The 143576-nt window shown below is 45.1% G+C and overlaps 1 protein-coding gene across 6 annotated transcripts; it reads left to right on the forward strand.

Annotated features, from left to right (window-relative positions):
- The first annotated feature begins 4326 nt into the window (after nucleotides 1-4326).
- On the forward strand, nucleotides 4327-112231 carry CHD8 (chromodomain helicase DNA binding protein 8). Of its 6 annotated transcripts, none has more exons than XM_040352943.1 (39): nucleotides 4327-4458; nucleotides 24034-24838; nucleotides 37632-37985; nucleotides 40162-40191; nucleotides 41378-41483; nucleotides 42764-43037; nucleotides 47294-47408; nucleotides 47567-47749; nucleotides 51821-51889; nucleotides 51987-52042; nucleotides 52118-52319; nucleotides 52867-53004; nucleotides 53088-53209; nucleotides 55417-55660; nucleotides 56972-57148; nucleotides 57250-57393; nucleotides 57735-57990; nucleotides 58218-58428; nucleotides 61106-61301; nucleotides 63755-63922; nucleotides 64028-64210; nucleotides 64500-64610; nucleotides 68520-68713; nucleotides 68800-68999; nucleotides 69120-69276; nucleotides 70902-70991; nucleotides 71401-71504; nucleotides 74100-74226; nucleotides 74475-74547; nucleotides 74636-74687; nucleotides 80549-80750; nucleotides 80845-81053; nucleotides 81154-81666; nucleotides 82047-82177; nucleotides 82277-82477; nucleotides 85634-85741; nucleotides 102433-102579; nucleotides 110635-110748; nucleotides 111121-112231. In XM_040352943.1, exons 2-39 carry the CDS (start codon nucleotides 24167-24169, stop codon nucleotides 111523-111525), a joined length of 7038 nt encoding a protein of 2345 aa, XP_040208877.1. In that variant the 5' UTR covers nucleotides 4327-4458; nucleotides 24034-24166; the 3' UTR covers nucleotides 111526-112231. The 6 variants fall into 6 exon arrangements, with proteins under 6 accessions (XP_040208877.1, XP_040208853.1, XP_040208847.1 ...); XM_040352919.1 differs by having other exon boundaries at nucleotides 4328-4497; nucleotides 47564-47749; XM_040352913.1 differs by having other exon boundaries at nucleotides 4328-4458; nucleotides 47564-47749.
- The last annotated feature ends 31345 nt before the right edge of the window (nucleotides 112232-143576 follow it).

Consider the following 143576-nt stretch of genomic DNA (forward strand, 5'->3'; position numbering starts at 1 on the left):
GTGAACCGCACACAGAGACACAGAGTCCCAGCGCTGCACAACCACTCTGTACAGTTCACAGCTGCTCTGTGATTCATATAGAGGACCAGAGGAGGGGTGGAGCAGAGGGAAAACGTTTTGAAGGGTATAGACCTGCTTTAATCCCCCAAATTGATGTGCATCAAAAAATAATACTGATCTTCAACTTGTGGATCCATGAATGTCACATCCAACAACTTCTTGTGCACTATTTAAGAGTCTGCTCACCTTGGAAGTGACCTCTGATGTGACACTCCAGATGACGTCATTACGACGAAACCGGTCGAGCGGACACACGCTGTCCACACACACTTCCGCGGTTCATATACATCGCTTGTTTTGACATTGTTAAATGTGAGCACCCAGAGTTTTAATCAATAAAAACACGTTATTTGTTACGGTATCACACTATTTGGGCATATTTCTTCTCTTCGAGCCTAACACTGGAAAGAGCCATACAGGGGGACAGAGCTTTGCCAGAGTGCAGCACAGGGCATACACTGTGGATGCTTTCTACCCCAGGAGGGGGTCTTGATCTGGTGAGTGCGGGCTACTAGGCATGTGCAATTTTTTAAGTTACGAATACGTTTTCCGTCATTTTTCGTTATTTTAGTTGATTCGTTAACATACGAATGAACGAATGGTTTAGCGCAATTAATAACGAATAACGATATTTTCAAAATAACGAATATGGAAAACAACGAAGATACGAAAGAAGAAAGAAACGAAAACATAGAAACAACGAAAATACCGAACCCAAAAAAAAAAAATAATTACGAAAAACAAAATGAACGAAAATGCAAACTTACTAATATTCGAAGACCGAAAAGAAAACGAAATGCCGAACAAAGACTAAAAAACGAAAATCAAAACTAACGAAAAATAAATTACGGATCTTCGGAAAACTGAAATGAAAACAACGAAAATACAAAATAATGTAAATTAGCTTTCGTTAGTACTGAAATATTTCTGACCAATAGCCACTGAGCGCTGTCCCTTTCCTCTGAAGAGGTTTGTTCCTTCCCCCAATGAGCTTCTTTCTCATTACCTCCTGGCTCATTGTGTCTTTTTCTGTGTTAGACTGCAGTGCATCTACTTTCTAGATTTGTATTTGTAATATCTGACATATTTTAGTTTTCTTCTACGTCAGACTTCATTCTAGACAGGGTGTGTGTGCTAACTAAGACAGTCAAGTCAATCACAGTAAAATCCGAATTACAAAATTACGACGAGTAGTGTGTCGAATAAACGTAAAATGTATTCTAACAGAATTACGAATGCAATAAAATCTACAAAAGTACGTTTTTACAATCAAAGGAAATTAGACATGAAAATACGAATGATCATAAAGCAACGAAAATATATTTCTTTACGAAAATACGAATGCGGCATGATGGAAAATATAATATAAATACGAATAACAAAACAACGAAAATTAAACTAACGTAAAAACGAAGGAACGAATAAAATCATTTTAAAAATACGAACGCGGCAGAATACAAAATATAACGAAAATACGAATCTCGATTCAACGAAAAATAAACTAACAGAAAAAAACAGAAAACGGAAAAAAGAGTGTTACGAAAATACTAAAGAGTACGAATACGATAACTAACGTCTTACGAAATTACGACTCGTTACGAATCACGATAAACGAACAGAAACGAAACAGAAATAAACGAAAATTTTTGCTGTGCACATGTCTACGGGCTACATCAGAGCACAGAGGAAGGGGACACAGAGTGGATCACAATAATAAGATTATTTAGAGTGGCACGCAGCACTTTGCATGGAACATACAGCACCTTTTTGGATTGCAGCATGAAGCATTCAAAGCCATAATTCAGCACTTTAACTGGTTAACGCCCGCCACATGTACATGTACGTCCACAGAATGGCACGTACAGGCGAACATGTATGTCCCCGCCTTTCCGCGGGTCGGGGGTCCGATCGGGACCCCCCCCCCGATACATGCGGCGGTCGGTAACCCGCGGGGAGCGATCCGGGACGAGGGCGCGGCTATTCGTTTCTAGCCAGCCCTTGCGATCGCTCCCCGGGGCTGAAGAACGGGGAGAGCCGTATGTAAACACGGCTTCCCCGTGCTTCACTGTGGCGGCTGCATCGATCGAGTGATCCTTTTTATAGGGAGACTCGGTCGATGACGTCAGACCTACAGCCACACCCCCCTACAGTTGTAAACACACACTAGGTGAACCCTAACTTCTACAGCGCCCCCTGTGGTTAACTCCCAAACTGCAACTGTCATTTTCACAGTAAACAATGCAATTTAAATGCATTTTTTTGCTGTGAAAATGACAATGGTCCCAAAAATGTGTCAAAATTGTCCGAAGTGTCCGCCATAATGTCGCAGTCATGAAAAAAATCGCGGATCGCCGCCATTAGTAGTAAAAAAAAAACGATATAATAAAAATGCAATAAAACTATCCCCTATTTTGTAAACGCTATAAATTTTGCGCAAACCAACCGATAAACGCTTATTGCGATTTTTTTTACCAAAAATAGGTAGAAGAATACGTATCGGCCTAAACTGAGGGGAAAAATTGTCGCTATATTTTTGTTTATAGCGCAAAAAATAAAAACCGCAGAGGTGATCAAATACCACCAAAAGAAAGCTCTATTTGTGGGGAAAAAAGGACGCCAATTTTGTTTGGGAGCCATGTCGTACGACCGCGCAATTGTCTGTTAAAGCGACGCAGTGCCAAATCGCAAAACCTGGCCTGGGCATTTAGCTGCAAAATGGTCCGGGGCTTAAGTGGATGTATGAAAAGTTATATGGACTAATTAGTCATATTTCTATATATTTTTATTATCCTTTATTTATGCACTTGTGAATTTTACATGTACACCTGCAAGCACTACAACTATATAAGGGAGGACACATCACTTATTATTATTATTTTCAAGGCATCTATTTTAATATTCATGTTATAATATCGCATACATATGCGTCATATATAATTTTCTATTTTTATATATATTTGTGATATCATATAGGTAGGCGCCAACACCTACTAATTTTTTCCTTTAATTTCATATCCCACTTTGGTGGAATACACATGTAGGGGCAGCCACTTTAGTTATTCTTCCTCTCTACACCATTGTACTAGAGGTCTTTCTTGCAGCATATATACCTACTATCCTTTCTTGCAGCACATATATTTTTTAAACTATTTTCTGTAGCGCGGGTTCATTTTTTCTTTTCAAGGTACACCTATTAGGCTGCATTCACACCTGAGCATTTTGTTGCCTGAAGCGCGACGCTCCAAAACGCTAGAGGGGAAAAAATACATTATTCTCAATAGAGATGGTTCACATCTCCACTCCAAAACGCCTGACGCCGGATGCCTGACGCGAATCGGGCGTTTTGGGAGTTTTTGAGCGTTCGTATTTCCCATAGAAAGTAATTGAAACGTTTGATTCAAGCAACTAGAGCGACACCGAGCGTTTGGTACGGGCGTTTTGTCGCTTTAATCAATAGAACATTTCACCCAGGCAGAAGATAAATAAAATCTACCAACATAGCAACAAGTGATGAAAATATGATAATTTATCCTATTGGCTAAAATAAAAAACGTTGAAGTACAAAAACATCGGACGATGCAAATGCGCAAATACGCATGATTACGCGCAAAAAAACGACCAAACACGCTACGCTCAGGTGTGAATGCAGCCTTAGTCAATGTATGTAGGCATAGGACACACCCCTTGCCACGCCCCTTAAAGGAGAATTATAAAAAAAAAAAGGGATTGGTTAAACACACAAGTGTTTAATGAAAGGATGAAAGGTTTAATAACATTACGAAACACTTTTTGAAAGATAAAAAGTGCATTTTATATACAACTATGTAGATTAGACAAATGAGGAGGAAATAGGGACAGAGGGACATTGCTCCAAATCAGGGACATTTGGGATATATATATATATGCCAAATGTCCCTAAATGTCCCAAATCTCTGATATATATATATATATATATATACATATATATATACATAACTCGCAGAGATTTTGTTAAAACTGATGTTAAAACTGATACATGGTAATGACAGGGCTTCCAATTAAGAACGCCTGTCTTTTTTTTAACCACGACTTGATTTCCAATCAGGCACTAGTAGGGCAGCCCTGCCTGAAGGGCCCTCTGCCCTCTCTTCCGTAGCTACTTCCTGGAGCGCGCAATCTAGCTTGTGCGCTTTGACGTCGCATAGTTTCATTTGAGTGACGTGCGAACTGACCAATGGAATCCCACATCGGGCGGGACCTGACGCCGAACTTGTTCACCCATTGACGGAGGCTGGGATGACGTAATGCGTAATGGTGTGAGGCTGAGCTGCACCGCGCTGCACGTCCATGCTCGGCATAGCCGGGACCAGCTCATAAAGGGTCAACAGCGGCCGAGACCCGGACAGCGTGACGTCACAGGTGAGACGGGGGCGTTGACGTCACGGAGTGGGGTCACAGGTGAGACGTGGGGGAGGGGGTATGACCCAGACAGAAATCACTTATATGTACATCCCCGCCTAACACGTCCGTGTCGTAAGGCTGCGGGGAGATTAGATCGGCACGGATGGGCGAATGGATCGTAGCTGAGGGGGGAGGGATGGGACTGTAGCGTCACCGAACACCGGCGGAGCCCTTAGTCACCGTTCACTCCCAGCACTGTATGATGGGAACTGTACGGCTTTGTCTGTAATATGAGCTTCTTATCTGGGACTTCTGTCCTCTACATCTCCACGGATGTTCTCCAGCAGTGCCCCCTGGATTGTATAGTGCCCATACCCTGGTGGGGAAACCTAAGATTGCCACCTCGTCCCTTTAAACCCAAACGCATATTAATGACACAGGTTCTAATCAATAAACAGGTTCTGGGGCTGATTACGGTGGTAATTAAACTCACTTGGTGCCTTATCTGCATTAAAATAGCCCCAGAACCTGTGTAATTCATGTGTGTTCAGGTTTAAAGGGACGAGGTGCCAACCCTAAAGTCAACCACCCCTAGACCATGCCTATAGTAAAGCATTACTGAAGCTTTTTTATTAAAATAATAAACATCTTCTACTTACCTGCTCTGTGCTATACCCCAAACCTCCTTTTCTGGGATCCCCCATTGCCTATCGCTCCCATAGCAAGCTGCTTCCTATGGGTGTACTTGTGGGCTCGTGTCTCTATAGACATATGCAGTGCAGCCTTGCTTCTCACTGGCTGTGATTGACAGCAGCAGGAGCCAATGGCTCTGGCTGCTGCCTCCATGTCTAGTATGGAGGGAGAGAGCCTCTGCTCTTGGGCACAGCACTGGATCTAGATGGGGCTCAGGTACGTATTGGGAGGGGGAAGCAACATTCGTAAGTTTGTGTGTGTGTGTGTGTGTGTGTGTGTGTGTGTGTGTTTTTTTTTAAGTATTTGTGAACCCATATATAACAAAAACTGCCAGACCCTCTATTAGAGCCTGGCGTAGGACACTGCATTATTTGTTTATAAAAACGAGCATTGTAAATGCCTACTTAGGCCGGTCACACGATTTGCGGCTGCTGTATGAATCTGATATATATGGCTTTTGCAGGAGGGGTCGAGATCTCCCTCTCACGTCAGCCGGAGAGCTCACATGGAGAGCTCAGCCTCTCCTGCAGTAGCCCTGGAAACTGGCCGAGAGTCGCGTGACTGGAGATCGTGCTAAATCCGTATTTGCAGTGCTTGTTTTTATAAAAGACTAATGCAGTGTGCTATGCCAGGCTATAAAAGGGGCCGACAGGGACAATTTAGAAAGTTCTATTTTACTAATAGTTGCGGGGGGACGGAGACACAGATGAGGGGGAGAGAGAAGAACTGAGAGCAGGGCTGTGTATGATAGAGGGACGCACTCTGACCACGGTGGTTAGGCTCGGCAGCCCTGACTACCGTGGTCGGTACAGAGAGGGGGATACAGGAAGTGGCAGGTTCAGGCAGGTTTTTTTTGTTTAAGGGGGCAGATTACACAACACAAGCACTGTGCTGTTTAATCTGCTTTAAGTGACCAGGAAATCTCATAGTTTTTTATTTAATTTTTACATTTTTTCTTTAATGCAGAGAATGCATTCCTCTTCGTTTTCAGCCAGGGAAGCTCCCCTGTTTGTCTCTGTTTAATCTTCAAAGGCTATGATGCTGCTCATGTGATGAGTTATGACACTAGCCATTGGATGGTTTGACAGTTTGGTTGAGAGCACAACCAATGTGACAGTTGCATTCCCAGCATGTGCCGGATATGTAACTGTTACTTTTAAAATCTCGTACGCTCTCTCGGATTTTCCGACGGGAATTGTGCGATGGCAGGGTTTTATCGGAAAAAACGACCGTTTGTATGCTCCATCGGACAATTGTTGAAATTTCCGACAAATGTTTTATAGCATGCTTTCCGACAACAAATGTGTGTTTTTTGGATTTTCCGATCGCGTGTACACAAGTCTGTTGAAAAAAAATCCAAAGTACAAACACGCATGCTCCGAACCAATGCTCACCATAAGTCAACATTAGCAAAAGTTGCCCAAAGTGTGGCGCTGAAAAACCACATAGTTTTGTGTATGTTGGCTGAGAAAGTTCTGCCGTCTGTATGCATACAAAGTTCACGGCCAACGCCCTTCGCACAAAATTCCACGGATTTATCTGATGGCAATCCAATCATGTGTACAAGGCTTTAAATAGATGGGTTTCCGCATTAAGGTAAAAAAAAAAAGAGCCTTCAGAGCCACGTTAAGGGCTCATTCAGCCTGGGTTCACACTATTGCCAACACAGACATTGCATTGCAGATCACATGTGATGTCTGTGCGATGCGAATTCAGCCATACAGTTTGTATGGCTGAACTTGCATTGCATTGTCACAAAAAGGCTGCAGGAACCGTATTTTTCCCGCACTGGAATCGGATTGCATGGGTTTTCACACCCATGCAATCCGATTCCTGCCCGAATCCACAGTTCGCACTGCCATCTGTGAACCGATCTGGAGGTGTCATTAACTTTGTATTGACACTCGCAGCGGTTCGCAGAGGGAAGTGTGAACTGCCTGCGAGGGAGATGCGATGTGGGAACCCGCACTGGAATCGCGCTGGTTCCCGCATCACTACAGTGTGAACCGTGGCTCAGTTGTGACAAAAATAAGTGGCCAGGGGGCAGAAAGGACGGGGTTGAGCCGCAGTTTTATCATCTTCCTAAATTGGTTCTTAATATTAGGACACTTATCTGTCCAGGGATCCAGTGGTGTCTTCACCCAAGCCAATTTTTCAATTGGGTGCTGCTGCCACTATCTCAGCTAAGCCTTGCGGCTTCACAGCTGGTTCCCTGCTGCGAATGCGTGAAGCATGCTGCACTTTGTGAATGGCCAGGCGGTGGGGGAAGGAGGAGCATGGGCGAGCGGGTACCTATAAAAACCAGGTACTCACTCCCTCAAAGGGTACCAAATGTGGCAGCAGAGGGGGGGGGAGGGAGGAGGCAAACAATCGGAAATTCCCCTTTTGGGCAGAGCGCCACTTACTGTAATCCCTGCATTAAAGAGGAACTTTAGTCAGAAAATGAAGTCCTTCTAGATCACTTCAGGCTGGCCCCTTGTGCAGGTATTGCCATGTAAAACATTAAAAATAAGTGCATATACTGTTTCAAATCCAGTAATACACCGTCTCACCCTGCTCTGTACTCTGCACTGCCAAGTTTGTAGAGGCTGATCTGCTGACAGCCTTAAAGCAGATTGAAACCAATGAAGCTGCTTCTGTTTGATTTGCAACTGCCATGGTGCTGCAAATGTGATCAGATATGACACCAGCCATTTCATAGTTTGACAGTTTGAGGACAAAAGCAAATGTGACCGTTGGCAAACTCGGCATTCCATGAATGTATCTGTGTTTTTTTTTTTTGTTTTTTTTTTAATCACTAAATCGATGGGTTTAGTCCCACTTTAGGATTTACTGCTGTTCAGGGGATCTGGGCTTTAGCAAAATGGCACCCTCCGGCAAGAAGAAACAGCAATGCTGGAGGCAATTTACAGCACAGACTAATGTTGGTAGCATAATTATTAATGCGGAATGTATGTTCCTTTTTAAAGAACATTGTTTTTTTTATCAAGTTGTTATGTGTAAAAGGTAGCAGTATGCCCCAGTAAGAATTACACCTGCTGATGCATTTAGCGGGCAGTACTGCCACCAAATGCAACCCATCCTAGTGAATGGGGCAATGCAGGTGGTTGAGAGATTTACAGGGTAAAAGGTGACCCATTTAAGCTGTCAGTCAAGCACCTTCTGAAAGGCAATCTGCCACTGATCACTTTTGAGCGGGCAACGCAAATGTAAACCTGTTTTTAACCTTCCTGTACCACCAATCAAAGCAGTAGGTAATTAAATAAATGACAGAAGAATGGGGCACTATAGACCTGTGTGTACGCGTTGCTTCTCTAAACTCAGAGAAATACTCGCCTTCTCTTTCTATTGAAGCAGCGGTTAAATCCCTCGCCTGCTGCCGTCATCTCCACAGTTGCTTCTGGGTGCCCAGTTATCAGCATCTTGATTGGGGAATAACAGTATTCTACACATATGCAGCCCAGTATGCATTCAGTAGAAAACTGTGAGCAGGCAGTTAGGCGTTTGTTATTGCCTGCTAGCAGTCTTTTATTGATTAGATGTAGTTCCACTTTAAGGCACGTCAGTCTTTAGACTTTACTGGAACCTGCCGCCTCCAGAGTTTGACTGCAGCACAACAAAAATGAGCCAATGATGGTTTTTAAAGCTTTAAAATAATTTTTTCCCACTGTGGAAAAACCTCAAAACCAAAGGTGGCGTTGGTAGTGTTAATGCATTTTGCTGCATGATTCTTGAAGCAGGGCAACACTCAATATGAAGAATACCATATTTTCAATAGATCTGCTCATGTCTGAGTGTTGTCGCGTGCCACTTGAAGGGTCTGTGGGTCAGAATTGGCACGTAGATGGGAGTGCTGGAAAAACACTTAAAGTCTAAGGCCATAAATTCACGATTCTGCTTCTATATGTGTGAAAAACATACAAAAAAGCCTCTAAATTTCCTGGTTCACGATAAGTGTGAAATGGGGCATTAGAGTAATCTTGTCATTACAACAATTCACAGTACCCACAAGAAGAGGCTCTATCCTGTATCTGCAAACTCTTCTGTAATACTGCTCTTCAGCTGCCACAAGTATTCCCCACTTCCAGGTGTGTGAATTCCCACCAACTCCACAGCATGCATTAGGAGGAATTCAACTCGTCCTGTTAGTCGAATATTTGCAGCAGCTGGGGAGAAGCATTGCAGGGGCGTTTCAAGACAAGATGCTGGAAAGGTAAGTATAGAGCCTCTCTTCCTGCGTGAATTGGTGTTTGACCTAAAAAAAAAATCTATCACTTTGTCTATTCAGGGCAAGGTGACACTTTTACATTATTGTTTACTTCCCCACTTACTGATACTCTTCTTTGCTGTGGTCCCTTGTCTTTGCATTCATTTGCATGAGTGCTGAGGAATTATCAAACATGTGGGGCCATGTGACCTTCTTGGCGGAAGGGGAAGGAGGAGGGAGTCGAGCTGTGATGTAATTTGCCGTGGCTCAGACTCTCGGATATGGGGACATGATACCTGTCAAAGACTGGTATCCGCCCCCCCCGAAAGGTGCCAAACGTGGCATTGGAGGGGGGGGGGGACAAATTAGTGGAAGTTCCACTTTTGGGTGGGACTCTGCTTTAAGATTTTAAAAAACGGTTACATTCCCGGATTGCTAACTGTCACATTTACTTGTGTTTTCAAGCTGTCAAACAATCAAATGGCTGGTATCGTAATTGATTACATATGCAACACCATGGCAGTTGCAGATTAAACGGAGGCTAAGAAGGCAGCTTCCTTGGCTGAAAAGGATAGAAGGGCTTAGTACCACTTTAACTGCAGCAGAGAAAAATTGCCTCCTGCCCTGCTAGACAGAGCTCTGCTGTGTGTCATAACAGTGTAAATCTCAGGATTGGAAGGGCAGAAATGCAAATCCTTGAGCGGATAAAACGACTGTTATATATTAAGAGCTGCACAATTAATCATTAAAAAAAATAAAATAATGATCTCAATTCAACCCCCCTCACGATCCTAATCCAGCATTTCCAATGATTCATTCATGTAACAAATGCAGAGTCGTTTTCTGGTCAGTCAGCTGTCAAAAAAAAAGGCCAGCAAATGTTTATCAACATTGTCAGTGCTAGGAGATCACTATAAACAAAGTATCATTTGATTATTTTAGATCAAATGAATTAACGTCAGTCTGTAAATGAGGGCAGTTTAACCGGTTAACGCCCGCCGCATGTATATGTACGTCCACAGAATGGCATATACAGGCATATTGGCGTACAGGTACGTCCCTGCCTTTTCCCAGGGTCCCCCCCCCCGGTACATGCGGCGGTCGGAAACCCGCGGGGAGCGATCCGGGACGAGGGCGTGGCTATTTGTTTCTAGTCGCCCCCTAACTCCTTTAGCGCCCCCTGTGGTTAACTCCCAAACTGCAACTGTCATTTTCACAATAAATGCAATTGAATAGGGGTGCAACGGATCACAGTTGATCCGTGATCCGAACGGGTCACCCCCTTCGGATCGGAACACACTGTGATCCGCGGATTGCCACGGCTCCGGAGCTAGGCCGAAGCCGCGGCCTTTCCTAATGTTACGGCGGCGGCTCCGGAGCTAGGCCGAAGCCGCAGCCGCTCCTAATGTTTCGGCCTACCTCCGGAGCCGCGACCATAACGCTAGGAAAGGCCGCGGCTTCGGCCTAGCTCCGGAGCCGCCGCCGTAACATTAGGAAAGGCCGCGGCTTCGGCCTAGCTCCGGAGCCGCGGCCATCTTGGTACACCCGGCGGCGGCCCTCCTCTGTTTACACCCACAGAGGAGGAGCCCGCACTCGTGGGACACACCGCTCGGGGAGTGTCTGTCGAGAGAAGGGGGGTCACTTCACTGTCCTGAGAGAAGGGGGGGGTCACTTCACTGTCCTGAGAGAAGGGGGGGGTCACTTCACTGTCCTGAGAGGAGGGGGGGTCACTTCACTGTCCTGAGAGAAGGGGGGGTCACTTCACTGTCCTGAGAGAAGGGGGGGTCACTTCACTGTCCTGAGAGAAGGGGGGGTCACTTCACTGTCCTGAGAGAAGGGGGGGTCACTTCACTGTCCTGAGAGAAGGGGGGGTCACTTCACTGTCCTGAGAGAAGGGGGGGTCACTTCACTGTCCTGAGAGAAGGGGGGGTCACTTCACTGTCCTGAGAGAAGGGGGGGTCACTTCACTGTCCTGAGAGAAGGGGGGGTCACTTCACTGTCCTGAGAGAAGGGGGGTCACTTCACTGTCCTGAGAGAAGGGGGGGGGGGTCGCTGTCCTGAGAGAAGGGGGGGAAATCGCTGTCCTGAGAGAAGGGGGGGGGGGTCACTGTCCTGAGAGAAGGGGGGGTCACTGTCCTGAGAGGAGGGGGGGGTCACTGTCCTGAGAGAAGGGGGGGTCACTGTCCTGAGAGGAGGGGGGGGGGGGCACTGTCCTGAGAGGAGGGGGGGGGGGTCACTGTACTGAGAGGAGGGGGGGGTCACTGTACTGAGAGGAGGGGGGGTGTCTGCACCGAGGGGGTACTATAGTGGGGGGGGGGGGGGACATGTGGATATTACAGTGGGGGAGATTTTTTTTTGCCGATCCGAAAAATGATCCGATCCGTGACTCCTGATCCGAGGAACGATCCGAACCGTGAGTTTTTTGATCCGTTGCACCCCTACAATTGAAAGGCATTTTTTGCTGTGAAAATGACAATGGTCCCAAAAATGTGTCAAAATTGTCCGAAGTGTCCGCCATAATGTCGCAGTCACGAAAAAAATCGCTGCCATTGGTAGTAAAAAAAAATAAAAATAAAACTATCCCCTATTTTGTAAACGCTATGAATTTAGCGCAAACCAATCGATAAACGCTTATTGCGATTTTTTTTTTTTACCAAAAATAGGTAGAATACATATCGGCCTAAACTGAGGAAAATAAAAATGTTATATATGTTTTTGGGGGATATTTATTATGATGGTGATCAAATACCACCAAAAGAAAGCTCTATTTGTGGGAAAAAAAGCACGTCAATTTTGTTTGGGAGCCACGTCGCACGACCGCGCAATTGTCAAAGCGACGCAGTGCCGAATCGCAAAACCTGGCCTGGGCATTTAGCTGCCTAAAGGTCCGGGGCTTAAGTGGTTAACCACTTAAAGACTAAGCCTTTTTTTGACACTTGTTGCTTACAAGTTAAAATTAGTATTTACTAGAAAATTACTTTGAACCTCCAAACATTATATATAATTTTTTTTTTTAGCAGAGATCATGGAGAATAAAATGTCAGTTGTTGCAATATTTTACGTCGCCCTTTCTTTTTTCAGCAGTCTTTCATACACAATATTTTTTTTGGGGGGGGGGGGGAAATACCCTTCAATGAATAAAAAAAACTAAACGTGAGAATCGCGATCTTTATTCTAAGCAAGAAAAAAATGTGATTCTCATTTTACCCAGAATTGTGCAACTCTATATTTTATATATGTATTTTATCTGCATATCTTTAGCTGTGTATCTGGAATTCTGCTTCAAGTAGGATATTATTATTATTTCAGGTACTTCCATAGTGCCGTCAATTTCATCAGTGCTTCTCATTTATATTGTACATTCAGTCCCTACCCTCAAGGAGCTTACAATCTAAGGTCCCTAACTCGCATTCATACATACACACACTGGGGCCAGTTGAGACAGGAGCCAATATATCATACCAGCATGTGTTTGGAGTGTGGGAGGAAACCGGAGTACCCGGAGGAAACCCACACAGGCATAGGGAGAACATTCAGGCAGTAGGTGTAGTTTATAAACCCCATCAGCATTTTTCCCTGTCTGTCTCCCTGTTGGACATTTTTGTTTGTGTGACAAGATTCATTAGCACAGGAAGTGAGGGGAAAATCCTCCCAATGAAGCCTTGGCCAAAAAACAGATCTCCCAGATCTATACAGAAGTTTTGACTGGTGTCAAATTAACTTGTGCTCTTTAGACTTAAACATTTTGAAAGAGTTTTGTTATATTTGTTGCATTTAAAGCAGGAAAATGTCTTGCCATAAATCTATTGAGCTTCTTTTGCATTCTGTCTCGCTGAATTCTGAAAGTGTTACCGGCCCTAAGGGCCCATTCACACCTGAGCGTTTTGTAGCCTGAAGCCTGAAGCTATAAAACGCTAGAGGGGAACAAATCCATTATTCTCAATGGAGATAGTTCACATCTCCACTCACCTGCCTAAAGCCGAACGCCTGAAGCTCAAACAAGTTCTGGACCCTTTTTTGTTGCGCGATTTGGGCGTTTTTAAACGTTTGAATTCCCATGGAAACGCTCGATTCCAGCGTGACAACGAGCGTTTCTACGGACGTTTTGTCACTTTAATCTGTTCTGTGAAATAGAACATTCACCCAGGAGGAAAGATAAAAAAATCTACAAACATAGCAAGAAATTATGAAAGAGATGATCATTTTTTCTAACAACGATGTATGCAAATGTGCGCGACAAAACGCCAGAGAAAACGCTCAAAAACGCTATGCTCAGGTGTGAATGGGGCCTAAGTTCACCACTGGGGACTACAAAACACCCCCCCCCCCCCATGTCAGAGGAGGGGAAGCAGCCTGTAGCTCTTACACACTCCTATCCTGGATGACAATGCTGCCCTCCATAGATAGAGTAGGAAGCCCTGTCACCCTAGTACAGAAAGTTTGTTACTGGTAGGATCCTCAAGTGAGAGTAATGCAGTCACCACATTTAGGGGCTGGTAAACATTGGGTTTACTCATAACACGGGATCTCAGCCAGTGATAATTCTACCAAGGTTTTCACCAAGGAAGTTGGTATTTGCATAACAAGTTGCTGATAAAGAAACATATCACACTTTGTAGCAGCGATTTGTAATGTTTACAAATATATATTTATTTATTTTTTCCCATTTGTTGCTAGTTACAAAGTTGTTCCTATAACTGGATACAATGTTTATCTATGTAGCTACAAATTACCCCATGCCTTGATCATATATTGGTTGCACTGGATAACATGATTAGCTCCTGAAGCTGGCAGCTCTGTAACTAGCCTCATGTGTTAAGCCAGTTGGCCATATCGTGTGGAATGTCAGCAACATAGACCTTTCAATGACTGCAATTTATAAAAAAACAAAACTACTACTACTACTACTACTACTATAAAATAGCCAAAACTAGGTGCAGGAACCCCGATTTGTTGCTTTTGCATCCAATTGGTAGGTTACCAACCTGCTCATAACTTTAGTTCTGTTGGGGCTGTGGGTGCAGAACAGTGTAGTGTGTGTTGTAGTGTTTCTACCACGCAAAGCAGTCCAAGTATGAGCGAAACAGTGAAAGCGAACAGCCAGCTGCAACGTGAACAGTGCATCCAGTGTTTTCCTGAACCCCACACCCACCAAAATTCTGATGTTTGGGGGGTACTTGGCGGCAGTCAGAAGCCCTGCCAAGCACCCCTGTTTTAGTGCCCTTCAGAACAGGGCCTAGCTTTCCTTTTACATTAGAAAACCATAAATCCCACCTAAAACCTGTCAGAGGGAAAAATATATATTTATATTAAAATCCACCCAAAATAGATCCCCTAAAAAGGGGTTTTAAAAATTGTGGATGAAGCAGAACTAAAGTGAAAAAAACAAGACCCTGTAGGCAGGCGGGCCTTTAAAGGCCTCATGCACACTATGCCCTTTTTACAGCTGCTCCTGCTTCTAAAATCCGCTTCGTGTTAGCCTGTGTCTCCATGCACACTGTATGGCTGCATTCACACCTGAGCGTAGGGCGTTCGGTCGTTTTTTCGGGCGTTTTTTTCGCGCGTATTCATGCTTATTTGCGCGTTTGCATACAGCGTCGTGCGACGTTTTTGTACTTCGGCGTTTCTTATTTTAGCCAATAGGAAAAATTATCATCTTTTCATCACTTGTTGCTATGTTGGTAGATTTTTTTTAATCTTCTGCATGGGCGACAAGTTCTATTGATTAAAGCGACGAAACGCCCATAGCAAACGCCCGTTGTCGCGCGATACGCTCAATACGCGCGTTTCCCATTACTTTCTATGGGGAAAAAAAAACGCTCAAACGAATCGCGCGACAAAAAAAGGTCCGGGACTTGTTTGAGCTTCGCGCGACAGGCGTTTGGGCGTTCAGGTGTGAACAGTCACCATAGGGAATAATGTTAATTCTCCCCTCTGGCGTTTGTGAGCAGTGCGCTTCAGGCGTAAAAACGCCTAGGTGTGAATGGGGCCTAAGTTGTTTTAAAAAAGGAGCATTGTAAATACTGATCTTGAGCTGTCTTTAGGCGGGTCACATGACTCGCAGACGCTTTACAGCTCCGAGGGAGGGCCTTTGATCTCCCTCTGATGTCAGCCGGGGAGATCATATGGCCGCTCATCTCCTCCCGCAGAAGCCATCCATTGGAGCTGTGAAGTGGCCGCGAGTCGCGTCATTGGCCTGAAGACAGCTCAATATCGCTATTTAGAATACTCGTTTTTTTTTTAATCTGAGACAGACAAAGAGAGGGAACTGACGGGCAGGAAGGAGGGGGTGAGAGGGAGAGAGGATGGCAGCATATGATGCAGGGCCGTACTCTGACCACTGTAGTCAGGGCTTGGCAGCCCTGATTTTCATGGTCGGCGCAGAGAGGGCATACAGGAAGTGGCAGGTTCAGGGAGCTTTTTTTTTTTTTTTTTTTTTTTACAGTTTAAAGGGGACAGATTACACAGCAATCTGTGTAATCTGTTTTAAGGGTGTGTGTGTGTGTGTGTGTGTGTGTAAAAAAAACATTTGGGTTATCAGACACTTATGCGAATTGGATGCGTATTTGCCTCCATTTCAGGGACCAATTTAGGCAAAGATTCTGCTTTGATTCATCCCTGAAACGGAGAACAGGGACAGACCGTGTTAAAAACACAAGGATGCACTGTATAATATGTGTGTATTCTCTTTCACCTAAAAAGTCTTTTAGCTTTGCTTGGGGTGTCATACATGTGTAAAATACTGTCCAGCAATTCATTTTTTTTTTTTTTTTTTACTGATCTATATACAACGCAATATGCAGCAGTGTGTACATGCCTATTAAAAACAATGGTCTGCAGTTAGATCTGTCAACTGCAGACCATGGGTGGTATAGGAGGTGACAGCACATTAGACACTGGGTGGGCTAGCATAGTGCTCTCTCCTGTCTAGCCTGCCACAGTGCCCTGCAGGGTGCCCCAGAGCAGGCTAGTTTTTGGCAGTGCACAGTCACTGTGCACACCCCAAACAGGCCAGTGTAAATGATGAGGTTGGTGACGGCGCTCCGGATGGGGGGGTGACACCATGTTCGGATATCACTTCTTACTTTATGGTGTCACCCCTCTGGCAGTTGTCATCTGGATGCGGGCCGCACTCCCATACTGACGCCACTAGTGCACTGCCAGGAAAGGTTCAGGTCTGTTTTTAGGGACGCAGTATACAAAAAAGCAGTGGTAAACTGCAGCATTAAAAAATCTCCTGCAAGGCAATGGAAAATGCTTACCTTAGAATGAAGCCCCCCAGCGGCGTGCTGTCACCACTGACAGGGCTTCCATCTTCCCCCGGTCTTTCTTCTGGGTTCCCAGGCTCCGGCTGTATGAGTGGCTGGGACCATAATGATGTTGCTCCTGCGCATGCGTGCGGGGGCCCTCAGCTGCGGCACGGAGCTCTGAAGGTCTGGCATGGTACACCAGACCTGCAAATGCACTGGTGACGTCACCCGCTGCATACAGGGTGAATGTCTCCTAAACGACAAGTTTAAGAGATATTCATTGTACCTACAGGTAGGCTTTATTATAGGTGTACTTGTAGGTACAACTTTAAAAGAAAAAAAGACTTTCCTATCGCTTTAAAGAGGAAGTAAATCCAGGTGGGTTTTACTTCCTCTTTTTTCCCTGCAAAGTAAAAGCATAATGGGCTAGTATGCATCGCGTACTAGCCCATTATATGCCACTTACCTGCAAACAAAGCCTGCAATGTCCCCCTAGTGGCCGCATCCATCTTTAATCCTCCACTGTGATTGCTGGAGTCGCATGATGTCAGATGTGTGCGGGAGTCGATGGTTACGGCACGGGCCCTTTAGAAATGGCACGAGTCTTGCCCTATCTTCAGAGCGCACGCACCGATGTTGGCGCAGGCGTATATGGTAAATATCTAAGCAGTACAGGTTTAGGAGATATTTCCAGTACCTAAAGGTAAGCCTTATTACAGGCTGACCTGTAAGGAAAGGTGGTGTAACAAGGTTTACAACCACTTTAAAGTGTGAATGTGGGCAGTGGCGGTGCGTCTATAGAGGGTACTGGAGCGTCGCCCCCTCTGGCTCTCGCACCGCCACTGAATAACATAGATTCATGCATTGCATGAATCTATGTTATTGTTGCCGGCCGCTGCCACAACTATTCAGATGGCCGGATGGTGAGCGCTGACTACCTGAATAATGGCAGCTGGTTGGCTGTGCGGAAGTGCCTATCAGAGCCACTGGCTCTGATAGGCATTCCAAGTACAGCCCTCGGCTCCAGGAAGCTTATCCTCAGGACGTACGGGAGGTGCGTTCCTTGGAAAAGTCTCAGAAAAGTCTCAGCCGGCTCAGCCAATCAGGTTCACCGATTCTGGTTATCGGTAACCTGATTGGCTGAAGCGTCATCGAGGGTGGGAGAAGACATCGAGGGACGTGGAAGGAGAAAGGTAAGTGCCGGGGGGGGGGGGGGGGTATTTTACAGGGCACAGTGGCAACAATTAAAGGGCACAGTGACATGCACAGTGGCAACAATGGGCACAGTGGTGACAATTGATGGCACAGTGGCTGCGTTTGATGGCATGGCACAGTGGCTGCGTTTGATGGCATGGCACAGTGGCTGCGTTTGATGGCATAGGGACTGCGTTTGATGGCATGGCACAGTGGTGACAATTGATGGCACAGTGGCTGCGTTTGATGGCATGGCACAGTGGTGACAATTGATGCCGCAGTGGCTGCATTTGATGGGCACAGTGAGGCTGCAATTGTGTTCTTTTTTTTTTTTTTTTTTTGCGCCCCCCTCCAAAAATTTTGAGCACCAGCCGCCACTGAATGTAGGCATTTTCAGTAACTTCCTGATACATCGAAGGGACAGGAAGTGAGGAGAAATCTCCACAAAAAAATAAAGTGGTGGGGATGTATCCCTTCCCTACTCTATACAAAGTGTGATGTCTATAGAACTGAAGTACCCACATTGGGGGTGTTTTATGTAGGTACACACTTGTAGTAGCTCAGGCAGTTAGTTGTTTGTCCTCTGAGGAGTGTCGTGTGAGGTGTTGTCACACCGGTTGCTATGTATTCCTGTAGGTCACACGCTGTCTATAGTGAGGTGTGTACGGTCTCCTTTAACCCTTAATTACTAGGCACAGAGCTCCGCCTTCCTCGGTCAGCCGGAGGAAGTAGAGCAGCGGCCCGGAGCCGAGCGCTCCAGGATTTACAGGTCCGTCGCCTGTTTTTGCCCGGCTTTCATTCATTCCCCGGCGCCGGGGTCTGTAATCGAGGCTGGCTTCGCTCTTGCCTTGGAAACCGCTAGGCCTCAGTGTGGTGGGCGGGGCGAAGCTCTCAGCCTAGCTTTAGTCTTTTGGGTGCCGTACATGATTGACTATGCATGGGGCCAGTGAGTCGGAAAGCGGCGGTACGAGCAGTGTGGGCGGAGCCCGTGTTGGGTTAGGTTGCACCGTGTGTATCTGTATGGGGAGGAGAGAGCTCAGTGTGCAGCAGCATGTGTGTGACCGGGGGACTGCTACATGTGTATACTTGGCTAGTTTGTAAACAGCTCACCTGGACAGCAAGTAAGTGCACGAGGGGCCGGCTATTCCTATTACATTGGGGGGTGTATGATCATAGAGGGGCACTGATAGAATGGGTACACACACTCGGGTCCTATACTGATACAGCAATATTATATGTATACATACAATGTAATGTATCCACATATGATCATAATGCCATAGAGGGTAATAGACCTGCTTTACAGCACGACTAGGTAAAAGGTAAAGTGCTAGCCACATGTGCCTTTCCATCCCATAATATGTTTGTGTATAGCTCACCTATGTGCTGTTCTGGACATAGCCAATTATGTGGTTGCTGGAATGCAGAAGAATCACATTTAAAGCGTTTGATAACCTCCCAAAAATATGGATCCTGCTCCTTTAAAGCATTTTATAGAGCACAGTGCTTGTGCTGTGAAATTCGGACCCCTGTAACACCTAAAAACCTGGCTGATCCTGGCAGTTTCTCTCCTCCCCTCTGCAAACAGACCACGCTGGTTGCTGAGCCCCTGATATCGTGATCTGTTTGCGTACCTCCGTCACCTGCAGCCTGCTCTCCTGTCTCTGCTCCCCCCTCTGTGCGCAGTGCCGCTCCATCTCCCTCCTGCTGCAGGAATATACATTATATTTTAATACTATCCGTTTTGTTTCCAAATACTGTGCCCTGCTGTGTGTGTGTGTGTGTGTGTGTGTGTGTGTGTGTGTGTGTATAATAAATAAATATATATATATATATATATAATATTTATATTATATTATAAATAATCTCTCTCCTCCTTTTACTGTACGGCGGCGGCTCCCTTTGGTCACTTGACTGGCCGTGTCTCTTCTCAACTCCATCAGCTGGGAAACCTCAGCCTTGCCCCCTGCTTCTGCAAGACGGGCAGAGAGAAGACACAGCGGTGACATGGGAGCCGCCGTGCAGAGCACAGGGGGGCACAGTTTTAGGAAACAAAACGGATAGTATTAAAATGTGAAAGTGGGTTAACAACCACTTGTCAGGGATCATGGTTATTGTCACCTTGTTGTAGAGCAGGGGTAGGCAACCTTAAAGAGGTTGTAAACGCACACAAATAGAACCCCCCCCCCCCATAAGACAAAGGCATAATGAGCTAGTATGCATCGCATACTAGCTCATCATGAAATACTTGCCTTAGAACCAAGCCCTCCAGCGGTGCCCGTACACTGCTGACATCTTACCCAGAGTTTCTTCTGAGTTTGCTTGCTCTGGCGCTGTGATTTGCCAGAGCTGCGATCACATCACTCTCATGCATGTGTGCAGGAGCCACCGTTTACAGCACAGTGCTCTGACGGAACGGTACCTATTGCCGATCCTTCAGAGCGCATGGACCAGTGATGTCACTGGCTACATGTAACGTAAATCTCCCCTAAACAGTACAAGTTTAGGAGATATTTTCACTACCTATAGGAAAGCCTATAAATAAGGTTTACCTATAGATGAATGTCGGCAGAGGAAGTTTAATGTAGAAGAATAAAAGTTACTTACCTGACTGCCCATCCACCCCTGTAGTGAGGTGCAAACGCTCAGTTGAACGCATGGGTATGCATGGGAGTGACGTCATTTCCACCCAATCGAAAATGTAATTTTTTTTTAAATAGTTTCAAAATTAACTTCTGGGCGCTGGTGGCACGCAAATATGCGGCTTCTTGGTGGGTGGGCCAGATTGCAGCTGTGCTGAGAGCCTGTGCCCTGCTCGCTCCCGGCGACTAAGGAAAGCTCTTGATCGTAAGTAGCACATGAATCTAGACCCTGGCATCTGAAACCCCTTAAATTAACTTTTTTTTCTTTTTTCTTCTTAAAGCGAGGGTTCACCCAAAAAATATTTTTTTAACATTACATTCAGCCGAGTTGTCACAATGACAATCCGCTGTTTTTTTTTTTTTTTTATTTTATCCCCGTACATACCGCATTTTCACTGCCGCTTCCGGGTATGTCTTCTGTGGGACTGGGCGTTCCTAATTGATTGACAGGCTTCCGACCGTCACATACTGCGTGTCACGAGTTGCCAAAAGAAGCCGAACGTCGGTGCGCAGGCGCCGTATAGAGCCGACTCGCAGTCCGGCTTCTTTCAGCAACTCGTGACGCGCTGTATGCGACGGTCGGAAGCCTGTCAATCAATTAGGAACGCCCAGTCCCGCAGAAGACATACCCGAAAGCGGCAATGAAAATACGGTATGTATGGGGATAGAATAAAAAAACAGCCGATTGTCATTAGGACAACTCGGCTGAATGTAATGTTAAAACAAATATTTTGGGTGAACCCCCGCTTTAATTTCCACTACTTCCCTTACTACTCATGCGAATTTCGCTTAAAAAAAAAAAAAAAATACAAAAATTCACAGTTGACCTACAAACTATTAGAAAATTGTTCATTCAATGTAAATTTTCAACATGTTTGTTCGTATGTTAATTTTTGGTCTTGAAACAGAAATGAACTGTTGCAGTAAGCACACTAACCATACGAAAAGAATCTACAGACTTTCTGTCTGTGTATGGCCAGCTTAAGCTGTTAGAAAGTGACAGCAATATATTGAAGCAGGGTGGGGGGGGGGGGGGGGGTGGTAAGGTCCCTGCACTACTTTGGGGCGACTTCGGAGCGGCTTGCTTTGACTTTTATTAAAGGAGTCGTTTGCAAGCTGTGCTGAAGTTGCGCTGTGAGGAGTGGCCTCAGAGTTGGGCAACTTTGAAGCCACCCCAGTGGGAACCGAGCCGAAGTGTCAATTTAAAGCCGAGTTCCAGGCGTTTTTTTTACATTTATTAAAAGTCAGCAGCTACAAAGAGTAGCCTCAAGAAACGAGACCCTGCCAGTTACATCAGGATTGAGCAATTTTCAAAAACAAAATATCTATATATAGAATCTCTCTCCTAGTTTGTAAACTCTAACTTTGACACAGACTAAATCAGTATAAACACTGATTTGGGTTATTTTTAACAAAGAAAAAGAATACAATTTCAAGTTCATGAAGAAAAATTATTAACTTTTTATTTATTTATATATATATATATATATATATATATATTTTTTATTATATAGTAAAAAATTTCAGTGGTGAATACCACCAAAAGAAATCTCTAGCTATCTAAATTATCTTTTTTTTTTTTTTTTTTTTTTTATCTTTTAATTTGGGTACAGTATTGCATGACTGAGTAATTGACATTCAAAGTGTGATAGTGCTGAACATTGCCCTGAGCAGGAAGGGGGAGAACGTGTCCAGAAGTGGTTAAAAAGAACCTAAAAATCCAAAATGATATAGACATCACAAGACAAATGGTGTTCATAATCTACGTTTCACCCAAATTGTGTGGTTGACATTAACACAGAGTAGAGCAGTTTTCTCAGTCTGGGTTCTGAGTAATGACCAACTTCTACCTCACCATAGCCACTGATAATAATTATTATTTTTAAAAGTCTAAATGCAGCCAAAATTAAGAAAAAACAAAAAACTAGTAGGATGTGTCCCTTGTGCGCCCCTTGTTTGAAATCCTCCTCTGTCCGTTCCAACCCCCATAGCCCCCAACGGGCAGGGGCGCTCCTAAAGCGACTCAAAGAAGCTGCTTGCAGGATTTTTGACATCCTGCCAGTGCAGCGCCCCAGTGTTAAAGCGCTCGTGCCTGAAAGTTTTTTTTTTTTTTTTTTTTAAGGGCTGTCATAGGCTCTCTTCAAGAGAACCTGACTATACCTGTCTTTTTACACCCAGCTCTGGCATTCAATGAAGTTGTAGCGGGTGAACAGGTGGGGATTTCAAAACCAAGTTACCTGGTGGGGAGCAGAAAAGTAGAACTCTCCCTTTTTGGACAAAGTTCTGCTTTTACTTGGGAATATAACATTTTCATATGGTTTTGATGGCCTTCCTTTATTGCTAGTATTTATAAAAAAAGAATAAATATGAATTTTGCAACAGAGCATTCTTTTGTGTATTGTTATGCTATGAAAGTATACCCTAGCAGTAGTTTTGAGTCAATCTGCTTATTTTTTTATTTGTCTTTAGGGCCGGTTTCACTGTTGTGCTGTGGTAACCTGTGGACATGCATGTTGCTCTGCGGTGTCATTCCTTCCCAATGGCATCTTATCACACCCAGCCTATGGACATGCGTTGCAGAGCACCAGAACACACAGTAATAGTCTAATGTATACTGTGGTGCACTGCTTTACAAAAATTCATGCACCTTTTCTGGTGCGTTAGTGTGTTTACTGCAGATATTAGGAACCACATAAGAATTGCACAGGAACCACACCGCATTCCTGTTCAATGCACATGCCATTCAGTGCAGTGTGATTTCAGCCCATTCATTTTTGAATAGGCTCAAATCACATCAGTCATACATGCACCAGTTTTGGAACCGCATTGCAACTAGGTTGCATGGTCGTTTTTGTACCATGCGATCGGATGCAGGCAAATACAATGAGTTTGCGACCTGCATTTGGGGTGTTAAGACTACACTGGCACCCGCTGCAGATTGCAAGGGCAGTGTGTTTTAAATGCAGTGCAGGAAACACAGATTGCAGGTTTCCTGCACCACATTGTTTGGTCACAGCTTACACTTTCAGTTTATAACGTAAGCATTGTAGGAGCAATTCAAAAATAGTTATCATTGGCAATCCAATAGAAGCTTATTTGAAAAATCTCCTTTCGTGATGCGAGTGCTTCCTATTTGCTGGCCATTATTTTCAGTTTCCTGAATGGACCTGTAAAGCATTGCAGCCACAATTGGCATATTGTGGATGTAATGCCAGGGTCCCGCAGACCTGTATCTGGTCGTGACAGGAATATTTAACGAGCTACCACAGCGCTCAATTGCACCGTAGTAGTTCATTGAGAACTACAAGCCGATAGCTGCAAAGGCTGCTGGACCTTGTATTTTTCCCGTTTACAGAACACTGTGAATGGAAGACTCTGCTGGGCGCAGCTAGCAGGGGATCTTCTCCAATGCCCCCCCCCCCCACTAGCTGTCACAATCTGCAAAAAAATCAGAACTGGGGCCGGTTTACACCCTGAATATGGGTGTGACATGCTACAAAAGGTGAACTTGTCCTTTAAAATTCATGTTGCAGGGATTGTAAAAGTAATGTAAAATATTTATCAAATGTGTTAATGTGTTTTTTTTTTTTTTTTTTTCTTTTTGCAGAGTATTATCCTGGCTTTGGTCATTGTTTCATCGTCCCGTGACATTGAGTGACTAAGGTCCCATCTTTTTTCCTCTGTGTCCCAAGGGGAAGGCTATTTGCCTTCCCCGCCATCCTTTTTTAGAGGCGCCAAATATGGCGGACCCGATAATGGACCTTTTTGATGACCCTAACCTATTTGGGTTGGATTCTCTAACTAGTGACTCATTTACCAGAGATGGACCAGATACTATCGATGAAGCTCTCGGCTTGGGCAATGTTCTAGAGCAGTTTGTAACAGATAGAGGACCAGAACAAGCAATTTTACATGTAAATCAGCGAATCCAGCCTCGGGTGCTGCCAGAAAATCGTGCTCCTATTCTCGCACCAGAACCAGTGCTTCCCGCTCAACCAACCATCAATCAGGAACCTATGAACCAAGGAAACCCTTTTATGGGCACACCCTTGACTGTAACCACAGCAACAACTACTACAGCTGCGCCTACAGCTCCTAAAATTATGATTCTAAAAGCACCACCAGGAATGACTGTTGGTGGTGTTCCTGTGACACAAATTCAAACTCTAACTCCTGGACAGACCGCTAATGGAGGCAAAGTGACCATTGCTAAGGTGCTTACAGGAACCCAGCTGAGACCTGGGGTATCCATCGTATCTGGGAATACAGTGCTGGCCAAAGTTCCAAGTCAAGCAGGACATGCTGGAGTCAGACCCGTTCGACAGTTATTGTTACAACCAATGCGCACATCAGCTACTGATGGCAATACGAGCATCAAACCAGCAGTCACGTTGACCTCCACTCCTCAGCAGGTAGAATAAATGTTCATACACTTTACTATATAGACCTCTGGTGTGTTTCCTATTTTAGGTATATTTTTGTTATTTCTTTTGGTGTCTACCTGTCGATCTGGCCAGTTTTCTTGTGGTCCAGCAATAATGACAGTTAGGGGGTTGAAACAAACCATTTAACACTAACTGGGATGATTACAATGGTCAGCTTGTCATTGATGTAAAACTTTTATCTCAAAAGGGTAAAAAAATATAAAAACTGTTGCTGCAACGGCGCTCTCTCAGCACAGAGACTTTGCTTTCACTGAGCGCCTCTAGTCTTATACTAATGAGCTGAAGACCTGATCTCTGTAGTGGCCTCTAATTGGTTATTACAGTGATCAGTCACTGTTCAGTCCTACCCTGTATTTTTTTTAAAGAAGTGCACTCCTGGATCACAGGAGTGCAGTTCGTTCTGCATTTCTGTGACTGATTTTCAGCTAACAGCTGGAGCCTGCTGATGTCGGTGCCAATCCAGGCTCTGGCAAGATCGTGACAAAAGGCATGGATAAGTGATTTTGGTGGGAGTCCTGACCTTAACACGATGGAACACTTTTGGTTTGAATTAGAGCAGAGACAGCGAGCCAGGCCTTCTCGTCCACATCGGTGCCTGACCTCCCAAATGCCCTTTTGGAAAAATGGTCAAACGTTCCCATAGACACACTCCTAAACCTTGTGGAGCCTTCCCAGAAGAGTTGAAGCTGCAAAGAGTGGGCCAACTCAATATTGAACCCTACGGACTAAGACTGGGATGCCGTTAAAGTACATGTGCATGTAAAGGCAGGCACCCCAATACTTTTGGTAATGTAGGGGTCAATTCAATAAGAGTTAAATAACGGCTAATAATATGCAGAAAATACTGAATGCTGTAACAATTGTGCAAGTGTTCAATTTTCTCTAAGAATTTGTATTTAAATACCAAATTCGATTATTGTTAGAGTCAATGGTTCGTTAATGCGGCAATTTATCGCATCAAGCTGGTTGCTAAGGAGGGTCGGGAAGCTGGCCGCCGCATCCTTAACAACCGATGACTCCTCAGCTGTCAGCAGGCTTCCTCGCTCACAGACGATTTTGTTAAAAAAAAAAAAATTAAAAATGGGGGGGAAAAAACTGCCCCCCCCCCCCAAAGCACATTGTCCCCCGACAGTTTTTTTGACAAATGCCGTATGTAGAGATGCACCAACATTTCTGCTGCCGAAACACATCTGCCAACAATGGTGTTCTCAGAGCTAGAAAAAAAACGTTTTGCATCGATTTTACCACATAAAAAAATGTAACATGGACGTGTCGATGCGTTCTTGCAACATTTTCAATCCATTTTAATGGGGGGGGGGGGGGGTCAAGTTTTTTTTTTTGGTACTTTTTTTTTGGTCAGAAAAAAAAAAAATGTAGCAAGCAAGATTTTTAACGCCATATTGGAAGTGCAACGAACCATTGTGAAGACCTACAAAGAATTTAACTGGATACATTTTTCATGCGCTAAAGATGACCATAATAGCCAACAATAAATTCATATTCATTTAAATTTGATATTAATAAGTCAAATATTACGCTTTTATATAAAATATTAATATTTTTTGAAAACTGAAGTTTTTGGCTACTACTACACACAAGTTTTTTTTTTTTTTTTTATCTTGATGCATAAAATGCATTAATATAAAAAACCTTCTGCCTTTACAACTCATTTTAAGGTTAACCACTTGACCTCCAGAAGCTTTTACCCCTTTTCTGACCGGAGCATTTTTTGTAATTTGGCGCTGGGCTGCTTTAACTGGTAATTGCGTGGTCATGCAATGCTGAACCCAAACAAAATGTATTTCCTCCCAATACCCCCCCACAAATAGAGCTTTATTTTGGTGGTATTTGATCACTGCTGAGATTTTCATTTTTTTTGTGATTTATAAATGAAAAATGTTGAGGAAAAACCTCAGATATTTTCTAGTTTGTCATATATATTAAAACAAAAAAAATCCAATAAACTAATTTTGTCTTGCGTTTGGGCCAAAATGTATTCAGATACACGTCTTTGGTAAAAAAAAAATCCCAATAAGCGTATATGATTGGTTTGCGCAAATGTTTTATAGCGTCTACAAACTGGTGTGTGTATTTATTTATTTTTTGTAATGTATTTATTTACGCAGCTTTTACTTTCTGACGGTCTAACTCATTTCTTGAGGTGCTAAAATGACAGGGCAATACAATCACACCCCCCCCCCCTCCCAAAGAACTTGCTGAGAGGCATGTTGAGCCCATACATTTTTTTTATTTTTTGTCACAAGTGTTTGAAAAATAACAAACAATAAATAAAAATGTTACATAAAGTTGTAATTTAAATGATATACTGCTGCTTCTCCTGAGTATGGGGATACCACGTGTGAGAGTTTTTGGCAGTCTGGCCATGCACAGGACAAAAAAAACAATTGCTACCTTTAGGCATTCTAAAGTGTAAACTGCTCATTTCACCCCTACTTGTCACAGTTTCGGAGGCCCTGATATGCCAAGCTTACATTGGCCCCTTTTTAGAAAGACACCCCAAAGAGTCTGAGGGGCATGTTGAGTGTTATGCAAAAAATACTTTAGTTTTTCTTTCTTCATTTGCCAATTTTTTTTGGACATAAATGAGCGCTGTAAAATGCCATGCCTCTTGGCAAATACCTTGGGGTGTCTACTTTCTAGGCATGGTTTTGTGCTTTCTTGGCATTTCAGGGCCTCAAACTGTGATAGGTAGTGATAAAATGAAATGAGCAATTTATGTCCTGTAAGTGGCTAGATTGCCAAAAAGCCTCACACGTGGTATCCTGTACTCGGGAGAAGCAGGAAAATGTATTTTGGGGTCTAATTCCACATATGCCCATGCCATGTGTGAGCAATATACAATTTTAAGTGGCAACTTTGTATTAACCACTTAAGCCCCAGACCATTTGGCTACTCCCTTGCAACCTCCTTTCTGTGGTAGCCTCTGCAACCAATCCGGCACAGGAAAGGGTTCAATATCCAGAAAAGAAAAAAGATCCGGAAGTACAGCCTGTGATCTTGCGTAAAAGTGGGGGAAGAGTTTTTCCTTATTGTAACCGCAAATGGGAACCTCCATTGTTATGTGCACCCAGATTGTTTTATCTGATCTAAAATTGGACAAAGTAGGGCTCTATGCTACAAAGTAGCTTTTGATATGTCGGGTAATATTTTGACCTGTGCAGTGTGCACCATCTAATTCCACTATGCCCGTCTCCCATGCCTTGCGAAGTAAGGTCTTTTTTTTTTGTCACTTACCTTGCTGAGAGTCCCTTGTTCTTTAGCTTCTGGGAGACCGCAGAGTCTCAAGTTGTTCCTACGGCTTCTATCTTCAAAGTCTTCCTTTTGCAACTGGAGTGTTATGGCTGTTTCCACTTGTAGAGCCTTGTCTTTTTCTAGTGCGTTTTTTTTCCCCCCTCGTTTTAAGGCATTAGTCGCAGTCTCTTCTTCTTTAAGGCGATCTGAAATTGTCTGTATCTCTCCATGTCCGCTCATGTGGGAAGCATTGTATTAAAGAGGGGGGTTCACCCTATACATTTTTTTTTCTAGCATTAAATTAAGCATAGTAGCACGAGCTACAGTATGCCTTTATTTATTTTTTTTGCCCCGTACTCACTGTGTAATCCTATAGTGAAGATTCCGACTCCCCGCGGGGAATGGGCGTTCCTATCCAGAGGGAAGATGATTGACGGCCGGCTGTGGCGCGTCACGCTTCTCCGGAAATAGCCAAAATAGGACTTTGCTCTTCACGGCGCCTGCGCATAGTCTGTGCGCAGGTGCCGTATAGCGCCGTGAAGAGCAGAGACCTACTCCGACTATCTTCGGGGAGCGTGACGTGCTATAGCCGGTCGTCAATCCTCTTCCCTCTGGATAGGAACGCCCATTCCCCGCGGGGAGTCGGAATCTTCACTATAGGATTACACAGTGAGTACGGGGCAAAAAAAATAAATAAAGGCATACTGTAGCTCGCGCTACTATGCTTAATTTAATGCTAGAATGTTGTTATTGTGGGTGAACCACCGCTTTGTTTTAATGTCATCTTCCTTTGTATGAGGTGATGATCTTCCTGTTGAAGGGAAAGCTGTCTTTTCTGTGCTGGTATTTGCGTAACTTGGGGGGGCATTTTTTGCTCCTTTTCTTGTTAGCTAAAGGAGTCTGTTCTGTTTGTGGAGACAAAGTCCAAATAATCTGGCCATGCATTTGCACAGGGCAGCCCTGATCCTCCTCTTCTCGAGTTCCTCTCCAGCGCTCCTGGCCCCTCTTTCCTGTTAAATGCCCCCAAAGCAAGCAGCTTGCTATGGGGGAACCCAAGCCGCAGCTCTCTGTGTCCATTCAGCCGTGACTGGCCCCACACCCTCTCTCTTCTCATTGGCTCAGGCAGGGCCTTGGGGTACCCCACTTACCAGACCAGCCTGAGTACTTTCTATTCATCATTACTTTTTGGATGTGCCCAAGGTAACCTGTTTTCTATCCATGTACAAACCCTATGGTCCATGCCTACAGACATCTGTTTTTAAATGTGTTTATGTGGAACTGCATCAAATGCTTTTGCAAAATCCAGATGCACCACATCCACAGGCCTTCCTTTTATTTAAATGGCATTCTTGCATCCACTAGAATGTTATCAGATTGGTTTGACAAGAACAAACTTTCATGAATTCATATTGGTTACTACTGATGATACTGTTTTCATCAGTAAATTTTGGGATATAGTCCCTTGTCAACATTTTACATACAATTGATGTTGGACTGACTGGCCTGTAGTTCCCAGGGTTATTTTTTGGCCCTTTTTTGAATATTGGTACCACATTGGCCTGATGCTGTCAGTATGCTGTCCATAAAAAATTAGAAATAGTAGTCTGAGAGAGGACTCTCGGGTGTCATTGGCTGTACATTATTCTTGTACAGTTTAGATTTATCAAATCATATTACCATATGATAATGAGGTCAAACCATACAGTCAGGCAGACCCTTATGCTACATAGTTGAAGGTAAATCTAAAGGAAATAGAACAAGAAAATTGTATAATGTATGGGCAGCTTATCAGTGTGTCAAAGGCTACCCATTGGCCTGTATGGAGGTGTGGAAATTAATTTCTTTGTAATCCATAGGTGAAAAATTAAAGCGGTTGTAAAAAAAAAAAAAAAAAAAAAATACCATAAAGTCAGACTAAATAAGTGGGAAGAGTGCACAAGAGTTAATCAGGTCTCACCAATATCGCCAAACTTATTGTAACCCCCACATGGGTTAAAAGGTCACTAAAGGAATTTTTATTTTATTTTTTTAAATCAAACATGTTATACTTGCCTCCACTGTGCAGCTCGTTTTGCACAGAGTGGCCACGATCCACGTCTTCTGGGGTCCCTCCCCGCAAGAACTCCACACATTTGAGCGAGCTTGCATGGTGTGGAGTCCTTGGGGGCACGCTCCCGTGATACAGCGAGCAAGTATAGCTGCTCGATGTATCACTCGGCCCTGCCCCTGGCGCACCGCGTCATTGGATGTGACTGACAGCAGCGCTATCCAATGGCTGCGCTGCTTTCAATCCATCTGCTCTAGCCAATAAACGGCCAGGCTAAGCGGCGAAGAGGATGTCAGGGCCGAGCGTGGGACTTTCGAGGGGCCAGGTAAGTATAATGGGGGGGCTGGTATTGCCTGAAGTTTTTTTCCACCTTAATGCATAGGATGCATTAAGGTGAAAAAACTTTTACCTTTACAACCCCTTTAAGTAAACTGTGTGTGTGTGTGTGTGTGTGTGTGTGTGTGTGTGTGTGTGTTATAAAATATATGTATGTGTATAATAATATAATCTCATTTTTTTATTTTTAAACAACAAACATGTTTATCCCTTTCATGCCTAAGCCTGTTTATGACATTTGGTGTTTACAAGTTAAAATCCATATTTTTGGCTAGAAAATTACTTAGAACCCCCAAACATATTATATATATATATATATATATATATATATATATATATATATATATATATATATATATATATATATATATATATATATATATATATATATATATATATATATATATATATATATATATATATATATATATATATATATATATATATATATATATATATATATATATATATATATATATATATATATTAAATAGATACTAAGCATGTCGTGCTTTATAATTGCACGCACTTGTGGAATTGTGACAAACTACGGTACCTAAAAATCTCCATAGGCGACGCTTTAAACTTTTTTTTATGGTTACCAGGTTAGAGTTAGAGTAGGTCTAGTGCTAGAATTATTGCTCTCACTCTGACGATCACGACGATACCTCACATGTGTGATTTGAACACCGTTTTCTTTGTTGCGCTCGCGGGGAGGGGGGCACTTAAATTTTTTTTTGTTTTACATTTTGATCACTTTTATTGCTGTCACAAGGAATGTAAACATCCCTTGTGACAGTAATAGGTGGTGACAGGTACTCTTTATGGAGGGATTTAGACCCCCGAGCCCTCCTTTGCACTTCAAAGTATTCATATCGCCGAAAACGGCGATTCTGAATACTGTGTACTTTTTTAAATCTGGCGCCATTGGCAGCCGATAAACCCGGAAGTGACGTCATGACGTCGCTTCCGTCTTTTCAATGCGGACACTGAATCAAAGCCGTTTACGGCTTTGTTTCAGAGCGCGCCTGGACGATGGAGGCGCTGGATCGGGTCAACCGGTGGGACGGGAGGCCCGGTCAGAGCGGCGAGAGGCAACCGAGCGGCTTTTAGCCGCATCGGTTGTTATGTTTGGATAGCTGATCGCCGGCTCTAAACAACGGTACCGGGATGATGCCTCCGCCTACCGATCAATATTCTGGAGCTCCGAGCAATCAAGCTGTGCCTTGCCAGGTGGTCCCTGAAGCTGCAGGGCCGACTGGTCAGGATCCAGTCCGACAACGCCACGGCCGTGGCATACGTCAATCATCGGGGAGGCACAAGGAGCTCAGCTGCAGCGATGGAGGTCGCGCACATCCTTCGGTGGGCCGAAAGGTCAGTTTCGGCTCTATCGGCCGTGTACATTCCCGGGTGTTCAGAATTGGCAAGCCGACTTCCTAAGTCGCACAACTCTGGACCAAGGGGAGTGGTCTCTCCACCCGGAGGTGTTTCAGAGTCTGTGTCAAAAATGGGGCACTCCAGACGTGGACCTTCTAGCGTCCCATCTCAACCGGAAGGTGCCACGGTTCGTGGCTAGGTCGAGAGACCCGTGGGCGGACGTGTCAGACGCGTTGGTGGCTCCTTGGGGTCACTATCGCCTAATCTACGCCTACCCTCCTCTGCAGCTTCTTCCTTCGCCTGCTGCGCAGAGTGGAAGCCGAAGGGATTCCAACAATCCTGATCGCCCCGGATTGGCCACGCCACTCCTGGTACGCGGACCTGGTGCGTCTGGTGGCAGACGTCCCCTGGCATCTACCCCTGAGAGAAGATCTCCTGTCGCAGGGTCCGATCTTCCATCCTGCTTTACAGTCGCTGGCTTTAACGGCGTGGCTGTTGAGAGCCAGGTACTGGAAAACCGGGGCCTGTCGGGCTCGGTGATCCGTACATGCAGCATAGTAGAGAAGTCTACCTCACGTAGGATTTACCATCGTACATGGAAGGCCTACATCTCTGTGTGAAGAGATGAGGTGGCACCCTCGTACATACGTGGTGTCCCGGATTCTGCTGTTCTTACAGCGGGGAGTGGATCAGGCTCTCGCCTTGAGCACGGTCAAGAGTCAGATATCTGCTCTGGCTGTTTACTTTCAGCTTCCCTTGGCAGCGCACTCCTTGATACGCACGTTTTGCAGGGGTCCGGCATGTGGCCCCTCAGGTGCGCCCACCACTGCCCCCATGGGACTTGAATTTGGTCCTCTCGGTGCTTCAATAAGCTCCTTTTGAGGACATTTGGAAGATCCCCTTGTTGACTCTGTCACAAAAGGTGTTTTTTCTGGTAGCAATTACCTCAATCAGACGGGTGTCTGAACTGGCCCTGAACTTGTCCTGCAAGGCCCCCTACTTGGTCATCAATCAGGATAAGGTGGTGCTGCGTCCGCAGCCCTCTTTTTCTTCCTAAGGTCGTTTCGGCCTTTCACATTAATGAGGACATTGTTCTTCCATCTTTATGTCCTCAGCCAAAGAACCCGAAGGAGGCCATTTTACATTCCCTGGATGTGGTTCGGGCCCTTCGAGTATACTTATCGGCGACGGCTCCGTTCCGGAAGTCGGACTCACTGTTTGTGTCGGTGACTGGTCCCAGAAAGTGCCTGGCAGTCTCGTCGGCCACCATTTCCAGGTGGATCCAACAGGTTGTGCTTCAGGCCTATGCCCTGAAGGGGCGGGCGCCTCCTTTTCGGGTCATGGCGCATTTGACCAGGAAAATCGGTGCCTCTTGGGCTTTCCGACATCAAGCAGGTGTGTAAGGCAGCGACCTGGTTGTCGGTCCACACTTTTTCAAAGTTTTACAAAGTGGATGTGAGTGCATCTTCTGATGCCTCCTTTGGCCGCAGGGTGTTACAGGCGGCAATCTAAGATTGGAATTCCCCCGTTGAGTAACTCCGGTTTTGTTTGGGGTGAAGCTTGGTTTGCTGTGTTGTTTTTCCCACCCCTCAAAATTTTTGACACTGCTTGGGGACGTCCCTACAGTCAAAGGCTGCTGTGTCCGTCCATTAACGGAAGAGAAAATAGGATTTTTGTACTCACCGTAAAATCCATTTCTCTAAGTTCATGGACGGACACAGCACCCACCCCTCCTTTGTTTGTACTGCTTGTTACGAACTGAGGCTGCTAGAGCAGGGTGTGGGTTATACCCGGGGAACCCCGCCCCCTGGGAGGAGCTGCACTGAAGAAAGGTTGTTAACACTTTAAATGCTGTATTTCTGCCTAACTCTCCTGGAAGGAAGCGGATATAACCCTACAGTCAAAGGCTGCTGTGTCCGTCCATGAACTTGGAGAAATGGATTTTACGGTGAGTACAAAAATCCTATTTTTCACAGTAATCGGTGCATTTTTATAGCACTTTTCGCAGTGAAAATGACAATGATCCCAAAAATGTGTCAAAAGTGTCCGATGTGTCCGCCATAATGTCGCAGTCACGAAAAAAAAATCGATCGCCGCCATTACTAGTAAAAAAAAAAAAAAATATTAATAAAAATGCCATAAAACTATCCCCTATTTTGTAAACGCTATAAACTTTGCGCAAACCAATCGATGAACGCTTATTTTTTTATTTTTTTTTTACCAAAAATAGGTATCTGTCTAAACTGAGGAAAAAAATGTTTTTACATCTTTTTTTGGGGATTTTTATTATAGCAAAAAGTAAAAAATTATTATTATTTTTTTTTTTTAATTGTCGCTTTCTTTTTGTTTATAGCACAAAAAATAAAAACTGCAAAGGTGATCAAATACCACCAACAAAAAGCTCTATTTGTGGGGGGAAAAAAGGACACCAATTTTGTTTGGGAGCCACGTCGCACGACCGCTCAATTGTCATTTAAAACGACGCAGTGCCGAATCGCAAAAAGGGGCAAGGTCCTTAACCTGCATATTGGTCTGGGTCTTAAGTGGTTAATAAAATAAACAAGAAATGTAGCGGTAGTTGATAAAATAAACAAGAAATGTAGCGGTAGTTAAGTGTTTTTGAGAATTTTTATTTTTTGTATATATTATAATATAATTCAACTAAAAAAGATACAATTTCTGGGGAAATTGTGCGACGTGTTTTTGCCTCCACCAATACTCCTGACTGGAGACAGCGCCCCTGGAGGTGTAAATGTGATCCAACAGTGTGTCGATCCAGTTCGATCCATTGCTCCATCAAAAACTGCTCCATCTCTAATCCCAGAACATCCTTGTCCGAAACACAGAATATACTACGCAAATTCAGTGCTGTGTCTTACTACAAATTAAATGAAACCAAATCCCAAATGTTAGTCAGTAATATTTCTGCTTCCTTGCAAACTGTATTGACTTGAGAATTTCCCTTTATGTGGTTCCCTCACTCATTACCCTTTTTAGGAACTCATCTGACTTGACATACCTCGCTACTTTATAGGTATAATTTTAAACCTTTTCTGGAAACTTTGCCCCAACAACTGAACCAATTACACTCCCATGATCTGTCAACGGCAGGAAGGATAGCAGCGTTGAAAATAATACTCCCTAAACTCCTTTATTTATTCCGCACACTTCTAATCCCTCTTCCGCGCACCTTCCTCTCCTCAGTTCAGACACTTTTCAATCAGTACATTTGGAACCCAAGACCCCCTAGGTGCTCTCGCCTTATGTTAAAACATAGAAAATTGGGTGGAATGGGAGCCCCTAATGTTATGGCCTACTATAAAGCATGTGTCATAGACCAACTTTAACACTGGTGGATCCCTTCCGCACACAATTCATGGACACTTCTGGAGGCCAGCAGTGCCCAACATAATGACCTCAGATCATTTCTCTTAGCCAATAAATTGGGAGCCCCTGTCCCTGCTTCTCCTATCCCCACAGTGCGTATTTCCACTAAACTATGGTCCGAACTCAATACCTCTTCCTCGATTAGCGGATCACTTTGTAAGATATCTACACCACGATCGGTTCTCCAACATTTTATACCTTGCCTTGATCTGAAAGCCTGGATTTCAAAGGGCCTTAATCTCCAAGGATTTGTACCATAACACATCCCTTCACACCTTCGAATACTTGGCCTCTCGATTTAATCTCCCTCCCTCGGCACATTTTCCCTACCTGCAGATTTCATCCTTTTTGAAAAAACATCCCCTGCCAGCCCACTTGGAGTATTCATCTCCGATTGCCACCTTTCTCCAAGACCCTACTATCCCGGTTAAAGGAATTTTGTTGATTTACAATAGCCAAGACTCCACTTTCAAAACGACCACTATCATTAAATGGGGAAAAAACCCTGGGTAAGACCTTCCCTGATAACTCTTGGAAAGTAGAGTTCTCTGCCACCTACTCCTCTTCCAAGTGTGCAAATCACTGGGAACTCTTTCAAAAGGTCATGCACTCCTGGTATCTCATGCCCTACAAATTATCTAAATACTACCCTGACCGCACAGCCCTATGTTGGCGACAGTGTGGAGACGTACCATATTCTTTGAGCTTGCAAATCGGTGTGATCCTTCTGGAACAAGATTTTTTCCATGATTTCAGAGATTTGCGAAAGACACGCAGATTCCATCCCCAAGCTTGCTCTATTACATCTGACAATAGACAAATTTCCTTCTAAGTTAAGAGTGGTGGTTATACAACTTCTGTTGGCTAAAATAACTATCACCAGATTGTGGAACACGGTTGAATCCCCACCTCCCAACAATGCCATTCTGCTGACTTTTAATAAACTTAAACAAATGGGTGGAAAACCCCTTTAAAGCGGTCCTCCACCCTAAAGTGGAGTCCCGCTGATCGGAACCCTCCCCCCCTCCGGTGTCACATTTGACACCTTTCAGGGGGGAGGGGGGTGCAGACACCTGTCTAAAGACAGGTATTTGCACCCACTTCCGGCCACACGCTACGGGCGAAAGACGGGCATTCCGTCACATCCCGTCTGTCGCCCGTTGTGTGCTGGGAACACTCGGCTCCCAGCACACAGCGTGTGAGCCAATCGGCGGGCGCAGCGCGACTCGCGCATGCGCCGTAGGGAACCGGGCAGTGAAGCCGCAGCGCTTCACTTCCTGGTTCCCTCACCGTGGATGGAGGGGGGAGCAGCAGGGTGACGAGCGATCGGCTCATCCTCTGCTGCGATCACCGCTGGACTCCAGGACAGGTAAGTGTCCTTATATTAAAAGTCAGCAGCTGCAGTATTTGTAGCTGCTAGCTTTTAATATATTGTTTTAGTGGCACATCCGCTTTAAGATCAACCCTTTTAGGGCTAAATGGGACAGCTGGTTATCAAACCCAAAATGTACAGTTAAAGACTAGTTCACATTGAGCCAATGATATTGTCCATGTACTACCATATTGCCTTATTTCTATATATGCTATTATAGGTTGACTTCCCCCCCCCCCCCTTTTTTTTTTTTTTTTTTCTACCCCTCCAGTCTGTATGAGCACCTCCTTAATGACTCACTTACCTGGTGTAGGTACCTGAGGATAGTTATAACACAGCTATTTCAGGTTACTTGATTACATTGTTGCTCCTACCAACTGGTGTGTCTTGTTACTACCTACACTCTAAATTTTTTAAGCGCTCTGCCCTTCCCCCCCTTCCCTTGTCCGTTTGCTTTGTTATCTCAACTTTATTTTGATAGCTATGTAAGAAGTGATATTGACAACAGGCAGTGTGGTGCCCCCCCCCTCCCTGGCACAGATTGATCCCATGGGGGTGTCTGGGCGGGAGCGGATAGCACCTGTTTCTGGTACTGTAGCGATGTTTTTCCTGACATTCACTGTACCGCTACCGCAGTCTGTCATTTTGGGTTCGCTTGAGCACTACTCTATTCTTTTAATTTTGACAGACATTGATCACATGCATCTTGTTTATGTTTCTCTGTTTGTGTGATAAAACTCAATAAAGATCATTGCTATAGAAACCAGTCCCAATAGCAACCAGTGTTTGGGGCAAATAGGATGGTGCAGTTTTGATGGGGTAGTTTTTGATGGGGCAATGGATCGACACACTGTTGGATCACATTTACATCTCCAGGGGCACCGTCTCCAGTCAGGAGTATTGGTGGAGGCAAGACCACGTCGCACAATTTCCCAAGAAATTGTATCTTTTCTAGTTATATATTCAAATATGTTCTTCTTTTTCTTCAGGGGGATTCAAAACGCATCACGCTTGTGCTTCAACAGCCTAACCAGACAGGAACTCAAGGCCAGCGTCATGTGGTGTTGGGTGGTTTGCCAGGGAAAATTGTTCTTCAAGGGAACCAACTGGCTGCTCTGACACAGGCCAAGAATCAACAGGGACAAACTGCCAAGGTAGTGACTATACAGCTTCAGGTACAACAGCAACCGGGGGCAGCTCCTCAAGCTCCACAGAAGTTTCAAATCATACAACAGTCACCAGGTGGTCTGACTCTTGCACCTGGCACACAGCAAACACACGTGATAAGTCAGCAAGGAACTCAGAGGCTCTCCGTACCACTCAAAGTTGTCTTACAGCCACAGGTGAGTACAGGAACAAAAATAAGTGTATGTATATAAAATGTATCATGCTATAAAGTGCAATTTTTTATATGTGTGTATTTGTAATGTATATAGCTCTGACACCTTACTTAACGTTTTACAGATTGTGATGGTCATTGATATTCGTTCCTGTTAAGCAACTAATACTCTAAGGCCCCTTTCACACTGGGACGGGAGGCGCAGTGGCGGTATAGCACCGATAAAAATAGCGGCGCTATACCGTCGGATTTGCCGCAGGATTCGGCCACTATCGGTGCAGTATTAACCCCTGCTAGCGGCCGATAAAGGGTTAATACCGCCCGCAATGCGCCTCTGCAGAGGTGCATTGCGAGCGGTATTGCCGCGGTTTCCCATTGTTTTAAATGGGAAGGAGCGGTATACACGCCGCTCCTCTCACCGCTCCAAAGATGCTGCTGGCAGGAGATTTTTTTTCTCTCCGCCAGCGCATCACCTCAGTGTGAAAGCTCTCGGGCTTTCACATTGAGTATGCAGTACAGGAGTTTTTCAGGTGGTATAGCAGTGCTATTTTTAGTGCTGTACTGCCTGAAAAACTGCTCAGTGTAAAAGGGGGTCTAATACATACACATGCAATTGGGCAAATTAGGTCAGAACTGAATATAATGTTTTTTGGATTGTGGGAGCAATCCTGAGAGAGTTATATTTTTCAAAAGTTGTCTCACCATCTGTTGTATCTTTTGGTGTCGGCTCTGCTTCAATTAAATTCACTTGGATTTCCCCATTTGAGTTTGTTTATTTAGAGAATGGTGAAATTCCCAATGCTGCTTGCTGGGTTAAAGTCATTGTAAAGTCTCATTTAAAAAAATAAAATAACAAACCTGTTATTTACCTGCTCTGTGCAGTGGTTTTGCACAGAGCAGCCCAGATCCTCCTCTTCTTGGGGTCCCTCTTTGCTGCTCCTGGCTACTCCTTCCTGTCGAGTGCCCCCACAGCAAGCAGCCTACTATGGGGGGCACCCGAGCCGAGCCAAGCTGCAGCTCTGTGTGTCAATTCAGACACGAAGCTGTGGTTGGGCCCCACCCCCCTCTCTCCTTAATTGGATAACTGACTTTGACAGCAGCGGGAGCCAGTGGTGCCACTCCTATGTGTCAGCCAATCAGGAGGTAGAGTTCCGGACGGTCGAGACACTTGTGGACATCGCTGGATAGAGAATGGGGCTCGGGTAAGTATGAGGGGGGCTGCTGCACACAGAATGCATTTTATCTTAAAGTGGAGGTCCTCCCTCTGCTGCAAAATTAAAAGCCTGCTACTGCTGGCTTTTAATAGGACGCTTACCTGTCCTGGAGTCCAGCGATGTCGGCACCGAAGCTGATATTTCCATCAACTGTCGGGTGCTGCCATTGCGGGTAAGGGAATCCGACGGTGTAGCCTTACGGCTTCACGTCGGAAACACTACTGCGCATGCGCGAGGCTCCGCTCCTCTCTCCCACTGGCCCAGTGGAAGAGGGAGGAGGAGGGAGCCCCAGTGGTGACATCAAAGGCTGCGGCCCAGACTCCCGGAAGTGGTATCGGGATACCTGTCAGGTATGCGCTCCCCCCCAAAAGTTACCAAATGTGGCACCGGACAGAGAGGGGGGAACAGGCAAATGAGCTTTTGGGTGGAAATATGCTTTATTGAATTGGGATATAAAAAAAAACTTCTGCCTTTACAACCCCTTTAATGCTGTGTCCTACTGCTGGATTTAACTGTGGACATAGTAGGGGAATTTTCCACCAGAGAACTTGATTTAAAGTTACTGGTGTTGTACTAGTGTCTTTTAATAAGTAACAGTTTTTTTTATACTTTTTTTGCTTCTCTTGAGGAGCAGAGATCGTGATGTCATTTACCCACCTTCCCTTCCTCAGCCAGTCAGAGAGCATTGTTTTCATTCAGAAAATTCAAAGTCACCTGTGAATGGCTGAGCAACGCTCAGCCTGATTTTATTTTTTTTCTGGGAGTGGGATGGGAAGTCCCCAGCAGTCTCCCTGTAAACTGTAAGTCCTGGCTGCAGGGCATGCCTTTTTCAATACTTGGGACTACAGTGTTTGTGTTATATACAAGACAAAATATGTTTTCCCTTGATTTCAGTAATGGTATCTTTTATTTGTTTTCGTGGGCCATGGTAAATTTTTTTGGGGGATTTCGCTATCAAAACGGAAGGTCGTGTGGAAGTTGACACAGGCGGTTATTGTGAGTCTTAAAGTTAATGTAAAACCAAAACCTTCCTTTTTTTTTTTTTTTTTTTTTTTTTTTTTATTATTTTCAGATAGTGTTTAAGGATTGGACCCCCCATCAGGTTTTTATTGTGGTCTGTCCCTAGATACACTGCCTCCTAATTGTCCCCGTTAACATTGTTACTAAGATTAATTGTGGTGTAAAAAATAAAAAATATTGAGGTTGTGCTAGAATAAGATGTGATGGAAACTCTTTACCTGAGCACACTTATTATAAGATTACCTCTGTCTAAAAGGGGAGCTCCTTTCCCCCTGTAGAGATGTCCCCTCATTTACTTTTGTGTCGCCTGGACAGAAGCCACCCCTCCACTTCATCCAGTCAGAGAACACAAAATATATAAGGCATTTAATGGATGGCTCTTTTGCTGAACAAGCAACCCCCTGTGGTCAGTGTGCAGAAGGGAAGCCATTTGGGCAGGGCCCGAAAGATAGTGGCTGTTGCTGTAGTAATACTGTACTGGTGCTGATCACTACAGTGATTTTTCAGCTTACCCAGCTGCACATCAAGCCAACCAACTAATGTTAATATGCAGTTTCTGGAGGTATAACTAAAGCCTGCAATACTTGCCGGTGTAAGTCACTTGTGAGGTCCTTTGCAGACACCTTCTCCATGGATTCTTCTGGGTATCAGTCTTTGGTTGTCTTGAATTTGACACTGGATAATTCATTTCAGTACAGAGGCACCAAGCCAGAATGTAAACACATGCTACATGCTGCACATGCTACTGTTGTCGTTGTTGGTGTGTGTGGTTGGTTGTGTTTTTTTTATTTTTTATTTTTTTTTATTGTGAAAGACATTACACGTCTCTTCTGCAATAAAGAGCTTGCTTGCATTTTTTTTTTTCTTAAATGTATAAACTAAAATGTCACTTTTAGGGTGAAAAAAAATTAAACCATTAACACATTGGGAAAGTGCTTTCTATTGTATCATTGGGGTTTTAGGTTTGATATGAACCAAGGCACCATATGTGTGGAGCTTTTATAGTTTTAGATCTCTTTTTAGGTGTCCTTCTGTAGGTATGATAGACATTATCATTTTGAAATGGGTAGTTCACTGTTCATTGTAAAGAGCTACAAAATATGTTGGTATAACTATTGATGCAAATGTTCCTCTACTAAACTGTTACCTGTATTTATGCCAGGCGGGCTCCTCACAAGGCACCACACAAAGTCTGTCAGTGGTAAAAGTGTTGAACGCCAGTGAAGTTGCGGGTCTCACAGCCAACCAAACTTTAGTGAGAGTTGGAGGTATGTTTTGTAAGAATCAACGTTTTTTTTCTTTTAATACCGTTAAAAATGTACTAATCTACATATAAGATTATTTCGCTTAAGCTGGGTACATGCTGTATACTGAATACACCGATCAGCACTGCAGCCAATTGGCTGCAAGCCCCTGATAGAACAAGGTTTTCCAGCAGTACTGTTCGACCAGAAGCTGATCTAACGATTTGATTTTCTTGAACCGGGAGGGCTACACATAGTTTGAAATTTTGTCTGGTTCTCCTCAACTGGCCAAAGTTTGATCCGTATGTACCTGCCTTAGGTTTTTAACATGTCAACAAGGCAGCTTTTTTATGGTGTCCATTGGCCATATTGAGCAATAATTTAATGTCTATGGCACTGCAGGCACAAACAGGGGGCATAGTGATTGGAAAGTTAGAAAACCTTGTCTAGTTGTTGTGATGTATTTTTATTAAAAACATTTTAGATGATAAATGGCAGTTGCTGCATCAACTTGCTTCATAGGTCTAAACATGAACACTCCACCAATGCAACTATTTTAGTTCAGATATGCCAACACTGATGCCTGCGTGTCTTTTAAGATCATGCCTTAATTTCCAGCTGTCTTTTAAAGTCTGTTGCCAGCTTAAAGGGGTTGTAAAGGTAAAAGATTTTTCACCTTAATGCATTCTATGCATTAAGGTGAAAAAACATCTGCGGATTAGAGGCCCCCCCCCTTTACTTACCTGACCCCTCGAAAGTCCCGCGCCGTGAACGTGCAATCTTCTCAGCCATCTTCCCGGCTCATTCATTTTTTTATTAAAAGCAGCGCAGCCATTGGCTTGTGCTGCTGTCAATTGCATCCAATGACGCATCGCGCCGGGGGGCGGGGCCGAGTGATGCAGTCGGCGGCTATATCACAGGAGCGCGGCCGCAAGAACTCGACACCATGCTCGCCCGGATGAAGGTGTTGAGTCCTTGCAGGGGGGGGGGGGGGGAGGAGCCGAGACAGTTGCCGAGGGACCACAGAAGACCCAAAACGAGCTGCACAGTGGAGGCAAGTATAACATGTTTGCCTGCTTTCATTTCTGCTTTAAGCCGCTAGACCCCATTTACATTGCAAATACAAAATAACTACAATACAATGGCACCATGACCTTTTTAATTTGCTATAAAGTTTTAGCTTTTATCTATTGACACTGTGAAAGTTTTGCACTGTGTTCTTTATTCAAGATGCATTTGATTCTTTTGGATGCAGATAGCATTCTTAATTACCTGATCTCACTGCCTTCTGTGCTTTCTATCAGGGGAAACTCGCAAGCTGGACAGTCAGAAGAAGCAGGAAAAGGCAAATCGTATTGTGGCTGAGGCCATTGCTAGGGCCAGAGCAAGAGGGGAGCAAAATATTCCCCGTGTTCTAAATGAGGATGAGCTTCCAAGTGTTAGTCCTGAGGATGATGATGTAAGTAGGAAGAAGAAGAAGAAAAAGAAGGGTGAACCGGGTGATGGATTAAGCGGTGACAAGTCCAAAAAATCCAAAGGGAGTAGCAGCTCAAGGTCTAAGAGCAAATCGAAGCCCAGGTGAGCAGATATGTGTGTGTGTTTCTTTGCCAGTATATTTTGTCCTTGAAAAATGGGGCAATAGTGTTTATGGTGATTTTTGTCATTTAGTCGCCAAGAGGACATTAAACATAATAAAGGATAGTGTTTATTTATTTTTTATGTGTGTGTGTGTATGTGTGTATATATATATATATATATATATATATATATATATATATATATATATATATATAATATATATATATATATATAAATCAAGGCTCCATGTTATGCAAAATACATTGTTATGGCTCTCTGTGATTGGGGATTGCAATGTCGGGCTTCTGCAGATCAGCATTGCAGCTTTCCGCCTGTACCTCTATACAGGCTGTGTGTTTAAAAGTTGTAGGGCTTGTGAATGAATTACAAGGGTGCTCATCAGTGCCCTCGCAGTTTGTTCAGAACTACAAGCAGTCTGCTGTGGTGGAAGACTGTAATTGTAGTTCATTCATTCACAGGCGTGCGGTTTTTAAAATGAGTGGGTTCAGGGAGAAGATCCCCCTGCCTACTGTTATTTAAAGGGTCACCTAAAGGATTTTTTTTTTTTTTTATATAGCTAAATAGCTTCCTTTACCCTAATGCAGTCCTGGTTTCATGTCCTCATTGTTCGTTTTTGCTCTAATCCTTCTGTTCTGCACACTTCCTGGTTGTCAGTTTCCTTATGAAAAAAGTACTGAGAGCTTCTCTAATCAATAAATCAATAAATGTGGTCTCTAATCAAGAAGGTGTGATTACTGTGTGTCTAAAACCCCTCAGAACCAATCAGTTACATTTTAAAAACAAACACTGCCTTGTATTGGCTGTGTGTCTCTGTACTTCACAGAAGAATGAAACTAGATGAAAAGCGAAACTGAAACTGCAGGCACATTATATGATTGATTTTTTATCTATTTTTAATCATTTTTAAAAGGAATCAATTAACTATTCTGTCTCTATACCCTGTAAACAGTAATTTCAGCAAAATACATTTCTTTTACAACTCCTTTAATTGTTACTTAAAACGGTAACTATACTTTTAATCCAGCGATGCGATGTCTCGGAACTCCACACCGGCCACTGGTATCTTCGGGCAGCTGGATTCCGGGTCGCGATCGCCTTCCACTGTCATTGGCCATGCCACGATTGTCACTCCTGCACATGTGCAGGAGTTCTATTGGCATCAGGACGGGCAGGCAGGCAAGTATCTTTAATGCAGAAAAGACAAAGCATGTCTGTTCTGCATTGAAAATCCCACCTGTTCAGTCATGTTTTATTTTTTAACTGAACCATTTGCTAACTGTAGGACGGCATATGACGTCCTAGGGTTTCAGTGGTTTTGTTGGGTTGTTGCCTACTTCTGGAGGAGGCATCATCCTAGTATCAACATTTCTATAGTGGCTTTAGAGCTGTTTGATCACTTGTACAGGTGGCAGAAGGTGTCCATTCAACTGAAGTTGGTGGCATAAAACTCAGTCTAAGGATCAATTACAGTGTCCCGTACTGTACACCACTCCAAGATATGGAATTTACAGGTGCATGAAAATTACCATTTTCTCTTATCGTCCATGGACGGACACAGCCTTCTCAAGTCTTGACAAGTGGGTTATGTTCCTGTTGACAGAAGAGGACTCGTCCTCTCCTGTGAACAAGAACATATAACCCACTTGTCAAGACTTGAGAAGGTTGTGTCCGCTCTTGGACTAAAGAGAAAAGGATTTTACGGTTATTACAAAAAATCCTATTTTTTGTACTTGTACCTACAGGCAAGCCTATAATAAGACTTGCCTGTAGGTACAGTGAATATCTCCTAAATTTCCACGGTTTAGGAGACTTTCACACTGCATGCAGCCAGCGATTTAACCATTGCATGAGCTCTGAAGGCACAGCGCACCGGCATTAGTGACGTCATCGGCCAATCAGATGGCCGGAGCACGCAAACCCAGAAGGAAGCCCCATCAGTGGTGATGGTGTGCCACTGGAGGGCTTCGTTCTAAGGTATTTCATAATGCGCTAGTGCATATTGTGTACTACCACATTATGCCTTTGTCTTGCAGGATTGTGTGTTTTTTTTTTTTTTTTTTTTTAAACTACTGTTATAAGGCTGCCTGTAGGAAAGGGAAGTTACATAGAACAGATAAAAAAAAACTACTTTACTAACACATTAAAGAATAGAAAAGACCTGTTTTTATAGTACATGGGAGTCTTTTAAAATGGGATATGTTTACAAAACTAAACGTATCCTTTAAGGGTATAGTTACGATTACATTTTACAACATGGATGATTCCTCCCTGTCCCCTAAAAGATGATAAACACTTGGGGCTCATTACATTACACGTGGCAGCCCTTTAAAAGCAATCCATTGTAAATTGCTGTTCAAAGGGTGTTTACCAGATGATGAGCAGGCAAAATGTTGTCTCTTAACCCTAAAAGTAACGACCCATCATGCTGCAAATGCGTGCACTTAAAATGGTCAGTGGCAGCACTGCTTGCAGTTTGCGACATGCGGCTTGTTTTTTTTTTGCCGTCGCAGCAAAGAACAGTGCCGCAACACATTCACATCCTTGAGCAGCTGCATGCTGGCAAAACCACTGCTTAACTGCCTGCTTTGCCACCAACTCCCTGGCCACTTGTGTTAACAAGCCCTTGAGCTCCTTTTATCAAAGTATCCGAGTATGGAATATTCTTGGACAGAGGGCCCTCTGATCCCTCCTGTATTGAATTGTATTGTGACTGTACTGTCTTCCCAGATGTAAAGCGCTGCGCAAACTGTTGGCGCTATATACATCCTGTATAATAATAATAATAATTAAGGCTGCATTCACACCTGAGTGTTTAACTTTTTAGGCAGAAAGTCGTGTTTTTACGCCTGTAATCTGCCCAAAAAGAAGCTCATGGACTTTTTTTAAGCATCAGGAATTTTTCTTCGGGTGCCTTTTTGAAATGAATGGGATTTTGTTTGTTGGGCATTTTATGAGCGGAAAACGCTCAGGTGTGAATGTAGCCTAAAGTGTAACCAAAGGCAAAACACCCTTTTGGGTTGTCCCCAGAACAGTAATAGAGGGGAAATCTTCCAATGGGGACACTTGTTCTGGTGACAGCCAGGGATTCACTCAATTTGAGTGGGTCTTCCTCCTTAGTGTTTTGGCTATGGGACATAGGTGGCAAAATCTTGAGGGGTAACCCTCTTACGCTATCCAAAGTGGGAATTTTTAGTTCTGCGTTAAGATTTAGAAAAGGCCTACTATAGAGCTTTTAATCTACATACTTGTTCTGGGTTCATGAATTAGAAAGTAGCTAGGGAAGCTGCCGCTCCAGGTGAGCACACTAGAATAATCAATGTCCACTCAGGAACCAAATGGGTGCCGGCAATGCACAGGATGTGCAAAAGAAGGAAAATATAGACAGCCGCACTCCAAATTCTTAAAAAGACGTGCCCTTTATTGGGTGAAGGAAAAATGCACTACAGGTATCAGCACACAGTGGGAAAAACAGCTGACGCTTTTCACATTGGATATCAATGCTTAGTCATAGCATGGATTTTACTTTCTGTCCAGATGATAGTGATCAACAGTGACTTGAACGGCTATATACACTGGACAGGAGTTCTAGCTCATCTTCATAAATAGCAAGCAAGCTTTGGCTTTAGAAATGTTTAAAGCGGATGTGTCACGGGGAAAAAATATTAAAAGCCAGCAGCTACAAATACTGCAGCTGCTGACTTTTAATATTAGGACACTTACCTGTCCTGGAGTCCAGCGCTGATCGCAGCAGAGCACGAGCGATCGCTCGTCTCTCTGCTGCTCCCCCCTCCATCCACGCTCAGGGAACCAGGAAGTGAAGCGCTGCGGCTTCACTGCCCGGTTCCCTACGGCGCATGCGCGAGTCGCGCTGCGCCCGCCGATTGGCTCACACGCTGTGTGTTGGGAGCCGAGTGTTCCCAGCACACAACGGGCGACAGACGGGATGTGACGGAATGCCCGTCTTTCGCCCGTAGCGTGTGGCCGGAAGTGGGTGCAAATACCTGTCTTTAGACAGGTGTCTGCACCCCCCTCCCCCCTGAAAGGTGTCAAATGTGACACCGGAGGGGGGGAGGGTTCCGATCAGCGGGACTCCACTTTAGGGTGGAGGACCGCTTTAAGTTTGCCAAGAGTTCCAAATGAAACTGTGCTCTCTAGTCTTTATTATTAGCATCTAAACAAGATAGTTGTTACCATTCCATGAATCCGTTGCAAAATGATTCTTTCCTGATTTTTAGTACCATCACTCCCATTGTTGGGAAGAAGAGGAAGCGGAATCCATCATCTGATAATTCTGATGCGGAAGTGTTACCATCTCAGGCTTCGCCAGTAGAAGATGAAGATAGTGTCCAGGTACTTTAAATTCCTTTTTTCCTCCCTACCTGGAGGGCTTGAAAACCCGGATCTCGGTCAACCTGGAGGGTTTTAGTATTCGTAATCACAAAGTTTGTTTTGTGCTATTTTGCACTCTTTATATTGGCAAGTCATACTGTTTTCTTTTTCTTTAGAAGAGGCGATCTAATCGACAAGTAAAACGTAAAAAGTACACTGAGGATCTAGACATTAAAATTACTGATGATGAAGATGATGAGGATGTTGATGTTACCGGCCCAGTGAAGAGTGAACCAATCCTTTTGCCTGGGCCTCTCCCAATGCCTGACGGCGATATGGTTCCCTCCATGCAGTTCTTTGTGGTATGAAAGTCTTGTTTGATGTAGCTTTTGTGGAAAGAAGCCTTGATACAGTGTACAACAGAAAACCTGCTTGGTAGGCACAGAGCTATAGGGGAGACAAAGTGAAAGGGAGCCATTGCAAGCGAAAATTCACTCTGCCTTAGGCCCATGCAACCCTCAGTCTCAAAGTGACGATGCACCCCTTGCCTCGGAGCAGGAGCCTGGTCCAACACCCGTCTCTGCATTCGTTTTTTTAGTTCTATTACAGGCAAAGAGCAAGTTGCTTATTTGATAAAAGCAGAATTTTCTGCATCCAAGTCAAAATTACTCAGACAGTAATGGCTTTAATGCAACCATCTTTGCCCAGGGTTCAAAAATTCCATACCTCTTCTCCTACTCCCCATTTCTTTAACCAAGTCGTATTCTGATATGCCTGCCCTAGACAAGGCAGACTCGCAAGGGAGGGAAGAAGACATCGAGGCAGTATTGGAGCTATGGAATATTTGTATTGCTCGGATTCCACTATACTTCCCTGTTCATGAACAGATGCAATCAACACAGATTGCATATTCTATCACTTCATAATACATTTTCAATCCCCCAGTATCTTTGCTGGACTCTTTCCAGTTGAAAATTTTGTCTTCGTGTGGTTAACCTGCTTTCTGGGTCTTAAACCTCTCACTACACATTTTGACAACATTCCTTGCTTCAAATATTCTGCAGATAGTTTTGGATGCTCTTTTTTGCTCTTTACTCTTGCAGAACCAACACCCATGCGAACAGTTCTCACTGCAATTTCAGTATATTAAACTTCTGTGTGTGAGCTTGGCGGGATGGATGTTTAAAAATGTTTTTTTGTTTTTTTTTTACACTGTCCTGTGAGCCCAGAGCAGCAGGATGAAATCGTATCCAGAAGTACCAATTATACACAAATCACACACTAAAACCAGCGCTTATGAGACTCAAACACATGGGCTTAATAGCAAAAGTGAAAAACTAGGTCCATTTATTAATCATAATTGGGTATAATAGATCCAATACAAACATGGATAAAGATAAAAAGATTATCCATATGATAAAAATCACAACTTGCAGTTCACAATTGACAGTGCTGACATCCAGTTCACAATTGACAGTGCTGACATAGCTCAAAAAGCTCCTGTAGATAGTGGTGTGTACACAGTACCTTAGACTGGCTTCCCGTTCGCAGGCCGGCGGCAGTCGATAATAGGGGGGCCCTCCAATATAAACCATGCAAACCGAGACTGTGGCTCGGCTAGGACGGGGAAAACGCACCACCTCCGTCCCTCCAGATGGATGACGTCACACACCTGCGACGTCTCCTACTGGCGTCTATGGATTCAAGCAGCGCTATGGGTTGAATGTGCCAAAGGACACAATCTTCCGCTATGAGCGTTGATACGCTGCTGCTCTCTGGTGGAGAAATGTAAGAATGTCCACCCTAAGTGAAGAGTCCTTGATGCACTTAACCAGCTTATAAAACAGGACAATTTTGGCTGCTGTACAAATTCCACTTTGAAAAAGCGCATAGAGCGCGAAACACGTTGTCAAGGCAACCCCTTCCTAATATATTTTTCATCTTGCACCACGATCCGGTCAATGAGGAATTTTTTCAGCAGACAAATTGTCCCGTTTCATAAGCTGGTTAAGTGCATCAAGGATTCTTCACTTAGGGTGGACATTCTTGCATTTCTCCACCAGAGAGCAGCAGCGTATCAACGCTCATAGCGGAAGATCGTGTCTTATGGCACATGGTCTTCTGACATGTATGGACAGTGTATTTCAGTTTGTTTCTAGCCGGTTACTTCACTTCTGGCCGCTCTCCATTCCCGATCTAAGGGCTACAGCGGAGGGGCTGAGCGGAAAGCACATCGCTCACATAACCTGGCTGACTTTAGAGGGGGGTCCCAGCCCCTTCCGCTGTAGCCCTTAAATCGGGGGGCACGTGGCCGGCCACAAACAAACTTTTAAATGGGTCAATTTTCTGCAAACCTGTTCAGTGTAGTAGGGCTTAGTAGAACAGGGAGTCTGGCAGGAATTTTTTTTTTTTTTTACTTTACAGACACTTTAAGTCTGGTCCTGGATACGTTCTAGTCTCTAAATCCAACAAACTACCACTGTTTGTAGCCAGGACCAAGGATCCTCTAGCCATAGCCCCTTGGTAATCCCTGGTCTTAGCTCAGGCAAATTTGTGCCTTCCCTCCAGTGCAAATTTTGTCTCATCTGATAGAGCAAGAGAGGAAAACGGTGATTCTTGAGGTACAAAACTGGCCCAGAAGTACCATGTACACAGGCATACCCTGACTTTTAGCAGACAACCTCTGGCCTCTTTCCAACAGGCTAGATCTGCTATTTCGAGGCCCTCTATTCCAGCCTGTTTCTCTGTCCCTGGCTTGAACAGTAAAGAAGTTGAATCCCAGGTCTTATAGGGGCCTATTATTCCTAAGAAATGCAAAAAAGTGTATATATAATAATGCGCAAACCAAATGCTTAGTGTAAATCAGGCTGCCAACATACCATATGGATGTAAGGTGAAAATGTAGCGCCCAAAAATATAAAAAGACCCCTAAAAAGGGAGAAATTGATGTGTACCCTGAAGGTAAATGACTTAAAGTCTAAGCCTAGTACCTCTTAATACACAATGGTGAAATTGTGGAATTGTGAGGTGGGCATTGGGAGCTGTGATGTGAAAAATGCTCCTATATGGCAAAAATCACATACAGATCCGTGCTATAAAAAACCAACAAGCAAATATACATATGTGAAATAACTATGATGTGATCACCATACATGTGTAAAAAATAATTATATACAACAAGGTGATAAATAAAACTAAACTAGATGTTTAGTAATGAAATGAAAAAGAGTCAGTGGTAAGGACAGTCCTCCAAAGCCAGTATTCCACTGTTGCTCAAGTGTGCCTCAGTATTAAAGGCGTAAACCCAATCCTGCAAATATCAAAAAGTCTGCTGGGGAATGTGGAGTCTAAATTGCACATATAAACTTCCAATGTTGGGTGGAGCAGATATCTTCAATACCAAAAATCTTCAGTGCTGGACAAGTAAATAAATAAATGGGTGGGTACCCTTACCAGAACTGGTGGACCCTCTCAACCACCATACGGTGGGAGGGTCGTCAGGGCTTGTATAGACCGATTGTCTGGGTCCAGGGGTCCTCACTCCGCGTGTCCAATCCAGAAATGGTTAATGAAGCACTTGTTCTTCCAAGATAGATAGCCAAAGTTGGTTGATCGATAGTAGCTCAAAACACCCAAAGTGGTAAAAAAGGAAAAATATAGAGGTGCTCCTCGTAGTGTAAAAACATTTAATAAAAAAGCATTGCAAATACACACACGTGGCAAAGAATGCAGTAAAAATATAAAAAACTTCAAATAGCCACACAAGAAATGGGTCACTATGCTAGCAATCAAACGAAAAAATAGCAAAAGTAAAAGTAAAATACAGCAGCACAACTCCCACCTTGGATAAAGGTGTGGGGAGTGTTCCAACAAAGTTGAGAGTGCAATGGGGATGCAGTGGAGTAATCACCCGACCGGTTTCGTCGCTATCGGACTTCAACTGGGGTATCTGGTAGCCTATTATTCCTACCTTTCTAAAAGCCACTTCTAGGACAATCTCTTGTCATACTTGGAGATCCTTATTTGAATGGTGTGAACACTTAAATTCCAGTGAAAAACAGACCAATTTTGGTGTTGCGCTGGGGAACCACCATCAACCAGTCCACTAAAGAAAAGGATGGTGACTATTCCATTTTTCAGTTAAGTGGAGCTGATTGAAGGTAGTGGGTGTAAAGGAACAGGAGTCAGTTTACCTCCAGCCGCCCATAGAGCAGAGTGGGCTGTGCCCGTGTCCACTCTGCAGATACTGAGCATACACAGATGTGTCATCTACCCGCTCTGCTTTGATCAGCAGGGGGATCTATGAGCTGTTCCCCTGCTAATCAGAACTGAATATGTCCCGTGTAAAAGGGGCCTAATGGTTCATATTTGGCAATGGTTTCTGTAAGCATTGAAAAAAAAGGAATGATTATTTATTTTTTCTTCCCCCAAAGGAAAACCCAAGTGAAGAAGATGCTGCAATTGTGGATAAAATACTTTCTATGCGCTTAGTTAAGAAGGAGGTAAGGAAAATCTAGACCTAACTGATCCCTCCAGTATTCTCTTACTGATGAGCCATAACAGGGTTAACATTTCATCATTTATTTACTCATGTTTTAGCTACCTTCTGGGGTGTATTTTGAAGCAGAAGAATATTTTGTCAAGTATAAGAATTAGTAAGTATCTTTCTATTGAAATATTGCCTCCAAACTTATGAGTCAATTACTGATCTGTATACTCTGTGGTTTTAGCTCATATCTGCACTGTGAATGGGCAACTATTCAGCAGCTTGAGAGAGACAAACGCATTCATCAGAAGCTCAAGAGGTTTAAAACTAAGATGGCTCAGATGCGTCATTTCCTACCAGAGGATGAGGAGTCCTTTAATCCAGACTATGTTGAAGTGGATCGAATCCTGGATGAATCGCATAGCATTGATAAGGACAATGGGGAAGTTAGTCTGATCTTTATTTAAATAAATGTACTTGTATTTCTGTGTGCGTCTTTGTTTTCATGTAGTGCAAAGTAAACAAATCTTTACAAGGTAAAGAACCTTGATGTGTTTTGTTTACTATTAAGTCATTTCATTGTAAATACCAATAATTTGTACTTTTTTTTTTTTTTTTTTTTTTTTTTTTTACATGCCTCCACATTTTGTGACCCATGTTAGCTTATGGGTACATCTAGTCCAAAGTAATGGCTGTTCAGGATTATGTTGTGGTCTGTCCCCAGAACAGAGATTTCTCTCCATTTGCCCTGGTTACCTTCATCACCGGGACAGAAGGGGAAATCTAAAATGTAACCGTTTACCCTGTAACAGAAAGGGGGAACACTTCCAATTGGGGAACTTGTTTCAGTAACAACTAAGGAACTTTTTTTGTTGATTTTATTGCTTTCAATTACTATTGTGTTTCTCAGATAAGTGAAAGGGAATTTCCCCATTATGACACAGGTGTGTGCAGTCCAAATTGTGAGCTAATCCTGTTGCTTCTCTTTTGCAGCCTGTGGTGTATTATCTTGTGAAGTGGTGCTCACTACCCTATGAAGACAGCACCTGGGAGCTTAAAGAGGATGTAGATGAGGGAAAGGTTGACGAGTTCAAAAGAACTGAATCCCGACTGCCGAATCTCAAGCGTGTGGTATGTGACAAATTGTAAAATATTTTGGCTATTCAACTGTACAAACATGGGTAACTAATTCTATTGTATCCGTACCTCTCAAGGCACGGCCTGCAGCTACATCTTGGAAGAAGTTAGATCTGACTCAGGAATACAGACACGGTAACCAGTTGAGAGAATACCAGCTGGAGGGAGTCAATTGGCTGCTGTTTAATTGGTACAACAGGTAAGAAGAGGTGACTGTTATGCTAAAAATGTGTGTGTTATAGTTGAACTGATGACCATGCAATTTGCCCATGCAAAATCTAGTGACCTTTAGTATAAAATTAGGTTTACTTTAGTGTACATGTAGTATTAAAGTAGTTTATTCAAATGAAGACCATAAGTCTCACATTGAAGGATTCAGGTTGTGTCATTGACCGTTTTGTTATGGATTTGGGGGATACAGAAAGTCATATATTGTCAGGTTATATGGCCGTCCACAGGAAATTTGGGCAAACCTAAAAAAAAATTTAGACCACACCAGGATAATCTAAAGTCATCACCTGAGATTGATCAGAGCTAATTACAGGGAAAACATGTAACGGTTTATGGAATAACAAACTGTAACGATTCCATCCTAAAGCAAAATTAAACCTCCATATAAAAAAGAAAAAAAAAATCACATAATGTACTAATATACACAGCATATTGGCACATTATGGCAGAGTTACCTGCCAAGTGATCCCCTCTAGAGTTGCAGTGTCAACGCTCTTAAATATCACACGTGCTTCCATCTTCTCCTTGACTCTTTGGTCGCTCTATATCACACCACACATGTATGCATGGGATTAGTATTGGAGGCTTAGGGGTGATTGGTTGGCAGGTGTTGGCGCTTCAGTAGTGTATTAATTCCATTATTGCATCGTAGCCACCAGATGATATGTGGCAGCTTGTCACTAATTTAAATGTCAAGCCAATTTTTGTTTTCAGCAGTGAAAGACTTGGTTGCATTACTTCTGGCAGTCTCTATCCCCAGAGCTACAGCATCCAAGTCGGTAAAGTTGCGCATGTGCATATGATTGGTCCTATCCCAGAGTGGGGGCGGGCAGTGAGAGATGATTTAATTATTTCTCTGCTCGCCCACACCTGCACCTCTGTCAAGAGCAGCCTTCGTGACCCTGCTGTACAGGGCGTAGCAACAGTGGGATGGGCAGTGAGTGATTTCTTCTCTTTGCTCGCCTGCCGCACTGCTGACAGAGCAGCCTTCGCGGACCGGCCCCAGTCTGTGGCCTGGGGATCCCTGCTGTAAAGAACGTTTGATTGCACAAGGATAAGGTAGTGTTTAAGCCCAGAACGTTTTACCTACATAAGGTAGATAGAACCTCCCATCTTAAAGGGGTTGTATAGGTAAAAAAAAATTCCCCCTAAATAGCTTCCTTTTACCTTAGTGCAGTCCTCCTTCACTTACCTCATCCTTCGATTTTGCTTTTAAATGTCCTTATTTCTTCTGAGAAATCCTCACTTCCTGTTCTTCTGTCTGTAACTACACACCGTAATGCGAGGCTTTCTCCCTGGTGTGGAGAAAGCCTCTTGAGGGGGGAGGGGGCGAGCAGGAGTGTCAGGACGCCCACTAACACACAGCTCCTTTCTCTACCTGCAAAGTAGAGTGTCCTGACACTCCTGCTCACCCCCTCCCCCCTCAAGAGGCTTTCTCCACACCAGGGAGAAAGCCTCGCATTACTGTGTGTAGTTACAGACAGAAGAACAGGAAGTGAGGATTTCTCAGAAGAAATAAGGACATTTAAAAGCAAAATGGAAGGATGAGGTAAGTGAAGGAGGACTGCACTAAGGTAAAGGAAGCTATTTAGGGAAAACCTTTTTTTACCTTTACAACCCCTTTAAGGTTAATGTTCCTTTGTTCCTCTGTCCAGATGCAGTTAAACAAGATTCCCCTCTATTTCTTGTAGTTTGAGTTATGAGAGTCAATTTCACAGCTCTACGTCCTTCAGAAATGTTTATTCTCTTTGTCGTTTGTGATGGTTCCCATAAGGATGAATAAGCTTTCTGATCACCATTTGCTGGTGGCTGTGACAGGACCTCGTTCACATCCCTATGTGATTTGTGAAGCATGTTTTTTAATCTCCATTTAAAATCCACGTACCAGGGTGACAATGCAGGAGCATAATTGGGCCGCAGATCAGGATAGTGTTGTCACCTATAAAGGATTAAGTGCCTGAGCAAAGGCCTCCTAGTGGGATCGCCAAGTGTTCTTTAATGAAAGCCTCAGTTTTTTTTTTTTTGTTTTTTTTTTTTTTAAATGCTAAAATTGACTTTTAAAAATGTGCCTAATTGGGCCGATGTGCAAGACCATGCTGTTGTAAGGTTTAGACTTTAAAGTAACCATTATGACTGAATATTCTAATGACAAGAATATACATTTTGTTCCTGCAGGCAGAACTGTATTCTGGCTGATGAAATGGGTTTGGGCAAGACGATCCAGTCTATCACATATCTGCAGGAACTGCATAACGTTGGGGTGAAAGGTCCTTTCTTGGTGATTGCTCCTCTTTCCACTATTACGAACTGGGAAAGGGAATTTGCCAGCTGGACTCTAATGAACACCATTGTTTACCATGGCAGCTTGGCCAGCCGCCAAATGATCCAACAGTATGAGATGTACTGCAAAGACTCAAAGGTCAGTTGTGTGTACTGTGTAGCCTAAGTATTTCTTAGTTTATTCACCACCGAGAGCATATTCAAGACTATGAAGTAGAAATGTTGTCCGAGGGGGGGGGGGGGGGGGAGGCAAAACGTATTTCTCTAAATGATTATTGGGGTTCACTGCAGACCATTGGGTATTCTGCCTGCCTCTAGAACAGGGGTCTCCAAACTGTGGCCCGGGGCTGGATGTGGCCCTTGGCTTACCTTTATCCAGCCCTTGGACACTATTACTCCCACTGACATCAACACAGGAGCACTATTGATCCCACTGACACCAAAGATGGGGCACGATTTTTCAAACTGACCCCAACAATGGGGCACCATTTCTCCCACTGACCAGCAAACATACCAAAGATGCATTCCTCCCACTGAAGCCAGGAACATTTCTACTTCCAATAGCAACAGTCTGGCCCCCATTAAGGCCGGAGGACAGTTAACTGGTTCTTTGTTTAGAAAGTCTGGAGACCCCTGCTCCAGAATAATGGATTTTAAGTTTAAAGAACCTTTAACTTTTTTTTTAAACTCTTCTGTGTGTGTATGTGTGAGATATATATATATATATATATATATATATATATATATATATATATATATATATATATATATATATATATATATATATATATATATATATATATATATATATATATATATATATATATATCTATATATCTATATCTATATATCTATATCTATCTCACACACACACACCTCTTTTTCTAAGCCGGATTGATGCAACACCCCCCCCCCCCCCCCCTGCTTGAAGCCTTTTGGGATACCCATATCTTGAATCCTAGGAGGCTTCAGGGCTGTGAAGTGTGCATGCACTGTAAACATCATTATGAAGCCAGCTGCAATGACCCTGAAGAGACAGCTGCCCACCTGATGACTTTGCAGTGAAGATGGCTGTGTAGGACCTAGCATGCAGTGGCTTTCGACAGGACATTGCTGGATTCGCTAGGCAGGTGAGTATACTATCCATTTCAGCCCACCATACCAAGTAAAGGGGATTAATATTACATTTAACCCCTGGGAGTAATGTTCCTCTTGGGCTTCACTCTCTGTGGACTATAATCCTCCCTCCAGAGTCCGGTTTAGTCTTTTTCTTTTTTTTCTTTTTCTTTTTTTTTTTTACTAGCTAGGTGATTCATATGCAAACTGCCCAGACTTTACCCCATTGATTGAGTGTGGCTCTTTATTTATCTAGCTAGAATGTGTCAATGGATGCGGTCTATCATTTCTCTCATAGCAAGAACCTTTCATTGACATTTTTTTGTTTTTTAAGGGTCATCTCATTCCTGGAGCCTACAAGTTTGATGCTTTAATCACAACTTTTGAGATGGTTCTTTCTGATTGCCCCGAATTGCGTGAAATTGAATGGCGTTGTGTCATTATTGATGAAGCTCATCGTTTGAAAAACAGAAACTGTAAGCTTTTAGACAGCTTAAAGCACATGGATCTAGTAAGTTTAAAACTGGTATTTATATTTAAGTCCCCCCCCCCCCATGTTTCTATAATTCATTGTGAATATAACAAACTGTCCAATCACTTGGAATTTTGTAGGAGCACAAGGTCCTCTTGACTGGGACACCGTTGCAGAACACTGTGGAGGAGCTGTTTAGCCTGCTACATTTCTTAGAGCCTAGTCAGTTTGCTTCTGAAGCAGAATTTCTGAAGGATTTTGGAGACCTTAAAACTGAGGAGCAGGTACTTGACATCAACCTAGCCAGCCACTAAAACTGATCCACAGTATGTACAACATATTTCATATTCCCATCCATCTATTTGATGGTCATTAGTCTTTCCTTCACTTTGCTGTCGATATTGACAACTTGTATTATATTTTTTGTCATTTACCTTAGACACACCCAAGTTTGCACTGCTCAGACTGTATAATCAAATAAATGTAATCTTATTGTCCATGGTGGCGATTTTTGATGCACACCTCTTGGCTATGTTTTTTTTGTTAGTTAGTTTTTGGAAGTATGCATAAAATGTGTACATGACTGTAATTGACTGCCCCCCCCCCCCCCCCATGTCTTTCCCAGGTGCAAAAGCTGCAAGCAATCTTAAAGCCTATGATGCTAAGAAGGCTAAAGGAAGATGTGGAGAAGAATCTCGCGCCCAAACAAGAGACTATCATTGAAGTGGAGTTGACTAACATTCAGAAGAAATACTATAGGGCCATCCTGGAAAAAAACTTTTCCTTTCTTACCAAGGGAGCTAGTCAGTCCAATACTCCCAACTTGCTTAACACCATGATGGAACTTCGCAAGTGCTGCAACCATCCCTATCTCATTACTGGTATGAGACCGCTGGCTTCTCTCCTTTTTTTTTTTTTTTTTTTTCTCCAACGTTCTTGCTTTGCAACTTTTTTCATTCAAATTTAAATTATTTTCTCTTCCTCTGTTTAACATATTTGCTATTGCTTATTTATTTTATTTGTACATGCAGCTATAACTGTTTAGAAGGCATTAAATATTTATGCTTTTTGTTAATTGTGGTGTGTTTTTCATTTCTTTTTTTACTAGGAGCGGAAGAAAAGATAATGTTTGACTTCCGAGAAGCGACACCAGTGATGCCTCATGACTTCCACTTACAAGCAATGGTGCGCTCCTCTGGCAAATTAGTTCTAATAGACAAACTTCTACCCAAGCTTAAAGCTGGAGGGCATAAGGTTCTCGTCTTTTCCCAAATGGTGCGGTGCTTGGATATATTAGAGGATTATCTCATTCAGAGAAGGTAAAGAATTCAGCACTATGCACCCTATATGTTAAAGCTCATGTTTGTAGTAAATTCTCTAGCTCTCACTACTCTCTCTTCTCTGTGCTTTGGAAAATTGTCAGAAAATTAAGTTGTATGTGGCACGTTTTCAAAACCCACTTAACCACTTCCCTACCCAGTTATAAAAATATAATTTTAATTTTTTTTTGTTTATAGCACAAAAAAAAAAAAAACGGTGATCAAATACCAAAAAAGCTCTATTTGCGGGGAAAAAATTGTCACGATTTCATCGCGCAATTGTCATTCAGAATGTTACCACGCTCCTGTTTTTACCTAGTGATCTGGCCCGTAACACACCTGTATTAGAGTGCCCCCACTCTGAATGAATAAGCACAGGGACACCTTTTTATTAAGCATCATTGTCTGTCTGAAGGGAGTGTTGGGTGTATTAGCAGATTTAAACACACTAACAAATTGAAGGCAAACTCCAGTTAGTACTTTACAATTAGTTATTTTCTTTTGGGATAAAGTTTTTTTTTTTTTTACATGAATGAATACAAGTTGATCATTCTATGCACCCCTGTTGGTGTTAAATGGTTTGTTTCATCTCCGCAACTGATGCATTGTGCTGGAGTGCTTGTTCGTGGAAAAACGGATGTACTCGCCATATTACCATATGACCTAAAAAAAAAAAAAAAAAAAAAATTCAGCCATCGCCTATAAGAAAGCAATATAATGTTTGCTTTCTAGGTTTAATACCAGTTTAGGCCCACACCTCATTGCATGCATTCTCATGCACAGATTGGTAGTAGAAAGAAAACAAGCTGGTGTGTCCAACCAGACTAGAGTGCTCTAGCCAGGATGGTCAACCCCTAGTGTATATGGATTCAGACATAATTTTACATGACTGTCTGAATAAAAAATAAATATAAATATATATATATACAGTGATGAAAATAAGTATTTGAACACCCTGCTATTTTGCAAGTTCTCCCACTTGGAAATCATGGAGGGGTCTGAAATTGTTATCGTAGGTGCATGTCCACTGTGAGAGACATAATCAAAAAAAAATAAATCCAGAAATCACAATGTATGATTTTTTTTTAAATATTTATATGATACAGCTGCAAATAAGTATTTGAACACCTGAGAAAAACAATGTTAATATTTGGTACATTAGCCTTTGTTTGCAATTACAGAGGTCAAACCTTTCTTGTAGTTTTTCACCAGCTTTGCACACACTGGAGGAGGGATTCTGGCCCACTCCTCCACACAGATCTTCTCTAGATCAGTCAGGTTTCTGGGCTGTCGCTGAGAAACACGGATTTTGAGCTCCCTCCAAAGATTCTCTATTGGGTTTAGGTCTGGAGACTGGCTAGGCCACGCCAGAACCTTGATATGCTTCTTACAGAGCCACTCCTTGGTTATCCTGGCTGTGTGCTTCGGGTCATTGTCATGTTGGAAGACCCAGCCTCGACCCATCTTCAAAGCTCTAACTGAGGGAAGGAGGTTGTTGCCCAAAATCTCGCAATACATGGCCCTGGTCATCCTCTCCTTAATACAGTGCAGTCGCCCTGTCCCATGTGCAGAAAAACACCCCCAAAGCATGATTTTACCACCCCCATGCTTCACAGTAGGGATGGTGTTCTTGGGATGGTACTCATCATTCTTCTTCCTCCAAACACGGTTAGTGGAATTATGACCAAAAAGTTCTATTTTGGTCTCATCTGACCACATGACTTTCTCCCATGACTCCTCTGGATCATTCAAATGGTCATTGGCAAACTTAAGACGGGCCTTGACATGTGCTGGTTTAAGCAGGGGAACCTTCCGTGCCATGCATGATTTCAAACCATGACGTCTTAGTGTATTACCAACAGTAACCTTGGAAACGGTGGTCCCAGCTCTTTTCAGGTCATTGACCAGCTCCTCCCGTGTAGTCCTGGGCTGATTTCTCACCTTTCTTAGGATCATTGAGACCCCACGAGGTGAGATTTTGCATGGAGCCCCAGTCCGAGGGAGATTGACAGTCATGTTTAGCTTCTTCCATTTTCTAATGATTGCTCCAACAGTGGACCTTTTTTCACCAAGCTGCTTGGCAATTTCCCCGTAGCCCTTTCCAACCTTGTGGAGGTGTACAATTTTGTCTCTAGTGTCTTTGGACAGCTCTTTGGTCTTGGCCATGTTAGTAGTTGGATTCTTACTGATTGTATGGGGTGGACAGGTGTCTTTATGCAGCTAATGACCTCAAACAGGTGCATCTAATTTAGGATAATAAATGGAGTGGAGGTGGACATTTTAAAGGCAGACTAACAGGTCTTTGAGGGTCAGAATTCTAGCTGATAGACAGGTGTTCAAATACTTATTTGCAGCTGTATCATATGTATCATACAAATAAATAGTTAAAAAATCATAAATTGTGATTTCTGGAAAAAAAAAATTTGATTATGTCTCTCACAGTGGACATGCACCTACGATGACAATTTCAGACCCCTCCATGATTTCCAAGTGGGAGAACTTGCAAAATAGCAGGGTGTTCAAATACTTATTTTCCTCACTGTATAATATATATATATATATATATATATTGTGACTTTAAATATCTCATATTAACATTTTAAAGGGGGTGGGGTTTGGCTTTACAATTTTTAATTCTTAAGACTTAAATTTCGATTTGTCTTTATTTAAAACATAGATATCTTTATGAACGAATTGACGGTAGAGTCCGTGGTAATATGCGCCAAGCAGCAATTGATCGATTCAGCCGCCCAGACTCTGATCGATTTGTGTTCTTGCTGTGCACTCGGGCTGGTGGGCTGGGTATCAACCTCACCGCTGCAGACACTTGTATCATCTTCGACTCTGACTGGAACCCTCAGAATGACCTTCAGGTATAAGCGGATATCCCTGTATTATATCTTTCTGTCACACTCCTTTTCTTCTTTCTTATGTAGAACCGCAATGAAGTACAGTAAAACCTTGGTTTGAAAGGAACTTGGTTTGAGAGCTTTTTTATAGCCAAGCAAAATGTTTTAATATACTTTGACTTGATATACAAGCAATTTCTTGATGTACAAGTAGCGCCATGTCACAACTGAGTATAATAGAGAAGAGAGGCACCTGTAAGTGTAGCAATATGGTAACATTTAGGCTTCATGCACATGGGATGTTTTTTTGACGTTTTTACAGCAGCTGTTTTTTGACCTTGGAGGTTTTTTTCTACAGTTGTTAAATTCTCCATGTTATCCTATGTGTCCATGCACACATAGGCTGTTATGAGCAGTTTTGGGAAGTGGTCTTTTTAAGCAGTAAAAACAAAACTAGTGGGTTCTGAGAAACGTTTTTCAGCTGTAAAAACACTCCAACGCTGATAAATGTCTGTAAACGCTCAAACGTCGCTCACCAGCGGTTTTTAACATTTTTGATCCATTGAAGAAAAAAAAAAAAAGGCTAATGCAAAAACTTTGAATAACTCGTTGCAAAGCTACTGGCGTTTTTATAACGTTATTTTAACCACTTCCCGACCTCCTCATGTACATTTACGTCAGCAGAATGGCACGGACAGGCACATGTACGTACCTGTACGTCCTCTGCTAGATGTGGTCTGCGGTACATGCGGAGGTCGGGTCTGCTCGGGGAGCGATCCGGGACGACGGCGCGGCTATTTGTTTATAGTCGCGATCGGTCCCCGGAGCTGAAGAACGGGGAGAGCCGTGTGTAAACACGGCTTCCCCGTGCTTCACTGTGGCGGCGCATCGATCGGGTGATTCCCTTTATAGGGAAGACCCGATCGATGATGTCATTCCTACAGCCACACCCCCCTACACTAGTAAACACACACACAGTGATCCCTAAATGTTACAGCGCCCCCTGTGTTTAACTCCCAAACTGCAACTGTCATTTTCACAATAAAGAATGCAATTTAAATGCATTTTTTGCTGTGAAAATGACAATGGTCCCAAAAATGTGTCAAAATTGTCCGAAGTGTCCGCCATAATGTCGCAGTCACGAAAAAAATAGTAAAAAAAATAAAAATGCAAAAAAACTATCCCCTATTTTGTAAACGCTATAAATTTTGCGCAAACCAACCGATAAACGATTATTGCGATTTTTTTTTTTTTACCAAAAATAGGTAGAAGAATACATATCGGCCTAAACTGAGGAAAAAAAAAAATTATATATGTTTTTGGGGGATATTTATTACAGCAAAAAGTAAAAAATATTGCATTTTTTTCAAAATTGTCGCTCTATATTTTTGTTTATAGCGCAAAAAATAAAAACCGCAGAGGTGATCAAATACCACCAAAAGAAAGCTCTATTTGTGGGGAAAAAAGGACGCCAATTTTGTTTGGGAGCCACGTCGCACGACCACGCAATTGTCAAAGCGACGCAGTCCCGAACTGTAAAAAACCCTTGGGTCTTTAGGCAGCAATATGGTCCGGGGCTTAAGTGGTTAATGTTCACTGTGCATGAGGCCTAAACAAAGGTACAACATTTAGCAACATCTTGCTACACTTGGAGGTGCCTCTCTTCTCTTTTATACTCTGTAGCTATTGCTGGATTTTGCTTCTAATCCCCTTGTGGAGGCTTCCATTTGTAGATGGACATTTTATTTTTGCACAACCTGGTCACATTGCTATAACCTTTTTATATGGACTATAAAATGAAGGACATATGAATAAATGGTTGTGGAATGAATCATTTGAGTTTCCATTATTTCTGATGGGAAAATTTTGCTTTGCTATACAAGTGGTTTTGATTACAAGCATGTTTCTGGAATGAATTATGCTTGCAATCCAAGATTTTACTGTACTTGAAATTACTATGTACTAATTACTGTAGCTAGCTTATAGAAGGCAACCAGCAAGAACTGCATCCAAACATGCTATGTAACGTAATCCCAAAACAATTGTAGAAAAAACATTTCCTTTTTTTGTTTAAAGGCTCCTCGTTCCCATTTTAGGAACTTGTGGGGTGGGGGTGTAAACTGTGTGTGGACCCACTACTTCATATATATACTTAGACCTTAAATAAAAAAATAAAAAAAAAGTTCTTTGATGCCGAAGGAGTGCCACTATTCTTTGTAACCTGTACTAGCAGCATGAATAAAGCAGGTTGCACATAACCCGTTTTCTGGCTGTCCAGATGCTGCAATCTGTTTGTTGTGATATGAGGTTAAAAAAATGTTTGATTAATGATTTTGGCAAGTCCAGAAAAAAAATGATTTGTTGCTGGTTGTGCTTGATGCAGGCAACTTGCAGCTGTAAGATCTAGTTCACTTTCCAAGCTTTTTTAATTGTATTTAGTCACATTTTGTAAGCTGATAGACTTCTCTTGCGTTCAGGCACAAGCACGTTGTCACCGAATTGGTCAGAGCAAGGCTGTTAAGATTTATCGGCTGATCACCAGAAACTCCTATGAAAGAGAGATGTTTGACAAGGCCAGCTTGAAGTTAGGACTGGACAAGGCTGTGCTCCAGTCTATGAGTGGACGGGAAAACCACTTGAATGGGGTGTGTATATTTTGATTGCGATGATCAGAGACAAAACACTTTTTATATGAAAAATTCTAGAACTAGATTAATATTCTCAATTAAATGGCTATTCGTGTTCTACAGCCCATCCAGCAGTTTACAAAGAAAGAGATTGAAGACTTGCTACGGAAAGGTGCTTATGCAGCCATCATGGAAGAAGATGATGAAGGCTCCAAGTTTTGCGAGGAAGATATTGATCAAATTCTATTAAGAAGAACTACCACTATAACAATAGAGTCTGAAGGCAAAGGTTCCACCTTCTCTAAGGTTGATATATTTTATGATGATATAATATATAGCGTGTGGTGCTTTCATTTTTGTGTTCTATTTTTAATATAACAAATTGTAAATGCATGAAACATTTTGTGGATGGTATATCACAATACATTTTAAAGTACTTGGGTGGTTTCCTCGGGTAACTTTTTTTTACTCACAAGCTCATATAGAGCCTGTGCTTCGAGGCAAAGTTATACTTTGTCCTTAAAGTAAATATTGAGTATTTTTCTTGTGGTTTCTCATAACACTGTTTTTTATAACGCTTTTCTCTCTGTATTAGGCAAGTTTTGTAGCATCTGAAAACAGGACAGACATTTCATTGGATGATCCTAACTTTTGGCAGAAGTGGGCAAAAAAAGCAGATTTGGATCTAGATCTGCTTAACAGTAAGGTGAGTTTCAGTATCTGTGTGTTTTTTTTTTAATTTTTTTATTTTTATGATTATGTGACAATTAACAGTGATATTTAATAAGGGGTCACAGAGTACAAAAGCAGTCCTATTAAACCATGAATAAATGTGCATTTGCAGAAATAGAGGTTCAAGCTCAGATTATTGTGGGTATTGCTCTTTAGCGATAAAACCCATTAGCCATAACAAAGGTGTGAAATATTATTAAGTTTTTGTCTCTCAATTTGAGAGTGGAGCGTTTTAGTAAGCTAATGGTTTAATCAATACTTGCAGATGTCCCAAGTTTTAAACACGCATGAATATTTTACATTTCTTCTTGTACCTACTGTAGTTGGTTTTAAACTTTAAAGCGGAGCTCCACCCTAAAGTGGAACTCCCGCTGATTGGAACCCCCCCCCCACCCTCCGGTGTCACATTTGACACCTTTCAGGGGGAGGGGGGTGCAGATACCTGTCTAAAGACAGGTATTTGCACCCACTTCAGGCCACACAGTCTCAGGCAAACTGCGGGCAGAACGTCACCAGCCGTCCCCCCCTGTTCTGCTCTGGGAACGCTCGGCTCCCAGAGCACAGCAGGAGCCAATCAGAGGCGCAGCGCAACTCGCGCATGCGCCGTAGGGAACCGGGTAGTGAAGCCGGAGCGCTTCACTTCCTGGTTCCCTCACTGAGGATGGCGGGGGGAGCAGCAGAGGACGAGCGATTGCTCGTCCTCTGCTGCGGACGGCGCTGGACTCCAGGACAGGTAAGTGTCCTAATATTAAAAGTCAGCAGCTGCAGTATTTGTTTTTTTTTTTTTTTTTTCATGGCACATCCGCTTTAAGGCGTAGCGCCAGATTTTCGGCACACTGAATTACTGCATCAAAAGAAAAGTCTGTATGGCCACACTGAAACACCAAGGTCAACTTTATTGATCTGGAATTGAACCGCATAAAAACATCATACAGTACCACAGTAGTGGACAAAAGGGTCACACGCGCATTTTGCGCTAATTTTAAACCCTTGGTTTTGACCAAGCGCTGATGATGGCACGAAACGCGTGAACATTTTGTCCCCCACGGTGGTACTGTATAGTGTGTTTTTATGCTGTTTGATTCCAGATTAATAAAGTGGACCTTTTGTGTTTTAGTGCTGCTATACAGACTTTTTTTCCTTTGATCATTGCACAGATGTGCATACTGGGCCGACGCATACGCTGGAGGAGTGTGGGGTGTTGCCGTGAGTGGACCTACCTAGAGCAGTGCTGCATTTTTCACATTGAATTACTGCCATGTTGTGAAAAAATGTTTTAATGGGAAAATATCCCAGAGGAGCAGGTATAACGTGACTCCAGACATTTATGCAGTATCAAAATTAAATCCGCTTATTGGACACAGAATATTGTAAAGACAAACATCCTAAAATGTATCAAACCTCCAATTGTCACCAAATAACATTATTTAATAAAAGCAAACAAGCACACTGGTCCCATGTTGTGAATAGCCTTTGTAGTCGTCTGTTGTAAACCAGCCTGTTTAGCAGATTAGGTGAGATGCTGAGACAAACCCTAGCTTTGGCCGTTCGAGAGAAGTGGTCTACAAGCTCAGAGGCAGTGCTTCACTTTCTTATTAGATGCACCAAACATGTAAATTGATTAGTTTATATACCTAGTGAAGACTACACATGACAGATATCTATTATTTATTTATTTATATATATATATATATATATATATATATATATATATATATATATATATATATTATAAAAAAAAAAACAATGTAAAACAAAATTGATCAAAAATGTTGCTGCATTTTAAAATGCTACAGTAAAAGTTTATCGCATTGTAGATAATGTAACTTCCCTATATACTATAGTTGGTTTTAAGATACAAAATACTTTAAAACATGTCTCAAGGCAAAATAAAACAAAACATATTTAGTACATCCCTGGGGGACCACAGGTCGTGGCGGAACATCCCCCTTGTGGACCACAGGTCACAGCATTCTTCCTGGTGGGGGTAGGGGACACTGGCAGACTTGCTAGCAAATCTCCCTAACCAGCACCATGGTGTTGGTTTCCATTTAGTGCCTTCTTAGCTTACTTGAAAGCTGTTTCCAGCATGGGTCCCTACATGTGTCAGCAGACCATGTCTCAACTGTGGAAGAGAGGAGGGGTTGTAGAGGGTATGGGCTCCCCAGATATCTTTGTGTAGGGAGAAACCTGGACACTGTGCAATATATCCTTTGGGGGTCTGTTTGTTCCATGCAGCTCTGACTCCCCACCTATCTGGTATCTCTGCTACTTCCTTTGTGACAAGGGAGGAATGCTGGTAATGTAGGAGACGCTAGTGGATTGTGTGGTATAGGAATAGAAGACTGCTTTGGCAGAAAGGGGATGAAAAATGATCCTCATCTAGGGACTGTACCCCTGAAGACCCCCAGGGTCAGAGTTTATCGAAGACCAAAAGGGGTTTGGTGAGTTTTCTTGCAGAAGTTGTCCAGACTAATTTGAATGTACCACTTCCCGAGTCCTCTACTCAAAGGTTTCAGGATTTGGTCCATGGCCCCCTCCAATATCAAGAATCTTTCTCTGTACCTCCTCATTTAAAGGATGATTGGATGCGGACTGGATTCACCCTGATGAGGTGTTATGCCAAAAAAGGTTTGCCTAGTATTCCCCGATGGAGTGAGTTCACTGAAGCTGGCCATAGATGTATCGTAACTCAGCCAGTTCAGCAGGGACTGGACGAATTTCAATCCATATATGGCCACACTGGTTGAGCTACTGAACGACTTCTGTTCAACTGCCCTGCCCCAAAAAACATTTGATCAAACTGGCCGGCTATAGACTTCTGTGTATTCTGACCCTGGGGGCCTGTGCTTTTGTGCAAGGCATTGCAGATATTGTTCAACCATTTAAGCCCCTGTTGATTACATGGACCTCAACTTTCTGTATTGCAGAAATCACATTTGAACCCATCCAGGATATTCCTTTTAGTTTTCAGAAGGTAGTTTATTCTGTTTACCATTATGTTGGCTTGCAGAGTCTGGGAAGTTGCTGCTCTTTCCTTTTTTAAGGAGCCTTTCCTGGTGGTGTCTTCACACCTTGAATGTGGTTCATGGTATCCGGTATTGCCTCAAGTTGACTGTTGTAATTTGTCAATCGGGTTCCCTTTTTGTGCTTCCTGAAGGCCCAAGGAAGGGTCACGCATCTTCCAAATATATCAGCTGCTGCATGAGGTTCTAACCTATTCCCATTTAGTTATTTGGGACCTGTTCTCTTGTTGCCGTGTTCCCTTTCCCTTATATTCAGTGTTTTGGGACATCCCTAGCATAATGGGGCGAAGATACTGTGTCCTGGGATGTGCGATAAACAAAATTTGGATTTTTGGTTTACCTGTAAAATTGTTTCTTGGAGTACATCACAGGACACAGGGATCCCACCCCTCTGCTGCCTTTGTGGTTTTATGCCTTGCTACAAAAACTGAAACCTTGCCTAGCAGGATGGTGTTATTTTTAAAATTTTTTAGTTTGTGCCAGGTCACCTGAAGGTGGCAGCATAACCTTTTTGTAATGGAGATGAAGATTCCCTGTGTCCTGTGATGTACTGCAAGAAAAGGATTTTACCGGTAAACCAAAGATTTCATGAGCTTCTCTTGATAACATCACTGTGCACGGGGAGAGAGTACAGGAAATTATTAGCTCACAGGTTTTCTGGCAGAATCAACAAGGGTTTACAGTTATTGGACAAATAAAATGCTTTCATTGGTGTATTTAGCAGGTCAAAGGGAAGCAAAAAAAAAAATCATGGTTCGGTTTTCCTTACACTTTAAAAAGCCCTAAAAGGGTTTTGAATTTAAGAAATGAGAAGGTTGTGGAAACTTGGAATAATTCAGCTGTTCTCTCTCTTACAGAACACACTGGTGATAGACACACCCCGTATCAGGAAACAGACGCGGCACTTTAGTAATAAGGATGATGATATGGTAGAGTTTTCAGATCTAGAAAGTGATGACGATGATCGCCCACGAGCTCGACGGCAAGACCGCAAAAATGGTTATGGTCGCACAGACTGCTTTAGAGTAGAGAAGCACCTTCTTGTCTATGGGTGAGAAACTACTCTGGAGAAGTGTTTTGAGTTGGTTCTAAAATCCTGTTGAATAATAATTTGAAATTGCCCAATCTTTTTATTAGATGGGGTCGGTGGCGTGATATCTTAATCCATGGTCGCTTCAAACGAGGTATGACAGAACGGGATGTGGAGAAAATCTGCCGAGCCATCTTAGTTTATTGTCTATTGCACTATCGGGGGGATGAGAACATTAAAAGCTTTATTTGGGATCTGATCAGTCCTGCAGAGAATGGCAAAACCAAGCAGCTACAGAACCACTCAGGTAATTCTGATTCTACAATCACAAATTTTATGAATCGCTGCTTGCTCCAAAGTTATAAATAGAGTAGTTAATGTACATTGTCATTATGTTGATTTTTTTTGTATTGTTTTACACACTTAGGTCTTTCCATTCCTGTACCTCGTGGACGCAAGGGCAAAAAAGTAAAGTCTCAGAGCAGCTTTGATATTCACAAAGCAGAATGGATTCGGAAGTACAACCCTGACACTCTGTTTCAAGATGAGGGCTATAAGAAGCATCTAAAGCACCAGTGCAACAAGTAAGGAGATGTTTTAGCAGCTAAAGCCTTGATAATTGTCCTTACACAGAGATCTCTGCATTATAAATGCATGATCGGGTTCTATGATCAATTTAATCCAAACTGAACATTTAGTGTTTAAAGGCCAAGTTCACATTTTAAGGAACAAAAATTAATAAATGCACATATTTATACATAGCAAAAAGATATACATTTATTGTGTCCCACTGGAGCCTGCAAAGCATTGCACCTGTGATCAGCCGAGCTTCCTACAGCCCCACCTATTTTATATGTGACAGTGACTGTGGAGGGGGGGTCTGCTTAAAAAGTGAAGGGCATGTGCTCGAGGGGGGTGGAGAATGGTGGGCTGTAACATGTTATGCCCTAGATGCGGGTGTAACATGTTCTAAAGGTGAACTTTAATTCATTTTTGCAATCTCATGTTGCCTATTAGACATTAATATTCGAAGTGAGCTTATCTTTGTTTTCTTGTGCATCACTAATCCTTAAGGCCAATACCAATCTCCCCACTGATCTGATCATTTGCACTCCATATATGGGAAAAATAGTTGTGCTTAAAGTTGAACTTCAGGTAGATCTAAAAGGCAAAACACTGAATGCAACTTTGGTTTTCATTGAAATGTGATCCTTGTTTAAATGTTACTAGTGTAAGTACCTGAATCTGATTTATTATCCGCTAAAATTGTCTTTCAGTCTGAGCGCTGAAGTACAGAGGGTAGGGGCAGTGCTGCGAGCCAGGCAGGTGTGCCGCATTAAGATGTGTTGGTAAAGATCATGGTGTTCGGTGCAGAGAGTAGAAATATGACCATCGGTCTGCTGCTCTTTCGCTGCCAAATCCAATGCTGATGGTGGAGATGGAACACCACTGAGTTCCTTAACTATGGTGTCATCCACCTAGCTGTGCTGTGTGGCAGATCTGTTGAATAGATGGAATGGAAGATTGGGTTTATATAAATACAAATTCTTTGGCAGGTAAAACCTCTTATTCATATTTAATATGTGTATTTAACGGGTTTTCTTTGAGGAGTTTCCTTTGTGTTAAGCAACTAACCCTGCCTGTGTATGACCAAGCTTAGTAGACTTAAAGTAGAACTATAGGCAAAACTTTTTATTCATTTTTTGGGATAGAGTGAGGGAGGGTTAATACCCACATCAAATGTTGTTTTTTTGTTTTTTCACCATCTGTGTCCCATTGTGGAGATTTCTCTTCACTTCCTGTCTAATAGCCAACAGAAATTGAGAGGAACTCCCTGCAAATTAAAGGAATTGGGGACCTCCAGGTCACTAGAACTAGCGTCCCCATTGGAAGATTTCCCCCCTATATTACTTTACTGGAGACCACACAAAATTTGGGGTTTTACTTTCAATGATAATGGTAAACAGGAAAAATAAAGAAGGTAAATCTCCCTCATGGGGGCACAGACAGCAATAAAGACCGACAAGGGTTCTAATCCATCTCCACCCTATCCAAAACAAAAAATAAAAAGTTTTGCCTTTTAGTTATACCTAAAGTTAAAGTAACTGTTCATAAATGCATAAATCACTTTTTGAAATTGTTTTTTTTTTCTAGATTAAAATGTGTGAAATGTTGAATTACAGCTTTCTTTCCATTTTTGCCTTCATAGGGTCTTGTTGCGTGTTCGAATGTTATATTATATCCGGCAGGAAGTGTTTGGAAATCATGCAATAAAGGTGCTTGGTGGAGTTGATGCCAAGTATGTTTACTCTTTTTTAAATATTAAAATAGTTTATTGATTGCGTTCCCCATAAGTCTTAACTTTTAACACAATGCAGGTTTTGGAGGAAACTGGGTAACAATTATCTGCCTTCCTACAATAAATGACAGTCTGCATTTATTGATTATTTCTTATTGAAACTGAAACCATCCACTGTGTGTTTTGTATAACTTACAAGATCATTTTCTAAGCGGCCATTTATCCTTTTTTATAGTTTTGCTGGATGTTTACTTAAAATGTTTTACCTCCATTCCATATCCTGCAAAGGGGGGGGAATTCAGTAAAGCTCCTGTTTCACATTTTATGGTACTTGCTATGTACTTTTCTTTACTATATCCATCTTCCTTTCTGTGTTAATTTTGTGTTCATTTATGAACTCTTATTACAGAAATATCAACTTATGGGTCCCCCAAATCGATCAAGCTGACTTACCAGCTCGTTGGTGGGACAGAGAGGCTGACAAATCTTTACTTATTGGAGTCTTTAAGCATGGTGAGTTTTTAAAGGAGATGGGTGGGGGGGAATACATACTTGCTTTTTATGGCTGCAGCATCGGTCCCTTGCCACCTCTAAGGCCAAGAACCGAGCGATCACATGACCTCTGATCAGTCAGTTCTTGTGTACACTTTAAACAGAGTGATGAATGTCACCACTCTTTGCTCTGCCTATTCAGCACTCACTGGAGGGACAGGTGGGAGTTTCAGTGGCGCGCTGCGAGACTGAGCCAACTGCTGGTTAGGCATCTGAGGATCCAGACTGAAGCAGCTCTGTGACATCAGCTGACAGAGGGCTTTAACCACTTAAGGACCGGACCAATATGCTGCTAAATGACCCAAGGGGTTTTTACAATTCGGCACTGCGTTGCTTTAACAGACAATTGCGTGGTCGTGCGACGTGGCTCTCAAACAAAATTTACGTCCTTTTCTTCCCACAAATAGAGCTTTCTTTTGAGGGTATTTGATCGCCTCTGCGATTTTTTTTTTATTTTTTGCGCTATATACAAAAATAGAGTGACATTTTTGAAAAAAAAAACACTATTTTTTACTTTGTTATAAGGAAAATCAAATAAACTAAATTTTTGTCAAACATTTAGGCCAACATTTATTCAGCCACATGTCTTTAGTAAAAAAAAAATGGCTACCTAGCGGGAACAGCGACACTAATACAGCGATCAGAAAAATGATCGCTTAGTGACATTGGCAATAGGGAGTGAAAGGGTTAACTAGGGCGGTGATCAAGGGGTTAAAACTTTATTGGGGGGGTACGGGGGCTACCCTGAACCTAACCTGCCTGTCACACTGACACTAAATGCAGTGATCAGTACATATATGATCACTGCATTCAGTGACACTGTGACGGGGGTGGGGGGGGGGGGTGATCGCAAGGGGTTAATGTGCCTATGTGTAGTGTGTCTCAGTGTAGTGTTGTGCAGACTCACTGTGATGTGATCTCTCCTCAGCGGCGGTTGAAAATACCGCCGAGAGGAGAGATCACATCACTTCCCTCTTCCTGTGTTAACACAGGCAGAGGAAGTGACACACGGGGGTGCGCGCGGTTTGGCTGAGAGCGATCCGGAGGGGGCGGACAAAAACAAACAGCCGCCCCCTCATCCCGGATCGCTCGGACAGCCACGGGAACCGCCGCATGTACCGGGGGGGGGGGGTGGGGTCCCGATCGGACCCACGTCTAGGCAGGGACGTACAGGTACGCCAATGTGCCTGTCCGTGCCATTCTGCTGACGTAAATGTACATGTGGCAGTCCGGAAGTGGTTAAATGGAAGTAAACCCTCCATTACAACTTTCACCTACAGATAAGCCTAGATTAAGGCTTACCTGTAGGTGTTTGCAATATCTCCTAAACCTACATGGTTTAGAAGATCTTTGCCAAAAAGAATGCACCGTTGTCTATGGCGCATGCGCACCGTAGACAACGGCGCAGGCGCACTGAGAATGACGGTTTTCTGAATGAATGATGCCGGCTTTGGCGGCTCCCGGAGTGGCGATACCCGCAAGTAACCTTCAGGAGATATGGCTGTGGCTGGAGGGGAAGACGAGGACGGCTTCGGGGCTTCGATCTAAGGTAAGTAAATGCATAATGAGCTAGTATGCTAGTCATACTAGCGCATTATGTCTTTTTGTCTTGCAGTTTTTTTTTTTTTACTTTTTTGGGGTTTACAACTGCTTTAAGTTTGCTCTTGGCTATTTCTGTGCTACAAGAGTGCACAAGTAAATGCACTGCCTTGACCCACATTAGAAATATGGCCAAAAACTTTACCTTCAGATTACAACAATTTAGAAAATATGAGCCTTTAAAGTGCTCATAACACAAAAAAAAAGTAAAAAAAAATCTGTCTCTTTAAGGTGTTTGACTTTTTTATTTTTTCACACCAGTATGTAATTTTTGTAGTACATGGTTGATCCTGCCAGTTCCTTCCTTTCTGGTTGTAAACAGAGCATGCACTGAAGCCAAAGATGGCTAGTTTGTGTCCCCTCTCACCTTGCCTGAAGATACAGGCAAGCTGTTCAAGTGCACAGCATGGCTGTATCTTCTGTAATCGGTGTGTAGCCACGCCCCCCACCAACACTCTTCTCTTAACTGACTGCCCCAGCCCCTCTCTCATCTCCCAATCTTGATGAGGTGGTCACACACACCCGCACGTCCATGTTCCCCATCCTATAAAAAGGTAGATTGTGGATTATTAAAAGCTATATGTTTTTATAGATTAGAAAATTCTGTATGTGTTCAAATTAATTCACGTCTACTTTAATCTCATATTCTACCATTGGAGACGTTTTATGAAAGCATATGTGAAGGTCTTCCAAAACAGATTTTTATTTATTTGTTCAAATTTTTGTGCAAGGGGAGCTTCTGCATGTCTGGTGGTGACATGGTCACCTTCAACAAATTATACAATTAGTGATGATGTAATGGGTAAATGTGTCAAGTGGACAGACATGACACTGGAGGCATATTTCCCCAAAAAATGTATTGTAGATAACGTAACATTTATAACATTATTATCATCATCTTTGTAATCCATTTTCTTTGTAAAAGATATGCAGTAATCCAGTTACCTTTCCCTGCAGGTTATGAGAAATACAATACTATGCGTGCAGATCCTTGTCTTTGTTTCCTAGAGAAGGTGGGGGGGCCTGATGAGCAGGCAATTGCTGCAGAACATCATGCACAGGATTATGTGGAGCTGCCTGAGGGGTGAGTGCCTTTTGGACAACTGACATGTTTGTAAAGAAACTTGGGATATTCTACTGTCAACTAATATGGACACAACAGCAAGAGCCAGTTAGGTTCTGTACTAGAGAGAACATTGCTTTAACATACTTCTTATGCAGTGAATAGCTTGCTGTATCTATATTGGATGACATGAAAGCTATATGGTTGGGGATTGTGTTACTGGGATTTTAAACTCTAACATGCCTTTTTGAATTCATTTATTTTTACAGTGTAGATTTTGATAGAGATGTTGAAGATCCTGAGTATAAGCCACTCCATGTACAGAAAGATGCTGAGGAGGAGGTGAGACTGACTGCTTGTCGCAGCATAATAGTAAAGGCACACCAAAATTTTGACCTGGCATTTACTGTATAATGCAATGCTGTTCTAGATGGACCCCCTTATGATGGATGAAGAAATATCTGTGGTGGATGGTGAGGAAGGTGAGTTAAGAATGCAGGGAGTATAAATGGGTTCAGTTTTTTAGACAAATATTTTTACAAAAAACAATATTACACAGACAATAACAAGTGTCTTGACCTGTTGGTGCAAACAGCACGCAAATGCCTCTCGGCAGGTGGGCCTTGGTGCTGAGCAGCCTAATTTTTGTGTGCAACATTGCAAAAACAGCTGTGCCGAGAGTGTGCACCCCTGACAGTTGGCGGCAGCTAACAGAAAGCTCCTGATCGCTGCTTGCGATTGGGAGCTTTGCGATCATGTGAGAGCCAATTATGTATGTTGGATCAGGGTATGGGAGAGTGCCTAGTTACTCATGTTTCCTACCTTCTTATAGATGTACGGTATATTTGCAGTGTGAGATTTAAGTCACCGCTGCCGCTGGCTGCAAGAACTGCTCTGTGGTTCTTGCTGGAGGCTCTGACATGAGGAAGCAAAGCCCTGCCTCTAACAAAATAACTGCCTCCACACAGACACAGTGAGGAACAAGGCATAGTAAGTCAGCAATAGGGGGGACAATGGGCCATACTGGTCACTAATCCTTTCTCCTTTTGCCTGCCTATATTTTGGCCACAGTTTTTTTAATTGTTTGTGAGTAAAGCATCACCACCTATGTACAATTTCGTGTACCATAGTTTCACTATATTGTAGGTGCCCACAGTTTTTAAAATATTTGTGATATTTCGTATCTATTTTATTCTACAAAGTTTCGTCTATATATAATTTCAGGGCTCAAAATTTAGAGTCCTGAGCTACTAGCCAGGCCTTAAGGGTTACTCTCCACCAGTTGCCCCACTCAACCTCCTACCCTAAACGCGCCTTCATAAATGATCTTATGAAATTACATAGTTAAATGTTTTATGCAGAATTTAGTTACAAAAATGCAGCCTATCAGTGCTCATTATTGTCGCCCATCAGTGCAGCCTCACCAGTGCCCATCAATGCAGCCCATAAACTCACCGCATTAACGCAGCCTCAACAGTGCCCATCCGCACAGCCTGACCAGTGAAAGGGATTCGACAGTTGAGAGGAAGAGGAGAGAGAGTTGGATCATCACACAGAGCGGGTATCGCCCGCTATGACGGCTTTGATTTGAATCGCGCTCGGCTCTGTCACACAAAGTTGCGCCTCATGGATCAGCTCTTATGATCGACGTCACATGTCCCAGCATTGGACCCTTGTGTTGTCTATCAAAGGAGTCAGTCCAGGAGGCGGAACTTGGTGTAACTGCAGGAGCTTAACGCGATTCAAATTAAAGCTGTTCACAACGGCTCCCATTAAACCATGTCTGCCGGCAGCGCTCGCTCCCCCTGAGGCAGCCCCACACTCTCCCTGAACCTTTTTCCACTTGCCACATGAGCGCAGGAGGGTGGAAAATTTGAGGTGTGTGTGTGTGTGTGTGTGTGTGTGTGTGTGTGTGTATATATATATATATATATATATATATATATATATATATATATATATATATATATATATATATATAATATATATACTCTACTGCCATCTACTTGAGAATTAGACACTGGCAAACAAAAACAAAAAATCTGTTGCCTGTCCTACAGATAACCATTCCTACTAAGACAAAAGTGGGGTACCCACCTCCTAGTGTCTAGACCAGGGATATGCAATTAGCGGACCTCCAGCTGTTGCAAAACTACAAGTCCCATCATGCCTCTGTCTCTGGGTGTCATGCTTGTGGCTGTCAGTCTTGCTATGCCTCATGGAACTTGTAGTTCTGCAACAGCTGGAGGTCCGCTAATTGCATATCCCTGGACTAGACCATGGCTGCTAGCCCAATAGTGTATGAAAAAGAGGAAAAGTTTGGTTCCCAGGGGCTTTTACGCAGCTTCAAAAAACTATTAACTTAAAGTATTGGGCAATACTTTTTATATAAGAGTTAATAATTTTTTGAAGCTGCGTATAAGCCCCTGGGAGCCAAACTTTTCCCTTTTTTTTTTTTTTTTTTTTTTCATTCCATTCCTACTAAAAGCCTCCGTTTTTTGCTAGTAGTCTTGGAGGATGAACATATTATTTTTTTTTTTTTTGTGCTAATTTTGCTGTAAAGACTAACCTCATTTTAATTGCACTTATTTCTTGCATTGCTGCTGGAAAGCTCCTCTTTTGTCAGTTTTACAGCATGCTTTCTCCCTAGCCTGGTTTTTGGAGTACTGCATCCAGATCCTGGCAGTGACCTTCAGGCACTAGGTTATTTTTAGGGCACTTTCCAGACTCTGTTCTGTTAAGTTGGCTGCGGAACTTTTTTCAGATCCAGAGAGGTTGGTGCTGCTTTAGACCTTTCCCTGACTCTGAAGACTCACTCAGTGAGTAACCTGGTCAGACTGAGCATTGGGTGCTACCTAATTTTCATCAGTTGCTGGCCACCTTTCTAACTTTTGCCATGGAAGGGGTTAATGCTCTGGGACTGAGCATTGATATCATCTCCTGGGCAGAGTTCCACATGCATGCCCCTCTGCTCCCTTGCCTGCCGTTAAAGGGGTTGTAAAGGTTTGTCTTTTATTTTCTAAATTGGTTCCTTTAAGCTAGTGTATTGTTGGTTCACTTACCCTTTCCTTTGATTTCCCTTCTAAATGTTTTTTTTCTGTCTGAATTTCTCACTTCCTGTTTCTCCTCAGTAAGCTTTCCACCATCATCGGAGCAGTGTAAAGTAATTTAGAACAGCTTACTGAACACCTTACTGAGGAGGAACAGGAAGTGAGAAATTTAGACTAAGAAAACAAAGAAAAAAAAACATTTAGAAGGGAAATTGAAGGAAAAAGTTTGTGAACCAACAATGCACTAGCTTAAAGCAACATATTTAGAAAATAAACAAACCTTTACAACCCCTTTAAGTGAGGAACGTCTCTCTGCTGCTGCTACAGCTACAAAGAGCTGCATAGATCATCGATCTTGGGACCATTCCTGCATGCCTATTGTCATGGAACCTCGTTGTGCTTCCGTCATTATACAGCCTCCTCCAGTCTGAACATCAGATCGGATATAGCCGCCCGTACAACACTAGCTTGTGGGAACATGGATTCTTTATTTGAACAAACTCGCCAAATCTATACCACTGGAGGACATCCCCCCCGCCCCCCCTACTGATCATATTACCCCAACGATACAAACTGTAACCAACTACATAATTGACAATAGCTCGAACCTTTACAACCCCTTTAACATGTATAGTTCAGAATCTAACAAACCAGGAATAGTCCTTATATATTTCTTGGGAGATATTGTGGATAAATATTACTATTGTATAACTTGTCACTTAACCCAGCCTAGGTGGCTCAAATCACACCCAGACAATGTTGTGATTAATCAGATATCCCCACTTCAGGTCAGACTTGCCAGCGTCAAACTCCTAAAGTACAATACACATTGTTACAAGTGTAAACACATTCCCCAAGGGTTTGCTAGGAGAGACAAAAGGTGTTCCAATTATCACAATTAACAATACAAACCGTGATCTCACCCCTCAGCCTTGTAGACATACTATAGCAGGAGACTTCAGTAGCAGACTGTTCGGCTCCTATATTGAATAACATGAAGCAGAGGCTAATATGCCCAGCTATTTCAATTAAAGGGGTTGTAAACCCTTGCCGTTTTTCACCATAATGCATTGTCTATGCATTAAGGGGAAAATCCTCCTGTGCTGCAGCAGCGCCCCCCTTATACATACTTGAGCCCCATAATTCCCACGACTGGAACAAGCACACCAGCTCCGGCTGGTGTCTCTTGTCCTGATTGGATAGATTGATAGCAGCCATTGGCTCCCGCTGCTGTCAATCAAATCCAATGACCTGGGTGCAGGGCGGAGTGTTGCTTTTTGTGTCAATAGATGCAGAAGCAGGACACGGGAGCCTGCCTGCACTAGTGTCCACGAAGAAGACCACTTCTCCGACGGGGCACTCCAGAAGAGACGGAGCTAGGAGCACCGCTGAGGGAGCCCAAAAGAGGAGGATCAAGGCAACAGCATAGCGGAGGTAAGTATGACATGGGTTTGTTTTTTAAACCTCAAACCTTTACAACCCCTTTAACATGTATAGTTCAGAGTCAAACAAACCAGGGATAGTCCTTATATATTTCCTGGGAGATATTGTGGATAAATATTACTATCCCATCTGAAGTAATCCAAACCACATTCTCAGTGTCCATTAAGTGGTGTTCCATCGTTGGAGAATGATCTGCTCTCTCTCTCCCTGGACCATAGTAAGTGGGTAAGAGGCTTGCTTCTAGTCCTCTCCAGAAGCCCCTATATTGCTTAGGTCTGTCACACCTATATAGTGATTTTTTTTTTTTTTAAGTAATTTCAGGTAATCCAACTCTAATTTACGACAAGCTTTCTGGGTATTGTAATTGCTTGAGTCCTTATCTCCTTGCCTGGACTCATAAGTTGTCTTATAGCACCATAGCTGCTACAGGTCTTGATTCTAGACACAGAGGGCATGCGGAAAGGGTGTTTCACTGTACCAGGTGCCCCCATCTCACGCTCTAAAAACGTCTCGGGTGCTGCTTTCAACATGCCTACTGACAATGCCAATTTCTGGAGGTAGGAACTGTGCTGCTCTCCATTAGTTGTGGATGAATTGAATCCTCTGCCATTTTCTGCTGAGGTCTTTACCATGGTCATGCACAACTTAATGACCCACATTACCCAGTCGCCTGCTGAGCCCACAAGGGTGGCTGGAGAGAGGGGACGGCTCCCAGACACCCCTAATGGACAGGCCGCCACTGATCTGTGAGTGTTTCGCTGTTTTTTTTTTTTTTTAACCTTAAGCAATTGTTTTCCACATTTGCAAGGTTGCTACTTGGTCATCTGTTCATAAGTAATTATAAGAAATTGTAAAGGTAACATTAAAAATAAACATCTCTATACTTGCCTGCTCTGTGCAATGAAATTGCAGAGGGTGACTGCAAACCTCCTCTTCTCTGGCCCATCCTCTCTGTCCAGTGCCTTCATGGGAAGCCGTTTCCTATGGGGGCATCAGTGTGCGCTTGCTTCCAAGCCCTGCTGCTTCCCGTATTGACCCGGACAGCGGGACTCTGCACCGCCTCCTGCTCCCTTGTCACTTGCTTTGATTGACGGCACTGGGAGCCAATGGTTCCCCTAGCATCGGTTTCCATTTTTGGACATAAAGTTCATCAGGCAGCTTTTTGAACTAGAGGCAGTCCCATGTTCTATGTTTCATTGGGCTTGTTAACAATTTTTTGCTGTGTTGACCACCCCTCACATGTACTTTTGGTCATCCCAAAGTTTAAAAACGTTGTGTAACTCAATGGTAGAGGGAAAAAACTTTTTGTACTCGTAAAATCCTTTTATTGGGGTTAGTTGAAAGACATGGGTTTCTCCCCTCTGTTTATTACCACGTTCTTGGTACTGCTTTGCTACAGAAATGAGGCATTTTGGTAGTAAGGGGGGATATTCTGGACTGGTCTACAGTTCATTTTGTTTGCCGGTGTCTCTTCCTACTGTAGACAGACATTTAACCAAAAGGTTAGGCTTCCTGTGAAGACTAAACATCCTATTTAAAACATATTTGTGTATATAATGTGTGAAATTTTGAACTGTAGCATCTTTTCTACAGGTTTGCTGCTTTCAGAAAATGTTATCACTATGGGTTAGCAAGACAGCACCAGCTGTTTGGAGGTTGAATTTGACCCAAAGCCCATTATATATCCTTTTGACATTAGTGACTTGTAGAAATGCAGTGAGGTTTCTTCAAAATATGTATCTGGTTCTTGCATCCACCAGAAGTGCAAAAGTCTCAAATATTTAAGTCCCCAGTCTAAAATGTAGTAATTTCACAGTGGTTAAGTAATTGACATACTACTGTTTCTGCAGCAACACCTGTGCCTAGTGGCATGCTATGGCCACCTGGATCTGCACTCACTGCCCGCCTTCGCCGGCTTATTACTGCATACCAACGTAGCTATAAGCGAGAACAACTGAAGATTGAAGCTGCTGAACGAGGGGACAAACGGAAGAAACGATGTGAGGCAGCTTTCAAACTGAAGGAAATTGCACTTCGAGAGAAACAGCAAAGGTGAGACTTCCGCAGAAGATTAGTATGTTAATCGTTATTTGTAAAACTATGTAGATACATTTTTAGCATCCTCCTTTCTTAAATTTTAAAACAGGTGGACTCGTCGAGAGGCTTGTGATTTTTTCCGTGTTCTCTCCAGCTTTGGGGTTGAGTATGATCCTGACACACAGCTCTATGACTGGCAGAGATTTCGTAGTCTGGCTAGGTTGGACAAGAAAACGGATGAATCACTGCTTAAATATTTTCATGGTTTTGTGGCAATGTGTCGGCAAGTGTGCCGTTTACCACCAGTTGCAGGAGATGGTAAGATGTGTTTTTTTTTTTCTACTTATTTGCCATATTGTTGATTAGGTATTTGTATATGTTTACACGTGGTTTTTTTTTTTTTCGTTTTTTTTTTCAGAGTCTCCAGATCCATCTCTCTTCATTGAACCTATTTCAGAGGAACGAGCATCAAGAGCTTTGTTCCGCCTTGACCTCTTGCGCAGGGTGCGCGAGCAGGTTCTGTGTCATCCTTTGCTTCCTGCGCGTTTATCTTTGTGTCGGCCGGACCCTGAATTACCTGAGTGGTGGGAGAGTGGCCGTCATGATAAGGAGCTTCTTGAAGGGGCTGCACAATACGGACTGAGCCGCACAGACCTTACTCTAATGCCGGACCCCTCATTTTCTTTCCTAAGATGCCGGCTCAACTATCTCCAATCTAGAGGCATTTCAAATACCTCCCGCCCATCCACTCCCTCCACAGTCCACCCTCTGCCTACCACAGAACTTCAACCCCCTCATATTATTTCAATCTCTTCATCTGTCAGTTCCTCTCCAGCTCCACGACGATCTTCTTGCTCTTCAGCATCATCTTCATCCAACTCCGATGATTCATCGGATGAAAGCAATGGGAGCAAAGCCGCTAATCTGAATGGTGAGCAATTCATAATCCTAGTATTGCTTCTCTTTTAGCAGGAGGACTACAGGCACTGGGTAATTTTTATCACACCCCAGGAGGGCATAATACTGGTGACATTTTATAGTCTCTTCTAACACCTCTGCTTCCATCATTCTCCTTTCTCTTCTTTTATTTACCCATTGCCACGCACCCAATTGTTTATATTGTAATTTTTGTTTTAAGAACTTGTCTTGATTGCAGACCTATTGATAGTTTGCATCAAGATGGGGGGAAAATGGTAGTGTCAGCATGCCAGTGTATCCATTACTTTTAGAATGTTTTGGTTGTTTGTTGATGCTGTTTTTTTTTTTTTATAGTTATTTTTTTTCTAGATAACTTTGCTTTTACTTTCTTAGCAGGTTTACCACACTCTCGGTTACTTGATGAGGAAAATCGATTGTCCCTCACAGATTCTCCAGGAGACCTGAAATCGGAGGGCAGTGCCCAAGCAGTTCTGGAGAATCCAAATAGTGCAGATTGGCCAAAGGTAAGTCACAAACCACAAATGACCTTCTTGGCTGTACCTGAAAATTAAGTTTAGCGATACTGTTATAACAAACTTCTGAATTAATCTAAAATTTTATAGGATCGCGTTCTCCTCTGTCGAATTGAGCAAGTCTGCAATGGTGTGTTGACTGGAAAATGGGGTTCACCAAGGAGAATTTTCGATCCACCAAGTGACAGCCCTGACAGTATGTCACCAACCCCTGAGGAACGGAGCCCTACCACCTATACACATATGCGCCCTACCCCTGATCAAAAGGAATTTACAGTCCAAATCAAAAGTGTAAGTCTTATCATTGTATACTTCAAATTTTTTCTTAATTTAAAATTTGTTTTTCATCAAGCCATACACCAGTCCACATCACTTATAATTGTGTGATCCTGAATGACCTACTACAGGCTCCCTGCTGTTTCTTGCATACAGAAAGTCTGGTGAAGGGTTAGGGGTCAGTACAAAGATGTTTTTCAAAGCTACCAATCAAATTCCAGTTTTTATTGTAAGTTTGAATGGGGTTGGTTAAGCAAGGTAAAAGGCGACTTAAAATAAGACACCTTAAACCTGGTACACACGGCCGAGTATCGGCTGGTTTAACAGAGACCTTCCAACATTTGGCCTGTGTGTACAGCAGCCTGTCCGCCAAAAGCCAGCCAAACATTCGGCTTGCTGGAAATCTGATCGGTTCTGACCTGTGTGTTTTGGTGGGGTTCAGTCTACTGTTAGAACACAATAGCTCAGCGGGTAGATCACTGTACTAACATCACATAGTACAGTGAACTCTGCATTTTTTGTTTTTGTTTTTTTAGTTCAACCCATTGGGTTGAACCAAAAAAGTGTCAAGTCCTATACTATGCTTTTGAATAAATGTTTTGATTTCAGCACAGCTGCAGCGATTTCCTACGGGCGGCGAAAGGGGACACCCTCCTCTCGCCGCCTTTTGGTGCTTCTACCGACTCACCTGTGCGATCGGTGAGTCGGAGAACGAATCCGCCGGTCCCGAATGCTGATCGTAGAGATTTCCGGCGGACCTGATGAACGTCGGAGGCCGGGCATGATGTTATGAAGTCACGCCCAGCCTCTGCATTAAAAAAAAATGTCGCATCCTCAGCTGGGAAGCGGTGCCCCTGTCCCCATGTGCTTGCACGCAGAAGCGAACGCGTACACAAGTCCCACCCACATATGAAAACTGTATTCAAACACGTGAGGTGTCGCTGCGAACGTTGGAGCGAGAGATATAATTTTAGCCCTAGACCTCTAACTCCAAAACATGTAACCAGTAAAAAATGTGATTTTAAAGTGCCAAAGTTTGGCGCCATTCCACGAGCGTGTGCAATTTTGAAGCGTGACGTGTTAAGCATCTATTTACTCGGCGTAACGTCGTCTTTTACATTATGCAAAAAAATTGGCCTAACTTTACTTTTGTTTTTATAAAAAAAAACATGAAAAAAGTTTTTTTCCCCCCAAAAAAGGTGTTTGCAAATCTGCTGCGCAAATACTGTGCAAGATAAAAAGTTGCAATGAACGCCATTGTATTCTCTAAAGCAGGGATCCTCAAACTACAGCCCTCCAGCTGTTGCGGAACTACACATCCCATGAGGCATTGCAACACTGACATTCACAGACATGACTAGGCATGATGGGAATTGTAGTTCCTGAACAGCTGGAGGGCCATAGTTTGAAGACCCATGCTCTAAAGTCTCTGTAAAAAAAAAAAAAAAAAAAAACATATAGTGTTTGGGTGTTCTATGTAATTTTCTAGCAAAAAAATTGATTTTTACATGTTGGAGCATCAGAATTGGCCTGGGCCTGAAGTGGTTAACCGGTTGCCGACCGCCGCATGTATATGTACGTCCACAGAATGGCACGTACAGACATATGGGCGTACAGGTACGTCCCCGCCTTTTCGGGGGTCCGATCGGGACCCCCCCCCCGTACAAGCGGCGGTCGGTAACCCGCGGGGAGCGATCCGGGACGAGGGCGCGGCTATTCGTTTCTAGCCGCCCCCTCGCGATCGCTCCCTGGAGCTGAAGAACGGGGAGAGCCGTATGTAAACACGGCTTCCCCGTGCTTCACTGTGGCGGCTGCATCGATCGAGTGATCCCTTTTATAGGGAGACTAGATCGATGACGTCGGTCCTACAGCCACACCCCCCTACAGTTGTAAACACACACTAGGTGAACACTAACTCCTACAGCGCCCCCTGTGGTTAACTCCCAAACTGCAACTGTCATTTTCACAATAAAGAATGCAATTTAAATGCATTTTTTTGCTGTGAAAATGACAATGGTCCCAAAAATGTGTCAAAAGTGTCCGCCATAATGTCAGTCACGAAAAAAAAATCGCTGATCACCGCCATTAGTAGTAAAAAAAAATAATTAATAAAAATGCAATAAAACTATCCCCTATTTTGTAAACGCTATAAATTTTGCGCAAACCAATCGATAAACGCTTATTGCGATTTTTTTTTTATTTTTTTTACCAAAAATAGGTAGTAGAGTACGTATCGGCCTAAACTGAGGGAAAAAAAATGTTTATATATGTTTTTGGGGGATATTTATTGTAGCAAAAAGTAAAAAATATTGCATTTTTTTTCAAAATTGTCGCTCTATTTTTGTTTATAGCGCAAAAAATAAAAACCGCAGAGGTGATCAAATACCACCAAAAGAAAGCTCTATTTGTGGGGAAAAAAGGACGCCAATTTTGTTTGGGAGCCACGTCGCACGACCGCGCAATTGTCTGTTAAAGCGACGCAGTGCCGAATCGCAAAACCTGGCCTGGGCATTTAGCAACAAAATGGTCCGGGGCTTAAAGCGGATGTGCGCTGAATCAAAAAATATTAAAAGCCAGCAGCTACAAATACTGCAGCTGCTAACTTTTAATATTAGGACACTTACCTGTCCTGGAGTCCAGCGCCATCCGCAGCAGAGGACGAGCGATCGCTTGTCTCTCTGCTGCTCCCCCCGCCATCCTCGGTGAGGGAACCAGGAAGTGAAGCGCTCCGGCTTCACTGCCTGGTTCCCTACGGCGCATGCGCGAGTCGAGCTGCGCCCGCCGATTGGCTCCCGCTGTGTGATGCAATGCCCGTCTTTTGCCCGTGAATGCTGGGCTGGAAGTGGGTGCAAATACCTGTCTTTAGACAGGTATCTGCACCCCACTCCCCCCTGAAAGGTGTCAAATATGACACCGGAGGGGGGAGGGTTCCGATCAGCGTGAGTTCCACTTTAGGGTGGAGCTCCGCTTTAAGTGGTTAATCAAATCCTGTAAGTGGGTACTGGGGAATGGGGGCAAGCCGCGCAGTGTGTCTATGGATGCGCACAGCCCGGCTCGGGAGCAAGCCTGCTGGTGTGCCACCATAGAAAACCATATTTTAGCCTTTTAAAGCCGCTTTAATTTGTTATGCATCTTCTATCGATTACATGTTTTCTCCTCTGTCTGTTGTAGGAGGAAGGGCTAAAGATAAAATTTCAGAAACACAAACTCCTAGGTAATGGAGCAGTGGATTCTGTGCATCATGTACATAAGAAGAAGAGTAAAAAGAAATTGATCCAGGTGAGCCTCCTCCCTGGTGAGGATTGTTTTTCTGGTTGCATTATTCATAAAACTGCAATAAATGCTAGCAAGATACAGTTATTTAACAAATTCAATTCACGTCATTCATATGAGGACTAATGACCCGCTGTTAACGGGAATGCTTCCTCCATGTAAGTCGAGGTGTTTACCATGTAATGAATACTGCTCACTCCACTAAACCCAGATTTATGCATTGGTGCACAATTGTTACTGGCTCTTCTGTTTGTTAAAGGAGATCTAAAGTCACAGCATACTTTCATTTTTATAACATCAGTATTGTAAAAGTAATACAAACCATAGTTTAATTTTGACAGTTCAATATAACTTTACTTGAATAATCTCCCATTCATGTTGTGAGTGCTGCCTATCTGCTGGTCATATCTTTCAACATATCCCTGACTTTCCTGTATGCTTTGGAAAAAAAATTCTCTGCTATGTCCTTTGATTTACTTTTGTTCCTAAAGACTACATACCTCATCGTACATTGCGGCCTACAAGCAGTGATGTCACATGTGATGTGTTTCCTGTACTGACTGTGCCTTCACCTTTGCAGCATCTGCTGTAGTTTAGAAGACAGGCTCTGTGAAATAGGTGACACAGCAGTGCATATTCATAAGGTATAGTGAATATGTCACATAATTTAAGGAAGTTAATAAAGGGATTTTTAATACAGCTTACCTGTAAAATCCTTTTCTTGGAGTACATCACGGGACACAGAGCGGCATATTCATTACTATGTGGGTTATATGGAGTACCTTCAGGTGATGGACACTGGCAATCTCAAACAGGAAGTCCCCTGCCTATATAACCCCCTCCCATAGGAGGAGTCCCTCAGTTTTGTAGCAAGCAGTATGCCTCCCAAAATGTTCCCCATAAGAGGGGTGGGAGCTCTGTGTCCCGTGATGTACTCCAAGAAAAGGATTTTACAGGTAAGCTGTATTAAAAATCCCTTTTTCTTTCTCTTACATCACGGGACACAGAGCGGCATATTCATTACTATGTGGGATGTCCCAAAGCAATGCTTCAATGAGGGGAGGGAGACCTCTCAACCAGGAGATTTAATTCAGAAAGTATCCTTTAAATCATAATAAATCCAACAAAAAAATTATTAATCTGATTAATTAATTCATTAATTAACCAAGGGTGCCCCGGATCTCGAATCGCAGCCTGCAGCACTGCCTGTCCAAAGGCTGCATCGGCCCTTCTTCTCACGTCCAATTGGTAAAATTTTGGCAACGTGTGGACCGATGACCAGGTTGCCGCCTTGCAAACCTGAGCCATAGAGATCTGGTGGTGTGCTGCCCAGGAGGCGCTGATAGCCCTAGTAGAATGGGCCTTAACTGATAAAGGAGGGGGCAACCCTTTCAAGCCGTAGGCCTGACTGATTAACTGCTTAATCCATCTAGCGATGGTAGCTTTAGCTGCCGCTTGACCCCTCTTGGGTCCTTCCGACAGGATGAACAATCTATCCGTCTTTCGAATCTTTTCTGTAGCCTTGAGGTAGGCCTTCATGCCCTAACAATATCCAAGGTGTGCAGCAAGCCTTCCTTTCTAGAAGTGGGCTATGGAAGAATCAAATCCTGGTTCAAGTGAAAACTGGACACCACCTTAGGCAGAAAAGACGGATGCGGACGGAGAACCAACCTGTCTTTATGCAGAATGAGGTATGGTTCTTTACAAGACAAGGCTGCTAGCTCTGATACTCTTCTGGCGGAAGCCATAGCAACCAAAAATACCAACTTCCTAGTCAGTAATACCAACGGAACCTCTGCCAGAGGTTCAAAGGGCTGCTTTTGTAGCGCCAACAACAGAAGATTCAAATCCCACAGACAAAATGGAGATTTGATAGGGGGGTTAATACGTAGGACCCCCTGCAAAAAAGTCTTAACTAGAGAGTGAGTGGCCAAAGGCCTCTGAAACCACACTGACCAGGCAGAAATCTGTCCCTTGATAGTGCTTAAGGCCAAGTTTTTGTCCACTCCTAGTTGGAGAAAACTTAACACTCTGTCAATGGTGTACTTGCGAGGGAGCCACCTTTGGGACTCGCACCAGACCACGTAGGCCCTCCAAACTCTGTAATAAATTACTCTGATTAAGGCAAGAAAGCCAGTTTCCAGAGTTGAAATCACCTGGCTGGATAGACCTCTACCCCTGACAATCAGGGATTCAGCCGCCAGGCCGTCAAATTTAGATGCCGTAAGGCAGGATGGAGGATCGGGCCTTGTGAGAGTAGGTCTGGACGAAGTGGAAGGTTCCAGGGCTCCCCTACTGACATTCTCACGATTAGTGAGAACCATGACCTCCGGGGCCATGCCGGGGCTATCAGAATGACTGGTTTGTTCTCTCCCCTGATCCTGCGCAGCAGGCGGGGCAACATCTGCAACGGGGGGAAGGCATACAGTAGATTGTACTGATGCCAAGGGCAAACCAACGCATCGGTTCCACAGGCCAGAGGATCCCTTGTCCGAGACATGAACTTGTTCAGTTTTTTGTTGTACCTCGATGCCATGATGTCTACGTCCGGAAATCCCCATTTCTGTCAGATCTCCTGAAAGACCTGGGGATGGAGCGACCATTCCCCTGGAACCAGCTGCTGGCGACTTAAAAAGTCCGCCTGCAAATTGTCTACTCCGGGAATAAAAATTGCCGAGATGCATGGCACATGTGCCTCTGCCCACAGAAAAATTAAATTCACCTCCTTCTGGGCGGCTCGACTCCTCGTGCCCCCTTGGTGATTTATATATGCTACAGCCCTGGCATTGTCGGACTGCACTCTCACTGGAGACCCTTGTAGCTTGGATGTCCATGCCTTTAAGGCTAACCGTGCAGCTCTGATTTCCAGAACGTTGATGGGCAGAAGGCTCTCTGCCTCTGCCCACGTCCCCTGCTGAGTCTGCCCGTTCAAGACTGCTCCCCAGCCCGCTAGGCTGGCATCTGTGGTCACTATCTTCCAGATAATGGGACTGAAAGATTTTCCCTTCCTTAGATTCTGAGGGTTTAACCACCAGCAGAGACTTTGCCGGACCTTTGACGAGAGGGTCAAGGGAAGATCTAGGGCTGTTGGATCCTTGTTCCAAGCTGACAAAATGGCCGCCTGCAGGACTCGAGTGTGAGCCTGAGCATAAGGTACCGCCTCGAAGGTGACCACTAGTTTTCCCAGCAATCGCATACATAAGCGAATGGTTGGTTCTCTTTTGCTCTGAACCAACCGGATTAATTCTCGGATACCCTCGGCCTTCGCCAAAGGTAGGAACACTTTCTGCTGTTCCGTGTCTAACAGCATGCCAAGGTATTCTAACCGTTTTGTGGGTTGCAAGGCTGATTTCTCTCGGTTTAGAACCCAGCCGAATACCTTGAACTGAACCGTAAGGGCTACTGCTCGATTTAGGCTGGAAGCAGAGTGGTCTATGATAAGGAGGTCGTCCAGGTAGGCTAGGATCGAGACTCCCTGTGTCCTCAGGTTGGGTAAGATGGGAGCCAGGACCTTCGTGAATACCCGGGGGGCTGTTGCTAGCCCGAAGGGGAGAGCCACAAATTGGAAGTGGCGTCCTGCGACTGCAAAGCGCAGGAACCTTTGATGCCCCTGAAAGATTGGTACATGTAGGTATGCATCCTTTAGGTCTATTGAGGCTAAATAATCGTTTTGCTGTAAGGCAGCTGCCTCCGACCGTACGGATTCCATCCGAAAGGTGCGCACCCTTAGGTAAGAATTCAGACCCTTCAGATCCAGGATTGGTCTGACGTCGCCGTTGGGCTTTGGTATGATAAACAGGTTGGAGTAAAAGCCTAGCCCACGTTCCTGGGCTGGCACCTCTGATTACCCCCTGGAATAGCAGACGATCCAAAGCTGCCAGCAGACATGCTTTCTTTACTGGATCTTTTGAAACTCTTTATTCCTGAAAATGAAGAGGAGGAAACTCCAGAAACTCTATCTTGTACCCTGCGGCGACCAAGGAAAGAACCCACTTGTCGGGGATATTGGCTTCCCAAACTTCTGCAAAGAACCGAAGCCTCCCCCCCCACCCAATTGAGCGGGGACGCCCCATCATTGGGCTGACTTGGGGGCTGGTTTTGCTGGCTTACGAGCCCATGGTCTCTTGCCACCTGAGGCCTGTCCCTGCAACTTATTACCAAAGTTTGGTCGTGCAGAAGGCCGTCGATACTGTCTGAAGTTTGAAGGCCCCGGAGTTGGCGACAACTGCCGCTTAAACGTAGGGCCTCGCGGTTTCTTCTTCACCGGCAAAAGAGTGCTTTTGCCACTAGATATCGTCTGAATATATTTATCCAGATCTTCACCAAACCGTCTTCCTCCGTGAAAGGGCAAGCCCGCTAAGTTTTTTACATGGAGTCTCAGCCGACCAATTTAGCCACAAGAAGATTTGCATGTGTACCAAGAAAAGTGACAAATGGGAAGCCTGCTGGATGGAATCTTTAATCGCATCCACCGCAAAACACAGCGCTCTGGGAAGGTCGGCTAATTCTCATGCCTGCTCGGCCGGAATATCCCTTTAACATCTGCTTTGTCTGGTCCTTTAATGCTTGACAAACGCCAGGAGCAGCCACAGCCGGCTGCACCACTGCCCCAGCCGTGGTAAAAGAAGCCTTCAAGAGTTTCCAGTCGTTTATCGACAGGGTCCTTGAACATCTGTATGTTCTCCACCGGACAAGTCAAAGACTTATTCACGCAGGAAATGGCTGCGTCCACAGCTGGGAGCGCCCATCTCTAGGAAAAAAATTTCTTCCATAGGGTAGAGGACATCAAACCTCTTAGGGGGTATGAATATTCTGTCCGGTCGTACCCAATCTTTAAATAACAGATCCTTTAAGAGAGGATGGACTGGAAACAGAGCATTACTTAGTGGCGCTTTTAAGGAGCCCAAAGAAGATACCGTAGGGACCTGAGGCCCTATTGGAGGCAATTTAAGTGCCGAACGGACCATGTCTGTCAAAGACTGGATCCACAGGCTCTCCGCTTGGGAGGCTGAAAACGGTTCCTCTATGGTGGACTCTTCAATATCTGAACCCTCCAGGTTCTGCTCTCCTTGATCCTCCTGAGATTCATATTCCTCAGGAGAAAGAACCTCAGCATCCGAGGATGCGAGTTTAGGCGATGGGGATCTAGCCCGTTTTTTGCCTGGAAAAGAACTAGTGAACATAGCTGTCAGTCTTTGTTCTAGCCCCCCCAAAGAGGTAGCTAGCATCTCCTCTGTGACAAACACAGGGTTGGGTGGGTTAGGGCCAGCCGAAGCACCCGATGGCTCATCCGAGGCAACCTCCTCTGGACTATTGGACAAGGATAGATCTGGCATGGCCTGACTGAGATCCTCGGAACCAGAGGGGGAACCCTTAGGTTTCTTGGCAGTCTTTGCCGCCCTGGTTCCTGAGCCCTTGGGAGCCATGATACAATACTGAGGCACTCCGTGAAACAACAACCCACTGTTGTAGCAAGGAGTAATAATAAATTAGCTAGGGTAAATAGGTTTTACCTAATGTCCCTGAGCTACTGGGAAAAGACAGCCATTTCCTTTTTTTTTTTTTTTTTTTTTTTTTGACTGTTCCCAAGTTTGTGCGCTTGCCAGCTGCTGCAAGGGTTTAGGCTTACAGAGAAAATCAGTCCTTGGGGAGCAAGCTCCGGACTTGCAATACCCTTTTTTATGCCACTAGGTGTCAGCATCACCCTAGGAGCTCCACCGCTCTGCGTCCTTCTTGCCGCCCTTCAGCTCACTAACTGAGCTGAAGATAACAGAGAGGAGGGGACGCCCCCTTCCTCCTGATGCAATCGGCGCCTCCTCCCACTACACATGCGCACAACGGTGCGCGCCACACTCTGTAATTTATGAGCCGCCTCGCGCGCACACCCGCGCCGTACGCGCGCGCACCTGCCCCACATGGAAGGAGGACGCCAAGCTGGAGGCCTAGGCCTCCAAGTTTCTGCAGACTGCGGAGCGTGGAAAAACGAAAAACAACCCTGGAGGTAAGACAATTCCGGCCCTAGACCTATTGTCATGGCAGACCAGGGTATAGCAGCAGAAATAAGCACACAAAGGGGGGCTAGGTACTGGGGTGACTAGACCATCCTGTCACTAAAATTGACATAGTGGACCCATTCGCAGAGCATACCCAGGCTGAACCACCAGAATCTCCCCCGGGGGGCCTGCCGACGGACCAAGTCCCACAAACCCCCCTTTACCTGCTCCAAGCTGCAGGACAGTTAGCATAGCAAGTGGTCCAATCTTTTCCCTTCTCGGTGGGTAGCGTACTAGACCTTCAGGTACTGGGGTCCCAAGGAACACCTCTGCCCTGGACCTATACAGCACCCTGGCAACAGGAAAACTTTTGATTTTTGACAAAACCAAAGCCCTGGGCCCAGGGTCCAGCCCTCCAAGGAGAAGCATTATAGGCAACACCCCACGACTTGGGGCCCGGGTACTGTCCACTTTAGCACTGAGGCATCTTGGACAGATCCGTTTTAGCCTGCCCTGGTCCCAAGGACGTGGAGCCAAGCTAATTCGTGACCAAGACACTGGCGAAAAAACTGAGGTACTCCACCTATGGGAGGGGGTTATATAGAGAGGGGACTTCTTGTTTGAGATTGCCAGTGTCCATCACCTGAAGGTACTCCATATAACCCACATAGTAATGAATATGCCGCTCTGTGTCCCGTGATGTACGAGAAAGGAAATGTGGGTTTCTTGGATTTCTTCAAAATGTAATCTAATTCCAGAGGAATGGCAAGGCTTTGGATGTAATGCCGCGTACACACGATAATTTTTCATCATGGGAAAAAAACGTTTTTCAGCATGTCCAAAAAACGAAGTTTCCCCAACTTCATCATTAAAACGACGTTGCCTACACACCATTGTTTTAAAAAAAAAAAAAAATGATCTAGCAAAGCGCGGTGACATACAACATGTACGACGGCACTATAAAAAGGAAGTTCCATTCGCCTTGGGGGGCTGCTTTAGCTGATTCCGTGTTGGCAAAAGACGATTCATGCTTTTCTGTCTGTTACAGCGTGATGAATGTGCTTACTCCATTAAGAACGGTAGTTTTACCAGAACGAGCGCTCCTGTCTCATAACTTGCTTCTGAGCATGCGCAGGTTTTTTACGTCGTTTTAGCCCACACACAATCATTTTTTCCAACCCAAAAACGACATAGTTTAAAAGACGTTAAAAAATGCAGCAAATTATGTGAAGCCCACATACGATCATTTTAAATGACGTTTTTGAAAAACAACGTTTTTCTCTTCCGTTCATGGACGGACACGGCAGCCTTTGACCTTGGGGTATTATAGCCTTCCAGGAGAGACTAGGCAGAAAACAGCACTTTAAGTGTTAAAAAGACGTTCCTCAGTACAGCTCCTCCCAGGGGCCTTGGTCCCCCGGGTATAACCCATTCTGACTCGGCAGCTCCAGGTTTTTTTTTTCCTGCCTAGCGTCAGGAAAGACATGGCCTTCTGGAGTCCATGTACTCTGGATTTTTTTTCCGTTTTTGTTTTGTTCCTGCATTTTTGACTCTGAAGTCTATCAACTGCCGACTGGGTGACAGGCTGGATCTCAATCCTTGTAGTCCCCCCATGTTCGGCCATCGAGCGTGTGCCGGCCCTTAGCTCAGCTCTGGGTCGTCCACGACATGCCCCGTTGCTCCAGGGGTGGCCGGGGAACGTCATGTTCCAGGGCACACATATGACCGGTCTCTATGGCCTTGTCACAGTGTGTTTGGCCGACAGCCATGCCGTTTAGCAGACGTTGGTTCTGTCTGGAATGCCTCCAGCCGGTGGTCGCAGGACGGGCAAGTAGGCCCCTTGGTATGGCTGGGGAGGTCGAATGAGGGTCCGCCCTGCTTTCCTCTCTCCCTTTCTCTCCCTCCTTCCCCATGCTGGGTGGCGGCTGTAAGGGGGGGGCCATCCTGGGATTCTATCACTACCGGAACCGTGTACTGTGAGGTGCTGTTGTTTTTTACGTTAGTGGGGTTGCTGTATGTGCTGGGCCGTGTTTTTGCTGTGCCGCTGTATTTTTTTTAAACGTGTATGGCCGCCATTTTGCCACGGACGCGGTTTACATAGCTCGGCGGCCATTTTCTTGTAGCCTGCATGCTGTTTTTCACCTCATGCGGCGGCCATCTTGGAAAAGTCTTGGCCTCTAGTGCCTGGAATGGCGCAGCAAAAGCCTGTGAATCACTTCCTGAGGGACAATGCAGCCAGCACTTCTCAGAGCTTTAGCTCACACTACAACCGGGTGGGGTGGTGAGTTCCCTGGGGGTCCCCTGCCTTCTGTTTTGCAGCCAGGAGGTGACCGGTGGGTTTTCTGCCTTGCAGTGCTAGGGAGGCATAAGCGGTGGGGCACCATGGAACCTGAACCAGAGGCTTCTACCCCAACAATGCCTGAGTTAACCCTTAGTGCCCCTGCCGCCTCTGTAGAGGCTATGACGGCAGTCCTTGAGGCGTTTCTCGCCAGGATTGAAGCGGCAAGTGGCCAGAAGGGGGGTAAAAAGCGCCCCCTCCCTGAGCCTGCTTCTGAGGATGTCTCTGACACAGAATCAGGCCATGCTATTGCGTCTGGCTCTGGTTCTGTCATGTCAGATGATGCAGGCCTGGCCCACGCGGACAGTGAGGATGACTCTGCTTCAGGGTCAGTGCATGATAAGGAATTTGTTGGAGCTCTTATCTCTGCGGTGCGGGATACTCAGAAACTTGACGATTTGCCGGAGGCATCGGATGTGCCGGTCCCTTTTGGGTTCCGCAAGCCACCCCGCACCGCACAAGTTTTTCCTTGTGTTCCATATCTGGACAAATTGTTGTACAAGGAATGGGATACGCCGCAGAAAGCTTTTGCTGTTCCAAAATACTTTGCGACCCGTTATCCCTTTGAGGAGGACTTTTTAAAAAAGTGTGTTTCTCCTCTGTCGGTGGACCCTCCCGTGTCCAGATTGAGCAAAGCCACTACGTTGCCTGTGGAACGGGCTCCCGCCTTTAAGGACCCCGCAGATAGGAGAGTGGAGGCTGTGGCCCGCTCCATGTTCACAGTAGTGGGTTCGGCAATAAGACCGGTTTTGGCCGGGACTCTGGTGTCGCAGACACTTACCGAACGGGCAAAGTTCTTGCTACAGGAGCTGGAGGCGCAGAATGCTTCCGAGACCTGTGTGGACCTGGCTGAACAGTTGGTTCAGGGTCTGAAGTTTGTCTGCGAGTCGGCCCTGGATAAGCTCCCTTTGCTCTCCAGAGCCTCCGCGGTGGTACTACGTCGCCTTGTGTGGCTGAAGTGTTAGTCCGTGGACCAGTCCTCAAAGAAGGCCTTGGTGGATTTACCCTTTAAGGGTGAACAGCTTTTTGGGGTGTCCCTGGATGACATCATAAAGGATGCCACAGGTGGTAAGAGCACACTGCTCCCACAGTCTGGGAAGGGCAAGGAGCCTCGCCGTAAGCAAGGGCCCTCCTTTACTACCCCCAATCGTTTTTTTCGCCCGCCCAGTGCGGCAGGAAAAAGTTTTCAAGGTGCTAAGACCCCCACTGCAGGGCAGAAGCGCACCTGGTACCGCAAGCCTGCGGACAAACCTGCTTCCACATGAAGGTCTGCCCCCGCCCGTGTCTCGGGTGGGGGGGGCGGCTTCGCGAATTCGCGGCTCGGTGGAGGTCTCTTCTTTCCGACCGTTGGGTTTGCGAAGTAGTTTCCTCGGGGTGCAAGATATTTTTTCTCTCTTGCCCACCAAACTGATTTTTTCCCTCCAACCTCTGGCTTCCTCCAGGTCGCCGGAAGGATCTGTCAGGGGCTGTTCAGGATCTTCTGGTCAGGGGAGTGATTGTGCCGTTCCCTCGATGGAAAGGTTTCAGGGGTTTTACTCCAATCTGTTTGTAGTCCCCAAGAAGGAAGGGGTCCGTCCAATCCTGGACCTCAAGGCCCTCAATTGTTTTGTCAAAGTGCAAAAATTCAGGATGGAGTCGATTTCGCTCGGTAGTGGCACCGCTCCATCAGGGGGACTTTATGGCGTCCTTGGATATCATGGACGCATACCTACATGTTCCCATATGCACAAAGCACCAGAGATGTCTGCGCTTTGCGATCGGGGAGGACCACTTTCAATTTGTGGCCCTCCCGTTCGGCCTGGCCTCGACACCACAGGTTTTCACCAAGGTGCTCTCCCCGATTCTGGCCCTGCTGAGGCAGCGCGGGATCGCTATCGTAGGATATCTGGACGACCTTCTCCTGAGAGCTTCCTCAAGCTCAGTTAGAGGACGTGTCTATCACGTGTCAGACTCTCAGAGTTCGGCTGGCTTCTGAATATCCAGAAGTCAGTGTTGGTACCGTCTCAGGGACTGGAATACCTGGGGCTAGTCCTGGATTCCGCGGAGGTGAGAGTTTTTCTCCCAGCGGAGAAACTTCAGACACTACAATCTGCGGTGCAGCAGTTGTCGACCCAGAAGTGGTCCATCTCTTCGATTCTGCATGAGAGTTCTAGGTCTGTTGGTGGCCTCTTTCGAGGCGGTTCCGTATGCCCAATTCCACACCCGGGTGCTACAGAAGGAAATTCTGTCACGTTGGGACAAGCTCCCTTCATCTCTGGATTACCAGATTCAGATGAGTCACCTGGTCAAGTCCTCCCTGGTGTGGTGACTGAAGTCTCCGGTGCTTCGGACCGGGAAGTCGTTTCTGCCGTGCCATTGGACAGTGGTCACAACGGATGCCAGCCTCTCTGGTTGGGGGGGCGCTGGACTCAAAAGGAGTCCCGCCTTCCAATCAATGTACTGGACCTCCGATCAATCAAGTTATGCCTTGCCAGGTGTTCCCTGGATCTGCAGGACCTACTGGTCAGGATCCAGTCTGACAACGCCATGGTCGTGGCGTACGTCAATCATCAGGGAGGCACACGGAGCTCAGCTGCCGCGATGGAAGTCGCGCACATCCTTCGGTGGGCCGAAAGGTCCGTTCCAGCTCTATCGGCCGTGTACATTCTGGGAGTACAGAATTGGCAAGCCGACTACCTAAGTCGCCAAACACTAGACCAGGGAGAGTGGTCACTTCACCCGGAGGTGTTTCAGAGTCTGTGCCAAAAGTGGGGCACTCCAGACGTGGACCTTCTAGCGTCCCGTCTCAATCGGTAGGTGTCACGGTTCGTGGCCAGGTCAAAGGACCTGTGGGCAGACGCGTTGGTGGCACCTTGGGGTCACTATCGCCTAATTTACGCCTTTCCTCCTCTGAAGCTTCTTCCTCGCCTGCTGCGCAGAGTGGAAGCCGAAGGGATTCAAACAATCCTGATCACCCCAGATTGGCCGCGCCGTTCCTGGTACGCGGACCTGGTGCGTCTGGTGGCAGACGCCTCTTGGCGTCTACCCCTGACAGAAGATCTTCTGTTGCAGATCTTCCACCCTGCTTTACAGTCACTGGCTTTAACGGCGTGGCTGTTGAGAGCCAGGTACTGAAGGACCGGGGCCTGTCAGGCTCGGTGGTCTCTACCATGCTGCGTGCATGAAAGTCTACTTCACGAAGGATTTACCATTGTACGTGGAAGGCCTACATCTCTGTGTGAAGAGATGACATGGCACCCCCGTACATACGTGGTGTCCCGGATTCTGCTGTTCTTACAGCGTGAAGTGGATCAGGCTCTCGCCTTGAGTACGGTTAAGAGTTAGATTTCGGCTCTAGCTGTTTACTTTCAGCGACCCTTGGCATCGCACTCCTTAGTGCGTACGTTTGTGCAGGGGGTCTGGCATGTGGCCCCTCCTGTGCGTCCTCCACTGCCCCATGGGACCTAAATTTGGTGCTTCAAGAAGCTCCCTTTGAGGACATTCGAAAGATCACTTTGTTGACTCTGTCACAGAAGGTGTTTTTTTTTCTGGTAGCAATTACCTCAGTCAGACGGGTGTCTGAACTGGCGACCTTGTCCTGCAAGGCTCCCTACTTGGTCATCCATGAGGATAAGGTGGTGCTGCGGCCGCAGCCGTCATTTCTCCCAAACGTCGTTTCGGCTTTTCACATTAATGAGGACATTGTGTTACCATCCTTATGTCCTCGGCCGAAAAACCCGAAGGAGGCCACTTTACATTCCCTGGATGTGGTTCGGGCCTTACGTGTGTACTTGTCTACTACGGCTCCGTTCTGTTCGTGTCGGTGAGTGGTCCTAAGAAAGGTCTGGCGGTCTCGTCGGCCACCATTTCTAGGTGGATCAGACAGGTTGTGCTTCAGGCCTATGCCCTGAAGAGGCGGGCGCCTCCCTTTCAGGTTACGGCGCATTCGACCAGGGCGATCGGTGCCTCTTGGGCTTTCCGTCATCAAGCCTCTGTGTTACAGGTGTGTAAGGCAGCAACCTGGTCGTCAATCCACACCTTCTCAAAATTTTACAAGGTGGATGTGAGTGCATCTTCGGATGCCTCCTTCGGCCGCAAGGTGTTACAGGCAGCAGTTTAAGGTTGGAGTTTCTCCGTTGAGAAGCTCCGTTTTTTGTTTGGGGTGTAGCTTGGTTTGCTGTGTTTTCCCAGCCTTCTATTTTTTTTTTTTACACTGCTTGGAGACGTCCCTATGGTCAAAGGCTGCTGTGTCCGTCCATGAACGGAAGAGAAAAGAAGGGTTTTTGTACTAACTGTAAAATCCATTTCTCTGAGTTCATGGACGGACACAGCACCCACCCCTCCTTTTGTTTGTACTGCTTGTTACAAACTGGAGCTGCTGAGGCAGAAAGAGTTGTACCCGGGGGACCACGCCCCCTGGGAGGAGCTGTACTGAGGAAAGTGTTTTTAACACTTAAGGTGCTGTTTTCTGCCTAGTCTCTCCTGGAAGGAAGGATATAATACCCTAAGGTCAAAGGCTGCCAAAATGGCAGCGATCGGCGTGCTGCAGGCCTCAGAGCGGCAACGGAGGGGGGGTCCACAGTCCTACATCTCCCCCCAGCCTACACTGCAGGCAGTGATCCTTTGCCTACGGTGGGGTTGCCTTGAGCAAGATGGAGGACGGATCGATTCCAGCAACACAAGTCGCCACAGGGGGTGAGTGACTTGGCTGGTGGGGGTAGTGATTCTGGGGTGGCCCTTTTATTCACTCTCCCCCAAGGGTAACTCATGGGTAACAGGGGTTTCTTATTTGTTTTTCAGAAACTGAATGCCCTGCCCAGGAGACTACCAGTAAATCTAGGGGCAAGTCATCTGACAAATCTAAGTGCTGTGGGAACTGTGGTGATAAGCTCCCACAGGACCATACAAAACCCATACATTTTAAATTTTAAATTTATAAGTTAGCAGGTAGGGAGACAGCGCAGGCCATGAAAGAGTGCAGAGCTTACAGACTGAAATGCTCACTACTCTACAATCCTTTAAAGCCCCCCCCTAGGTACGGAAGATTCCCCTTCATTGGTGGGGACGCAAACTAGTATTACAGATGGGTCTCAGGGGCCGTCTTTGACCTACTCGAATGAAGAGTTAGAATCCCCGGGTCAATCATCTCAGGAAGAGGGGGGGGAAGACCAGAGTAGCCTGGGGGATACTAGACCTGGCGGGCACCTCTTTTCTGCGGACGATATGGAGGATCTCCTCCAAACTAATTAATACTTCTGAGGACATCCAGCTGCCGCCCACGCAGGTCTCGGTACAAGATAAATTGTACAGGGGACTTGGTAAAGCACAAACCAAATCCTTTTCTGTACATCAAGCTCTTAAAGATATTATCTTTTAAGCGGGGGTTCATCCAAAAAAAATGTTTTTAACATGACATTCAGCCGAGTTGTCAGAATGACAATCGGCTGTTTTTTTTTTTTATTTCATTGCCGTACATACCGTATTTTCACCGCCGCTTCCAAAAGAAAGGGCTTCAAGCCTCCTAAGCCTACGATAGCCAGGTGGATTAAACAGACTATCGCAGTAGCTTATGAACAGTCAGGAAAACCTGTTCCAACTTGCATTAAAGCTCGCTCAACCAGATCTCTGGCGACCTCCTGGGCAGAAAGGGCAGGCGCTTCGGTTGATCAAATCTGCAGAGCAGCAACTTGGACGAGCCAAAATACTTTTCTGAGGCACTACAGAGTGGAGCTGTTGTCCCCTCAGGACTTGGCGTTCGGCAGGAAGGTCCTACAGGAGGTGATCCCACCCTAAGGTAGGCCTGAACTTCTTGCTCATCGTCTCAGGTGTGCCGTCCTCGAAGATGACTGGAGAAAAGTACCAGTTAAACTTACCGGTAACTGATTTTCTAGGAAGTCTTCCAGGACGGCAGGCCTACTTCCCACCCTTAAATGTTGGTGATGTTTGTGTTCACAGAAGGTACCCTCTGACACCGGTGTGGGTCTATACTTTGTCATAACTGAGGGACAGAGGGAAGGGTGGGGCCTTTTAAACTCTGTTGTTGATCGTGTTTCCTGTCAGGTGGGACCGTCATCTCAGGTGTGCCGTCCTGGAAGACTTCCTAGAAAATCTGTTACCGGTAAGTGTAACTGGTACTTTTCTCATATCTCACAGAGAGACCTTATTTTGTGAGACAATCCATGAGAGTTCTGAGCCTTGTGATGGCGTTCAGTGCTGTTCATTTCGTTTCATTGAAGGTTTCTCCAACACCTCTTGATTGCATGGAACAAGCAAAGTTGGCTCTACCATACCTGTGGAAGGTGATAATAGATTCCAGCCTCCAGTTCTCGTTTCAGGGAACATGTTCACCCAAAGAAGCCAAGCTTCCCATTAACATCTTGGATCTTAGAGCGATTAAAAGCGCAATTAAAAATGATTCTACACCACTGGACCCTCCCTTCAATCAAGGTGCAATCGGACAATGTCTCAGCCTTTATCAATCACCAGGAGAGTATCAAAAGCCATGAAGGAATCAAGCCTGATCATGTCATGGATGGAGAAACTCTGTTCTTCACATCCCTTTATAGTAGACATTGGAAATTTGATTACCTCAGCTATCATTGCCTGGACAAAGGGGAATTGGGCCTTTTACCCATACATCTTCAACCTGATATGTCAGAGATGGGGTACTTCAGACATATGGATATCCTGTCCTCCAGATTCAACTTTAAGCTGCCACGTTTTGTGGCCAGGATCATGGATCTTGATCGCTGGCATGAGATGCTCTGGTAATTCCTTGGACTCTGTTCAGGCTGATTTAGCCTTTCCTTTGGTGCAAATTCTGTCTTGACTGCTCCGCAGAATTGAGCAAGAGAAGAACCAGTGATTCTCATTGCACCAAGCTGGTTTAGAAGAACCTGTTACAGACATACTCAAGACTTCCAGACCCCTGGCCTCTTGCAAACAGGCCAGACCTGCTGTCTCAGGGCCCCTCTACCTACTAGTCACTGACTTTAATTGCATGGCTGTTAAAGCTCAGTCCTTGATGAACACAAGATGGCTGTTTTTAGTGTGGGAAAAAAAAAAAATAGAAAAGCCATTTTCGATTACTCTGTGCCACCCATTCTGTTCTTCCTAAAATTGTGACCAGGAGTTGGCCTTAAAGGGGAACTGCAGCCGAGGGGGGGGTAATTCTTCAGAAGCCAGAGATATTGATTACATTTTAGGGAGTTCATTTTTAACATGATTTATTAGTACAGCACTCATGTGCAATGTGTGTGCGCAGCCATTTTAAGTATGGGCAGATGAAGTTGGCACCTATTTTTTCCAGGATATGTAAGACCTACACTCACACCTTGCTAGTAGATGTATGATTCTAATCCTCATTGTGCCCCGTGGATCACTGGATGAGTCCCAGCTCGTTCTTCCAACCAAATATAGGATCCTCTGGACATGCCCCTCTGCCCTCCTCCACTCTGTCAACCTCACAAGCATAACTCCCCCAGCCTTTGGACACACCTCTCCGCTCATCTCCTGTAAATTCTGAAGCAGTGATCCTGAGCCTCTCGACACACCACCTGCCTTCCTCTGCACTCTGAAGCATAGATTTCCAGTCTATGAGCACACCTTTCCACCCTCCGAACTGTTAAGGATCATTTTTGGCCTAGTCTCACTCTTTTTTCCAAAAACCTGTTGCTTTGCTTTCCTTTGTAAAAAAACCTTTTATTCAAGGTGTTTCCCAGATCAAACCACCCTTGGGGCCCCTTTCACACTGAGGTTTTTTTTTAGGCGTTTTAGCACTAAAAATAGCGCCTAAATGCCGCCTGAAAAACTCCTGCCCTGCTGTCTCAATGTGAAAGCCTGAGGGCTTTCACACTGGAGCGGTGCGCTAGCCTTCTTCCTTCCTTCCTTCCTTCCTGTCTAGCTTGTGCCTCAGAGGCTACATCCAGCACACTTGCCTGAAGCCTGTCAATGTGCTTTACTTATTGGTTCTGTAGACTGACAGGCAGGCTCCTGGGCACACTAAAATGCAGAGATGGACATGCAGCAGCTAGGCAGCCCCATGCGCAAGGGGCTTAATGAGAATGCATAATTAAGTATTGCATCTGGAGCTGAAAGATAGTTTTGAGTATCTTCTGCATATAATTTGAGTGGAAATTAAAACCAAAATAGGGGGGTGAGGTCCAAGAATCAAGCCTTGTGGTATAATGACAGAGTGGAGATATTTTAAAGTCCATCCAGAAAGGTGCAAGGAAATCAAGACGCATGCAAGACACCTAAAGAAGAGAAACGGAGTAGGTTAGAGTAGTAAATTGTGTCAAAAACCAAGGACAGATTGCAGTAAAAGTGACGTTGTTTTTATTTATATGCATTGAAGTAATTATTAACTAATGGTTTCCCTTTTTCAGATGGAGTTAGATATGGATACTCGAATTCCAGTTGTAAATCAGAGGGATGGTACTGTGCTACTTGGAGAGGAAGCCCCCAAGCGCTGTCAATTACATGAGTGGTTACACAGGCATCCTGACTTTATTGTGGATCCCCGATTTCTAGCGGTATGAAACAAATTAAAACTATGATTGTATTAGAACATACTTGGATGTATTGCTATTTTGATGTGCAAAGGGAAGTTACATATAGGCATGTTCCTGTAAAGTGTATTTAAACTCAAACAATGAATTTTTCTTCTTCCTCTTATTTTATTTAAAAAAAAAAAAAAAATGTGCTCTTGTGCTAAACACAACTTTAAATGCTTCAGTGTCACCCCTAGGCTCATAAGGGCAAACAGGCTGCTTACCAGACCATAAGATCCCACAAAGGAGATCAAAAGCGCATTAGGAATATTTCCCTTTTGGATAGCCACGGCTTGCTTTGCATGGTCTCTAAATATCCTGGTGTAAAGCCACCTTCTGGCTCCCACAAATACATGCGTATCAAAAATAAGGAAGAGAAGTTGTAGTGCTATACTGCTTATAAAATGTATTAATTAAGGTATTGCACTTACAGAATAAAAACTGGTAAAAAAAAGGCGAACGTAATTCCCAATTAACACAGCTACAGCGATTTGTAGATTGGTCTGTGCATGCTGACTTCAAAACGCTAGCTCTGCCCAACGGATTTGCCCTTAGAAGATGCTATCTGAGATTGAAGGCCTGGAGATTGGTGACTCCAATCCCAGATGACACCTTCGGGGAAACTCGTCGGGCGGAGCTAGTGTTGTGACGTCTGCACACACGGACTGATCTACAATTGCTGCTTCTGTGTTTATTGGGAATTGTGTTTTGCCTTTATACCAGTTTTATTTCCCCGTTCTGGGTGACTGCTGTGAGGTGGGGGGTCCGCCTGGGGGCACTCCGTTACCACCGGGGGGCTGTGCTGCTCTGAGGTGCTATTTTTTTTTTATTGCATTCATGGTGCTGTGTGTGCTGGACCATGTTCTGCTGTGTTGTTACTGGGTTTTTAAACACGTATTGGGCGCCATTTTGCCGGTGACGCAGTTCTGTGTATCGGCGGCCATTTTCTTGTAGCCCACATGCTGTTTTTCTGCATGTCGGCGGCCATTTTGGAAAAGTTTTTGGCCTCTAGTGCCTGAAATAACGGCGCCAAAGCCCGCAGAATACTTCCTGAGGGACGGCACAGCACGGACAGCGCTCTCAGCTCTTCAGCAGCACTACAGTCTGGTCAGGGTGGTCAGTCTCCTGGGGGGTCCCCTGCTCTGTTGCGGCTGGGAGGGTGGCCGGTGGGTCCTGCTATGCAGTACTAGAGCGGCATATACGGTGGGTCAGCATGGAGTCTGAACCGGAGGCTTCTACCCCAACCATGCCAGAGTTAACCCTTAGTGCCCCTGCGACCTCGGTGGATGCTATGGCGGCAGTCCTTGAGGCGTTTGTTGCCAGGATTGAAGCGGCAAGTGGCCAGAAGGGGGGTAAAAAGCGTCCCCTCCCTGCGCCTGCTTCTGGGGATGTCTCTGACACGGAATCAGGCCCTGCTATTGCATCTGGCTCTGGTTCCGTTATGTCAGATGATGCAGGCTTAGTCCACACGGACAGTGAGGATGACTCTGCTTCAGGGTCAGCGCTTGATAAGGTATTTGTTGGAGCTCTTATCACTGCGGTGCGGGATACTTAGAAACTTGAGGATTTGTCGGCAGCATCAGACACGCCGGTCCCTTTTGGGTTCCGCAAGCCACCCCGCATTTGTGTTCCAAATCTGGAAAATTGCTGTACAAGGAATGGGATCGGCCGCAGAAAGTTTTTGCTGTGCCAAAATACTTTGCGGTCCGTTCTCTTTTTGAGGAGGACTTTTTTTTTGAAAAAGTGGGTCTCTCCTCCGTCAGTGGACCCCCCCTGTGTCCAGGCTGAACAAGGCTACCACGTTACCTGTGGAAGGGGCTCCCGCTTTTAAGGATCCCGCAGATAGGAGAACTGAGGCTGTGGCCCGCTCCATGTTCACAGTGTTGGGGTCGGCGGTGAGACCGGTTTTGGCCGGGGCTCTGGTGTCGCAGACACTTACCGAACGGGCAAAGTCCTTGCTGCAGGAACTGGAGGCGCAGAATGCTTCTGAGCTCTGTGTGGACCTGGCCGAACAGTTGGTACAGGGCCTAAAGTTTGTCTGAGTCGGCCCTGGATATGCTCCCCAGGGCTTCCGCCTACGTGGTGGTACTACGCCGCCTCGTGTGGCTGAAGTGTTGGTCTGCGGACCAGTCTTCTAAAAAGGCTTTGGTGGACTTACCATTTAAGGGTGAATGGATTTTTGGGGCGTCCCTGGATTACATCATAAAGCATGCCACAGGCGGTAAGAGCACTCTGCTCCTACAATCTGGGAAGGGAAAGGAGCCTCGCTGTAAGCAAGGGCCCTCCCTTACTGCCCCCAAGTGTTTTTTTCGCCCGCCAAGTGCGGCAGGAAAACGTTTTCAGGGAGCTAAAGCGCCCGCTGAAGGGGAAAAACGCCCCAGGTACCGCAAGCCCAACAAGCCTGCTTCTGCATGAAGGTCTGCCCCCGCCCGCATCTAGGGTGGGGGGCCGGCTTCGCGAATTCGCTGCTCAGTGGAGGTCTCTTCTTTACGAGTGTTGGGTTTGCGAAGTAGTTTCCTCGGGGTACAAGATAGTTTCTCTCTTGCCCACCAAACAGATTTTTTTTCCTCCAACCTCTGACTTCCTCCAGGTCGCCGAAAGGATCTGTCAGGAGTTATCCAGGATCTGCTGGTCAGGGGGGTGGTTGTGCCAGTTCCCTCAACGGAAGGGTTTCAGGGGTTTTACTCCAATCTGTTTGTACTCCCCAAGAAGGAAGGGGTCCGCCCAATACTGGACCTCAAGGCCCTCAATTGTTTTGTCAAAGTGAAAAAATTCAGGATGGAGTCGATTCGCTCAGTTTTAGCAGCGCTCCATCAGGGGGATTTCCTAGCATCCTTGGATATCAAGGATGCGTACCTGCATATCCCCATATGCACAAAACACCAAAGATCTCTGCGTTTTGTGATCGGAGAGGAGCACTTTCAATTTGTGGCCCTCCCGTTCGGCCTGGCCTCAGCACCACGGGTTTTCACCAAGGTGCTCGCTCCGATTCTGGCCCTGCTGAGGCAGTGCGGGATCGCTATCGTAGGATACCTGGACGACCTTCTTCTGAGAGCTTCTTCATTCTCAGAATTAGAAGAGGATGTGTCTATCACCTGTCAAACCCTACGAGAATTCGTTTGGCTATTGAATACCCAGAAATCGGTACTGGTACCGTCTCAGCGTTTGGAATACCTGGGGTTAGTCCTGGACTCCTCAGAGGCAAGAGTTTTCCTCCCAATGGAAAAACTACAGACATTGCAGTCTGTGGTACAGCGGTTGACGACCCAAAAATGGGCGTCGCTTAGCTTTTGCATGATAGTGCTGGGTCTGATGGTGGCCTCTTTCGAGGCGGTTCCGTATGCCCAATTTCACACTTGAGTATTGCAAAAAGAGATTCTGTCACGATGGGACAAGCTCCCTTCGTCTCTGGATTACCAGATTTGGGTGAGTCGCCTGGTCATGTCCTCCCTAGTGTGGTGGCTGACATCTCCGGCACTTCAGGCCGGAAAATCATTTCTGCCGTGCCATTGGACAGTGATCACGACGGCGGATGCCAGCCTCTCCGGCTGGGGGGGGGTGTCTGGGATGTCCAGTCAGCCCAGGGGCGATGGACTCAAAAGGAGTCCCGCCTAACAATCAATGTACTGGAGCTCCGAGCGATCAAGTTGTGTCTCTCCAAGTGGTCTCTGGGTCTACAGGAGCGACCGGTCAGGATCCAGTCCGACTACGCCACGGCCGTGGCGTACCTCAATCATCAGGGGGGCACGCGGAGCTCGGCTGCAGCGACGGAAGTCGTGCACATCCTCCGGTGGGCCGAAAGGTACGTTCCGGCTATGTCGGCCATGTACATTCCGGGGGTGCAGAACTGGCAAGCCGACTACCTAAGTCGCCAAACGCTAGACCAAGGAGAATGGTCGCTAAACCCGGAGGTGTTTCAGAGTCTGTGCCAAAGATGGGGCATTCCAGACGTGGACCTTCTGGCGTCCCGTCTCAATCGGAAGGTGTCACGGTTCGTGGCCAGGTCAAGGGATCCGTAGGCGGACGCGTTGGTGGCACCATGGGGTCACTATCGCCTAATCTGCGCCTTCCCTCCTTTGAAGCTTCTTCCTCGCCTGCTGCGCAGAGTGGAAGCCGAGGGGATACCAACAATCCTGATCGCTCCGGATTGGCCGCGCCGTCCCTGGTACGCGGACCTGGTGCGTCTGGTGGCAGACGTCCCTGGCATCTACCCCTGAGAGAAGATCTTCTATCGCAGGGTCCGATCTTTCACCCTGCTTTACAGTAGCTGGCTTTAAAGGCGTGGCTGTTGAGAGCCAGGTGCTGAAGGATTGAGGCCTGTCAGGCTCGGTGGTCTCTACCATGTTACGAGCACGGAAGTCTACTTCACAAAAGATTTACCATCGTACGTGGAAGGCCTACATCGCCATGTGTCAAGAGATGAAATGGCATCCCTGTACATATGTGATGTCCCGGATTCTGCTGTTCTTACAGCGTGGAGTGGATCAGGTCCTCGCCTTAAGTACGGTTAAGAGTCAGCTTTCGGCTCTAGCTGTCCACTTTCAGCGACCCTTCGCGGCACACTCCCTGGTGCGTACGTTTGTGCAGGGGGTTCGGCATGTAGCCCCTCCTGTGCGCCCTCCACTGCCTCCATGGGACTTGAATTTAGTCCTTTCGGTGCTTCAAGAAGCTCAGTTTGAGGACATTCGGAAGATTCTTTTGTTGACTCTGTCCCAGAAGGTGGTTTTTCTGGTGGCAATTACGAGTATCTGAACTGGCGGCCTTGTCCTGCAAGGCTCCTTACTTGGTCATCCATAAGGATAAGGTGGTGCTGCGGCCGCAGCCGTCATTCCTTCCAAAGATTGTTTTGGCTTTCCACATTAATGAGGACATTGTTTTGCCATCCTTATGTCCTCGGCCGAAAACCCCCGAAGGAGGCTACTTTACATTCCTTGGACGTGGTTCGGGCCCTACGGGTGTACTTGTCTGCTACGGCTTGGGCACGTCCCTAAGGTCAATGCTGCTGTGTCCGTCCATGAACAGAAGAGAAAATAGGATTTTTGTACTCACCGTAAAATCCATTTCTCTGAGTTCATGGAAGGACACAGCACCCACCCCTCCTTTTGTTTGTACTGCTTGTTTACGAACTGAGGCTGCATGATGCAAGAGAGTGGGATGTACCCGGGGGACCTGCCCCCTGAGAGGTGCTGTACTGAGAGAAGTGTTTTAACACTTGAAATGCTGTTTTTTCTGCCTAGTCTCTCCTAAAAGGAAGGATATATAACCCTAAGGTCAATGCTGCTGTGTCCATCCATGAACTCAGAGCACTCTTTTAGAGCTCTGTTGAGCACATTTAAAATTTCCCTTCCTGTGTCATTGCACAGATTAGTCAACCTGCCTTTGCTCCCTTGGGGTCTTCTGGGCCTAGGGACCCTTATTCTAGTTCTTCCAGTTCATTTTCAGGACCTGTATCCCAATCTGGCCACTGTCCTCTCTCCCCCAGAGAAATTGTCCCTTGGGACCCCGACATCCCTGTCCTGTGGGACCCTCTGACCCTGCGCATTTGGCTCGGATGTATACTTGCCAATCACTGCCCTACCCAAGCTCAAACTCCTCAGTCTCACCCCTGCAGCCTGTGTTGGCTGCAGTGTTTGGTCTCACCAATTCTCATTACATCCCTATTATGTGACACCAAGGCAACTGCCGGTGGAGAAAACCGTCGCCATGGTCTCCAGTTTACACTGTCTTTCTGAGGGTCCAAATGCCTCCAAGTTTCAGCTGGATCTTGCTTTATCAGGATATTGGATACCTTCATCAACTGAATGCTTTTATGGTTGTTGTTTTTCTTGTTTTGCATTTACCCAAGGTCCTGATTTGCCCCAGGGGGGCCTTGTTCTTATAGACCGGGGGGGGGGTGTAAGTTGTTCATACTTTTTGGGTAGCCCTTGTTTGGTGAGATGGACATCTGCCCTGGCAGCCCTTCTAGACATTACCTCTTTTTCTCTCTTGGACCTATGGGATCAGGTGAGTTAAAGCTTATGCCTTATGCACACGATTGGAATTTCCGATGAAAAAAGTCAGACGGAACTTTTTCATCGGATATTCCGACTGTGTGTGTGTGTGTGTGTGTGTGTGTGTGTGTGTGTCCCATCTGAGTTTTCCGATGGACTTGGAGAATATGTTCGTTTTTTTTTTTTTTTTTTTTTTCCATTCGTCTGTATGGAACTCCGACGGAGAAAACCCACATGCTCAGAATCAAGTCAACGCATGCACGGAAGCATTGAACTTCATTTTTCTCGGCTCGTCGTACTGTTGTACATCACGCGTTCTTGACGGTCGGAATTTGGTGTGACTGTGTGTATGCAAGACAGCTTGAATGTAATTCCGTCTGAAAAATCCGTCGAGTTTATCCCAACGGAAATTCCGATCGTGTGTACAAGGCATTAGTCTTCTCTAAGCCAGGGCGTATCTGGTCTCCCCTTGGTAGGACATTTTATTCTCAGTTTCTTCTGCTCATATTGACAACACTTTCAGATACAAGTCCTTCCCTGTTGGGAACTAGTGTAGAACAAACACTATCTGGTTGGATCAAGTAGTTCAGTTTCTTTATTTGTGTTTAGAAGTCAGTTTTCCCTCCCATGTTGTGTCGTTCCTCACTAGTTGTGAGTATTTTTTTTTTGGTTTTCAACGTCATTCTTTATTACCTGTACGATCACCTGATTTTGACCCATTTCTACCAGGTGTGGGGTTTGGCCTCATCTGAGACCAGCTTTAGGTGTTGATCCTTGGGATGCTCTGGGAACAGATCAAGTTTTCTTCACTTTTCGACCTGTTAGTTGTTTACTGTTGTCCATCCCTCAGATGGATTGCTTATGAACGTCGGTACACAACGACAGTATATGTCTTTCTGTGTCTCAATGAAATGTGAAAGTAATTAGGATTTTTGTAATTGCCATGCTCTTGGTACTGCGGTTAATAACTGAAGCATACTGGGAGTAATGGGGGTTATCCTGGGCTGGCTTTTAGAATTTATATGCCAGTATCCAATCCTGCTGTAGGCAGCAGCATAACCAGACCGTAAATTACATTGTGTCCCTTAGTGGATTGCAAGAAAAAACCCTGGTTCTTGGGGATATTTTATTCATCGTGAAATTACAGCCATTGTACTAAAAAATACTAACAATATGTCTGTTAACCATACAGTCAATACACCAATGTATGTATCAACAGCTACAAATTTGGAGTCCCTGTGTTCATGATTAATAGACGAAAATATTTTTATTGAAAATATTTGGAATTGTAATCATTATACAAAACTATTGGCATATCAAACAAACTAGAACTACATTTTTAGTATTTTCTCTGTGTAACATAAAAATACATGCAGGGTATTTTAAAAACAAATTGCAAAATTTAAGGCCCTTAATGTGCGTAATAGGCGGAACACTGAACATGGGCTCTGCTGGGAAAGTGTTCCGCCTATCATGGAACAAGACGAGGAGGAGGCGTGGCTTTTAAACAATGGACGCCCGCAGTCTTACTGTGCATGTCAGGGATAAACTCTGCTGTAACAGCCGACTATCCGCTCTGTAATCCCGCGGCTTTTCTCTTCCTCTTGATGATCCTCTGCACAGGTGAGCTGAGGCTGCAATTGTGGCACAGGTAACTTTACATACCCCACAATAATCGCTATTCCAACAGGTGTTAAAGTATGCCCATGTGTCTTGGGTCCGTGGTGAATATGTGGTGGAATCCGTGTGTGTGTGTGTGTGTGTGTGTGTGTGTGTGTGTGTGTGTGTGTGTGGTTTTTTTTCTTTTTTTTTTTAAATGATGTTGCCTTGGAAGGGGATAGTCTTCTACGGTGAGTATAGCCCAAAAGCTATGCTTTCACTTCACTTACTCAAATATTTTAAAAGATAATTTGCGGTTTAAGACCCCCATATGGCTTTTGATAAACTTGTCTTGATTTACTTACTTGACTTACTAAAGTGTAACTAGAAGGCCAAATTTGGATTGTTTCTCAAAAATAAGTTGTGCTTATGTGTTAACTATCCACAGTACATGGAGGACCGGAGGAAACGCAAGAAACACAAGAGTAAAAAATCCAAATCCTCTTCAGCACATGGTATTTTAGGCACTATGCAGACCTCTCACCATCACAATGGGAAAAAGGTAAGCAGTTTGGTTGTTGTATAGTAATAATAATGTATGTATAATATATATAATATATGTGTATATGTGTGTGTGTGTGTATATGTGTGTGTGTGTGTGTATATGTATATGTGTGTGTATATGTATGTATGTATGTATATATATATTATATTCTCTCCTTTTTTTTTTTTTTTTTTTTTTTTACAACCCAAGCCACTTTAGTGGTTACTCTACTTTGTTTTCCACAGTAATAGTAATTTTTTTTTAATTTTTTTTTATAACTTCATAGTATTGGTGTCAAGATATTTGAAGGTTGTAGGTTTCCACGGACATTTTACTAAATTTCTCTTTTTTTTTTTTTTTCTTTTTCTTTTTATCCCCTCCACTGTTCAGTCTTCACTCACAGAGAATAAATTTGAAGCTCCACACCTTCCCACAGCAGCTAAGAAGAGAAAGAAACGTCCTCCCTCCAAGCTAATTTTGCCATCAGCACGGCATGGTGCTGGTGACACTTCTCATTCCTTCTCCCGGGACCCTAAACCAGAACACAGCGCTAATACTCTGCGGGCCATGTATGGAGCTGCAGGAGAGGGAATGCTACATCAGTCTGGACTTGCTGGCCTGACAATACCTCGTTACCACCCATTGCACGCAACTTCTGCAAGCAGAATTCAAGGACCTACTTTTGGTGATGATTTATCGGGTTATGAACCCCAACAACAACACTTCTCTCTGCTTGATGACCCTATGATGCCAGCAAACTCTTCCTCCAGCGGTGATGAATTGGACAGACCTTGATAGGACCCTCCCCCTAGTGGGAATCATGAACAACCCACAGAGATGCAGGGCCAAACCCTCTTTATAGAGACGTTGTTCTGCCTTGTCACCAGTAGCCTGTTTTTTTTTTGTTTTTTTTTGTTTTTTTACCCCATTTTTGGACTCCGTGGCTTATTCAACTTCTATGTTCCAGGATCTATTGCGGCAGGATATACGCAGGATCAGAGAGGACAAATGAATGAGGCTTTGACCTTCTTTTTTTTTTTTTTTTTTATTAATATTATTAACTATATTGCTGGAAGGGGCCTTGCACCACACTCTAGCGCAAAACCGGTTCTGGGACAATATGAAAAGTCTTACAGTGCAATAAGGCACTTCAGGATCTGGGTGACAAGGTCCCTATTCCATTTTGGGTTCTCCACTATTCACTCAACCCTGTTGTGCATCAATCCCATAGGTCACTGGTATAGGAATGACAGGACTTGGATACGTTGCAGTAAGGTTACTGCACCCTGCTATTCTGAATAGGGCATATGGAATTCTTTGCAAAAAATAGCAAATCATGTGCAAAATATGTATGAGGGAGGGAATGGGCACTTTGTGTGTACATGTGGGACCTGACACCGAGCAGAATCTGTGTTTTCTAGGGTGTAGGGGTGTGAGGCTGCCAGCCTTCACATTTTCCCTCAGTCATATGTGAAATGAATAAACTCCTTGATTTAATATACTGTGTCTTTTCCGAAGCTGTGCAAATTGATTAAGCGCTTTTTTTTTAATTATTATTATTATTATTTATTTATCGATCCCTACTCTAGTTGTAAGACCACATGCAAATGTTGTGTTGAAATTTTGAGTGGGGAATGGTTTTATTACTGTATGTCCTTGTTGGGAACATTTCTCCTCTCATTTTGTGTCCTGATGAATATCACCTGAGTGATGAAAAGGGTAGAGGAAAAATGCTTATGGATTTGTTTTGGAGGTTCGCTTAAAACAAGTACAAGGCTTTGTTCACACCTGTGCACTTTGTCCTGCTAAAAATCACCCTCCCAGCACGTCAAAAGTGCATGAAAAATGGTCCTCTTTAAATTTTACCCAAGTGTTCTGTGCGATGCGTCTTTTTTTTAAAGTGCGCAGTGCTTTTGAAAAGTCTTGCGTGCAGCATCTTCAGTGCCCTTTTTTGAAAAACACACTTTCCATTATGGTCAAGGAACGCGCACCATGTCCATTTTTTCCCAGGTGACCGGGGGAGGGGGGTTCGGGGGACACATGCAAAATGCATTGCACTGTATTTTTAACACAATGCGTACCATTTTTTCCTCTGTGAATGAGCCCTAAGACGACCTTTAGTTTACTTTTTTGAAGTGGATAGGATATTCCTCTAGGTGGCGAGGAGACCGTTTAAACCATAAAGGCTATAATGTTAAGTTTAACGTTATATATATATATATATATATATATATATATATATATATATATATATATATATATATATATATATATATATATATATATATATATATATATATATATATATATATATCAAAGGCTAGAATGTTAACATTAATGTTAATTGCCACTACAAGAGTAGAACAATATTCTAATTAAGTGTTAAATGTTGGTTGCATTTCTAACATGACATGTTAAAAATACAAACTATAAATCTTTTTTCTCAGTTGTACTTTACAGGACACTGGATCTCAGTCTTGGTCCATGGGTTATATGTTGCTGCCTTCAGATGATTGGGCACTGATAAACAATGCTGTAAAGCAGGGATGTCTAACTCAATTTCATTGTGGGCCGCATCAGCAGTATGGTTGTCCTCAATGGACCGGTTGTATCTGGGGTGCAATACGTAAAAAAAAAAGTGCTGTGTTCAAGAGTACATTATGTACAGATTACAGAACTCAGGAGTGCGATGTGTACACAGTGATGAAGAGTTCAAGGGTGTGCTGTCTACAGAGTGTGGGGTTTAGGGGTGTGCTATGCACAGTGTGCAACCCCCTTCCCCAGAGCTTCCTTGCATCTCTCTCCTATCTTGCCTGGCTCTAGTACCTCCCTGTGTGGACGGCTTTGCCTCACTTTGCAAGGAGCGGAGGTTGAAAGTTAGAGGTGGCAGAATGGAGTTTTTCCACGTTCCAGCTGCAAAACTGGGTGCGAGGGTCACATGACTAGGCCTGGAGGGCCGAATTTGGCCCACGGGCCTTGTGTTTAAACTATGTGCTATAAAGCATAGCCCTAATATAAACCCTTTGGTTTTTTTTTTTTCTAGTGTTCTGAGGAGATGGAAGTTTCCACCCTGCTCTTACAGAAGCAAACCACTTTTATATTTATTCCTTTTTAGAATTTAATTAGGACTTTTACCAAAAATAGGTAGAAGAATACGTATCGGCCTAAACTGAGGGGAAAAAAAATGTTATGTTTTTGGGGGATATTTATTATAGCAAAAAGTAAAAAATATTGCATTTTTTTTCAAAATTGTCGCTCTATTTTTGTTTATAGCGCAAAAAAATAAAAACCGCAGAGGTGATCAAATACCACCAAAAGAAAGCTCTATTTGTGGGGGAATAAAAGACGCCAATTTTGTTTGGGAGCCACGTCGCACGACCGCGCAATTGTCTGTTAAAGCGACGCAGTGCCGAATCGCAATACCTGGCCTGGGCATTTAGCTGCCTAAAGGTCCGGGGCTTAAGTGGTTAAAGTCCATCAAGGAATAGTGTCTTAGCAGGCTGAAGATCAGTCCTTGATGGACATCCTCTCCCGCTGGTGGATGAGGTGCTTTCTGGCACACCATAAGGCGTCCTTAAAGCAGCACAGCACCCGCCAGGCACTGTCAATGTCCTCCTGTGAATGGGTTCCACAGAAGAGTCCGTTTAACACACCAAAGTGTGTGATAGCAGTCTGTGGTACAAAGTCTTTAAGTTCAGGTTCCAAGGCCCTCAACAGGCCCTGTGCAAAGGGGCACTCCCAGAAAACATGAAAAGCAGTTTCCTCCTGGATGATACAAAAGGGGCAGTGCCTGTATCTGCACAGGTTTCTGGCATGCATGAATGTCGTCAGCTTCAGACCCCCTTGGATTGCCATCCATGCCAGATCTTTGTGCCTGTTGGTGAGTCTCTTTGAAGAAACATTCCTCCAAACCACTTTGCAAGTGGCTGAAGAAAGGCCTGGAATAGTCTCAAAGATGTCCGATGCTCTAATCAACTTGTGGATAGTTTTTGGTTTCCACAAGTCGGGCTTAACTCCATGCAGCTCCTTGATGAACTTGAAAGTATCCAAGTAATACAATGGTGTGTCCCAGTTGTAGGGGACGGAGCTGTCCCATCCGAGAGACCTCCAAAGAGGCAGGAGGAAAAACGGGACATGGAGTTGCCGCCAGAGTCCACAGTTCTGTCAAGCAAGGTCCTGCGGATGCAGTTACAAGCAAAGAACACCCTCAGTGTGGCCATGTCGGGAACGCCCTTACCGCCCTTGAGAGGTTCCTTGAACATAACCGCCGCGTCACATTGTCCATTTTGGAGCTCCAGATGAAGTGAAACACCGCTCTGGTGATGGCCTTGCAGGTGTTAACCCGGGGGGGCCAAGCCTGGGCGAGGTACTGCAACACAGGGAGAATCTCGCTGCGGAGTACTAGTGTTTTTCCTTCGATCGTGAGTTCTCTGAGGCTCCAAAGTCCAAACTTCTGTCTCGTCCTAGCCAGCCTTTCCTCCCAGGACTTCAGGGCTGCGCCCTCCGCTCCAAACCAGACTCCAAGAATTTTGAGGAAGTCCACTTTGATGCTGAATGGGATGGGCGCAGAGGAAGGCAGGAACCACTTTCCAAAGAGCATGACTTGCGACTTTCCGCAGTTGACCTTTGCCCCTGAAGCTTGGCCAAAGTCCTCACACGTCTGGAAAAGTGTGTCGATAGAGCGCTGGTCGGCACAGAACAACATAACGTCATTCATGTAGAGTGAGCACTTGACCTCCCGTCTTTCCGGTCCTGGTGCGGTAATCCCTCTGATCTCTGGGTTCCGTCTGATGCTTTGGGCGAATAGCTCTATACAGAAAACAAAAAGCAGAGGTGAGAGTGGTCAGCCTTGTCTGACCCCGGAAAAAATTGAAAAGAGGTCAGTTTTCCAGCCATTTACCAACACCAAACTACAAATGTCCTTATACATAAAATTGGCTCTAGGGTCCCCGAACCCGAGGAGCCAAATGGGGGGAGATAAGTGGGCCATTGTTGGACTATTATGGTACTAGTAATTAATGTGGGTGGTGTATAAAAAAAAAAAGATAATAATAAAGAAAAACTATTTTATTATATAAAATGTCGATAACGACACAAAGGGGATACATGGTTAAGAAACCCAACACAAAATATATGACCAACAAATCGCCATACATAACATTGTATACATAACATTAACATACAAACAAAACAGTTCCCCAAGACCAAACCTGCGCAGGGTTCTGCACATAAACACATATGAGACACGGTCAAAGGCCTTCTCCTGGTCAAGACTGACCAGGGCCGCGTGCACACGGTGGCCATGAATGTACTGGACCGTGTTCCGGACCAGCACGAGGCTGTCGGCAATCCTTCCAGGAATTCCACAAGTTTGATCCGGGTGGATGATCTGTCCGATGACAGATTTCAGCCTGTTGGCCAAAACCTTGGCGAGGATTTTGTAGTCCACGTTCAAAAGAGATCGGACGCCAATTTTTTAGGTCCGATCTCTCCCCTTTGCGCTTATACCAAATCGTGATCATACCCTCCCTCAGTTAGAGGCATTCTGCCCTCCACCACCATCTCCTCGTACAGCTCGAGCAGGTCTGGGCCCACAAGGCTACATAGAGCTCAACTGGGAGACCATCGCAACCCGGGGTCCTGCCCCGCCTAAAGGATTTAGCGGCAGAGTGCAGCTCCTCCAACACCAGGGGGGCGTTGGTGGCCGATGAACCTGCAGGATCAATTTTGTTAGTAATACCTGACAGGAACCTGTCGGCTGCCTCCGTGTTAGTTTCTTTCGGGGAGTAGAGGTTGGTGTAGTAGTCTGCGACCTATTGCATCACAGCCTCCTTCTCCTCCTCGAGCGTTCCCGTCTTGTCATGCAGCTCTGACAAGGGGGTGTGTCCCAAAAAGTTTCCTGAAAAAGAAAGCATTACACTTTTTATCTTTCTCAGGATTCTCCACCTTGGCACAGAAGACAATGTGCCTGGATTCTTCCTCGAAGTACCCTTTCAGGCTTTTCATGGTGTCCTCCAGGTCCTGTCTAACGTCCCAGCCGTAGTGGTGAAGGTCCTGCAGGGACTGCAACTGACGTTGCAGTCTCCTGAGTTCCTTCTTCCTTGCACACACTTGCTGTCGTCGCCTTGCCTGAAAAAAGCTTAACTTTCACAAACTCCCACCAACCTCTTACCTTTCCGAAGAATCTTTTTCCTCCGTCCAGGAGGCATAGGCCTCCCGGAGTTCCCCCATCAATTCCTCATTTTCCAGCAGGGTGCTATTCAGCTTCCAGGAACCTGGTCCGCGGGCAAAGCCCTCGCCAAGTTCACCCTGAAAGTGAATAGCCCTGTGGTCAGAGAAAAAGCAGGGAATCATGGAGAACTCCCGATGCTTGACTGCTCTTGAAGTGAGCACAAATTAAATCCTGGAACGCACAGATCCATTGGGTTGGCACCACGAGTAAGTCACAGTACATTTCCCTATGGATCCCACGGCGTCCTGTAAGGAAGCCTCCGAGATCATCTCCTTGAGCAGCCTAGAAGTAGCATCAAGTTTTGCGTATATGCTGGAGCTGCGCCCATTATCCTCTATCGGACAGTTAAAATCACTGCCGATCACTACTGCTATGGTAGTGACGAGTTGCAGGGTCTGGAAGAGTTCCAGCCGCACACTCTTATCCTGGGGGGGGCGTACACGTTGATGTGCCTAATTGGCTCTCCCGCCCACGAGCCATCTATGACCAAAAGACGGCCAAAGACTAGCTCATGGATTGAGTCAACCGTGAAGCGCCCACCCCTGACTAGAATGGCTACCCCTGCAGATTTGCAGTCGCCACCCCCGGACCAGTAGGAGGGACTGAGGGTCCACTGAAAGGTCAGATGGGTGTACCTTCTCAAAGGAGGAAGAGCGCACTCCTGGAGCATGTAGACATCACTTTGGTAAGTAGAAAGAAAAGTCAGCACCGCTTACCTTCTAGAGGTATCCTTGATACTCCTCACATTAATGGAAAAGATTGAGATCTCAGCCATAATGAAGACACAGAGAGAGCTGCACGATTAATCGCGGAGAGAATCGCGATTTCGATTCTCCCCGCGGGATGACCGGCGATTCTTCTGTTTTCACCGCTGGTTCCACGTAACCAGCGTGGAACGCAAAAGCCGCCGATTTAAAAACCGACGTCAGCAGCATGCAGTAGTTTGTAGCCATGCGCCACCCAGTGGTTGCCGGCGGTACTGCTTGTGATGTATTCATCCTTCTCACAGTTCTGTACAACTGTGTGTATCCATGCGCCTCCCAATGGTTGCTGGCAGTACTGCTTCTGATCTATAAAAAAAGAGACCAGTGATATGTCTATAATGTTAAAGACCATATAGCTCCTATGAAAAAAGCAGAATCAAAGTTTTATTCTGCTTTTTTTCATAGGAGTTATATGATCTTTAACATTATAGACATATCACTGGTCTTTTTACATAGTCATATTTTTCAGATAAATCACAGGTTTATTTTTATTTTTTTGGGGGGGGGGGGGGGGGGGGGGGGTTCTGGCTTAATTTTTTTTTTTTTTTGAGAATCGTGAGAGAATCGTGATCTTTAGTCTAAGCAAAAGAATCGTGATTCTCATTTTGACCAGAATCGTGCAGCCCTAGTATGAGGTCTAGTCAGCAAGGGGCCGAACTTCCCTCCCCGAAGTGGGGGGTGACTCCTCCATTTCCTCAGCTGCCTGTTCTGGGTTAGACCCAGCTCCTCCAGGACATTGTCAATCATCTGATTGAGGTTGACGGTGGAGTTAGGCACAGTGTCGGCCATAATCTCCTTGTCTTCCTCTCCTGCAGACTCCAGGTCCTCCACTACTTTCCCTGGTCCAGTGCTTTCGCGCTGGACCCCGTTGGGCCATTTGGTGGAGGCAGCGGTTTCCTCTGCCGTTGGGCTCTCAGGCTTCCGTTTCCGGCTTCCTGTTGGGCCACTGGCAAGGGTGGGTGGGGAAGTCCTCCATGGAGGACAGGTCTGGGGTGCGCGGCGGGGCGGGAAGGGTCTCCTCTGGCACAGAGGGGGTGGGTGGGGGTGTGCCAGAGGAGGGGGCAGGGGCCGACTTACCTGTGGCCTTTCGAGGCTCACTCGGCTTCTTCTCTGGTGGCTTCCTCCCGGAGCTAGGGGCTGGCTTACCCTGGATCAGGGCTCCAGCGTAGGTCCGGGTCCTCTGGGGACATTGCATGAAGACAACGTAAGGGACAAAAAGCTTCTAAGGTCACTATAGCTAGGTGGATCAGGCTAGCTATTACAGAAGGTTATAGAACAATAAATAGAGATCCTCCTGGGGGTGTTAAAGGGCATTCTCGCCATCCTGGGCAGAAACAGCTGGTGCCACCCCGGAGCAAATATGTAATGCAGCCACATGGTCAAGCTTCTCCACCTTTACAAGGCATTATCGACTAGACTTAATGTCCAGTCAGGATCAGGCTTTTGGGATGAAAAGTCCTCCAAGCCGTGGTCCCCCCCCCCCCTGATCTGGTGGGTACTTAAGGATCCTCTCAAGGGCTGTCCTGGAAGACTGCTGGGGAAAAACGGAGTTGGACTTGCTGGTAAATCCATTTCCAGTAGTCTTCCAGGACAGCACAATCCCATCCTTGAATTATGTTGGTGAATTAATGTTATTACCTGTTATGGTTGTGTTTTACAGTTCCATCCTTCGGTTCTTGGTAAATGATTGACCAGGGACCTGAGGGGCTGCCTTTTGAACTGTGGCAATGTGTTTCCTGTGGCGATGGGAGGGACTCCATCTTTCAAGGGCTGTCCTAGAAGACTACTGGAAATGGAGTTACCGGTAAGTCTAACTCTGGTTTTCTCCCAGTATAGGGAAATTATAACATACTTTGAACTCAAGACTAGCACACACACTGCCTGGTGCCGATATGTCTGGCCCTGTACAGCCACAGGACAGCGCTGGATTGGCCCAGATGAATGTGTTACTCTGACCTGAGACGATCTCTGGCAAATGCTGCATGAGCTCTTCCAGGTCATCAGGATCTTTTGTCTCAAGAACCTATTTAGAATCCTGCTTTATGGTGACAGGCTTTAAAGGAGAAGTCCAGCTTGGGTTCCTTTGGCTGGGCTTCTCCTAAGGGTCACAGGAGTGCAATTCGTTTTGCACTCCCGTGATCCGTTTTCAGTAGAGAGCGGTATGAAGTCCGCTCTCTGCTGACATCACACAGATCAGTCCAGGCACCCTGTCTTCCTGACTTTGGAAGACCTGGATCCGCCAGGTGCCTGGACTGATGGCAGTCTCAGCCTCTCAGCGAGACGCAGAGAAGGCTGCTCCCCGTCCCTTCACAGCTCAGCGATCATGGAGGAACAGAGCAGCTAATTGACAGTCAGCAGCTCTCCTCTCAGGGAGCCGAGAGAACTGAGCCATCGGCGGTGTTTTGTTGGCTTGGTTCTCGGTGCAGAGACGCCAGGGGACAGATGCAGCATCGTACCGATACTGCATCCACCTAGGTAATATGATTCTGGGGGAAAAAAGCCAAACCCATACTACTACTTTAACAGAATCCCTGAAGCCCAGATTTTGAAAGACACGCATCTCTAAGCATTTAGTTCTCTCTGCACTTTAGAAACCATCCTTTTGAATCCATTAGAAACCTTCCTCTCTCTACTCTCACCTGCAAAGTGGCTTTCCTTGTGTAGCGCCCCCTTACTTTCAGTATGGGCACTACGTTAAAGTTAGTGGGGAATGGGAGAGTTACTTTGCTCCCATTCACAGTTTATTTATATTGGGACTTCTGTCATTCCAGAAAAGTCCACTGGGTCAATCTGTACTCCAGGGATGCAGTACCATCCCTGGCTGGCAGTTGGCGCTGGTGGGGTTCTGGCAGAGCAAGTTTTCCTCAGCAGCCAATTAGAGGAGGTTTTCCCTCGCAAGGCATGCTGGGGAAGGGTATATCTGTGACAGGTGTCATGTGTTCTAAAATCTTCGCGGGGTCCCGTTCCAGGTGCGGCATCCACCTTCAGGGTGCGCGCATCCATGGACCCCGCCAGCACGGCCCACTTGGCCAGAATTGCAGACTACACAAACCCTCATCCGGAGGTAAAAGGGGACCTCAGTGACTTACTGGGTTCTCGGTTCTATTGAGAGGATCCCAGGCTGGGTGCTGTTCAATTGGGGGGTTGGCTGAGGAGAACCTGGAGGCAGGTTGTCCAACAGTGCTTGAACGAACCATTCGGGGATCTGGTGACCGGAATGCTGACGGGGTACCCTTTGCTGTCATCCGGTGACCTATCTTAAAAAATCTACTGGGAGGATCCGCTCTGCTCATCCATTAGCTCCTTTAAAGTAATTGGCCTGTGGCAGAGGCCCTAGAGCCAGGTCTGTGAGAGAGACCTGTTCCTCCCAGAAAATCCTAAGTGACACTTCGGCTGCCAGGCTTGTGAAATGGGTCTGTCCGGGGGCACTTTACCCACTCTAAGAGTGGCGACGAGTAATAATTTGGTATTTTATTGAGCAAGGACTGCTCAATTAATATTTAGGCCTGATACCGCAAGGTTCTCCCTTTCTCTTCATCAGCCTTTCTTTTCCCAATTGATGTTGGCCAGTTTGGCCTGGAAATAAAGCATTGGAAAATCCTTTATTCACTGTCTGGACATTCGTTCACTGTTTTGGCTCACTGCTATCACCTCTAGACACACTGCAGGGTAACCTAATATGCCGATCGCAAAACAATCAGCGGCTCTTTCGGGGGTAGCGCTACACTTGTAACCATCACCTCTGAGAATTGCGTGTCTAAACTGGCAGCCTTATCCTGCAAGAAGCCCTGTCTGGTTTTGAATAGAGACAGGTTAATGTTGAGGCTCAGTAAGGGTACACTGGCTTCTTGTTCCACCATTTGTATGTGATTCAGACAGACTATCACTCAAGCTTATGGTGCCAACTTTCAGGTTCCATCCTTCTCTGGCAAGGTACATTCTACAGGATCTGAGTGTCTCTTGGGATTTTTGGGACCAAGCAATTATTTCCAAGATGGTCAAGGTTGTATCTTGGTCTACTGTTAACACGTTCTCTAAGTATTGCCAGGTGGATGTTGTGGCCCCATCTAATTCAGGCTTAAGCTCCATCAGGTGACTGCAGTGCCCAGTTTTCTGTTTACTTTGACCTGTTAGTGTTTGCTGTGCCCACCCCTCAGTTGGATGTTTTTGGATGTGCTAAAGGTAAATATTTCCTGTGTCCCTCAGTGGTTGCAGAAAAAAAACAGGATTTTCTCCTATCACCTTCCAGGACGGCACACCTGAGAGATGAGGGCTATGGAATGCCTCTGGCATGCCTGAATGTCAAGAACTAATTTTTTTGCAGTCAGAAATCCTGTTCCTTCCATGTGCATGAAAAATAAGGTCTGAAATACAAGTGAAATATATAATTAATATCGCAGATATACAGGCCATAAATCTTGTATTTCTGAAGGGTAGCAAGCTCAAGCTTTATATGGAATACAAAACAGGAAGACACACCCAGCCTTTACTGTTGTATTTTCTGATATACAGTCACCTGTAGAACAGAGAAGACACAAACCAAATGTAAAATGGGGATCAATGGGGAAGGGTGGGGATGTATAACAAGCTGTCAATTGATTGTGTTTCCTGTGGGGAGGAGCCCTCATCTCTCAGGTGTGCCGTCCTGGAAGGTTCATAGAAATACCGTTACCGGTAAGTCTAACGTAGGTTTTTGTACTCGCCATAAAAGCCTTTCCCATGTGCATTGAGGAACATGGGTCCCACCCCTCCATGTTTATAATTAGGGTTGTACCGATACCGATTCCGAGTATTTGCGGGAGGACTTGTACTCCCGCAAATACCCCCGATACCCAAATAGAATACTTGCACCCCCCCCCCCCCCCCGCCATTAGGCCGCATCCCCGCTACCGCCGACTGGGTAATACGGGCGGGGAACATTACAGCTTTCATTTCAATAGCTGTAATGATTTGCGCCGCGTATAGACACTCTCCCTTGCTCGGGTGAACTGTCCAATCCTGAGCGAGGGGGAGTGTCTATACGCAGCACGGCGCAAATCATTACAGCTATTCAAATGAAAGCTGTGTAATGTTCCCCGCGCGTATTAACTAGTCGGCGGCAGCGGGGATGCAGGTAAGGGGGACATGGCTGGATATGGGGGGGAGACATGGCTGGATATGGGGGGGGGGGGACATGGCTGCATTTGTGGGGGGACATGGCTGCATTTGGGGACACATTTAAAAAAAAGTATCGGTATTCGGTATCGGCGAGTACTTAAAAAAAAAAAGTATCGGTACTTGTACTCGGTCCTAAAAAAGTGGTATCGGGACAACCCTATTTATAATATTGCTTCCAGTACTGTTTTGCTACAAAACTGAGGCATGCTGATAGTGGGAGAGCTTATCCTGGGCTTGTGTTTTTTTTTTTTTTTTTCTCTTTGTTTGCAAATGTAAAATTTTCCTGTAGGCAGCAGTATAACACAAAGCTTAAAGCAGAACGCTGGGCAAAAACTTTTTCTCATGTCCTTTGTTGCTGATTTACCTTCACCAAATATGTCATCTATCTTCTTCTTAGCTCAGTAGTTGCTCTGTAATAGCCTGATGATTTTTTAATAAAACTATTATTGTCCACTAATTTCCTGTTCGTAAGAACGGTGGCTGCTATTCTCCCAGCCACCAGTCTTTGCATAGCCCATTTGTAGTTCTATACACTGTGGGCAGATGGAACTCACAGACCCCTAGTCTGTACTGCTCATTGGAGGTGGAGTCCGCCTCCCTCCTCTTCTGCTCCCTGCCAACACTCCCCCTCCTGAAGCCATATCGCCGCCCCCAAACCCCCTTCTCTTTGCTGCTGCCCACCCACAAGCCATTTGCCACTGCTGCACAGAGATCACAAGAACCGTGAGGATTGCCAGACAGATCACACAGAGTGGGGATCTCCCACTGTGACACAGCTATTCTATGAAATGCTGGCCACTGTCAAAGTCCTGCCTTCGCATCTGGGACTTTGTTTGACAGCAGCCAGCGTTTCATATACCAGCTGTGTCACAGCAGGAGATCCCCACTCGGTGTGATCTGGCCAGCAATACCAACTATTCATCCCTGCTGCATTGATGGGCACGGATGAGACAGCACTGATGAGGCAGAACTGATGTGGCTACACTTATGGGCACTGATGAGGAACCACTGATGAGGCTGCACTGATGGCCACTGATGAGGTGGAACTAATGGCCACTGATAAGCTGCACTGAAGGGGCTACACTAATGGGCACTGATTAGCAGTGGCGGTGACTGCTTTACTGACACTGCCCTACTGGCACGGTCTATTGCCAAATATCTGTAAGAGGGATTTTCACCATCCCTGCAAAGGGTGCTGTACAGGTCTAAGGGAGTGGACCCTATATGCAAAGGGGACCCGGTCCTTGAAGGTCTGTCATGACACAAACCGGGTGAGATGGGTGAAGATTAGGTCTGCTGTCATTTCCAGCAGTATCCTGCGGCGGGAGTGGTAAGTTAAAGAAGATCCTAAGAAATTCTTGTGCACTTTTTTTTCTGAGGGGATTATGTATTGCCTGTTTTGACCACTAGAGGGTGTATAGTGTAAGCATACCCGGTGTCAACATTTCCATGCTTACCCAGATAGTACTGTGTCGGCAGCGCTTGTGGACAGCGTTTTCTCCCTTCACTCCACTCCTGTCAGACTACTTGGGGGGGGGGGGGGGTTAGGGGACCCCCTGCCGTATTCAGGGCTTTGTGCATTTCCCACAAACGGGACTGCCACGCGCACCATCCTCTGTAAATGGGAGAGAGAGTGGACGTGGAGAGTGGAGAGTAGCGCTGCCGGCGTGCACGTGTGTCCAGCGTGCACGATTCTCACGGCGCAGGTGCAGGCTGACTGAGTTTTTTTAAAAGTACTCTTGCTGTAGTGAACTAATGCTGACGGAGGGACACAGAGACATATCCAGGGCACGTATGCGTTGTATGGGTGTTGGGTAGAGGCATCCTCAGATACATCTACTCTGCATCAGGCTGAACCCTGATAGCGGCATATTAACTCATTGCTGGACTAGGCTCAGCAGTAGATGCATGGTGTTAGTACCTCTGCTTTGTGCTTAGGACTATGTATTCCTGAAAGAGAAGAACAAAAGCAGTGAAGAGGAGTGCAAAAGCGCCACTGTCAGGGTCTGAGGATCCTAGTCTCACTTCCACAGTGTCATCCTTCCCTGAAAGACCTGATGCGGCTGGCCATTGAGCTTGTCAGGCATTGTGGCTACCTTCAACATTCCAGCCTCTGCATACGTCACTAAAGACGATTTGGCTACGGCACTAGGTGGTTTGGAGGGGAAGATAGCTGATTTGTTCGCATCCTCCTCCCAGACTGGGTGGAAGTGTGATGCGGATTTATCCTTAGGGGACCCAGCAGAAGGGCAGGAAGATGGTTCCTCTTTTGGGGATTCATCCTCAGAATAGCCCTTTTCAGCCTTGCAATCTCAAAGATTGTTAGTTCAATCCCTTACGGAATCAGTCCGTTCTGAATATGTTACCCCTAGCAGAGACGGCTGAAGCCCCCTTTTCCTCTTTGGGGTCTCTAAAGCCTCCTCAGGGTTCACATGTTTTTCCTATGCACTCATTGCTGGAAAAGCTTATATATGCTGACTGGGATCATCCGGATAGGCATTTTCTTCCTCCTAAGAGATTTTCCCTTCTTTATTCTATTGAGGAAAAGTTCACTAAGAAATAGAGTGTGCCAGCTTTTTGTTTGAATAAGAGTCTCACTTGTCCAGTGGACAATGTCCAGGTGTTTAGGGATCCAGCTGATAAAAGGCTGGAATCTTTGCTTAAAGCGGAGGTTCACCCATAGAGAACACATTTTCCCCTTAGATGAATGCTCGTTCTGTCTAGGGGAATCGGCTAGTTGTTTTAAAATATGAGCTGTACTTACCGTTTACGAGATGCATCTTCTCCGCCGCTTCCGGGTATAGGCTGCGGGACTGGGCGTTCCTTCTTGATTGACAGTCTTCCGAGAGGCTTCCGACGGTCGCATCCATCGCGTCACGATTTTCCGAAAGAAGCCGAACGTCGGTGCGCAGGCGCAGTATAGAGCCGCACCGACGTTCGGCTTCTTTCGGCTACGAGTGACGCGATGGATGCGACTGTCGGAAGCCTCTCGGAAGACTGTCAATCAAGAAGGAACGCCCGCTCCCGAAGACCCATACCCGGAAGTGGCGGAGAAGATGCATCTCGTAAACGGTAAGTACAGCTCATATTTTAAAACAACTAGCCGATTCCCCTAGACAAAACGAGCATGCATCTAAGGGGAAAAGAGAAAAAATAACCTAATTGGGTGAACTCCCGCTTTAAGGCCTTCTATGCTGTGGCTGGTGCAGTAGTACAGCCTGCACTGCAGTAACGGCAATCGGCATTTGTCAATCCCTTAAAGACAAAGGTTGTCAGAGGGGAGGAGATCCCGGATCTAGCTGAGCCTTATGTTTTGCGGTGGACGCTATTAAAGATTTTATTCATCAGGCATCATGCCTTGCTCTCCTGTTAGTTCTGTGGCTTAAGCATTGGTCAGCTGAGTTGCCATGTAAAAAGCTATTGGCTGGTTTTCCCTTTTCATGAGTGAGTGAAAAACTTGTATAGCGCTATACATGCGAACTGAATCGCCTCAAGGCGATTGGTATCCATTTCCTACAATTTATTTTTTTGCCTTCAGAATAGGTGGTTTTCATGAGGAACAATTGTTTGGGGATGATTTGGATAAGTACATCCAAAAAATCGCAGGTGGTAAAAGTACCCTTCTTCCAGTTAAGAAGGAGTAGAAGGCCTACATTTAAACGGGCGGCTTCTCCAATTCCAGGGGCGAAAGCCTCCGCCGTCGGGTCCAAGAGGTAGAGTTCAGAACCAAGCTCAGGGCCAGTAAAAGCCCTGTGGGCAAAAGTCCCAGGGGCGCCCCCGCTTGATCGAGTGGTGGGAAGGCTTCTGCAATTCGCAGGAGCCTGGTGAGAAGAGATCCAGGACGAATGGGTCTTCTTCACAGTATCTCTAGGATACAAACTAGAGCTTCGAGAGTTCCCAAAGACCTAATGAAAAAAGGGTATTTTTTCTCAGGGTGTCTCAGGGTGTAATCATAGAGACCCCCTCAGAAGAGCAGGGTATGGGATTGTATTCAAATCTCTTCATGGTGCCAAAACTGAATGGAGATGTCAGACCCATTCTAGATCTCAAGGGTCTGAATCGGTTCCTAAACATCTGCTCTTTTCGCATGGAATCAATCAGGTCAGTAGTGTCCGCCCTGAGGGGAGGAGAACTTCTAGCGTCAATAGACATCAAGGATGCATATCTACATGTTCCAATTTTTCCCGCTCACCAGAGGTTCCTGCGGTTCACAGGTTTGGCTCTGCTTCTGGCAAGACTAATGACCCAGGGTATAGCGGTAATGGAGTACCTGGACAACCTGCTTCTTATAGATCAGTCCTTAACACGTTTAGACCAAAACGTGGTCAGCACGGTCATGTATCTGAAACATCTGGGTTGGATTCTCAACTTAGAGAAGTTGTCCTTACGACCAGTAAAAAGGCTGGAGTACTTGGGTCTGGTTATAGACACAGACCAAAAAATTGTGTTTTTACCTCAGGCAAAGGTTGGTGCTATAAGAGATCTGGTTCACGCGGTCAAGACAAAGAAGGGTCCTTCCAGCTGCCTTTGCATGAGGTTGTTAGGGAAGATAGTAGCTTCATTCAAAGCAGTTCCCTATGCCCAATTCCATTCAAGACTGTTACAAAGCAGTATCCTGTCTGCTTGGAACAAGGAAAGCCATGACTTGGATTGTCCAATGTACCTGGCTCCGAAGGTGCGCCAGAGTCTTAATTGGTGGTTGATAACCAAAAATTTGCAGGAGGGGGAAAACCTTCATACCAGTTGCCTGGAGAATTGTAATGACAAATGCCAGCCTCTTGGGCTGGGGAGCAGTCCTGGAAGAGAACACTATCCAAGGGAAGTGGTCAGAATCTGAGAAAGCCTTGCCTATTAACATTCTAGAGATTCGGGCAGCACGTCTGGCTCTAAGGACCTGGACGGGCAGATTCAGAATTGTACTGTCAGGTTTCAATCTGACAATGCCACAGCAGTGGCCTACATCAATCATCAAGGTGGCACCAGAAGTTGCGTGGCCCAGAAAGAGGTGAACCATATTCTGGCTTGGGCAGAAGAGCATGTGCCTTGCCTATCTGCAGTTTTCATTCTGGGAGTGGAGAATTGTCAGGTGGATTTTTTTGAGTTTTCAACAATTGTTCCTGGGAGAATGGTCTCTACATCCCGAAATTTTTCTGGCCATATGCCAGAAATGGGGTACCCTGGACATAGATCTATTGGCGTCCAGGTTCAACAAGAAGTTGGACAGCTTTGTGTCGAGGACAAGGGATCCACTCGCATACGGGATGGATGCATTAATGACTCCATAGGATCAGTTCTCACTGAATTATGCATTCCCCCCAGTTCAGCTGCTACTGCGGCTTCTACGCAGGATCAAGGAGGAATGCAAGCTGGTAAACCTAGTTGCCCCGGCAAGGCCCAGAAGATCCTGGTATGCAGAGATCGTAAGGGTGGCAGTAGGGGATCCTTGGACCCTTCCATCTCAGCCAGACTTGCTTTCGCAAGGGCCAGTGTTCCATCCTGCCGTACAAACATTAAATTTGACGGTTTGGCTATTAAAGCCCACCTTCTTCTTTTTTTTATTTTTTTATGAAATACTTTTTTATTGTTTCTCCATTCTCATAAATATTACACCATAATAAGGCCGCTGACGGAAAGGTTTCAGGGATTCTACTCCAATCTGTTTGTTGTCCCAAAAAAGGACGGGGTCCATCCAATCCTGGACCTCAAGGCCCTCAACACTTTTGTGAGAGTACGGAAGTTCAGGATGGAATCAGTTCGCTCTGTGGTCGCTGTACTCCATCCGGGGGATTTTCTGGCATCCTTGGACATCAAGAATGCATACTTGCATGTCCCCATATTTGCCAGGCGTCAGAGATTTCTGCGCTTTGCGGTCGCGGATGACCACTACCAATTTGTGGCTCTTCCTTTTGGCCTGGCATCGGCACCGAGGGTTTTCACCAAGGTGCTCGCCCCGATTCTGGCCTTACTGAGGCAGCGAGGAATCGCTATTGTGGGCTACTTGGACGACCTCCTGCTCAGAGCCGCTTCAGGCTCAGAATTAGAGGAGGCTGTGGCGATAGCCAGTCAGACTCTTCAAGAGTTTGGTTAGGTACTGAACCGCCAGAAGTCGGTGCCGACTCAGCGCTTGCAATAACTGGGCTTAATTTTGGACTCTTCAGAGGCAAGAGTTTTCGTCCCCTTGGAGAAGTTGCAGACTTCAGACTCCGGTGAAGCTGTTGGCATCCCACAGGTGGGCGACGCTGAGCTTCTGCATGCGAGTCCTGGGTCTCATGCTGGCCACCTTCGAGGCGGTACCGTATGCTCAATTCTACACTTGGGTCTTGCAGAAGGAGATCCTGTCCAAATGGGAAAAGTTTACGTTGTCCCTGGATTGTCAAATCCGGTTGAGTCAGCTAGTCAGGACTTCCTTGGTATGGTGGCTGAGGTCTCCGGCCCTTCAGTCTGGAAAATCGTTTCTTCCCTTTCATTGGACGGTGATCACGACGGACGCCAGCCTGACCGGCTGGGGAGGTGTCTGGGGCGTTCAGTCGACACAGGGTCAATGGAGACAGGAAGAATCCCGCCTGTCGATCAATGTGCTGGAACTTCGGGGCTATCAGACTGTGCCTCTCCACATGGTCACAGAGGCTTCAGGGACGTCCAGTCAGGATTCAGTCGGACAATGCCATGGTGGTGGCATATGTCAACCATCAAGGAGGAACCAGAAGCTCAGCTGCAGCATTGGAGGTCGCTCACATCCTTCGATGGGCAGAGCGAAGCGTGCCAGCTCTGTCGGCCTTATACATTCCAGGCGTAGAAAACTGGCAAGCAGACTACCTAAGTCGCCAGATGTTGGACCAAGGAGAATGGTCACTACACCCGAATGTGTTTCAGCTACTTTGCCAGAGATGGGGCACGCCAGACGTGGATCTCCTGGCTTCTCGACTCAATTGGAAGCACAATTAAGGGGCAGATTTCAGCCTTGGCTGTTTTCTTTCAACGACCCTTCGGCTCATCCACTGGTGAGAACGTTTGTGCAGGGGGTTCGACATGTGGCTCCTCCGGTTCGTCCACCACTACCCCAATGGGATTTGAATCTGGCGCTCTCGGCACTTCAGAAACCATGAGAGAGATTCCCCTTTTGACACTCTCTCAGAAGGTAGCCTTTCTGATGGCTATTACATCAGTCAGGAGGGTTTCTGAATTGGCGGCCTTGTCTTGCAAGTCCCCCTACTTGATCCTCCACAAGAATAAAGTGGTGCTACGCCCGCAGCCTTCCTTTCTTCCGAAGGTTGTTTCAGCCTTTCATCTTAATAAGAAAATAGTGCTTCCATCCCTGTGTCCTCGGCCGTCACATCCCAAAGAGGTTGCTCTACTTTCCTTGGATGTGGTTTGAGCTCTGCGAGTATATCTCTCTGCTACGGCTCCGTTTCGGAGGTCAGACTGACTGTGTCGGTGACTGGTCCAAAGAAATGCCTGGCAGGCATGTCGGCCACCATTTTTCGGTGCATCAGACAGATTGTGATTCAGGCTTATGCCCTACAGGGGCGGGTGCCTCCCTTTCCTGACGCGGTGCATTCAACCAGGGCAATAGGTGCTTCCTGGGCTTTCAGACATTAAGCGCCTGTCTCACAGGTATGTAAGGCGGCGACCTGGTCGTCCATTCACACCTTCACTATATTTTATAAGGTTGACGTGAGTGCATCTTCGGATGCTTACTTTGGCCGCAAAGTTTTTGCAGGCAGCTGTTTAAGGTTGCAACTCCTCCATTGAGCACTGTTTGTTTTCGGGTGGAAGTTGGTTTGTTTGCTGTGCCCACCACTCATTTTTTGACACTGCTTGGGGACGTCTCTAATGTCAAGAATTAATGGAGCTGTGTCCGTCCATGAACAAAAGAGAAAATAGGATTTTTGTACTCACTGTTAAAAAATCCCTTTCTCTGAAGTTCATGGACGGACACAGCACCCACCCCTCCTTTTTCGGTTTGTACTGCTTTTTGTCGAACTGAGCTACTGACTGCAGGGTGCGGGGTTATAGCCAGAGGGACTGCCCAGCTTTGCTGTGTTACATGATTTTTAACTGTTTAACATGTCTGCCTAGTCCTCTCTTGACGGAACATAACCCTAATGTCAAGAATTAATGGAGTTGTGTCCGTCCATTAACTTCAGAGAAAAGGATTTTATGGTGAGTACAAAAATCCTATTTTTTTTTTTGTGTCTCCCTCCCCTATTGCTTTGGTACAAAAACTGAGATACTCCCTGTATGGGAGAGGTTGTATAGAGAGGGACTTCCTGTCTTTGAGTTTGCCAGTGTACAATCACCTGAAGGTGGCGTATAACACACATAGTTATGACTATGGTGCTTTGTGTCCCGTGATGTCCTCCAAGAAAAGCATTTTTTACAGTTAAGCTGTTATAAAAATCCTATTTCCATCCAAAGTCTGCCAAAGAGACACCAGAATTTATCTAAAAAAAAAAACTCTAATCTTGTTCTGAGTGCACTAAAAAGGTGGCTTCATCATACAGACTGGCTCCCCAAGCTGTTGTTTACTAAATAAAGAAAGCTTTCAGAGAAAATCTATTTAAACATTTTTTTTTCTTTATGAATGTAAATTTTGTTGCAGCAAGTTCTATACACGGTACAGATGCGCCACTTTACAGCCAGACTAAGGGGCCCTCCAGGCCCTATATGTAAAGGAATGTTTCATTTTTATTTCTTTCACCTGCATATAAGCCTTCTGATTTTTCAAGTTCAGGTCCCATAGACTTCATTGGGGTTTGCCGTTTGGGTCCGAACGTTTGCCATGTTTGAGAGTTCTAGTGTGAACCGAACCAGGGGGATGTTTGTCTCATCTCTAATAACGTGTACACACGCCTGTTTTTCATGACGAGAAAACTGCCATTTTTTTTAGATTGGTTGTAAAAACCGGTCGTGTGTATGCTCCATAGCATTTTTCTCGACGAAAAAACTGCCTGCAAAAAAATTAGAACCTGCTCTATTTTTTCGCGTCGTTTTTCACGTCGTTCTTTTTCTCGTTGCAAAAATCGCTTGTGTGTATGTTTTTCCGAGGGGGAAAAAAAACATGCATGCTCAGAATCAAGTATGTAGCCCAAAAGCAGGCTACATTTGAAAGGAACTTCTCCTGTGTGTATACAAGGCAGGCTTGAGAGGAATCACGACTAATTACATCGAGAAAAACACATTTTTTTTTGCAGGACAGGAAAAACGAGAACACTGTAATCTGGTAAAATTAACCCCTGATCACTGGGGTACCGGAGATGGGGGGGTTTAATGGGAGCGTCTGACTGCTTTAGGGTCTAAGGCACACGCAAACACCCCCAAATTCGGATCTCGCAGCACAGTTATCTCACAAAATGAACCCATTCACTGATTGCATGCAAGCAGACTGGAGCTCCACTCTAGACTGGAAACGTGACAGGAAATGCAGATGTGACAGGAAACATGTGACCTCCACTTACTCAAGTTGTGTCTATTGGTAATTTATTACATTAAAGTTGATAAACAAAACAAAAAAAAAAACTTTGAGTGGAGGCCACATGTTTCTTGTTGAGAGTGAAGCTCCAATCTGCAGCCAGATACCCTTGCGAAATTAAAAAAATTCCTTACTTTCACTGCTAATAGTAAATTTGACAAATAGAGAGGGTAAATCTCCCTAGGAGGAGCACAGACAGCAATAAACAGTTATACTATAAACACTGGAAGCACTTGTTTTTTCCTCATATGATACTTTGAAACATTTTTCCTAAAGAATCTCTGATAAAGTTAGGTTATCATTTTGTCCAAATACCTAAGGCTGTGTTCACATATGCTGCAGCCGTGGCACACAGCAGGGGGTCCCTGCTCACAGATTTAGGTGAGAATCAGGTCCGCATTTTTGCCTGAATTTGCACCTTAATTAGAACCAGAGACACACAGGACCCTTTCCAAATGCCGACCGCGGCCGCTCCAGAGGTGTGAGAACTGGCTCCATTGTGAGCCGGTCACACTTTCCTGTCATTTGAACTGGATGCAGGGAAACCCACATCCAATTTGCATAAGTGTGAACCCAGCCTAAAGGCTTGTGTAAGTGGGTGTTGTCTTGCATTTTTTTTTTTTTTTTAAATATAAAGTTTATTTATGTTTCAAAACAAACAAAAATAGGACAACATTGGTACAATAATACAGATGAGTATTAAGTTATAAGTTATAAGTTGTATTAGCACCCATCATTCCAGAGTTCCGCCAGTAGTTGGATCCAATAGCAAACATAATATGCGACATGGGGGGGTCGGTCTGGGAAAGGTATGTATAACAGTAACAAGGTTAGGAGAAGAGATGGCCAATGGTAAAGAGGCAATTAAAACTTAAACCTGTCAGCTTATATAGGCCATTCCTAGACCCAGGGGCCAACAAATGGGAAAGAAGAAAGTTTCCAAACATTACTCAAGGGTTAACTGTCTTGCTTTAACCCATACGGCCCATTTTATCAAATTTCTTTGAGCAATTCCTTCCTAAATATGTCAATTTGTGGAGCGGTAGAGCTGCATTCACTGAAGATTTCCAAAGCTGCAGAGTAGGAGGTTGAGCTTGATTCCATTGGAGGATTGCCTTTCTAGCATAAAATGCTGTGTAGAAGACATTTGTTTTTTTCCTGAGAGGCCTCTATTGTGTCACAGATGCCCAACAGAAGAGGAATGTTGGGATGTGGGACCTTAATTTTCCCAAAAAGGTTAATATCATTGACCACCCCCTTCCAGAACTCCTGCAATCGGGGACAGGACCATACCACATGGACAAGGTCAGCATTATTCGAGCCACACTTAGGGCAGACCTCTGTTCTGGCGGGGTACATTTTTGCCAAATGTGCAGGAAAGTAGTAGGCTCGATGCAGAAATTTGAGTTGGGTGAATCTGTCATGTGCTGAAATCATTAGGGGGAAGATATTGTTGGATGCCTTCCTCCAAGTCATCATCTGTTATCCTGTTGCCAAAATGAAAACAACCGAGAGACCTTGGACATATCTAGGGTGGCCAATAGATTATAAAGGGTAGAGAGTGTGTTCCCACAATCGGAAAACCAAAGTACACTTTCCATATCAGACATCTCTAAAAGTATAGTGGGAGAAAAGCGTGGCTTACTTGAAGATATCTAAAAAACTTATGGTTTGTCAGATCATGACTCCTCTTAAGGTCATCATAAATGATCAATCGCCCTCAGAGACTATATCCCCCAAGGTCATAATCCCTTATCTAGCCCACTGACATTCCAGAATAAGATCCCTAGTGGAGCCGTATCATAGAAGGGCAGGAATAAATAGTGGGTAAGAAACAGTCCCCTAGACCCGGAGGGAGCTGTAAATTAAGTAACATAAGTAGAGGTCGACCGATATAGGTTTTTCTCTGGCCGATGCCGATATTGGGGCGGCCGATGGCCCATATATGATGCCGATTTTTGCGGCCAATATTTTAGGCCAATTTTTATTTTTTTGGCAGGTGCCACTGATTGACACTGGTGATTTGCACTGGCAGGTGGCACTGATTGGCACTGGCAGTTGTCACTGGTTGTCACTGGCACTGACAGGTGGCCCTGGTTGGCACTGGCAGGTGGCACTGATTGGCACTGGCAGGTGGTACTGATTGGGACTGGCAGGTTTTACACTGAGCTGATTTGTCAGTTTCACAGTTACACTATACGCAACTGAATGCAGAGAGAGACCAGCTGCGGAATTCAGCAGTGATGTCGGGGTGGGCGGGCCCTGCAGCTTTCAAACACCAGCCAATAATTAAGCTGCTTAAGAAAGTGGGCGGGGCCACATACATGTAGCGGCCTGTCCAGATCATATCAAACAGATGTGAGTAAAAAATGTAACGCTAAAGACAACCCAGGTCAAGTGTGTGCTCACCACAAAAGGTATATAAACATTAATAAAGTGATGAAATCAACAGTATATACAAACGAGGAATTCATACAAATTCCAAATGTAAATGCAAATCTAGTGGAAACAACTTCAATAGGATATCACTGTAATGGGCAACTCAACTAAATGTGGGCTTTAGCCCTACACACTGCGCATTTTTGATTTACTGCATGTGATCACTTTTTTTTACTTGTACGCATCTGCTATGATGTTTGTACTTTTTTACATTACAACTTTACATTTTTGATCTATGCTATGTGGAAGCCTTCTCTCTTTTTTCCCTTCATGATCACTGCTCCCACCATTGACTGGTGAGTGATTTGTGGATACCGTCTAATACGAGGCGTTCTCAGTTACGGTTCCTGGTTCCAGTACCCGTTGTCAGCTGGAAGAGTGTTGGAGCGTGTCTTCCTTACAGCCATCTGAGGAGATCGTAACCTGCAAACCATGTTTGCATCCCTGCCTGTATGATTCACTGCTGCTGGTGTGTGGGTCCACAACAACTCATGGTAAGAGTACCTACCCCTCCCCTGGGTGGTGGAAGCACAGTCCTGGATGTCGTCAAATTTCTGAATATTTGAATACCAACTTCTACAGCCTGTTATGATACAATAATATCTTTAACCTTACCAAAGACTCCCTTTGTGGACTATTTTTTTATTTTCCATTTATGTGGACTTATCACTTTTCAATATTATGTTTATTCGAATATTTATGCATACACGTACACTTTGGATATTACTTTAGATGCCCACATTTAGTTGAGTTGGTCGTTACAGTGATATCCTATTGAAGTTGTTTTCGTTAGATTTGCATTTACATCTGGAATTTGTATGAATTGCTCTTGCTTATATATACTGTTGATTTTATCACTTTATTAACGTTTATTATACCTTTAGTGGTAAGCACACACTTGTCCTAAACAGAGTTCCAGGACACATATGTCTTTAGCGCTATACTTTTTTTTTTTTACTCACAATTGGATAAATATACCTTCCAGGTGCAGAGCTCCAGTCACTCACGTCCGTTCAGGTCGCCATCTTGACCATGCCCCCCGTTGTCTTGTATTCTAAGAGTCCATCAAACGCCGCCACTGTGCCCATCAAATGCTCCCACTGTGCCCATCAAATGTTCCCACTGTGCCCATCAAATGTTCCCACTGTGCCCATCGAATGCTGTCACTGTGCCCCATCAAATGCTTCCACTGTGCCGCATCAAATGCTCCCATTGTGCCGCATCAAATGCTCCCATTGTGCCCCCCCGCCTGTCCGCCGGTGGTGAGAGATGTCCTCCGTGTATTCTCCCATCCTCCTCTACACCCGTCTTCTCATATGTTTGGACACCTGATAGGTGTAACAGATCCGAGCACCTGATTGGCGGAAAGGTGGTTTACTGTTAGCAAAGTGAATAGTCATTTGCTTGTCTAACACAGCTGGGTGAACTGCGAGCGCCATGCATGGTCCTCGCTGTTTACCTTTTTTGACGCCTATTGGAGTTATGGCTATGCCTATCTCCAGCACATTTTAGTCGACTAAAATGACCTAGATTTTAGTAAACTAAAACCTCCAGTACATTTTAGTCAACTGAAATAATTTGAGTTGACTAAAACTAATTTTAGTCATCTAAAATCAAATGGTTGTAGTTAACTTGTAATGCATTATTTAAGCATTTCTGTACAATTTCCAAACTCATTATATACTGCTGGAGTGAAAAATCGAATATGTTATTATTTATGGTATTGAGGTATGAACATGCACTACAGACCAGTGTTAATTTTGACGTCAAATTTCAATTTAGTTTTAGTCTTAGACTTTTGACTAAAATGCCATTTTAGTTTTAGTCTACTAAAATGGTATTAAGTTAGTAGACTAAAATGTTTTAGTCAGTTTTAGCCCTTATGGACGCACTGCCACTGTGTCACATAATCAGGACCCCATCTTGTCGGCCCGAATCATTGCTAGAAACTGGGAGATGTCTTTAACAGCTGTGGCACTGTGGCGTAAGCATGCAGCAGGCGTGCTCTCAGCACAGAAAATTTGGCCACCCATTAATGCTTATATGCAGCATGTGGGCGTCACAATCTGCTCTCTTTGCTGCTGCACATAAGCATTTATGCGAGCAGCGAAAGTAAGTCCCCCCCACCCCCACCCCAAGTGCTGGGTGGACTTGCCCATAGACGCGATTGAAAACTTGGCATTAACAGCAAATTGAACATTTTCTATCTTTAGCATATGTCTGCATGCTATGCTTGTGTTTACAAATGCTCCAGTGTATACCTGAGTACAGTTATTCAAGTCTATGGTTGGCTGCACCTGGGCTTTCTGTGCAGGGGAAATACGCTGGAATTTACACTGATCAGCCATACCATCATGACCTCCCAACATAAATCGTTGGGGCAAGGACTCCATTAGACCTCTGAGGTCTTGTTAAAGGAACACTAAAGGTACACATTTTTTATATATCATGTTATACTTACCTCCGCTGTGCAGATCATTTTGCACAGAGTGACCCGGATCCGTGTCTTCTGGGGTCCCTCGGCGGCTGTCTCGGCTCCACCTCGCAAAAGCTTTCCACGTTCATGCGAGCTCCCTCGCATGGTGGAAAGCTTTTGCGAGCACGCTCCCGTGATACACCAGCGGCCATAGCCGCCGACTGTATCACTTGGCCCCGCCCCCCGGCGCGCCGCGTCATCCGCTGTGATTGACAGCAGCGCCAGCCAATGGCTGCGCTGCTATGAATCCGCCCAGCCTAGCCAATCAACGGCCAGGCTGGGAACCGAGCAAGATGACAAGCATGCGCCCGGGACTTTTGAACGGTGAGGTAAGTAAAACGGGGGCTGGGGGGGGGCGGTGCTGTCAGATGTTTTTTTACCTTAATGCATAGGATGCATTAAGGTAAAAAAACTTTTACCTTTACAACCCCTTTAACTTGCTGCACATTTTCACTGGCAAGTTGTAGACTTGCAGAACACCTGAAGCACAAGTTCTAGTTGACACTTCCAATTTGTAGCAAATTTGCGTGGCAAGTCACTAGCAAGAGCAAAGTTGCAGCAGTGAGTCTACAGCAAGAGCTCTGCAAAACACAGTAACCCCCTCTGTGGTGGGATGACTATTGCATAGCTCCCAACTGTCCCTGATTTGGAGCAATGTCCCTCTGTCCTTCTCATTTGTCCCTCATTTTGGTCTAATCCATATAGTTGTATATAAAATGCACTTTTTATCTTTCAAAAAGTGTTTCCCAAGTGCTAAACCTTTCAAAGCGCCCAGAGGCGATTCAGTTCGCATGTGTTGCGCTATATAAGTTTCTCACTCACTCACTCACTCACTCACTCGTCCAAATTCAAATTTTCGGCATTTGTACATTTTAAAAGCCAATATAAAGGAATAGTAGTGGTAAAAAAAAAAGTCCTTGTGGATTTAATTAACCTTTTTTGGGTTAATTCTTCTTTAAGGGGGTGTGTCCTATGCCTACATACATTTGTTATTAGGTTTTCCTTATTCCCATCTCAAAATGTTGGGAGTAGAGTTGAGCGAACCCGAACTGTAAAGTTCGGGTTCGGTACGGACTTTGGGTTTTTCCCGAACCCGAATAATTGGAAAAAATTCGGGTCCGGGTTCGGAGTTCGGGAAAAAAAAATGCGCGGAGGTCCCCGCAAATTCAATAACCAGACCCTTTAGGTCTAGTATGGATATTAAGAGGAACCCCGCCGTCAATTAAAAAAAAAAAATGACGTGCGGTTCCCCCTAAATATCCATAACCAGACCCTTCAGGTCTGGTATGGATATTAAGGGGAACCCCGCCGTCAATTTAAAAAAAAATGACGTGCGGTTCCCCCTAAATATCCATAACCAGACCCGTTATCCGAGCACGTTGACTTGGCCGGCCGCAGAAAAGAGGGGGGAACAGAGTGCGGCCCCCCCCTCTCTCTCCTGAACCGCACCAGGCCACATGCCCTCAACATTGGGAGGGTGCTTTGGGGTGCCCCCCCAAAGCACCTTGTCCCCATGTTGATGGAGACAAGGGTCTCATCCCCACAACCCTTACCCAGTGGTTGTGGAGGTATGCGGGCGGGAGGCTTATCAGAATCTGGAAGACCCCTTTAACAAAGGGTACCCCCAGATCCTGACCCCCCCCCTGTGTGAAATGGTAATGGGATACACTGTACCCCTACCATTTCACGAAGGAAGTGTAAATCCTTGTAAAAAAACAAAAACAAAGGGGACCCCCAGATCCTGACCCCCCCCCCCCCTGCGCGTCATTAGCTGGGCTGTGTCCAGCGTTGAGAGGAGGTCGGCGATGCTGCGCTCTGGATGGATGGATCTTCTCATCGCTGGATCAGGACAACGTTGGAGCAGGAAGCCGGAAACGAGTGGATTATCACCACTGGAGTTTTTTTCTTTTTTTTTTTTTTTATTAATAAAGGACTTTACGGTGTGTTTTTTTTTTTTTTTTACAAGAATTTACACTTCCTTCGTGAAATGGTAGGGGTACAGTGTACCCCATTACCATTTCACACAGGGGGGGGGCAGGATCTGGGGGTCCCCTTTGTTAAAGGGGTCTTCCAGATTCTGATAAGCCTCCTGCCCGCATACCCCCAAAACCACCGGGCAAGGGTTGTGGGGATGAGACCCTTGTCCCCATCAACATGGGGACAAGGTGCTTTGGGGGGCACTCCAAAGCACCCTCCCAATGTTGAGGGCATGTGGCCTGGTGCGGTTCAGGAGAGGGGGGGGGGGCCCCGCACTCTGTCCCCCCCCTCTTTTCTGCGGCCGGCCAGGTCAACATGCTCGGATAACGGGTCTGGTTATGGATATTTAGGGGGAACCACACGTCATTTTTTATTTAAATTGACGGCGGGGTTCCCCTTAATATCCATACCAGACCTGAAGGGTCTGGTTATGGATATTTAGGGGGAACCGCACGTCATTTTTTTTTTTTAATTGACGGCGGGGTTCCTCTTAATATCCATACTAGACCTAAAGGGTCTGGTTATTGAATTTGCGGGGACCTCCGCGCATTTTTTATTTTTAATTGACGGCGGGGTTCACCTTAATATCCATACCAGACCTGAAGGGTCTGGTTATGGATATTTAGGGGGAACCCCACGTCATATTTTTTTTTTTTTTTTTTTTTTTTTAATTGACGGCGGGGTTCCCCTTAATATCCATACCAGACCTAAAGGGTCTGGTTATTGAATTTGCGGGGACCTCCGCGCATTTTTTTTTCTAAAAGTCCGTGTCCTATTGACTACAATGGGGTTCGGAGTTCGGGTTCCCGAACATTTTTTTTAAAGTTCGGGTTTGGACCCGAACCCGAACATCCAGGTGTCCGCTCAACTCTTGTTGGGAGAAATGCTATTGCACAACATAATTGAACCAGAACTTGCAGCAGACTTGCAGAATGTTTCAAAGGAAAGTTGATCTGGAGTCATGCAATGCGGACTTGCAATTGTGCAACAAACTTGTGAAACCGGGTAAGTCTAGCAAAAGCTTAGCAACTCATTTTCAAACTTGCACCACAATTGCTTGCTATCCGGGGTGGTATCTGACATCAAGCTGGCAGTAGCAGATCCTTTGAAGTCCTGTAAATAACAAGATGGGGCCTCTATGGATTTGATTTTTTTATTCCAGCACACCACACAGATGCTCAATTGCTTGAGATCTGGGGAATTTGGAGGCCAAGTCAACACCTTGAACATGTTATTTCTTTTCTCAAACCATTTCTGAATTTATTAGCCCAGGCCACCTTCTTTCATTGCTCTGTGGTCCTGTTCTGATGTTCATGTGCCCATTATAGGTGCTTTTGGCTGTGGTCACGGGCCAGCATGTACACCCTGAACCGGTCTGCAGCGACGCGGTCCCATATGTAACAAACTGTAATGTAGTGTGTGTTCTGACACCTTTCTATGGGAACCAGCATTAAAGTAAAAGTCCACCCTAAAACTAAAATCCCCTGTCTGTACATTGACGATCGAACATTAACTTATCTAACCCTGTGAAGAAGAAATCAGTATACACACCTTTTTTTTGCAGACGATCCGACTGGATCCCACGCTGAGCTGTCAGCTGCGACGCGGGTGCATAGGAGACAGCCGAAAACGGAAGCCCCATAGTAACTCTATGGGTACCACATACCTCCCAACATTTTAAAATCCACTGCGGGACAATTGTTGAGCAGGGGGGGGGGGGGGGGGTTGGCCAAATTGAAGTTGTTGAGCGGGGGGGGGGGGGTGCGCATTAAGGTTGTTGAGCGGGGGGGGGGCCATTAAGGTTGTTGAGCGGTTGTTGATTCTCCTCCTTCGCATTGAAGTTGTTGACGGGGGGGGGGGGGGTGACACTGACCTGCTGCTGTGCTGTTAAGTCTGTCCAGTCCATGCTGCAGTGACCGAGGGCGACGCTGAGACTGTAACTCCCCGGGGAGAGAGGTGGCCAGAGTGCAGATGGCGCTGTCATCATCCCCATGGCTCCATAATGCGAGAGAGGCCTTGCCTGTAACTGCATTAGGCCGCCTGGTGGGACCGCGGGAGCCGGAGAAGTGGAAAAGGTGGGTGGAGCCAGGGTAACACTGACACGGCCTCGATCTGAGAGTCTCTGTGTGTGAGTGTGTGACGTCACTGGTTGTTAGACGCCAAGCGGGGTGGCCCTAGCAACCAGTGATCAGTTAGGGTGGTTGCAACTGGTATGTGTCAGGGAACCGCGCAGCCCAAATGCGGAACACTGCCGCACCTCGCTGGAGAACTTAGGATATCTGGTGACCAGACGTCACTCGCTTGTTCTGGCACTGGGCTGCGGGAATTTAGCTATGATCGCGGGACTGCGGGACATACTTCAAATTGCGGGAAATTCCAGCAGAATCCGGGACGGTTGGGAGGTATGGTACCGTCACCCCCCATTCATTTTACAGCCATTGTCGGCCGTGTCCTCTGCAGAGCTTCTGCCTCTGGAGATGGGCTTCAGAAAATATATTTATACTCCTTTTTTCTTTACAGGGCTAGATAGGTTAGAATGTGCATGTCTGTAGATGCAGGGGTTTTTAGTTTTAGGATGGACTTACACTTTAACTTTTACAGCACTTTGAGCTCAATTAGCTCTTCTAATGGGTCAGACTATACAGACAAGCCTTGGCTTCCCACATGCATGACCCAACCTTGACCGCTCATGACCCTGTTGCAGATTTACTGGTTTCCCTTCCTTGGGCCACTTTTGGTAGATCCCAACCACTGCATACTGGGAACACCCCACAGGAGCTGCAGTTTTGGACTTGCTCTGACCCAGGCGTCACCATTTCGGCAGGGAAGCCACCTGTCTGGGATTCACCCGGACAGTTCGGGTTTGGAATCATGCATCCGGGTTTCAGACTGCCTAAAACCCAGACACATTATTCAGACTGGACTATGGCTTGTGTAAGCCAAGAGTGTCTGTTACACTCTCTTCCACACTGCCCAAAGCCAGCACTAACAATTAATCCCCCCCCCCACACACACACATATGGGAGAGGAGATCAACTCCTCTTCTTCCTGCCCCTATCCCTCTGTGTCTGCTTACACTGCAATCCCCTGTGCTGTGCCTCAGAAAAGGAAAGTGAGGGCCGGAAATTTGAATTTCAGCAGCCTCAGATACATCTGGATGAGAGGTACTGACTGCCAAGTGGTGAGTGAGCTCACCATCCATCCCTGTCTGTGAATGTCTCCCCCCTTCTCTTTCCTGCCTCTGAGTGAGTACACTAAGGTAAATCGGTGTTCTCAGAGCACCCCTTATATCACAGTTCCCCTTTACACCAGAGGCCACAGTGTTCCCCTTTACACCAGAGGCCACAGTGTTCCCCCTTACATCAGAGTCCTTTCCATACATCAGAGTACTCAGTGTTGTCCCTTACATCAGAGTCTTCTCTGTACATTAGAGTTCTCAGTGTGGCCCCTAACATCAGAGTATTCTCTGTACATTAGAGTTCTCAGTGTTCCCCCTTACATCAGAGCCTTCTCTGTACATTAGAGTTCTCAGTGTTTTCCCTTACATCAGAGTCTTCTCTGTACATTAGAGTTCTCAGTGTTCCCCCTTACATCAGAGCCTTCTCTGTACATTAGAGTTCTCAGTGTTTTCCCTTACATCAGAGCCTTCTCTGTACATCAGAGTTCTCAATGTTCCCCCTTAAATCAGGGTTCCCAGAGCATCCCTTATGTTAGAGCCCCCAGAGGTCTGCAGAGTCCCCCCTTACAGTGTAAGGAAACTCTCCGCATTCAGATGTAAAAGGAGAACTCTGCAGATTCAGATGTAAAAGGAGAACTCTGCAGATTCAGATGTAAAAGGGGAACTCTGTGGACTCCGATGTAAAGGGATACTCTCGTGTTTAACTTCATATAATTAGAAATGTTATTTAATTGCAAAATATACAGTATGTATAGTTTACACTATATAAAAAAAATTGCTGTGCGCCACTAAAGTGTTCGGGTTTAACTTGAAGAAAAGGTGGCAACCCTACATTTCGGCCTATGTCAAAGTGGCTCAGATCCTTATGCTTGCCCATTTTTTCTGCGCTCGACACATCAACTTCAGGGACAACATGTTCATTTGCTGCCCAATATATACCACACGCTTTTAAAAGCCGTTGTAACCAGATAAACCATGGTATTCCCTTTCCATGTCAGTGATCCTAGTGTTATGGCTGATTTGTGTATGTTGCAAGGGTTCAGGTGCCTAGTTACATAATGGAGTACATGAGAATAAATAAGGCTTGCAACAAAGAAGCATTGGGGGAGAGAGTGATAACAATGACGTGCCCCTACTACTTATTATGTCTT

The sequence above is a fragment of the Rana temporaria genome, chromosome 1, assembly GCF_905171775.1.
Source record: "Rana temporaria chromosome 1, aRanTem1.1, whole genome shotgun sequence".
Taxonomy (NCBI): Eukaryota; Metazoa; Chordata; class Amphibia; order Anura; family Ranidae; genus Rana; species Rana temporaria.

What these genes read in the sequence shown, in the direction of transcription:
- CHD8 (XM_040352919.1), top strand. Translation starts at nt 24,167, where the DNA reads ATGGCGGACCCGATAATGGACCTTTTTGATGACCCTAACCTATTTGGG. An exon ending in CTAAAGCACCAGTGCAACAA is followed by an intron (nt 69,277 to 70,901) that starts GTAAGGAGATGT and finishes TTGCCTTCATAG; the next exon opens with GGTCTTGTTGCGTGTTCGAA. An exon ending in ACCATCACAATGGGAAAAAG is followed by an intron (nt 110,749 to 111,120) that starts GTAAGCAGTTTG and finishes TCCACTGTTCAG; the next exon opens with TCTTCACTCACAGAGAATAA.